Source organism: Vigna unguiculata, chromosome 4 (assembly GCF_037176805.1).
Source record: "Vigna unguiculata cultivar grain cowpea cultivar isolate G323 ecotype 2 chromosome 4, ASM3717680v1, whole genome shotgun sequence".
In the NCBI taxonomy this organism is placed as follows: domain Eukaryota; kingdom Viridiplantae; phylum Streptophyta; class Magnoliopsida; order Fabales; family Fabaceae; genus Vigna; species Vigna unguiculata.
The window spans coordinates 20,385,209-20,511,163 of record NC_140795.1 but is presented as its reverse complement, the minus strand read 5'-3'; the positions used below and the strand labels follow the sequence as shown (position 1 = coordinate 20,511,163).

The following is a 125,955-nucleotide window of genomic DNA, read 5'->3' as shown; positions in this document are numbered from 1 at the left end:
GGCCGGCTAGGTGTGGTACACCAGTCCCCCAGCCTTTAAGTGTGAGGAACAGTGTTAAGGCTTGGTATCCGAATAGGTTTGGGGCAGGTGAAAGGGTGGCAGATGTCAGATGTCTAATCAGAGGGGTTTTGCGCCGTCATTTTTTAGGGTTGTAACCTTTAGTGTGCATTGTGATGCTTCATATGGGTTGTGACTTTTGGTGGGAAAATGTTGTGTCGTTTGGAATCATCGCTTATAAATATGTGGATTGCGTGGAGAGTTTTTTTTTGTTGGCTCATTTGTAAGAATTTTGAAATCAGATATTTGCGTGCGTTAGAACTGTCTGACTAGTCTCTTGTATCTGCTGGCATCTTTCATTCTAAAAAAGGTATGTCTAGTACTAGCGATAGTGTGTTGTTGTCGTCGTCAAGTAGTGGGAGTATGCAGTCTAGAGAGAATGTAGGTAGGCATCTTGAGGATGGAAGTGTTAGCCCAATGGCTGTGGTGGGGAGAATTCTGATGGAGACGATAACTGAAGTGAGGGAAGACCCTCCCGATGAGATAGCGGAAAGTAGCTGGCCGGCCAAGGCCGGTTACGATTGGGTTGCAGCTGATGTTCGAAACCAGTCGTCATTGTTCCGATGGTCCATGCTGCTGAATTCATGGCTGAATTGTACTCCTGTTATTACAAGGGACATGGACCGTGGTATGGTGTAGCATTGTTGAGCGCATTTGTCATGGGCAAGAAGGAGCTGCCGACAAGTTTTTTTATATGTATATGTGCCATTTTTCCCAATTGCATGTTAGGTTGTCGTTAGACGACTTTGCTATGGGAGTGCTCCGCCTATTAAACGTAGCACCTACTCAACTACATCTGAATAGTTGGGCGTACTTGCAGGCCTTTCGTGTTCTTTGTCAATCGTTGTATCTGTAGCCGTCTCCCCTTGCATTTTTATACTTTTACGATACGAAGCCCTGACAACCGACAACATGGCTATCCTTGGTGAGCAGGCCGAGTATTAGTAGGTTGGACGCATTTACACAATCGTTCAAACACTTCAAAGATGGGTTTTTCAAGGTTGTAGTGAAGGAAGGAGGGAGGTCGCATTTCCTCAACGCATATGGGAGTTCCAAATTCCCTTTTAGTTTGACGGGTAACCCCTGGCGATATAAGGATATGAGTACCGATGAGTTGTCGGCGGCGGATAGGGAGGTGCTGGAGGTACTGATGAAGTTTACGGATAAACTGCCCACTAAGGGCTTAGTTAGGGTTTATAATTCGATTCATCCGATAATTGATATTGAAGGTATCTGTTTGTGATTTCAACTGTTTCAATGTGTTTAAGTTAAACTAATCGAACTTTGGTGTGTTCAATGCAGGACATATGACTCAAGTTGGGAAGAAGAATTTGACCCTTTTTCAAGCGCTGGGGAAGGAGAAGGCGGTTAAAGCAAAAGCGGCCGGAAACACTGAGGTCCCAAATTTACAAGAGTTGTTGGTGGAGGTGCATGTACACAGCGACACCAAAAGGAAAGCCGAGTTGCCGACCAGGCCTGGCAGAGGCAAAGATGTTAAGAAGGTGAGGGCTGCCTTGTTGGGGCAAGGGTTGTCTAGTGGTGCTAAGGGGCCGGAAGCCGGTCTGATTGAGTTGCCGGAGACGACCGTTAGAAAAGATATTGAGATTAACATGACGGAGACATTGATTAACTCCATTGGTAGTATGGAGTCGGACCACCTGGTGAGGACAATGGTGGAGTTTAGCAGCAAGGCGTTAATATTGGGTCGTCAAGTTGGGTCGTTGTACTGAAGAGAGCTGAAGAAAGGGAATCGCGAGAAGTTGGAGGATCTGCAAGGGAAGGTTGACAAGTTTGCGGAAGAAAAAGTTGCATAGGAAAAGGAGAGGGAAGAGTGGAAATAGGAGAAAAATAGGTTTGGGACCTGGAAGGTTCGCTATTTGGATTCAGAGACGAAGCTTAAGGGGAGAATAGCTGACCTTAAGGCGGACTATGATGAATTGAAAGAAAAACATGAAGGGGTGGAAGTGGAGCTCGAGGACTTGAAAAGCTGCATCGTTCAAGAGCACATCAATGGGTTTCAGAAAGGGGTGAGGCAGGCAGCCTTCTTCTACAAGGAGGTTGATGTGGCTGATCCAAGATTTGATGTGAACAAAGATGTAGTGGACGGCCAGCTCATCGATGAAGCCGAGAGCAGCCCTGGAGAGGAGGTAGAGAAGGCCATGGCGGATGAAGACGCGAATGCGGGGGCGACCGTGGAGGGTGAAGGCGACAAGGCGGCTTAGGATATAGTTTTATGATTCCTATTGTTAATGAATCCTAAGTTTGTAATAACTCGTAGAATATTTTTCATTGCTTTTGAATGTGATGCATATTTGTGGATATATTTGTTGTGGTTGTTTGACGATAGCATTCATGATAGGAACGCGATTATTTGACGATATTGTTATGCGTGTTATACGCTATGTTTTATATCTATTTGTCTGAATATGTGTTATTGTTGTTGGTTGTTTGGTTAATGGGAGTAGTCGAACTAGGCCGCTTACTTGTGGTAAGGGCGAGGAGCTAAAAACGATATAGCTATAGCGGCAAAGGATGAGAAGTGTGTTTGGCTAGGCCGGCTAGGTGTGGTACAATAGTTTTTCTAAAATACTTGAAGTAGTCATTAATTTTGTATTCTGTAATGAAATGAATCGAAATGGTGTCCATATGACATGACATAACTTCAGTTCATCCATAATAAAGTCATCTCAACATAATACATTTTCATAATGTGTTAGATAAAGGCCAAATCAAGTTTCTTCTTATGGGCATTGATTACTTCTCTAAGTGGATTGAAGCAGAATCATTGGCAACTATCACGGTGCAACAAGTATAACAATTCATGTGGAAGAATGTCGGTTGCCGATATGCCATCCCACACACTATCATTATAGACAACGGGTGACCGTTCATTGACAAAGGCTTAGGTGACTTCTATAACGACATTGGGATCAAGCATAAGACAAGCATAGTTCAATGGGAAGCAAAGGCCGCTAAGAAAATCAGCCTAGTCTAGATTAGAGAACCATCTCTATGACGAAAGCGTTACATTGAAGAGCTTAACGATAGCTGCCTCAATATGAACTTGGACCTACTAGTCGAAAAAAGACAAAAAGCCCACATATGGGAAGAAACAACTAAGCAAAAAGCGTTAAGAAGATATAACTCCAAGTTGCATCCGAGAACATTTCATAAAGGGGAATTGGTATGACGGATGGCAAGCAGTGCAAGAAAACATGACGATAATATTCTCAAACTCAATGCACACTAACCATGATTATGCACAGATTCACAAATAATACGCAATTAACTCATTCATTTAGCATCTTAAACACCAAATTTAATAGATTTCACATTGAACCTAATTTAAGTGAAAATCAACCCTTCAAGTACACTAAGCAAGCAATTCCACAATTTAGAATACAACTCGTCACCCATTTTAACATGTTAGAACGAAATTTCACAGGAAATTAGTTAAGTTAGCTTCTCTCACCTGACAAAACTGACCAAACATGCGAAAAGCCCCAACTGACTTTGAACCTCAAAAGTTCTACCTCAACCTATCGACAACAAAAAGACAATGGAACCGAACTAAAAAACACTAGTTAGTGAAGAGTGAAACTAAAGTTGCTAGAAACACATGTAAACCTAGGGAAACCACATGCAGTACCCAAAACAGAATGAGTGTTGAAGGGAGATGAAATTTTGACTTACTCGAAAGGAGATTTCGTTCAGTTAGACTCACAGAGGATTCCGTGGTGATTGCAACTCCGACCTCTTATCACGAAAGGGATGAAATTTGAGTTAGAAAGGTGGATAAACAACTTGGGGTTGAAGAAAAGAAAAGATGTTTTACAAGCATAATGAAATTGAAAAGGTAATAGTGAATAGAACATTTATTTATTGAATGACATAAATTAAGAATGAGAAAACGGGCCAATCTGGCTCGTTTTGACTAGTTTGACTCGTTTTGGCCTAACCCGTCCTTGGACCACTAAAAACGTGTCAAGTTAGACCGGTCTGCCACTAAAAATGGACTAAAAATTACAATTTATTCTGCCAGGCTAGCGGGCTTGCTTGCTACTTCTTTTTAATTAATTTTTTTTAAAATTTGTTTATATATATACTTAGAAATAAATACTTAAAGCATATTTAACCATATAAATATTTTAAAAGCTTGAATTGATTAATTAATATTTTTAATTAAATAAATTAAAATATTTTCTAAATTTGAATTAATTAATTAATATTTTTAATTAAATAAATTAAAATATTTTCTAAACTTGAATCGATTAATTAATATTTTTAATTATATAAATTAAAATAATTATTACATTTATATGTTAAATTATTTTATTATAATAAATAACTTGAACTTAATTTATAAGTGTTAATTATTTAAAATATAATAATATTTTATATTTATATATATATATATATATATATATATATAAATGTAATATAAAACGAAGTGACAGATTAAAAATTATAACTCAACCTATCTTGTTTTATCGAGCTCGTGGACTGGCATGTAGACCACAACTTATTTTGACAAACAGAGAAAATTACATAAGTGGAAGAAAATTAATTATGTGAGGTTAATCCGTCAAAATTGTGGGACCAATAATTTCTCTATAGTATTGAGTTTAACGATATGAGCAACTTGTTGAGTGACCTCCTTCTCCGGTTCCAAGTGGACAAAAGCAAATCAACATGCAATAGGGAATATTTCATGATTTGTTGGAGAATCATGTGAGAACCAATGCGGTTGGTTTATAGAAGTGTGGAACACGAGCACTAAACTCAGATACAAGTTCCAAGAAAAGATAATAAAAATGATAACTTGAAGCATGTGGTGGTTATTTATCCAAGAGAATGATTCGTGGATTAAAAATATTAGGGGAGGCTTGGTTGTTCACGCTAAATATCAAAACTAGGAAAGGTAATAATAAAAATAAAAGCAAAAATAATTTAAGATATTATTTTTATTGTTATTGTGATGTAATTTAGTTTTATTCAATTTCAATTTTTTCTTTATAAATGTATATAAGAGTCACATGTGTGAGTATGTATCATATTATTGTGAAGAGTACACTAAACATACAGCGGATTTTTCATAAATTTATTTTCTTTCTATTATCTCTTTTTATCTGTGAGTGCGTCCAAACAATTTGTGTCAAGAATTACTAGAATAAACGACTGAGTTTAAAAGGGGTAAATTAAACTATCACATATTTTTCAAAAACTTTAGAATGAAATCATATATAAGTTCAATTGACATTCAGTTGTTGTTTAGAAATTTATTCCAGAAGCAAGAATATACAAGATTAAAATAATAAGCTGAAATAACAACAAAGAAAGAGGAAATAAGAAATGCATATAAAAGTTTTATATTGGTTTGCTCATAGCTACATGCAATTGAATAATCACGGTGATTATATCAATACATTACACTTTTCAAGTTTTACCATCGAGATAATAAAAAAATGTAAAATATATTTTTAGTCTTTAAATTTTGATGCAAATTTGGAAGTAGTTCTTATCTCAAATTTTGATACAATTTGGTTCCTAAACTTTAAAATGAATAAATATAATTCTTCTAACCTAACTGAATTAAATTTTTTGAATGTTTCAAACGACGTTTTAAGTTGACTTTTGAACTGTTTACAACATGTGATATGTTTAGCCTAGAACACCATTTAATAAGTAAACAAATTTATCACTATTGGGTTATAAAAACTATATCTATTCATTTTTTTAAGTTTGAGATAATGATGAATTCTAATTTTTCATCCAAGTTTAGGGATTACAAACTATAGTGGTTGGACGAGGACACCTTGGCCAAAACCCACTAAAGACCTCGAGATGAGAGCACCTCAGCCAATGCACACGGAAGACCCAAGGATAGATACATCTCGCCTAACATGGCAATGTAAAGGTATTTGAATAAGCATCCATGTAAGCAACATCGGCTTAAAGTATAAACCATCTTTAAATTAGAATGAGTTAGGGATAATCGTACTTAGGAAACCCTAAAAAGGAGTAAACCTACGAATCCTAGGCCTAATAAGGACAAGGCCCAAACAGGTACAATAAATAGTTAATGTTCATGAGGTATGCCACTGATCATGATTGCATTATTCTCTCTGTCACACTTCCCTAACTTAATCGTTAGAGTATCTTTGTAGACACCCACACTTGAGATATCTTGGTCACACTAGAAGAGGATACCACAACATAGTAGAGTGGAAGGTTCTTGTGCAAAGGAGAAGGAAGATATACACATGTAACTACATCTAGACCTAATAAGAAGATTTGCGTGCTTCTAGATACATCTCAGCCTAGTAAGAACATCTGGCATCCATTATGGGTCGAGTTGCACTCTAAGCATGGTGTCTGGTGTCCACTAGGATTAGAGCGAATAACGGACGTAATGATGTGAATGGGGATTCGAACCTTATGGTGATGAGTGCACAATTGTAGAGGGAGTTGGTTGAGTTGAAGAAGCGTAGAGTCGAATACACGGAGGAGATATGGGCATTAAAGATGAGATTAGGAACAATAGAAAGAAGCGAGCAAGGAACAAACCAACACACAGTTGGAATCGTTGATAGGTCCACAATGCTCCTAGGCACAATGAGGCATCCTTTCATAGATGGTATCGTGGAGGTGCCTCTTTGCCTAGGCTAGAAGACACTCCATATGGACAAGTTTCGCAACCGAAATCGTGACAGAACGACAGGCCAAAAAAGAAACTAGTTTAAAAAGAGATTTTGGAGTCATCACCATAGTTTATTTTTGAAACTATGGAAAACCATAAAGATAAAGCAAGTCTGCGAAAAATCAAATTTTGGGCCCGGAAGTCAGTTACGCATAGGAAAGGTGCTACCTTCAATTAGATGTGCGAAATTGATAAGGTTTTCAAAATGTTAATTTTCCCAAAAATAATAAGTAGAAAGAATATAAAAAAGAAACATTCTTTTTTTAAAATAATGAATTTGATGATTTGCAAGAAAATAAATAACTCAAAACGTGACACTCTTGTTTTATTTTTCTGCTCATTTTTGTGACACCTTGTATGATATGTACATGAGAAGGTAAGGACTAAAGAATGTAAATAATCTTCCTTTTGTGCCTTAACAAATAGGTCGTATGCCTAATGGATCTAAGGTAAAGTACATGTGTTCACCAGGTTAGTTTCCTAATACCTAAAGATGAAGGACACTAGAGCAATGACCCTATTCAAGTGGACAATAGTCCAAATTCCCTTAGCCAAGAACAACTAAAAAGACAATTTTAATGTAAGTCAAAGTCGCCTAAGTCGATACTAACTATTTAGTGATATTATATAACAAAGTAATATGAAAATAATTTTAAAAATGGCAAAATGTTAGTCAATTTCATTGTCATAACAAATTCTTACAAAGTCCAAGCCATATCAACTAACAAAAGGTACCTATAAAAGAACATAAAAAGGTATCATAATTAGCCCTACAAAAAACAAGTTGCAAGCTTACAAAACGTGTTCAACAAAAAAAGACTAACCAAAAGTGGAACCATGTCTAGTATCAACGTTATCATCCCCAACATTCTCGACAGTATATTCCTCAAGTTGAGCATCGACCGAAAGAGTAGCAAGGTTGTCCTCATATGTACTCAATCAATACTAGGGATGTTTGATACACGTCTTTTCCCACATCAAAGCACTCATCATTTAAAGGGTACCATAAAAGAAAAAGGCCTAATGGAGAGCCTTGCGGAAACCCTCTCCATGTTCATCTACCATGGAAGCCTGATGCCCAAAAAAATAGAAATGTAAAATAATTTGAAGATTCATTCTCTTTATGTATGATAAGGTTAGTAGTAGCTCCCTCCTTCTTAAATTTTCCTTATCCTTCCATCAATTGTATGATTTCTTTAGTAGCTCTTTATAAATGATTTCTAGAGTAGCTCTCTCCTTCTTAAATCTCTCCTTATCATGTCCTTCTTAGATAAAATCTGATGTTGATGCTATAGTATAAAGATAACATTGGTATTTCTTCCTACACCTCCTTTGTAAAGTGAAAGGACAAAATTTGTCCTCATCTTTCCTCCACTCCTTCCTCCTACACCATCGCATATGCATACTTTCTCTCACCACCACCTCCATCAGTGCTCTTCCCCATCTCCTCTCGGCAACACCATCTTCTTCCTTCACATCCACTTTCACCCATATTTTTCCTCCAATCAAGCCCTTTCCTCCATCGACACTTATGGTGCAAAGACTTATGGTGCAAAGACTGATAAACCCTTCACAATCCCTCTTTCTCCTAGCACTATGCATAGAAAGCTCTCATCTCACAAGAGAAGCAAAACCCCTTTTTTCTTTCCCCGAAGCTACGTGTAATCAATTTTGAGCTTAGACTAGAGATGGCAAACAAACCCGTCCCCGTGGGTATTGTCCGAACCCGTCCCCGTTTTGACGGGAAATCCTCGCATTGACTGGGTATGGGTACGGGTATGGGAAATCTCCAATTTTTTCAATTGGGTATGGGGATGGGGATGGGGATGAATATATCCCCGCCATAAGACCCGTCCCCGCCATATCCTCATCCTCATTTAAATTATTAAAATATTTACAATTAATTAAGTAACCCTATATATATATATATACATATACATATATATATATGTATATGTATATGTATATATATACATATACATATATATATGTATATGTATATATATACATATACATATACATATATATATATGTATATGTATATATATACATATATATATATATATATGTATGTATGTATATACATATATATATACACACATACATATATATATATATATATATATATATATATATATATATATATATATATATATATATATATGGTTACTTAATTAATTGTAAATATTTTAATAATTTAAATGGGGATGATTTTTATTTTTTATTTCTTCTAAATATTTGGTTTGTCATGAAACTCATTTCGCATCTTCAATATATTTTTTATTTTATCACAACCTTTATGTAATTATGTTAAAATGATGTATGTCAATTAAAAAAAATTTATGTCTAACATTTGAATATTTCTATTACTTTTTAATATTTTTTTTATTGTATATTTTCCTTTCACATGGGAATATTTAATACTCTCAATTTAAGTGTTTAATAACATAAACATTTCATTTACTAGGTAATATAAAAAAATACTTATTATTATTAATTTTTGTTTCATTTGAATAACTCTTTTGTTTCACTAAAACAATTTTTGTTATTTCTCTATATGTTGATATTTGAAAAGTTTTCTTAGATCTCTAAGATGTTTTTCATCTTATCATACCCTTAATTATACATTTGTTTTTCTTTGTGCAATTCCTTCCAATAATCTCCAAATTATTTATAAGACACACATTTGTTAATTTTTTAATATTTTTATTTTTGTTTATTTTCATCATATAGAATACTATTTCGATAAATTTTATCTAATTATGTTTTATTTTCTAACTCATTACAATCATACTTTAATATTTTCAATATAATTGTATAAATAATTTTTATTTACTACAATATAACAATTTAATGTAATTGTCATGAATATTTTTTTATCACCATCCAACATATATTGGAGTTTGAAAAATACCAGATCTATGATAAAATTTTATTATGTTTATTATTTGTTCTTTGCGTCATTTTTTTTTATCAAACATTGAGTATATATGTTGATATTTGAAAAATTTTCTTAGATCTCTAAGATATTTTTCATCTTATCATACCTTTAATTATATATTTGTTTTCATTTGTGTGATTCCTTCCAATAGTCTCCAAATTGTTTATAAGACACATTTGTTAATTTTTTTATATTTATATTTTTTGTTTATTTTCATCATGTAGAATACTATTTCGATAAATTTTATCTAATTATTTTTTATTTTCTAACTCATTACAATCATACTTTAATTTTTTCACTATAATTGTATAAATAATTTTTATTTACTACAATATAAAAATTTAATGTAATTGCCATGAATATTTTTTTACCACCATCCAACATATATTGTGGTTTAAAAGATACAAGATTTATGTTAAAATTTTATTATTATATTTATTATTTGTTCTTTGCGTTATTTTAATCAAGTGATGTATTATAACTTTTATTAGTGTATAAAAAATAGATTCATTATAATTTAAAAAACTGAAGTAAACAAACATTTAAAATATATTTTAATTTAAATATTTTTTTCCTTTTATATTTTTTTAAGAATTTTTTTTCCTTTTATATTTTTTAAAAAATATTTTTAAAATTTATCAACTAGGTTTCATTAATGTTTGCAAATTTAATAAATGTTTTGGTTCTCATTAAATTTTATTTGGTATTTTAATATAAAATGTAAACAATTATAATTTATTTCAAAGTATTTGATATCGAAAAAATAACCATACTCCTAATATTGAATATTTGATAATATTATGTTTCCTTTACCATAATTTTTTATTATTTTATAAAAATTAATTAAAATTAATATTAAAGTAGTAAGAAAACGGGTACGGGTATGGGTACAAGATTATACCCATTACCCGGTGGGGATGGGATAAAAGTTTGATACCCGTTGGGTTTGGGTATGGGGATGAACTTTTTTTACGGGAATGGGTATGGGATAGTGAAACCCGTCCCCGTCCCGCCCCGTTGTCATCCCTAGCTTAGACTAGAGCAAATCCCAAACAAAGCGTTAAAATTAGTCGTGTATATATTAGGCCATTTCACATGAAAGTGAGGAGCGACGGGAGTGAACAACTAGGGCGATTGTCTTTCACGAATTTGTCTTTCAAAATTGTATTATGGATTGTATAATCTAAAATGTAATTTTGCATTACAGATTATATAATCTGACATGTAATTTGTGTTTCGAATTGTCTTCCAAATTTGTATTACGGATTGTATAATTCAAAATGTAATTTTCTATTACAAATTGTATAATCTAGAATGTAATTTGCATTACAGATTGTCTACCAAATAATTTTTATGAATTGAAAAATCCAAAATATAAATTTTTATTAGAGATTATACAATTTGAAATATCTACATATTGTACGATCCAAAACTATAATTAAACAATAATTAGAATTTTAAAAAATATGGAGTGCATGAAAAAAACATCGGGTGCAGTAAGAAATTCCCATATAACTCCCACTGAATAATGTACATTTAACGATTGACGATCTCCACTATATGCACTCACTTGCACTAGTCAAACACAATCATTTAGATAATCCACTTAATTTAGATGATCTTAATGAAGATAAACACATCTCAATGTTTGTAGTTTTGAGCTCATAATTGCTCTTTGTTCGGAGATAAAGTTTTAATACTTTATAGGTTAGTCGTCTAATCAATACCCTTAGTAAAATTTGTACTTGACCTACTAATAAACTTAGACTTAGCTTTATATACAATAACATTTTATATCTTTCAGTTTATCATCTCTTTCCCATCTTGTATACAAATATATATATATATATATATATATATATATATATATATATTAAAATGTGAAGAGGTGTAATATGAAATTAAATTAAAATAAACAAGCTAAGTAAACTCACGAGCATTAATGCACATAAGATATTCTATAACTAACACATTTTTGTAACTTCATTTTAAATATACCTTAAAGTTAAGTAAACTTCATGCATTTTTGTATATTTTCTATGAAGATGGAAGAAAGTACGGAGATGGTAAAAGAAATACCTCGCGTTTTTTTTTATTCTTCTGTCTGGCTAACAATTATCCAAGTTTCCTGATTAAGTTGTATTTTTGTGTTTTACTGAATTGACAATCAAAAGTTGCTCAGTTACTCCAATATCAACCCTAAAATTTCTACGAACTAAAACCGAATCTGAAACAGACAACTCAACAGAGCAGCATATATTCAATTTGTTTATAGTGATTGTATAATAAATAAATGTTGATGGTATCTGCGATAATCTGAACCGAAATGTTTTGGCACTAAAAGGTATTACTTTTTCGCAAAACTGTTGAAGAATTCCAAGAAGCTGTTTATCTATTCCCTTGTGATGATGCCAAGTAGAGAGAGACTGCGATTTTGTTGCTTGTTGATTGTCCACAACAAGGCATGAAATTGGACACAACAGGCCTTAATCGATAGCTGAAACGTTCTATTGTGACAATAATAGAACGTTATTTCAGTAATTCAAGTCGTTTTTTTGTTAAATTGATCTTCTCTTCTGCTTCTGTGGCTTTTTCTTGCACCCCGCGGACCACAGCTTCCGGTGCTTTCTCTACAAACTGTAGCAAGTCACAGCAATAAGAAATTTGGCAAACACTGTTGTATTTTTGTGCATACAAGTTAGAATAATTTTATAAAAGCACTAGTACTAGAGGAAACTAGAAAGCCGTTAAACAAAAATATTACCAGGCAATACTCAGCAACTTCAGTAGTTTATTTTAATTAATACTGAAAAAGTCATCCTTATACTGTATTGTATTTCTCAATGTGAGATTTGGATACTTCAAAATACTCCAAGTTGTTTTCGGATATCCAAACACTTCATCTTAGATTTTATATTATCTTAAAAAATAGTGTTAAAAAAATATGGAACACTCACAAAATACTGTTAAAAAATTTGGAACACTACTTTGCTACCTTTGGTCACTTTGTTTAGAATCATTTCGTATCTATCTATATTATCTGATTTTGATACTTTAGCAGCATAAATAAGTCATGGAACAAGGGTTTGTGCACATTAAAATAATGAGGGTAAGAAATATATCGTTTCATACTTGAGGAGAATTGAGTTTAGATTTTAATGCATCATACTCCTTCTGCATCTTGGAAAGACGCTTTGAAAGTCGTTCAATTTCTGCAGAAATATCAACCATATCGGCCAGAGGGAGATAAGCCTCCAGTCCCTCTCCAGCCACGAGATGAACTGACTGATCTGCATTTCCTGAAGTATATTACGTGACATTGTTTCAGCCACCAGTATTTATTTAGAGCCAATAAACAATTGACATAAGAAAAATGATACAAATTTAATTTTCAACCATGGAGTGCAAAAAGTTCAGTAGAAATCATGCCTGGAGAAGAATCTGTGAATTCAAGATTTTGTAAATCCAGCCGAGAGAGAAGAGCTAGAACCTCTCGTTCTTCCTGATGAAAAATAAGATACACCAAAACATTACTTTGTATATATCTCAAGAACAAGAGCAGAGGGAAAATCTATTAACTGCATCAAGATTACAGTTCCCGTGTTGCCCAGAAATAAAATGATTCCTCCAAATATGGGGCAGGTTAATTTTTAAGAAGGTAGACGGAAAGAAGAAAAGGTAAAGAGGAAATGGTTAGGAACCAAGAATTGGAAAGAGTTAGAAAATAAAGAATTTTATTGGATAGAATGAAAAAGAAAAGAAAAATAGAACACTCTCTCCTCTAAGGATTTCCTCTTCACTTCGCAAAGAGCTAATGCTCAATCTTTAAAATGAACACCCCCTCACCAATCCTTATTTCCAATTATCAGGGAACAATAACGTGTAATAGGAAAATATTATGTTAGGAAACTAAAGGTGTATGTTAGAAGGAAAAATATAGACAGTTAGTTGGTCGGGGGTGTAGGCAGTTAGTGGTTTGGTGGGAGATGTGAGTCTTTGTTTTTAGGAGGACTACATAAATAAGAAGGAGTTTCTGTTTGGAGGGAGGAGGTGTTTTTCTGTTTGATTTGTGTAAACAGGAGTCAGAAAGTCCTGAGAGGGAACATAGTTTCCCTGAACGTGTTCAGTGTTTGGAGAAATAATACAAGAGGTTTGTGTTTGTGTTCTTCGTGTGTTGATTGTGTTCTGTACGCGATCAAGTTTGTATCATCAAGAAACCTAACATATTACTTTTTCTTTAATCCTAGATTATTCGCTTGTTTGTTGTGCCAGCTGTCCTTTTTGTTAGTTTGTTATATGTATGGGCACACTTGTATCCAAAATGCATCTTATATAAAATGCTCCATTTCCTCACTGTTTTCAGTGGGTTGAAATAATGAGAACCTCTTCCACATTTTTAATCTTTTTTTCTAAGACCTATTTATGCCTAACACCATAAGTATCTAATTAACTCATTAATATTCTAACTATACCTGATTTCTCCTACCCCCATATATCATAACAAAATCTAAATCAAAAGCATACTTACGATTTACATATTAAAATAAAGAAAAGAATCACATGATGATAAATAAAATTGCAATTCGTATTCATTTTCTTAAATATTGTAGGTAGAGAAATGAGGAGTAACCACACTTACAGCAATATAGTCTATAACTTCTTTGTTTGCAACCACAGATGCTGATATACGTTTTGCTGGCTCAACAAAATATTCTGCTCGAGCATTCCTGATAGCTCTAACCTAGAAAACGAAAAAAAGAAAATAACAATAAAAAGACATAAACTAACCAATAGTATGATTATGTAAATGAATCATGTTCCAAAGAAATATTGGAAAGGTTAAGAGAAGAAAATAAAGATATAAACTAACCAAAGCCTGCAAATTTTCAAACTTTTTTACAGAGCCAATGTTCCTTGGAAGTTGAGTCTCGGGCCAAGGTGATACAATAAGAGCATGTTTCCGGTTTGGGAGTGCCTATTGGCAAAAGAAAAAAATATATATCATAGCATTTCCATCTTATAGTTAAAGAAATATTGAGATAGAATACTGCTGAATTTAAAGGCAGGTATACAAAGAGAGAAAATAGGGAGATTGGCTGGAATTGATCGAGTAGAAATGACTTTCCTTCTTATGCAGAGTCTCCATATAGGCAAAGAGTTAGTGTGTACCGCTTCCTAGAAACAATATGCATTTAACATACGAAACACAAACTCCATGGATATTATCACAAGTGTGTTATCTTTGTTTATTAATCAAAAGTAGAGATAATTAGGGACCTAAATTCTAGCAAAACGAACTTTTACAAAGGATGCAAATTACTAAATATCAGTGTTGTAAATAGCATATTACTAAGATAAAATTATTCTCAACATCTCCATTGTAATTAGGAAAGTATCTTCAAAATCTTCCTATTCATTTCAACATATTTTATTTCCTCATGTTAAAGGATTTGATAATTACTATTAGATACATTTTGTATTTGTGGTGTGCAAAAGCAAGATGTTTGATGAAGAATACTGAAACTCTGGGAAGAGAAATATTTACGAGCATTGTAAAAAGCATGGTTTGAGAAATTTACAAAAGCAATGGTTACCTTAGGACATAGGCAAAACCAAGGAGATCATACTTTATTCATAGAGAACTTTGTTATAGGTAAACTTACATTATTGTTGGTCCATGTAGATGACATGATTATTGTAGATGATGAAACATAGAAATTAATTTTTAAATGAATTGGCAGCCCAATTTAAAATGAAAATTATGGGAAAACATACATATTTCCTTGGAATAGAGGTGCTTATTCAGAAAAGGAGATTTTCATTTTCCGAAGAAAATATATACTTGATTTCCTTAAAGAAATTGGTGAGCTGGGATGAAAAATGTCATGAGTTCCTATTGAATAAAATCATAGAATTGGAAGGGAAGAGAACTCTCCTATAAAAAAAATATTAAGGATTGCTAGGAAAACTTATTTATCAAATACGAGACTAGACATTGCTTATGCAGTCAGCATGGTAAGCTAGGTGCATGATGCAAGAAAAAGACAGCCAAGCAATGGGCAAAATTCTTCAATACTTGAAGTCAAACCCAGGAAATGGGCTATTTTCAAGAAAGAAGACCCTTTGACCTTTAAGATATATACTAATGCAGGCTATGTAGGTTTTGCCATTGACAAAATCTACTTCTGAGTACTTCATGTTTCTTGGAGGATGTCTAGTGACTTGGAGAACCAAACAATAGGATAGAGTATCTCGTTGTGGTACAGAAGTTCAATTTTGAGCCCTTGCTCAAGATGTGTGTGTAGGACTCTCGATGAATACTTGATGACCTTAAAATAAAGGTCGACATCCTCATGTAATAACAAGTCTGCCATTAGCATGATAGAATCTGTTGAATATTGAGAAAAACTCTAGAGTTAATTTCCCTTGTGTCTTAAATACTCATAGGGTGTATTTATAATAAAGAGTAATACAAGTATATAAGGTAACCAAACATAAATGTGGTAAATAAAAGATATTGTAATAAACAATATCAACAATATCTACTAATATCAAACAATGTCTATTTTCCATAATAAACAATAGATGCTATGTTTCCCTAATTAACACGATCTATGATAGACCCTGCATAATCCGTATTAATATATACTTCCATTTTTAATTTTTCATTTCTCTTTGTTAAGATATCTTTAATATCTTATTTTCTGTTTCTATTGTTATTATTCTTCATATGTATTTTGGGCTTAGCCCATATGTTCTTTATTATAATTACAACCCCTATGTGTATTTTCTACACAAGGGAGATTAATCTCAATCCCTATTATCCCTATATTCAATACTCTTAAACAGTAATCCCCTTCCTGAACTTTTCTTCAATTATTGAAGGATCTTGTTTACAGCCTATAAATGTCTCTCCCCTGGATCATGCATGCACGAACTTATAACACTCATAGCATAGGCTATGTCTGGTCTGGTGTGAACTAAGTAGATGAGTTTCCCAACAAGTCTTTGATATTGGCCTTTATTTATTGTAGGACTACCTTCATCACTCCCAATTCTATGGTTTTGTTCTATAGGAACTCCAGTAGTCTTGCAATTAATCATACCTATTTCTTTGAGAAGATCAATAACATACTTTCGTTGGGAGATAAATATCCCTTTCTTCAAGTAAGCTACTTCTATCCCAAGAAAGTACTTCAATTTTCCAAACATAAATATGGTAAATACAAGATATTGCAATTAACAATATCAACAATATCTACCAATATCAAACAATGTCTATTTTCCCTAATAAACAGTAGATGCTATGTTTCCCTAATTAACACGAAATCACTAACAGAATCCAATATATTGAAATTGACAGGAACTTCATTAAAGATAGTCCTGACAAGGGGTTTAGTGGTTATATCCCATGTCCTTACAGGGCTTGAAATAGCAAACATTTTCACTAAGGGGCAAACTCCAAGATCTTCTTGTAGGCAAGTTAAGAATAATTGATTTTCATTTACCAACTTGAGGGAGAGTGTTGTAAATAACAAATTGTTTGGATAAAAATATTTTCATTATCTCCATAATAGTTAGGGAAAAATATCTTCAAAATTTTTTTATTCATTTTAGCATATTGTTATTTCCGTTAAAGGATTTGATTATTACAAATAGAGATGATAGCAATGTAATTGTTGTAATTATTATCAATAAAAAAATATTATTGTTTTTAATAGTTCAAATATTAGTATATACAGTTAGTTTCTTTCTTGTTTGTAAAGGATGGGGTAGACGAGTTGAATGGAGTATCAAACAATCAGTGGAAATAAAACAGATGCTGAAAAAGGTGCAAGATTGTAAAAAGCAGCTCTGAAAAAAAATCACAGATTTAGAGGAAGTGTGTTGAACTGGCTTATTAGCATATACGGTATTTCTATACATCAAAGAAACATGCATCTACAGTTTACAAGACAGAATTTTACTATTCGTATGAGATAAGTATCCAACATCCAAGTACTTGAAGAAACAACCCTAAAAAAATTGCTATTAAAGGGGAAGCTAAAAACCCCAATTGTGATTCTGAGAAGCCTAATCTTCTTCAGATTCAATTCATGCATATTTGTTTATTTAGGAGACAACATAGTTTGACTGAATAGACAACATAGTTTAACTGAATGGCAAAGACTTGAAAACATCATCAGAGATATGTTTAATAATAAGTCCCATCAACCTTAAAGCAAGAAATTGTAGAAACATACAAAAGCATCACCATAACTTTGTTTTTTGTGCTGCATTATATATAGAGTGCATCAAATTTACCTGCCACAGCTCCTCGGTTACAAATGGCATGAAAGGATGCAGAACTTTGAGTATGTTCTCGAAAGTATATAACAGAACAGCCTGTGCCACCGAAGCAACAGAGTTGCCTCCAACTCCAGAGTGGTAAAGACGCCCTTTACTAGCCTCAATGTACCTAAAAGATCAGAGAACATTACTCAAAACCAACGCAAAGACCCACAAAGATCACCAATAGAAACACAAACACATAGTACAACTAGTATAAAAGCAACATACCAATCAGCAAAATCAGCCCAAAAGAAGTCATATATTTCTCGTCCTACTTCTCCAAAGTAAAATTTGTCATAGCTTGCACTGACAGATTCAATGAGCAAATGAAGTTTTGACACCTAAAAAAATGAATCAATATTATCACAGCCAAGCAACATTATCAACATATAAAATTAAAAACAAAAACTCCTTACCACCCAACACTCAGGTAAAGGAAGATTAACCACAGTGCCTTCACTGTCAAACTGGACACAAAAAAAGTCTTAGTAAGACAATATGTTGAGTGTTAAGCAAACATCCGCCAAGCCAGAAGTAACTGCAGGACGAATATTAACTAATCATCCTGCATTAAAATGATAAATGTCACAATAAATTGATCATACTAACTTTCCTAGTTTATTATTTGCTTCACTTTCACATGTCTGTAGAGTTAATACTAATATTCATATTGAGAGTCCACGAAGATTTGATGGAATTTGACAAAGATTTATTTTGATTTGATTTAGTATTATTCTTACAATATTTTCATTTAATGTTCGATTGTATCATAATCAAGGGATTCTCTCCTTCTGTTTATATAAATAATGGGCATGAAGACAACTTTTATTCTAGCTTTTAAGCAACAAGTATAATTCTTAAACTACTAATATTCATATTGAGAGTCTTTGAAGATTTGAGGGAATTTGACAAAGATTTATTTTGATTTCATTTAGTACTATTCTTACAATATTACCCTTTTTATCTTTTCATTTAATGTTCGATTGTATAATAATCAAGGGATTCTCTCCTTCTGTTTATATAAATAATGGGCATGAAGACAACTTTTATTCTAGCTTTTAAGTAACAAGTATAATTCTTAAGTTAGCAACACAAAACTTGTGCCATATCATAAGGGAAGCCCATCCTTTATCCAGGAATACTAAACTCTCGCGAAAAAGCCAAATTACCTTACCATAACTAGACTTCACATATCATTTGCATTATGCGTCATGAGGAAATTCCTTGATCCTTAATGCAAATGTAATTGTGGTACTTTGGTTGAATCCTGAGGTATATAAAAGTGTCTTCTGATAGTAAAACCATGACAGGTGGGATGAGGTTTGATGGAAATTTGTTGAGAGTTTTGTTATATTTGATTTAATATTACTCTTACATTATTATTGCTTTTATCTTTTCATTTAACTTTAGATTACATCATCCCAATAATCAAGAGATTGATGTGAATCCAGAGGGGTGGGTTCATTTTACGGATCTATGTAGGTTGGAATGCTAATAAACAAGAAATTTGAAACATTATTTAAAATGAGAAATGGGAAATAGATAAGAAATGGGGTGGAATGATAGACGTCACACTTCCAAGGATGGAAGATAAGCCTAAGAGTTTAAACACACAAAGGGATGAAGGACCTTTGATAAAACTCAAGGATTTTTGAATCACTCAAGAACATAGGAGAATCACTCTCACTAAGATAAAAGAGATCAATTTTATTATTTCTAAATAAAACTCAACTTTTCTCATTGATAAATGTTGAAAGTCCCACGTCGATTAGAGATAAGGCAATTTCATAGTATATAACTAGGGTGCAAATCTCAACTTACAAGCTAGTTTTATGGAGTTCAGTTAAGCTTAAAGTCCACTTTTTGACATGGTATCAGAGCCATTGTTTAAAAAGCCTATCCTAGAGAGATTTATTGGACATTCTGTTCCACATGCTATCGGACCGCTAACGGACCACACTAATTTCTATTTCTACGCACGAGATGCATATACCTCGACGTGAGGGAGATGTGTTAGAACTCCCACATCGACTAGAGATAAAACAATTTAAGTGGGGTGCAAACCTCACCTTACAAGCCGGTTTTGTGGGGTTGAGTTAGGCTTAAAGTTCACTTCTTAACAATAAAAATGGTTCAGCTTATATACAAGCTTTAGCCATCAGAATTACAAAAGATCAAATGCAATTAAAATCCACTTAAGCTAATAATGATCCCACTACTTAATAGTTGATTGTAACTGTAAATGTAGCAACCAAAAGTCACCTAAAAGCAATAGCATTCAACCCACCACTTATAGCTAGTCGTTCACATGGTTGGTATTGTAACATCTCATTCCCACAATTATTTGAAACAAAAATAAAAATAAAATAAACTAAAATAGTGCAGCCATAAACATGCTTGTTGGCCGATCTAAATCTGCAAGTGACCCATTTTCTTGAGTTGAAATTATGACAATTGGGCTTCAATAAAAACCATGTCACCTTTTTTCTTCTACCCGATGGGATTCACATCAAATGACATTCCACTCGATTGGATTCACTTCCAAGGTAACATTCCTTTTTTATTCAAGTTCTTGAAAATTTTTCTCTCCCTTTGTATTGATTCACAACTTATGATTTATATAAGTGAAGGATCTGATGATTGTTTTCCCAAAAGCTTTTCAACAACCCTATCTATTCCTAATTATGCATTTCATGATTTTAAAAAGATATATACCATTTGTTGGAAAATGTAAGGAAATAAAAAATCATTTTATTAATAACTGTTAGATATTGTTTAGATATTTTTTGATATTGTTAAGATATTGTTTAGATATTGTTTGATATTGTTAAGATATTGTTAGATATTGTTAATCATAATATCAAACAATATCTTCTATTTACTGTATTTATTTTTAGTTACTCTTTTTAGTTATACCTCTCTCTATTATAAATAGATTACCCTATGTGTGGTTTATACACAAGGGAGATTAATCTCAATCCCAATTTTCTCTATATTCAACATGGTATCAAGAGCTTTAGACGATCCATGATTTAGAAGGGATCCTTGCAGTAGTTCCTCTTTCCTAAACCCTTAGCCTTTAGCCCTAAGTCCTAAGCCTCTTTCACAATTTTTTTCAGGTTTCACCTGATTGCAACTTTGTTTTCTGCTTTGAGGCATGACTTCTTCCACTTCTTCCGCTTCTTCTACTACTTCCACTTTTGCAAGTGCTACATCTGATCCTTCCGTCTACACTAACTATGTTAATGTGCACTTATCCATTGACAACTTAACTAGCCCTAATTATGCCACATGGTCATTAGAAGTTAGATTATGGCTTAAGAGTCAGAGGTATCTTTGATCATCTTGCCCCAAAAGCACCTTCTCTCATTCTTGTTGAGCATGTCTGTTGGGACACAATTGATGCTCAATTATGTGTGGTTCTCAAGGATACTCCTACTCCTTCGCTAAAGCAGATTTTTTGTTCCTACGAAACGTATGCTCAAATCTAGGAGCATGCCAAGTTATTATACACCAATGATACTCAACGTCTCTATGGTGTCTGTTCTCAATTTGCAAATCTTATTTGCCTCTAAACATCAAGCCTCTATGGTTGATTATATGTGCAAAATTCATGCTCTTTTTCATGAGTTCAATGAGTTATTGCCTCCTTTCCCCGACCCTGCCACAGAGATCGCACAACGACCAAAGTTCTTCATGCTAGGGGCATTATACGGACTTGTTGATAAATATTCACATATTCGTGATCAGATTTTGGGTTCCCCAGTTGTCCCCACCTTGACATCGACCTGCTCTACTCTATTGCGTGTACCAGAAAAACCCAACACTGATACACCTACTTTTGTTGATAATTCTTCTGCATTGGCATCTCAACGGACTCGCCCTCGCAAACAGGGAAAAGGGCGTCCTAAGTGTGAACATTGTGGCAAGCTAGGTCACAAGATTGACTATTGTTATGCATTACATGAGTGTGAACATTGTGGCAAGCCAAGTCACAAGATTGACAAGTGTTATGCATTACATGGTCTTCCTCCTCGATCTGCTGCAGTTGTTCAGAACGATCTTTCCACACCTCAGTCTTCTGGGGATCCTCTTTTTGTTTCATCCGATACACCTGCTATGTTCAACAAATTTCTCAAATGGTATAAGGATCAACAGTCTTCTAGTTCCACTACGTCTATTGCACACACAGGCACATCTTTTGCTAGTTTGACCCAATCTTCTTCTCATGGTTCTTGGGTTTTTGATTCAGGAGCCACTGATAATATTACTGGTAACAAATCTTTGTTCTCTTCTTTATCCTTTCCTAATCCTTTACCTTTTGTTACATTGGCTGATGGCTCTAGAGTATCATCTCATGGTGTTGGCACTGTTAAACTTTTTCCTTCTTTAACCATTAATAATGTTTTTTATGTCCCTAGGTTACCTTTTAACTTGTTATCCATTAGTCGTCTAACTCGTTCTCTTGATTGTGTTGTTTCTTTTACCAACAATATTCACGTTGAATGTTGCGTATCTGAGGTCTCTAATTTAATTCTTAGTTTTAGGTAGGAAGAGGCTAACTTTTGTTACAATGTCCAACATGTGCTACAGTTTGATGCAACTAGTTGATTTTACATTCATTTTTCTCCTTTTTTTGTGCTTTGTACTATTCCTTTCCCTTTGTAACTTTCTCTCCATCTTAATTAATTTCTTCTTTTATCTAAAGAGAAAAAAGTTGAACATAAGATTTTTATAGAAAGTGACGAAATAAGAAAGAGGGGATTTACAAAGTGCTAACTGGGATGTCATCCTTTTAAACCTGTACAAGTCATTAAAAATAGGGGAGAGGGTTAGCTATCCAATCCTTTGATGCTAAGACTGTCCCTACCTTATAAGACAATATTTTTTCCCAAGCAGAAGTATCATTCTCATTAGGCAGGTTCTGCAATATAAATTTGCCAGCATTCCACAATTTGTTTGTGAAGGCTTTGTTGGAGGTCAGCCGCTCAGTCGACAAATTAAGGTCCTGGAAGAGAAAAATAGCATGCCATCTGCATCTAAGATAATCAATTTTTTCATGGAATAAACAACGGTCTACAATTAGAATACAGCAAAACAAACCTGGCCAGCTGTGCCTAAAGCTAGTGTGAAACGTAAAGCATCTGTCCCAAACTCTTTGATAGTGTCAAGGGGATCTACTACATTTCCCAATGTTTTAGACATTTTTCTCCCCTGAAAATAATACAATTGTTACATAATCAGTTTACAGACATGCATAGGTTAAACCTTAAAGTTCATAAGTTTAAAACCCAGCCATGTTTACAAAATGATTTTGTAGAAAATATTTAAAAAACCTAACAATTACATAACTAAGTGTGTCACTATTCATGCTCTTTGACAAAAAAATAATTTTAGTGTTTTATGTTTTATAAAATCAATTTGTAATTTTTCATACACTTAGAATTTCTACCAAAAGCATGTGCTCAATTTATATATTAAAATAATACATAGATATGATGATACCCAATTAAGAAAGTTAGTATACTTTGGGTTTCCTTATTTTACTTCTCTCAGATTTAGAAAGAATAATGTTATGAAGTGGATTTATCTCAATCTTACAAGACTGGCTTGTAAGGTGATGTTTGCACTTATTTATATACTATAAATTGGTCTTATCTCTAGTCGATATGGGACTTCTAACAAATAATTTATTTCTTCTATATTTCAATAACTAGGTCACTAGACGTATAAATACATGAGCCTATTGTTTATTTAAGAAATATAGAGAGCTAATTCTAAGGAAACAAATCCTTGTAATTATGGGATTGTTTTTAAATACACTATCGTAGTTCTTATATCAAGACAATCCTGTAACAAAGATTACAATTATAGCAAGGGTAAAATAAAAAGCTTCCTAAAATACATAATGAGCAGCATCATTTTGACAATCCCCCTCAAGATAGTGAGTAAGTATTCTTCATTCCCAACTTAAATATAATTCTTTCAAAGTTAATGCAGTTCAACCCTTTGGTGAGTATATATGCAAGTTGAGTTTGACTAGACACATATGGGTTCCTAATCAAGCCATTGTATAGCTTTTTCTTGATATGTGGGGTCATTTGTGGATAGGAGATCAACTACCGGATACTGCAACATCCTTGGTGGAAACCCAATAATTGGAAGGAGCAAAAATAGAATGTAGTAGCCAGATCAAGTGCTGCAGCAAATTTTCAAGTAATGGCCCAAGGAATATGTCAACTTCTATGATTGAAGTTTACACCCAAAGACCTGAAGATAAAGTGGGATGAACCTTTGAAGTTATATTGTGATAACAAATCTACAATTAGTATAGCTTCCCTTTTGGTGCAGCATAATTCCCATACCATGGATCCTTCATCCTCCTTGTCTTTTCCTGACTTTGATCATGCTTGACCTATTGCTATCAAAAACAATATTTGATCTACTCCCAATATACATCTTGTTTAAAATTTTTTATCTTATCATGGTTTATTTGCTTGTCCACCATTGTTGTTCCTAACAACGTTCATGAGACTCTGGTCATTTGAGATGATGAAAAGCCATGATTGTTAAGAAGTGGACTTTAAGTCTAACTCAACGTTACAAAACCGACTTGCAACATGAGGTTTGCACCCATTTATATACTATAAATTGAATTTACCACTAGCCGATGTGAGACTTCCAACACACACTCCTCACACCAAGGCATATGCATCTCGTGCATGAGACTAGACATTGGCATGATAGTGGATGTAATAATAGTCCCAACAAATAAATCTTTTGCTAAAATAGGCTTTAACTTATGGCTCTGATACCATGATAAGAAGTGGACTTTAAGTCTGACTCAACTTTATAAAACTAGCTTGAAAGGTGAAGTTTGCACGTACTTATATATTGTAAATTGGCCTTATCACTTTTCGATGTGAGACTTCCCACAATGATTGATGAAATCAATGGACTTGAAGCTCACCCATTAGCTAAAGGGATACACTTAGATTTATAGCCACACAACTACTATGATACTCTTTCTTCTTAGTCTAAGATCAACACTGGTTGTCTTTTCCTTACTATAGTTCCCATTTCCCAATGGTTTTTTAACCTACTTCACATTAAAAAATGTCTTTCTTCATGGTGATAGGGAAGAGAAAATTTAAGAGATGCAACCTCACATATTTGTTGCTTAGAGGGAGTCTAGTTCAGTTTGTAAATTACTTAAGTCTCTCTTTGGCCAGAAATAATCACCTCAAACTTGATTTGATAAATTTAGTCATATTGTGCAGATTTTTGGATTGAAATGGAGAGAGAGATCATTTAGTGTTTTATTGAAATACTTCTCCTAGGAAGAGTGTTTATCATATGGTCTATGTTGATCAGATTTTTATTAAAAGAACTAATATCACTAAAATTGCCCAATTAAAAAAGCATTTATTCAGCTCCTTTCAAACCAAAGATCTAGGCTATCTAATGAAAGTGTCATCATTTGACAAAGAAAATATGTTGTTGACACTTAGGAGACATGATTTCCAAATTGCAAGATATGAGGCTAAGATATGACTACCATTAAGTGCTTCCGTATTTCCGAAGCGTCTTTGACGCAAACACGCACATAACATGTGAACGATAATACGCTGTCCAATGTGGTTCAAAAGGTGAGACACAATCAACTCTTCGGACACTGCTGCGATGACACGGTCCACCATTTGGACACACGTATCATACACTCAATTTAAAAAAAAAAGGAGAATCGAAAAATCACATAAACTCCATAAATGATAGTCTCAAGCTATGAAAAAGGAAATGGCGGACAAAATCTAGAAATGATAGAATAACACCGGAAACACTAAAAATGCATAAAAAAAGAAAAGAAGTAAGATTTGAAGTGAGGAAAAACTTGGTTATTGCAGCCATAGCATAAAGCAATGAAGAATAACACCGAAAAAGAAGAAAGAAGAAAGGAAAAAGGAAGAGGAAAATATGATGGCATACCCCCTAGCCATGCCCAAGCACTTTCAAGAAGAGTTACAATCATCTATGCAAGGTAAAACAAAGCTCTATCTATTGGGCCATTTTGGAGTATCTCTAGTAGATTAGGAATTTAGACCTTGTATTAAGAATCATGTAGTGCAGGATTTCTTTTAGGCCCTGTATTAAGGGCCAAATAGTATAGGGCTTTTGAATAATCTTGCTTAAGTTCTAGGACAATGTTTGTGCCTAACTTAAGCTAAACTTAGGTGATTAAATTTGTACCCTAGCTTAGACATGGTGGCCACATGGCAAGCTCTTAGTGGAGAGTTTTCTTACAAAGGTAGTGGCCATGTGTCACTTTCCTAGTGGAGAATGCCACATGTCATGCTCTCCTTCACCAAGATGGGATTTCTAGGGTTTGGTGCAAGGTAGCATTTTTAGGGTTTTTGGTCTACTTTGGAGACACCTAACTCTATAAATAGAGGTGTTTACCCCATGTTCGCTTATGAATTGAGTAATGTTATGCTGCCGAAATTGTGCCATACTACTCATTTTGGTCACCAAAAGGCTAAAACACCCCATGTGGTCTCCTCTAGCCATTCTCCTCTTGAGTTGGCCCAAACTCTCTTGAGAATACACTAAACACCACCATAGCCTCTCCCCTGGCTTGAGTCATATAGCTAGGAGGAGGAGCCACTATCTCACCACCCCAAACACCCATCTTCCTTGGAGGTCTCCATCTTGACTTTAGTCATATAGCTTGGAAGGAGCTCCTCCGTCAAAATAACATGTCCTGTATACCTTTTATTATTTTATTAATTCAAATTTCATATTATGTTACTCATATATATGCTTTACTGTATATTTCGTTGGCCACAATCCTAGTCATTCGTCCTAGGTTTAATCTTTTAAGTATTATTAGTACATTTAATATATATATATATATATACATATATTGTCGTGTTCGTGTCCTATATTCTTACAATTTAGTCGTATCCTCGTGTTCGTGTCCATGTTGTGTTCGTATTCGTGTCTGTGCTTCATAGATTGAAAGCCTGCTCATAGTCCTATGAATCCAAATCAAAATGTTGATGCGACACCAAGGTGAACTTTTCCCAAACTAGAATGATATAGCAAGTTGGTGGCAAAACTCATTTACATCACTATAACAAAGACCTAATCTCTCTTACCCAATGGGAGTTGAGTCAATACCTTATGTGGTTGGGCTCAGGTCTCATTGGTATTGTATCTCCCCAGTGAAACTCTCTCTGTAAACCTAACAAGTAGTATCAGAACCAAGTTAAAGTCTATCCTAGCGAACTTTCTTGGACATTTTGTGCCACCCACTATCTCGGGCCGCTAACAAACCACCCACTAATTTCTTGTCCCACGCATGAGATGAATATACCTCGACGTGAGGGTGTGTTGGAAGTCCCACATCGACTAGAGATAAGGCCAATTCACAATATAAAGTGGGTGCAATCCTCACGTTATAAGCCAGTTTTGTGGGATTGAGCTAGGCTTAAAGTCCACTTTTAACAAACCCTAACATTGATCACTACAATGCTATGATTCACATTCCCAAATATCTATAGAGGACCATAGGATAGAGATTGTTGTATGAGAGTAAAGGAAATAATCAACTCTTTGGGTATTATGATGCAAATTGACGTGAGATCTTATAGCTTGAAATAGTAAGAAATAAATTGTTTTTGCTCGATCAAGTGCAAGAGTTGAAGCTAGACCTATGGCCATAGCTACATGTAAACTTGTGGGGATTAAACAACTCCTTCAAGAGTAAAAATTTTGTGAAAATGAGGAGATGCAACTGTATTCTAACAATTAGGCAACTCTTCATAATGCATGCGACCTATTATTTTTCTTTTCAATGTATCCAGCCTCAGGGTTAGGGTTTAAGGTAAGTACCTTGCCTTATTTTGTAAACTCCTATATATACATCAATGAAAAGAACAAAATTTTAGCTTGAATACACTCTATTTCTCCATCCTATTTATTGATGCTGAACAAATCAAGATTCCAAAACAGCTAAAATGATTGATGCCTAACACTTGAGGTGTTTTCAACTGTATTGACCAAGAGGAGAACCCTAAACGAAGAGACATAGCAAGTTAAACCTTAGAAGATTAGAGAGCTCAGAGTTATCTCATGACATCGCTGGTATAGTAATTGAACATATCAATATTTCAAAACCAATAAAAACGCTGATACCTGACACTTGCAAAATAAGTTTTGACTATGCAAAATAAAAAGGGAAGCACATGACTTGCCAAGTTTGAACTGTTCCATATATTTCATTAAGTAATAGTATCATAAAGTTTTTCAATTTACAAAGCCATTACATAAAATACAAGATTTGGTAACACCATAGTAATTTTCTATCTACACTCCACAATTTTCTTGTGGCACATCCCTTGCATTTGGAACATGAGTTTTGTACATTCTGCAAAGCTGTTCCAAAGCAAATATACTATGGGAGGTGCTCAAGAAATTGTAGCGTGCAAAAAATTGGAAACCAAAATACATGTATAACTTGAAATCACCTGTGAATCCCTGATGAGCCCGTGCAAATAAACATAAGAAAATGGAACGGTTCCCGTAAATTCAATCCCCATCATCACCATTCTTGCCACCCAAAAGAACAATATATCATGCCTGCCAACATGTAAAAAGTAGTATCACTTTATAAGAACTACACAACGAAATAAATAGTAGAGAAATAGAATATAGATTTAATTATGCTTTTAATCCTTGAAATTTGGAATAACTTTGTTTTAGACCAAAATTTTAAAAAGGTTTTAGTCCCTTAAAATTGAAAGAAAAACTACGAGATTAATCCCTGAGCACTAAAAACATTTTTTTTTTGTCCTTAAACCTTAAATCCTAAAAAGTTTATTTTAGTCTTCCAAATCTAGTATTTAGGTATTAAAACCATATTTTTTAAAATTTTAAAGAGCTAGAAAAGATACTTTAAAGTTTTGGGAACCAAAATCATAATTAATGCAAATTTCTAAGACTAAAATCATAAATATGAAATGAACTAGAGTAAAGCATTACAGCCAACGTTGCAATTAGAAATTTCAAAAATGGAGGATTCTTAGGATTAAAATATCCTCAATATCTCCTTAGTAATTACTAGAACAATATCTTAAAAATCTTGCTATTCATTTAAGCATACTTTTATTTCCTTATTTAGAGAATTTGATTGTTCTTGTTATAGAGAAAAACTACATAGGGTTGATTTCCTTTGTGTCTAAAATAGATATAGGGTGAATATATTTATAATAAAGAGTGATACAAGTATATATGACAACCAAACATAAATATGGTAAATAAAAGATATTGTTACAAAGAATATCAACAATATCTACCAATATCAAACAATATCTATGTTTCCCCAATAAACAATAAATGTTTTGTTTCCCTAATTAACATAAAGCACAATATATCTAACACTTCCCCTCAAGCTAGTGCATATAAGTCGTATGTACCAAGCTTGTTACAAATATAATCAATTCAAGGTCCCCTTAGCGAACTCAGTCTCGATGTCTCTAGAAACAATCCTTTCTCAAATGAAATGACAATCAACGTAAGCTCACAAGTGGTTACTGCCATGGAACGATATTCTGCTTTTGCACTAGATCTGACAAGTATATTTTGCTTTTTACTTTTCCATGAAATAAGATTTCCTCCAATAAGACAGTACCCAGAAGTTGATCTTCTATTTGATGGTGATCTTACCCAATCTGCATTACAGTAACAAGTGATCTTAGTACTGCCTTTGTCTTCATACAATAATCCTCGTCCTTGAGCTTTTTGTTATGTATCGAAGCATACATGTCACAACATCCCAATGGCTATCACTAGGAGTATTTAGAAATTGGCTTACCACAATAATCACGAAAGTGATGTCAAGTCTAGTGATGGTGACTTAGTTGAGTCTACCTACTAGGGGACGATATCTTTTTGGGTCTTTCAATGGCTCCCCCTGACTTGGAAGAAGCTTCATATTGGGATCCATAAGAATATCAAAAGGACCACAACGCCTAAGAAATATTTTAAGGGACCCAAATCTTTAGTATGAAATTGCTGTTAAAGGTGCTCTTAGAGTTGTCAAATTCCAGTCTGATCATCACCCGTGATGATAATGTCATCAACAGAAACAACAAGGTAAACACACTTGCCAAAAAAGGAATGAAAGGAGCAGAGAGAATGATCAGCCTCACACATGGTCATGCCAAACAATATCAAGACAGAACTGAAGCGACCAAGAACATTCAAACCTTCATTGTTGCCAATGTAAATTTGATCAACACCATCAAAATGGTTGAACTATTGAATATTTTGAGTTTCTCCAATAACATGGAAAGAGGCTCTAGAATAAGGGATCCAAGTAGTAGAAGGGTTTGGAGAGGATGAATTGGCAAGCATAGTAGTGGGCACATTGGAGGCAAGACAAGTAGATGCAGGAGCAATAGCAAGACTGGCAAAAAACGGGATTGAGATGAAGTATGGAGGATATGGTAGAGACGTGTAGAGTTTGATTGGTGGTCGGATCATAGAGAACAAAAAATTCAAGGGGTTGAAAGGATGAATCAAAACGAAAAATACATACATAAGTAGTGTGACTGAATTTGAGGCAATTCTGACATTGAAAGTTAGCAAAACACCACCATGGCCACTAGAACTATGGGCACGAGCACATATAAAGAAGCAATGTAGTTTACTCTAGAGTTGTATGTTGTCTCTGAAACCTGGAGGATTGTGGATATTCCAAAGTGGACAAGTAATGTTTCCACCTGGAGGATTGTCGATTGGTGCGTGACTCGTGAGGGTAACACACTTTGATGACATAAATACTTAGTCAGCAACATGATGACATGTATTGTAGAATAGCTTGTTTCAAGGCTAAGTTATATCAACATTATATTTTCCAGAGGGTAACACACTTTGATCTTCATTTTTTTCTCAATCAAATAAAATCATTACCGGCATTAAGAATTAGAAGCACATACCCAGTTTCAAGCATTGTAGTAGGATAGAATCGCTTAAAATCCTCTGCACATGTGGATGGCCATCCAAGGGTACTAAAAGGCCAAAGTGCACTGATAAAAGATGAGTTTATAGTTAGCCCAAAAAAGTAACAGAAAAATCACAAGAAATTTAACATGTCCAATAAATCAGGTTTCAAACTGAAAATGACCACATAAGGTTTAAGATTTTGCCAAAAAATAATTTAAAATTTTATCAAACAATTTGATCAACTTCAATACAATTAACGTACACATGATAGCTCAAAAAATTGAAACTCAAAGGAAAATATGCTAAGCAAAATACTTTATAGAAGACCAATGATTGTCATAACAAAAAATCTCAAACAACACCAAAATATTCTTTAGTTTATACATTAATATCTAGGTTATGAATGCCTAATGAAAAATCCTTCCAAAAGTTTTCAGCAATTCTTCCAAAAAGAAACATACCATTTGTTTTCATTCACCCGTTTCAAAGTACATAATCCGATTAGCAGAAGAAAATACATAATTCTAGAACAACTTTACGCCGAAAGACAAAATTTACAAGACATGTAGAACTTTTTAATAATACACAAACATGAATATAAGAGTTTACAAATAGATGGGAGTATATTTGAATAAGTAAAGAAACTAAGAGGAAATAAAAGGTGCAAAGATGCCAAATCCCTCAACATGCATATTTAGAAACATCATTACAAGCATTAATGAAATTACTAAAGAGGAAATAGGGAACACACTATAAGAAATTTGTGATATGGAGAAAAGAGGAAATGGGGGAGATCTTATAGAGAATTTGGAAATAGAAATGGAAGTCCATGGTGTCATGCTCTAACTTTTGGATAGTATTTTGCTCTCTTCTTTCCTGTGCCTATTATCTTTTCTCCACTCCCTATTTCTGTTTGTTGTCTTTCTTGTCAGAAAAGTACAAGGAAAATTGCCATTTACAAAGAAGAAAAGAAGAGAGAGAGTCCGTAGACTTCAATTATCTGTAATTGGTGAGGCAATAGAATAAATCTCAATGCATGTGAGGGGATGGGGCATAAAAAGCACAAATATGGAGCACAAAAAAAGAACAAAGCGGAAAACAAAAAAGAAATGTGTGAATCTATCTACCAAGTACAGGACACAGTATGTTTAGCAGCATAAATAAAAAATGCCATGGCGTACACTCAATCCCCATACATTATATTGTGCAAAATGGAAACCTAAATACATTTATAAACACTGGATAGATACAAGACAGAATTCTCATTTCTAGAATGTACAAAAAGAAAGTCATGCAGATGCATCTAAAATTGAAAGAGATATATGAAATAAACTACCTTGAAAACCAAGTATCAAGAACATCAGGATCTTGATATATTTCTACATCCTTCCCATATGTCTTGCGAGCTTTCTCAAGTGCTTCCTTAGCATTTCTAGCAACTATATATTCCTCTTCATTGTCTTTTCCAGAAATGTACCACACAGGAATCCTGTGTCCCCACCATAGTTGTCTGCTTATACACCAATCCTTAATATTGGAGAGCCAATGGTTGTAAATCTGCCATGATCATAATTACTCTGTATTATTTTTTTGTTCAGAAACAATTAATAACAAGAGAAAGGACACAGGGAAGAGGGTAAGGTATAATCTAAATTGTAAAGCCAAAATGAAAGAGATACACGAAGGAATGATGTTACACATAAATCTGTGTGGCTGGTTCACCATTGAAAAAAGCCATTATTGTCATGGATAGATCTTGGTTTAGATAGAAGTGTCATGAAAAGATAAGGATCTGTACGCACGCTGAGCACTGTTTCTGGAGGTACACCTTGATGGCAAAAAACCATTGGGTTTTGAGCAATTTGATTAGCCTATAGCTTCCACCAGAACTTCTGGATCATGATCTTCATGTGACGGTCATTAGAACAAATAACATGTCGCATGTTGCGACACTTGTTCTAATAAAACTAGGGCATGGACTGCCCAGCCCACGTGATTAGATGACATAATGTACCAAATTCTCGCACTGATGAATTTCAGGGAAGGTGGAAGAAACATACTTCGGCTTACGTGTAAAGGACTATTTCTAAAACTTCACCAAGTCAAAATGCATCTTATTGTTGTTTGAATCCAAATGAGTTTGGCTGTTTGGCAGAACTGTAAGATTTTGAACACCAATTAATGGAATAGGCTAACTGACCTATCCATGAAATCTCTATTGGAGAGTAAATTACGGTTACGAACCAAATTTCTTGGAAAAGAGAAAGTAATAGAAGGTTTTTACTGCATAAAATGAGAAGAACAACAAATAGGAGCACCATCTCCTCCAAAAATTCTTTCTTGTAGTCCTAATAACACCACCTCATATTTCCTTTCTCTTGTCCGTTTCAGAGATAGGCGACACGAGCTACAAATTAGTGCGTTCCATTTAGTTTTTTTTTATTCCCCTCTTGCTATTTTGGATAGTAGGGCCTCCATTTAAGTGCAACACCTTTTTCTTATTTGGTGCATAATATAAATTTAATCAACTAGAGTAAGGATAAAAGTATAATAGTGCGAGAAAAATGTAAAAAACTACTTAAAAATAATATATAATATGATTCACAATGATAACAATAACATTATAGTAAAAAAAAATAAAAAAGATGTTTATAGCATAATATAAATCTAAATTAATATATTATTTATAGGTATTTTAATATATTTTTAATGTGAAGTAAACTCTCACAAGTTTACAATTGAAGCTTATACGAGTTGAGCTATGAACCTACAAACGAGTTTATGCAAACACTCAAGTTTGACAAATTTGTATATATGTATTATTAACTCAATTTTATAAAACTGACTTATAAACTGAGGATTACAATCACTTATATATTATAATCTAACCTTATTCCTAGTTGATGTGCGATCTCCAACACAACTCTTACATCAAAGAATGAACATCTTGAATGTGGGATTATATACTATGAAGCACAAGTACGGATAGGGGACAAGAACACAAAGATTCAGGGATCTAATAAGAAAAAAACTTTGAATATTTTATTTTTAAATTAATTATTATCGGATGGAAGGAAAAAGCAAACAGTTTACTTAAAAGGAAAGTTGAAAATAAGAGGTTTCCTTTAAAACAAGAAAACAGTTTTAATGTGCCAGCCTCCCTTCCTCAAGAGAGCAGGTGTGCAAGCTGCTAAGTGCACAAGCAGCACATTTAACAATTTTTCTTCTTTCGTAGCTTTTCATTATACCTGCAACAATCAGTTCTTTCTCTCCTCAATTCAAAAAAAAAAATTCTTCTTCCTCTTTTCTTTTGTTTTTATTTTTGAGTGATTGTTCTATGAATCATATATGGTGTTTGTGCCTTTTCATATCTTCTAGATTGGATTCACTTTTGTGTGATTCTTCAATGACACACGTGTCCAAGGAGTGGACCGCGTCACCGTGTCCAAAATCACCACCATGTCCAATTTAATAAACCATGTCGAACATCGTGCACGTGTAGACTGCATGTCCAAGACACTTCCAAAGTGGGGAAGCACAACAAAGTTGTCGCGTCATTGCTTCATAGATTATATATTTGAGTGGTCTAAAAGGAACTCTAGCGGTGGCATAATAGCCCCAAAGAACTTGATTGGGATAGGTTATAACACCATGAGGGTTTATACCTAACTCAACTCTATAAAACTGACTTGTAATATAAGGATTGCACCATACTTATTGATGAGCCCAAGACTCCTCATGAAGACGAAGAGGACCCTCTTAGGAGGATCACAAGGACCATAACTAGAAGGTAAATTTCCTCCTTACTCTCTTCTTTTTATTTAGCCATTCTTCTTTCATTAGCGTACCTAGACATATGTTGCCTCTTTTATTTCATAAGTTTCCTCTTGGACACTCCTTAGTTGATGTTGAGACTCCTTTTTAGAGGAGAGGACCTTGGACAAATGGCTCACACACACGGTACTGATCTTGAAGCCAAGGGAGGTCATCTTTGACCTTCTAGAAGTACTTGCTCTTAGAGGCAAGGTTGTGACCCCCTAGGTTGCCCTAACTTCTAGAAACATGCTTTGTAATTCCCTCTAGGTCCCTTACCCAGGCCTATATATGGGAACCACCTCACCTCTTGTAAAGGGATGAACATTGAGAATATAGACTTATGTTTCAGCCATGAGTTTATTGCCCCTTTGAGTGTTGAGTTTGGTGCACCTTTGAGTGTTCTTTTTTTTTTAGTCTTATCTTGAACCTTGGTCCAAGTGGGAGTGTGTGCAATGTCTATTGAAGACTTATTGTCACAATAGAGTTTCATGGGACCTGCCAAATTAATCTTCAAGTCAATTAAGACAATTTTTATCCATAATAACTCACATATTCCATGAGCTATTGATTTGAATTCTGATTTAGCTGAAGATCAAGCCACCATGTTTTGTTTGTTACTCCTCCAAGACACTAAGTTTCCACCCAGGAAAGTACAATATCCCGTTGTTGATCTTCTATCAACAAGAGAACCAACATAGTCTGCATCGGTGTAGGCTTCAAGATTAAGTTGTTCATTCCTTTTGAACAGAATTTCCTTTTTGTGATTGTCCTTCAAGTAGTGCAAAATCTTGTAAGCAACTTGAAGATGAGATTCCTTCGATTCATGCATGAACTGGCTGATTACATTTATCGAATAGGCAATGTTTGGCCTGGTGTGTGCTAGATATATTAATTTTCCAACCAGTCTCTAGTACATCTTTTTGTCTACTTTTGGTTCCTCTTCAGTTTTACGTAGCTTGTGATTAGGATCCAGCGGAGTTGAAGTGGGTTTGTTGCACCCAATAGTTCTTGTCTCTATCAACAAATCAGTTATATATTTTGTTGGGATATAAAGATTCCCTGGTTAGAATATGCTACTTCAATCCCTAGGAAATACTTCAATCTTCCAAGTTTTTTTAGATCAAATTCCTGGATCAGAGTCTCTGTTTCAGTTTCTCCTTCTCGTTTTCATCATTGTCAGTTACTATAATGTCATCAACATAAACTAAAAAAAGTGTTACCTCCCATTTTTCCGAATGTTTGGTAAACAATGTGTGATCTCCTTGGCTTTGCTTAGCCAAATCTCTTCACAGCTTTGGAGAACCTCCCAAACTAGGCTCTAGGAGATTGTTTCAATCCATAAAGTGCCTTTCAGAGCTGCACACCTTATTTTGTCTGTCTCCTTCAAACCTAGGGGATATTCATGTAGATTTCTTCCTCTACATCTCCATGAAGAAACACATTTTTAACATCATAAAATAGAAGTTTCCAATCAAAGTGGGCAGCTAAGGACAGCAAGATCCTTAAAGTATTCATCTTGGCGATCAGTGCAAAAGTCTCCTCGTAATCTAATCCGTAAGCTTCAGTGTATCCCTTGTCCACAAACCTTGCTTTGTACCTTTCATGAGATCCATCAGCATTATATTTTATCGTGAATATCCCATTTGCAATTAACAATATTCTTTTCTTTAGGTTTGTCCATGATTTCCCATGTATGGTTTTTCTGCAATGCTTCCATCTCCACCTTCATGGCATCTCTCCATTCTTTTCTTTGTTAAAGCTTAAGCAACATTATTACAAATAACAGAATTCATGCTAACAATAAGCTCTTATGGTTACTTGATAATCTATCAAGAGAAACATAATTCGATAGAGGATAGAAATGTTTTTTTGGGCAGTTTCTGGTGCCTTTCCGGATGGTTATTGGAAGATCAAGGCCATTTTTAGAGTCAAGTGTTTCCTCATTGTTTGGTTCAGATCTCTCTGCATTTTCTCCCTCAGAACTAGGGTTGAATTCATGGAGTTGCAGCATGTTTGCAATGCTCTTTCTCCTTGTGTAGACATTGCTAAATCTTGAACCATCTCTTGGGACAGGTCTTGTACAGTGGGTGGTTTCTCCTTGTACTCCAGTGGTCTCAGTGGAGAAATTTGTATCAGTTTCAGCTTCTAATTATGACCCAAAGTTAATTTCTTGGGTTTGTGATTCAATTATGGACATTGTAGATATTATTAAGATATTGTTAGATATTGTTAATCACAATATCAAACAATATCTTCTATTTATTCTATTTATTTTTAGTTACTCTCTTTAATTGTACACAAGGAGATTAATCTCAAACCCTATTTTCTTTATTCTCAACAGACATAATAAAGGACTCAGATTGGTCATCAAGATCTCCTGGACATTGTTATGTGGTTTCAGAGAAAAAAGACTTAGTTTTAAGGAAGGTAACATCTGCAATAGAGTTTTTAGTCTTTTTATCTCCTCTCTATTGAGACCTTCCACCATTGGAGATTCTTTAGTCTTGTTCTGCCATCTTTTGTGAAAAATTGGAATCCTCCTTTTTTGGTGTAGAATTAGTCTTTGGGAAGAAGAGATCAACAATAGGTTTGATGAATGTGAGCACAGAAAACTGCAGCAATTAAGGATGCTCCTCTAAAGATAAAATGGCAATGAAGGTTGTCGACTATGATGAATAATAATGTAGCAATGAAGGCCACAGAAAGCAAGAACCGAAACCAGAGCTCCAGGAAAACCTAGAGTTCTAAGACCATGTTACAAAACAAGATATAATTGTGGAATAATTTTCCTTGATGATTTGAAGAAAAATACATAGGTATTTAAGAAGGTGAGGTGAAGTTTGCCTACACTTCTATATTTTAAATTAAACTTATCTTTAGTTGACTGGGATCTCCAAAACGACCCTTCATACTGAAGCATGAACATTTCATGAGACTAAATATTCATGGGTGATGCGACAATAGCTCGATAGCGGGTGTACAATAGGTTCAACAAAACTCACAAAGATACTATGACACCAACCTAAAAACTAAACAATTATTTTATTGATATCAATCACACCAATTACATTCTTATCATCTCTATTGCACTAACCAAAACCTTTAAAGAAAAGAAATATGCTGAAATAAATAGCAAGATTATGAAGATATTGTTTCCTAATTACTATGGAGATATTGAGAATATTTTTTATCCTGATAATTCGCTATTTACAACAGGAAGATTTTTATTTATTCTCATACCTTATCCTTATTATTAGAGGATATCAAATCTCCTCTATTTAATATATTGTTTTCTCAATATAATAAAGCACCCGTTCTGTCTAAAAGACACATAGTTTCAGCCCAATGTATCCCTCTTTTCTATAGTTTAACATCCAAAACAATGAATGAGCGAACCTTCTCAAATCTTTCAGGAATTATAGTCAATTCTCTTTTTTCAACTGCTTGAAGTGCTTTCTCAGCAAGAGGCTCCATACTCACAAACCACTGCTTACTAACAAGTGGCTCTATCACCTAATTCAACAATTAAAAAAGTTCACAATTAGAAAACTTTAACAATAGACAAATTGTTAGATATTGTTTAGATATTGTTTGATATTATTAAGATATTGTTAGATATTGTTAATCACAATATCAAACAATATCTTCTATTTACTCTATTTATTTTCAGTTACTCTTTTCTATTATATGTGTGGTTTATATACAAGGGAGATTAATCTCCAACCCTATTTTCTTTCTTCTCAACACAAATCAAAGAGAGAATATAATGCAAGTTATCAACTAAGAGCATGCTTTCTTACTTCTCCACCTCGCTGAGATCTCGGAACTCGTAATGTGTGGGGTTCCTTTTTCACAGCTAATCCTGTCTCCTCAAGCTCTGCCCATAGTTTTTTTCGACCATCAAAACGATCAAGTCCACTGGTATTATAAATATTAAATTAATGTTAGTCAAAACAACTTATGATAAACAAGAACTTTAGCAAAATAGTTCTAGGAATACCTGTACAACCCAGTAACATCATTTAGTGTTCCATCCTTATTCATCACATTAAGTATCGGAAGACCAAGCTTGCGAGCTAGCAAATAGTCATCATGGTCATGTCCTGGACTAATTTTCAACACTCCAGTTCCAAAATCTTTATCCACGTGCTGGGACACATAATACGAGTCAATATAGATTAATAATGACAAGGATTCACATTAGTATAGTCCCTGAAATATTGTTGGTTGCAAAATCATTTGTGCAAAAGAAGGCATATTCAGAAAATGTATTAAAAATTTTAAATTTGTAACAAGGAAATATTATTGAAAGAAATACAAGTTAGAATTAAGAAGTATCTATTTAGAACATTGCGTATTATCAATTTGCGATTGTACTAGTTGTATTAGAACAAACAATAATCAAGCATTAAAAGAATAATTTAAAATTACTTTGTTGAACAAATTGCAACTTTTATACCTTGTTAGCAATGATAGGAACATGACGACCAAATGTCTGAGGTACAATTGCCATCATACCAATATACTTGGAATATCGATCGTCCTGCAGTTAGTGCAAACTACAAGATTTTAGATTATAAGTTAGGGCATTGAATATACTTCTTTTTCAATATAGTAAAAATTAAATTCCATGATTTCAATTAATTCATTCATTAAATGGGATTAGAATTTAATGTATCCAATTAGAATTATAGCTGCATGAAGTTCATGCATCACATAAAATGCATTCAGTGTTGATATGTATTGGTGTATCAATCAATTCAATAATCATTTAATTTATTATTCTATGTCGAAATCTGGTAATAGTTCAATTCAATCCCCCCACCTCTCTCGAACGAAGCCCCTAAAATCCAACAAAAATCTGCCGGGAGCTTACTCTCTCAAGCATCCATTCTACAGAACAATTATCAAACTAAGATAGTTAAAAGTAATTCCAATTTAAAATTCTATTTCTTATAGAGGGAAAGGAAATATGAATGTTCAACTTTGTTCCCCCAATTAACACAGCATAATTTACTGCTCAACTCAACCCTACGAGAACAAGAAATCTATCTATCCTACCTCTGGATGAACTGCTAGTGCCACATCACCAAATAAAGTCTCTGGTCTTGTTGTAGCCACAGTCAAGAAGTCACTCCTACAAAAAAAGTAATTTCTAAACCATCAATGCTAACAGTAATTGAAAATCAAAAAAGGTGCATCCACGGAGTATGAAATTAAAAGAAAACAGAAAGATGATGACACCAGCTTTCTATCATCACTGAAATAGGCATTGAAGATTAAATATTTCTAATTCATATGTTCTCGTCTAATGATCAATAACATCTCACACACAAGCAGACATATGTAATAGTTAAGGTACATTTCTGTGTGCCAATAATCTGAAATTTTCAAGTAAAATGAAGAAATAAAACAATGACTTGTGTTAGATATATTGCATTTTATGGAAACATTGATATTCTTTGATATTGGTAGATTTTGTTGATATTGTTTGTAAAAATATCTTCTATTTACCATATTTATATTTGGTTGCCATATATACTTGTATCATTCTTCATTATAAAGGTATTACACTATGTGTATTTTAGACACGAGAGATTAATCTAATACCTAGTTTTACTATATTCAATATGGTAACTATAGCCTAAAGCTTTTGAGAGTTCATATTTGAATTTTGAATTCATTGAGAGAGGATTCTCTTTGGTTCTTGTCGCAGAACACTGATTCTTATCAAAAAATGATATTTTTGTGGTGAATCTTCATTGACTCATCAATTTGCTAGATTGTGGCGTCTTCATCTCTATCTTATTTCCACGCTTTGTGGAAGGGATTCTCCTCCTTTGATTAGAGGAGATAGCTCAACCACTCCTATAGAAGAAGTTGCTTAGATGATAGAGATAGGAATGAGATTTTAAGCATATTATTGAAGGACCAGTTGGCTCAAGCCAAAAGCGCATCAAACAACAAGCCGACAAGCATAAGAGGGAAGTGAGTTATAAGGTGAGAGATGTAGTGTACCTGAAGATTCAACCGCCCTAGATTTTATGGACCTTATGAAATTACAGAAAAAATTGGGGAGGTGGCATATAGATTGAAAATACCCCAAGGTAGCAAAGTACATCCAACTTTTTATGTATCTTTGCTGAAACCTATTATTTCGGTTGCAATGGAAGTCCAACCATTACCTGCTTATTGAATGAAGAATTAGAGTTACAACTACAACCAGAGGAGGTGTTGGCAGTCAGGAGAGATGAAGAGAGATCTCCGGTAGGAGAGAGGGGGTGGGGAGGTGAAGTTTGAGAGTGTCAGACCTTTTTAGCTGGAGGGGGAGCCATTCGTGAGCAAGGTGAACAATTGGATTGCGTAACTCTGTGTATTTTGTTCACTCATCTTTTCGTTTTCACAACACATAAAAAAATATTTCATGCTATTCCGTTATCTTTGGGCATTCGTTGGAGTCATTATCTATCACCCACTGATAGTCCTATGGACTCAAATCAGAAATTAATGAGAGACCAAGGTGAACTTTTCTCAGACCCAGACAGATACAAAAGGTTGGTTAAAAAACTCATTTATCTTACTATAATAGGACCTGAACCTTCTTCTCCAGTGGGATCACTAGAATAATGTGATTCACATTCTCATATATGTAAGAGAAACCTAGGATAGGGATTGATGTGAGAACAAGGAAAGTACTCAAGTCGTAGGGTAATATGATGTAGATTGAGCTAGTTGTCCAATTGACAGATGTTCTATTACAAGATATTGTGTATTGCTTGAAGGGAACCTTGTATCTTGGAAAAGAAAGAAACAAAGTGTTATTTCATGAACTAGTGCAGAAACTGAATATCGATCTATGGCCCTAGCTACATGTGAACTTGTGTGGATTAAACAACTCCTTCAAGAGTTGAAATTTTTGTGAAAATGAGCGGATGGAGTTGTATTGTGACAATCAAATAGCTCTCTTCATATTGTCTCCAATTCGATGTTTCATGAGAGAACAATACACGTAGAAATTGATTGTCATTTTGTTAAAGAGAAGTTTTTGTCCAAGGATCTTATTACTGAGTTTGTCAACTCTAATGAACAACTTGCAGACATTCTAACTAAATCTATAAAAAGCGCCTAGGATTCAGTTTATATATACCAAGCTTGGTGCATATGATCTAAATGCTCTAGCTTGAGGAAGATGTTGAAATGTAATGTTTTCTTTTATTATTTTTCATGTATGTGAACTCAACTTTACGGTTAGGGTTTTAGGAAAATACCTTTCCTCTTCTTTGTATTTTATAAATACATTAGTAAAAACGTAATGGTGTAAGAAAAATATACACTATTTTTTTCATCTCATTTATTCAAGTGAAGGTAATTCAAATAAGTTCCTCAACAATTGTTGGAAAGGACAGCAAAGTAGAAGCCACAATAGCATATACTTCAGAAATTGAATTTGAACAAATAAAACTAAGAACAATTCACCATTCATAAAGTGCAAATCACTATCGTAAAGCCCAATTGAACAAATGAGTTAAGAACTGAGAATAATTCACCATTCATGAAGTGCAATTCACTATCGCCAAGCCCAATTGAACAAATGAATTAAGAACTGAGAATAATTCACCATTCACAAAGTGCAATTCACTATCACCCAACGCAATGAGAACCACAGAAAATATAGATTTATCAAAATAAGAGAGCAATGAGAACAAGATTGCAAGAGAAAAAATAAGAACAAGAACTAAAACCAAAGAAGTAAAAAAAAACTATCGACTGGCCAAAATGTTACTAAAGGGTCACAGGGCAAGAGAGGAAACAAGTAAAACATGATAGTTGTTAGATATTGTTTAGATATTGTTTGATATTATTAAGATATTGTTAGATATTGTTAATCATAATATCAAACAATATCTTCTATTTATTCTATTTATTTTCAGTTACTCTTTTTAATTGTACCTCTCTCTATTATAAATAGATTACCCTATGTATGGTTTATACACAAGGGAGATTAATCTCAAACCCTATTTTCTTTATTCTCAACATCTATTTTCTTTATTCTTAACATGGTAAGAGAGCTTGAGGTATTTTTTTTTTTCGTTGCCGGTGCCGTTGCCTCCGCCTCTGCCGCCGCCGCAACCACCGTTGGAGCCGCCGTCGCCGGAGTGTCAGTTTCAGTAACAAATATTTGTTCTCTTCTTTATCCGTTACTAATCTTTTACCTTCTGTTACACTAGCTGATGGTTCTAGAGTCTCATTTCATGGTGTTGGCACTGTTAAACTTTTCCTTTCTTTAACCATTGATAATGTTCTTTATCTCCCTGGGTCTCCTTTCAACCTGTTGTCCATTAGTCGTCTAACTCGTTCTCTTGATTGTGTTGTTTCTTTTACCAACAATTTTGTGTGTTTACAAAATCGGAGTTCGAAACAGGTGATTGGCACAGGATATGAGTCTCATGGTCTTTATCATCTCCGTCCCTCTACACACGTTGGTGCAGTTATGGAGTCTCCCTCTCTTATTCATGCTCAGTTAGGTCATCCAAGCCTTGCCAAGTTACAGCAGCATGTCCCTGCTTGTCCAAGTTGTCTCGTTTGGACTGTGAGTCGTGTCAATTAGGCAAGTATAGTCGTATTTCCTTTCCTCGTAGTATAACACGTGATGCTTCGTCCCCTTTTGCCTTGGTTCACTCTGACATTTGGGATCCTAGCCACGTTAAGTCTACTTTAGGTTTTAAATACTTTGTTACTTTCATTGATGATTATTCCATATGTACTTGGATATTTTTAATGAAACATCGTGCAGAATTATTCCATATCTTTCAATCTTTTTTAAATAAAACTAAAACTCAGTTCGGTGTTTCTATTAGAGTTTTGCGCAGTGATAATGGCCATGAATTACTTTCTCATTCTTTTAAACAATTTATGGCTTCTCATGGTATTCTGCATCAAACTTATTGTGTTTATACCCCTCAACAAAATGGTGTAGCTGAACGTAAAAATAGACATCTTATTGAAACCACTCACACTCTTTTAATTCATGGAGAGGTTCCTGAACGTTTCTGGGATGATGTCATTCTTACTGCCTGTTATCTCATTAATCGTATGCCTTCTTTGGTTTTAAAGAATAACATACCTCATTTCATTCTATTCCCTCATGAATCTCTTCATCCCTTACCATTAAGAGTTTTCGGGTCTACATGTTTTGTTCATAATTTTAGTCCTGGTCTTGACAAGCTTTCTCCTAGATCACATAAGTGTATTTTCTTAAGGTTTACAAGATCACAAAAAGGATACAAATGTTTTTCTCCTTTTCTTAACCATTATTTTGTATCTGCAAATGTCACCTTTGATGAGTTCTCCTTTTATTTTAAGAGTCAATCTTCACCTCTACCTCCATCCAATCCTGACAACTCTCCTAGTACCTTTATTGTTCCTATTGTTTGTGACCCTCTTACTGTGTCTTCTTCAACCTCGGTTCCTACTCCACAGTAGCTTCTCCTCCACCACCTCTTCAGGTTTATAGTCGCCAAAATCGATCACTCCCACCACCATGTGACTCCACTCAAGTGCCAACTACTTTGTCTCCTCCGGCTCTGACACCTGAGTCTGACCTTCTCATTGTTCTCTGAAAAGGTATGCGGTCTACCCGTAATCCCTCTCCCCATTATATTGCTTTGAGTTATCATCGATTGTCATTACTTTTTTATACATGTCTTTCTTCTCTTTCTCCTGTGACCATTCTAAAACTGTCTGTAACGCTTTAGCATATCCTGGTTGGCGTCAGGCCATGACATATGAACTAAGTGCTCTTCATAATAGTGGAATTTAGGAACCGGTCCCGTTACCGTTTGGGAAATCTGTTGTTGGTTGCAGGTGGGTGTTTGCTATCAAAGTTGGACCTAATGGTATTATTGATCGCCTCAAAGCTCGTCTTATGGCCAAAGCTCGCCTCAAAGCTCGCCTCAAATTTTTGGGTTGGATTATGGAGATACCTTTTCCCCGTGGATAATATGGCTTATGTTCGTTTATTTATCACCATGGCTGCTCTTCAACAATGTCGTCTTTATCAATTGGATGTTAAAAATGCTTTCCTCAATGGTGATTTGCAAAAAAAAATCTATATCAAGCAACCTCCTTGGTTTGTTGCGCAGGGGAAGTCTTCCGGGATGGTATGTCGTCTTTGCAAATCCCTATATGGCCTAAAACAATCTCTTAGAGCTTGGTTTGGAAAGTTTAGCAATGTTGTTCAGCAATTTGGTATGACTCGGTGTGAAGTAGATCATTCTGTCTTTTATCAACACTCGAGTACTAGATGTGTTTACTTGATAGTATATGTTGATGACATCGTTCTTACAGGAAGTAACAACCATGGCATCTCTCAGTTGAAACATCATCTCTGTCACCATTTTCAGACCAAAGATCTTGGCAAACTCAGATATTTCTTAGGTATTGAGGTGACACAGTCCAATGATGGTATTGTTATATCTCAGAGAAAGTTTGTCATGGATATTTTGGAAGAAACCGGGTTGATGAGTTCAAAGTCTGTTGATACACCCATGGATCCCAATACTAAACTTCTACCATATCAGGGGGAGCCTATATCTGATCCTGAGCAGTATAGAAGATTGGTTGGAAAATTGAATTATCTTACCATTACTCGTCTTGACATTTCCTTTGCAATCAGTGTGGTAAGCCAATTTCTTAATTCCCCATGTGAAGATCATTAGAATGCAATCATTCGTATCTTGAAGTATATTAAAAGATCCTTTGGAAAAGGCTTGTTATATGGTTCTAATAACCATATAAGAGTTGGTTGCTATTCAGATGCTGATTGGCCAGGATCTCTTTCTGATAGATGATCTACATCTGAGTATTGTGTCTCCATTGGTGGTAACTTGATCTCGTGGAAAAGTAAAAAACAGAGTGTTGTAGCAAGATCCAGTGCAAAACCATAATACAGAGTTTGGCTCAAGCAATTTCTTAGAGAGTTACAATTTGGAGATGTTACTCAAATGACACTTGTGTGTGACAATTAGGATGCTCTTCATATTAGCTCTAATCCTGTCTTTCATGAGAGGACCAAACACATTGAGATTGATTGTCATTTCATTCGGAAAAAGATCATGTCTGGAGACATCAAGACTGAGTTTGTTAATTCAAGTGATCAATTAGCAGATATTTTTACTAAGTTTTTACGGGGACATAGAATTGATTATATTTGTAACAAGCTTGGCACATACGATTTGTATGCTCCAGCTTGAGGGAGAGTGTTAGATATTGTTTAGATATTGTTTGATATTATTAAGATATTGTTAGATATTGTTAATCACAATATCAAACAATATCTTCTATTTACTCTATTTATTTTCAGTTACTCTTTTTAATTGTACCTCTATTATAAATAGATTACCCTATGTGTAGTTTATACACAAGGGAGATTAATCTCAAACTCTATTTTCTTTATTCTCAACAATAGTGAAGAACTTTGAAGGCATTTTCCACAAGCTCCAACCCATTTTTTACTTAAAGTTACCTCCAAAAATGTCCCTTTAATGTTAATATTTGAAGCACTTCTCAGGATTTGGGAAACAATAAAAATTGTACAGCAGCGATAGTGAACTGTCTGACACTCTAGCAGTGCATAGGTGTCAAGTGGCTACAGTAGCATGCTATTGCCAACTCTATTCATTTGAATAAAAACCTTATGAAAACATGAACTTTCTTATATATATATATATATATATATATATATATCCACAATGTACCTTCCAGCAACACGATACTTGATATAATACAGATATCCAGACTCTTCTGAATATTCAACTTCCTAACCATAAAAGCAAAGGTTCAATCAGAACATTCAAAAACCAATTAAGTAGTAAACAAACAATAGTACAATACAATCTAAATGAAAAGTTACTTACCAAGTCAGATACAGCAGTTTGTAGAGTAGGTGACCAGTTTACCATATATGAACCTGAAGCAGACACAGGAAGTTCAACATTGAGGGAGTGGATGCAAAGAATATTGCACTTTTAGCATAATTTACAGCACCCTCTTTATCATATCCAGTGGAGCATTATACGTTATGCCTATGAAATCCCTCTTGTGCATAGCAGATTATTAGGATAAATAATAGTATCATATCTCCATAATAGTTAGGAAAACATATCTTCAGAATCTTCCTATTCATCTCAGCATATTTTTATTTCATTTCTCCAAGGTTTTTGATTATAATAAATACAGATCATGAGAATGTAATTGGGGCAATTGTTATGAATAAAATAATTCTTTATTTTGTTCCATAATTAAGGTTGGGAGCCATTTAGAGCCTACTCAAGCAAGTTCGTTGGGGCTATTGTGTCACCTATTATCGCACTCATGTTGAACCACCCACAAATATCTAATCACACGCTCGAAAAGTTCATTCATTAACGTAAGAGCATATGTTGGAGATTCTACATCAACTAAAATATAACCAAATCATAATATATATGTTGGATGCAAACCTCACCTTATAAACAGGTTTTGTGAAGTTGAGATAGATAGAAACTCACTTACTAAGGTGGTATTAGAGACAATGGTTTGTCTTGGAGACCAACTCGGGCGAGATTATTGTGCTCATGTTGGACAACCACAAATATCTAATATCACGCTCGAATGTTCATTCCTTCATGTAAGAAAATATGTTGGAAATTTCAAATCAACCAAAACTATAACCAAATCATAATATATATAAGATGGGTGCAAATCTCACCTTACAAGCAGGTTTTGTGAGGTTCGGTTAGACAAAAAACCCACTTACTAAAGTGGTATCAGAGACGATGGTTTATGTTGAAGATTGTTAGGGTTAAAAATTGAATTAAGAGAATAGCAATATAGATGAAACAAGTCTAGATTCCAGTATTATTATTCAGAAAAGTATCAGAAAATACGGTAGGGTTAACAAATCCTACTACCACAAAGCAAGCTCCTTTCAAAGAATACAACATTCCTTCCCGATTTCCTCTCCCCTCTAACTATTCTCCTACTTCACTATATTCCCCCTATCCTTCTCACTCCTTAACTGATTTTGTTACATATTTTCCTACCTCAGCAATCCTCTTCACCCCCTTTGTTCTCCTCTAGTACACCCTCCAAACCCTGGGCCTATGGCCAATATCTAGGCCCACATCCCTTGCTCTATCAATACCTGCTTTTTCAAGTGAGGGAACTGACTTTTGATGTAAAATTCCTCTTCCCATGTAGCATTTTCCATACCTTGGCCCTTCCATTGTATAAGCCCTTGACTAAGAATGTCGGCACCATCTTTAATCACTCTTTTTACTAGTATACCCTCTGGTTCTAGGTTTACTCCATCATCACAAGCCAACTCTAGTGGTATTCCCGCCTGCATATTATAATTCCCTACAGCCTTTGATAGATATATGATAGGAAAATCAATACAAAACAGAATAGAAAAACATAAGATAGTATATGGAAATTGTATTATTGAATCTGTGAAAAGAGCAACCAGAGCTTAACACGGTATATTATCTTTTCCAGAGTCTATGATTCCTCTAGAGAGACAACTCTCCTTACCCTATTGCATAACAAACTCCCCATGTACTCCCTTCTCTTTCCTCCCCTCTCAAATACTTGAATTCCCACTAATTCAAGATCCCTTGCCACGTCATTACCCCATAACTAATTAATATTCTCTGGGCCTGATTTCTTTCTTCACTTGCAAACAATGGGCCTTACACTAACATGGTCTTCTTCACTACCTTTCTCCTTGTTAGAATTATTACCTATTGTATCATTAACCCTATGTATAGGGTGTTGAGTGTGGGAAACCCACTACTCCCATATCTACTGTTGCATCTAATCATGCCTAGTATCTTAGAGTAGTCTTTTCATATGTACTTGCTTCATTATAAATAGAAGAGAAGGAGAGTGGTATTGTTGTCCACTACTCATATATTTCAAAGTATCAGTTTCAAGTTGGAATCACAGCGGGTCGATCCCGCTCTGGTTTCTGTCTCATCTGGTGCGTCACCGTTGTTCGCGGTTGATCGTCCTTAGTCACCACGGCTGTCCATGTTCGTTTAACCTCGTTTCTGAACTACCCAACACTGTCAAACAACATTTCAACACTGTCCGCCACTGTCTGCAGTCCTCCGTCGCTGTCCGCCGTCGTCCGCCGCCGTCCGCCGCTGTCCACTGAAGCAGTTCCGTCCGGAAACCACCGGATCTGGACCGCCTCTCCGTGCGACAGCCAACCCCGCCGGTGTCGCAGGTAGCAACGTCGCCACTTGCCTCCACGCGTGTCATCTCTATTCGCTCCAGTCAGGCGCGTGCCGCTCACGCGCCGCCTTCCAGTCGCCGGTTCGTCGTCGCGCCACCTCTGTCGCCGTCGCCAAAGCTTCCTCTACCCGTTTTGACCCTCAAACCTCTGTTCCGGTGAAGTCCAGTAGCACCCCTTGTGGAAATCGTCACTTTCGAATTCGAAAATCGTCACTGTTTCACTGTTTTTCGAGATCCTCTCTGTTTTTCTTTATTCCCGTGGTTGACTACAATATTTCCAATGTCCCTGTCACTCCAAGTCTCGACCAAAGTCCTCCTGAGCCATCATCTACACCTATTGATTCGCTCCAACACAAGATGCCGACGACTAGTCCAGTTGTTCAAGAACATGGTGAATCCCCTACTTCAGATTCTTCTCCCTCGTCTCTTGATCCCACGACTCCTGGTGAAGGTCATTCAGGTTGGCCCATTGCTCTCAGAAAAGGTACTCGTTCCTCTCGAAATCCACATCCCATTTATAATTTTCTTAGCTATCATCGATTATCGCCTTCCTATTGTTCACTTTTATCCTCAGTGTCTTCTGTTGTTATTCCCAAAAATGTGAATGAAGCACTTGATCATCCTGGATGGCGACAAGCCATGATTGCAGAGATGCAGGCTCTTGAAAGCAGCAATTCGTCACTGGCCGCTTCATCAATTGGATATCAGAAATGCCTTCCTTCATGGTGATCTTGAGGAGGAAGTTTACATGGAGCAACCTCCTGGGTTTGTTGCTCAGGGGGAGTCTAGTATGGTATGCAAATTGCATCGATCTTTATATGGCCTCAAACAATCACCACGAGCTTGATTTGGAAAATTCAGCTCCATTGTTCAAAAATTTGGGTTAAGACGCGGTGAGGCAGATCACTCAGTCTTTTACAAACATACCTCTCCTGGGAAATGTGTCTACCTAATAGTATATGTTGATGATATTGTTATTACAGGAAATGATACTACTGGAATATCTCAACTGAAGGAGCACTTGTGTAAACATTTTCAAACCAAGGATCTCAGAAGCCTCAAATACTTCTTGGGCATTGAAGTAGCTCAGTCAAAAGATGGAGTTGTAATCTCTCAAAGGAAATATGCTCTTGATATATTACAAAAAACAGGTATGATTGACTGCAGACAGTAGAGAGTCCTATGGACCCAAATCAGAAGTTAACAACAGAAGAAGGCGAATTATTCTCCGATCCAGAGAGATATAGGAGGCTCGTTGGAAAGTTAATTTATCTCACTATTACGAGGCCTGATCTATCTTTCGCAGTTGGAATTGTTAGCCAGTTTATGCAGACTCCATGTCTTGGACATTGGAATGCCATCATCCGTATTTTAAGGTACCTCAAGAAGGCTCCAGGACAAGGTTTGCTATATGAAGATAAAGGAAATGTTCAAATCTCTGGGTACTGTGATGCTGATTGGGCAGGCTCTCCTATTGACAGACGCTCTACTACGGGATATTGTGTCCTCCTTGGAGGAAATGTTATCTCTTGGAAAAGTAAGAAGCAAAATGTAGTGGCTCGATCCACCGCTGAAGCTGAATATCGGGCAATGGCGTCTCTCACGTGTGAACTCATATGGGTAAAGCAATTTCTTCGAGAGCTTAACTTCTGTGAAATTCAGACCATGAAGATGTACTGTGACAACCAGGCTGCTCTCCACATTGCATCAAATCCAGTGTTTCATGAGAGAACTAAACACATAGAAATTGACTGCCAGTTTGTTCGAAAAAAATTGATGACCAAGGAAATTTGTACCGAGTTCGTTGGGTCAAATGACCAACTTGCAGATGTGTTGACCAAGTCGTTAAGGGGACCTCGGATTGAGTTCTTTTGTTCCAAGCTTGGTTCATACAATTTGTATGCCAGCTTGAGGGGGAGAGTTAGAATTATTACCTATTGTATCATTAACCCTATGTATAGGGTGTTAAGTGTGGGAAACCCACTACTGCCATATCTACTGCTGCATCTAATCATGCCTAGTATCTTAGAGTAGTCTTTTCATATGTACTTGCTTCATTATAAATAGAAGACAAGGAGAGTGGTACTATTGTCCACTACTCATATGTTTCAAAGTCTCGGTTTCAAGTCTGTTGTATCAGGCCCTCCTCAAGTGTTCTATCAACCGTCTTTAGTAAGATACACGGAAAACTAGATGTATCTTAGTTGTGACAGGTAATTGAAACTTGTAGGCTATTGCTTCCTGTTGGAATAATTATCAAATTTATGTATGTTAGAGTAATTATTAAGTCTAAAATAGGGAGTGATGCATTGGGAACTACTTCCAACTATATTTATGAGTCTAGTGCACCCCATGAGTTGTACCTAGGTATTTAGGGTAGTCATTTGATCTTTCATCTTCCATTGTAACAGTTTTTATCATTATAAATAGAAGGTTATTAGAGGGATCTTTTAAAGACCCTCCAATTGTGTATTATCCTTTTATTTTCACATGGTATGTTGGGAACTACTTCCAGCTACACTTATGAGTCTAGTGCACCCCATGAGTTGTACCTAGGTATTTAGAGTAGTCTTTTGATCTTTCATCTTCCATTGTATCATATTTTATCATTATAAATAGAAAGTTATGAGAGAGATCTTTTAAAGACCCCCCAATTGTGTATTATTCTTTTATTTTCACATGGTATCAGAGCAAGTGGTTTAATTTTCTCTCGGTCCTATTTGTGTTGCTCGCCGACGGCCAGTGGCTGCCGACGACTGCCGGAGTCAAGTCTTTCAAAGACTCATGTATGAAGTATCTCAATGTGGATCTTGCTCTCCTAATCTCAGTTTTGTCCACCGCATTTTCATTGTTGTCCATTGTTTGCCGCCGCCACCTGCCAGCGCCGTCCAACTCAGTTCATCACTATCTAAAGCTACCCACTCTCTTTTTTTTATCTATTCAACAATGTGAACCACTGTTCTCTACTAGTGCACCTCTGTCTGCCGCCTTCCACCGTCGCCGTCCGCCCGCGATTATCATCGCAGTTATGTCCGGCGACCGTCTGACGACCACCAGATCAGGGTCACCTCCTCAAGCGACGTCCAACCCTACCGGGATCAAGGCACGCGTGCCAGTTCTTCTCGCCGTTGTTGAGCGCGTAAGTCTCACGCGCCGTCTTCCAGTGGTCTGATCTTCTTCATGTCATCATCGTACGACTCGCCGGAGTAAGCTGAGTCCATTTATTCCCTTGGTTCCTAGTTTCGAAGTCATTTGGTGGGTGTCCTAAGTTTTTCCTCTCTCTTGGAACCCTATGATTTCTTGTTTATTGCGTTTCTGCAATATATCTTTTTCTCTGCTCGTAACACGCTATTGCCTCCAGTCTAAGGTGTTGTGTGAAGTCTCATTTTGTTCGAAGTCGTTTGGTGGATCTCCTTGTTTTCTCCTTATCCTAATGTCACTACAAATTTGAGTCTATTGTCACTGTTGATGGCAACCAGGTTTGTCACTGGTAACAGCTTCAATGCCTGAGCCATCATCTTCTTCCTCGCAACTCCTTCGTTTTGCCTCTCCATTTTTTATCAAGCCCTCAAAAATATTTTCACAACCATGTGTCTTCTTGTACAAAGCTCACTAGCACATGTGGAGTACCTTCATCATGTGAAATGCAGTTTAATCTCCTCTGCAAATATATGAAGGCATGAGGTATTCTGTCTTTGCCAAGGGTTTCAAACGAGCTCAACATGTTATGTGCATCTTTGCACGTATACTCTCCAAGTGAACAACCCTATCACGAATCATTCTCATGTTCACAAAGCTAGAGATATTGACATCTCTATCAGAAGAGAACTTATTTCCTTAATAACACAATTATCATGCACTTGGGATTTGGCTTATCTTGCTACCAACTATCTGGATAAGTTCTGAGCCAACCAAGGAATTTCACAACCAAAATTATGGGGTTGAAGGTTGCTCACAGCGTGAGGGGGAGTCTGCTTCTGGTCTACTCCCAGTGATTTGGGAAATTTGTCAAGCCTACAAGGAATAGCTTATTTGTCTCGAGCCTGGCTACTGGAATTTAGTCTATTTGGCATTGTCCACGCCGTTCAGAAATGACAATCTAGTCTGCCGCAGTTTTCGCTGTCAGCCATTGTAGGCCACCATCCATTGTTGATGGTAATCTTGTCTGACCGCAGTTTATCGCTGTCCTCCACTGTTGGCTGCCATTTGTCGTTGATGATAATCTTCTCTGTCATAATCTATTGTTGTTTGCCACTGCTGGCCACCATATGTCGTTGATGGCAATCTTCTTGGACTGATTCATCCTAATTGAAGTTATGTGGTTGTGAACCTCCATTTAATATTATTCTCCATAGTTGTTGTTAGCTGACTACTGCCCTTTGTCTGCTGCCAGCCAAGATGATATACGCTGGCCATTGTCATGTGGAGTGTAGTAACCTTCTTTGTCACTGAAACATCTCCATATATTTCGTCAAAGCTAGATGTCTACTTTGCAGTTTGTGCTCAAATCGTCTCTACCAGTGGAGTCATTTGGACTTAATCGTTCTTTTAATTAGCTTGATTATCATTCTGTTTTGAGCACGCTGCAATTGATACTTCGGTTGCTTGAGTATATATTTTGAATGTATTGTGTGTCTAATGCAGACCACACAATATGTATTTATACTATTGAATAGAACCAATTACAATAAAGACACCTAATAATTAGGAATCAATCATACTAATTTCTGAGATTATGTAACGGTTGATTATCTAGAAATTTGTAACAGCTGATTATATTCTAATAAAACTCACACCAACACGGACAATTATTTCTTAAAAGTAAGCTAAATCAAACTAACACCAAAACAGAAGTGTAAATGAAATATACTATGTTGTAACTTCATTATATACCTTGATAAATCAAACCTTTCTCATGAAGTCTAACAAATGCCTCAACTACAGCTTCTGCACAAATTATAAGGTGAGGTATCAGTATATATCATGGCATGAATAAACAAATGCTAACTATGCAACAAAGTTGGATCTACATCAATGATAAAAATCAGTTAAATTTAACGGATATTGAAAAGTAATAATAGCACTAAATAAAAGCAGTTATCAAAAAATTAAAACTAGGACCAACTATCCATATTTGTATGTTAAGAGACCATATGATAAAAATCAGTTAAATTTAACGGATATTGAAAAGTAATAATAGCACTAAATAAAAGCAGTTATCAAAAAATTAAAATTAGGACCAACTGTCCATATTTGTATGTTAAGAGACCATAAGTTTTCCAAAATATGCTTACAGACTTTTCTTAGTGAGAGTTTTAACAAGTAGAAAATTGTCTTACGACTTAGTTGTTCATCAAGTGTAAAGTGCTCTCTAGACCAATCACAAGAAGCACCAAGTCTCTTGATCTGGTTTGTGATAGTTCCACCATATCTGAATGAAGTAAGCAAATATTATGAGATTGAGAAGGATGGAGAGGAAGAATAAAAATATATCATAACAATATTATACTAATAAGTTAATCCAAGGCAATATCTATTTCTACAAAATGCAAAACCGTCATGATTCAATCTACCGATTGTGTGTTAATTATAGTTGAATGTTACAATAAAAATGAGGGAGAAAAGAAATATTTTATTATTTGGAATTATAGAATTGTATATGTTCTGAATGTATTGTGTGTATAATGCAGAGCACACAATATGTATTTATACTATTGAATAGAATCAATTACAATAAAGGCACATAATAATATGGAATCAATCATCCTAATTTACGAGATCATGTAACGGTTGATTTCCTAGAAATATGTAATCACTGATTATATTCTAACAGGAATCAAGATAATTAGATTCCCAACCCAACTCCTCTATTTGTAACTATCACACTCCCTTAAAAAAGGAAATAAAACACGCGGAAATGAATGCGTATATTCTAGTGATATGCTTCATAATTACTAGAGGCATTAGGATAAATTATCCCAATAGTCAGCTATTTAGAACACACCTCCTCAAATTGGTAAATGAATATCAATCATCCCCAACACGCCTCCAAAATCTTGGAATTTGCCCAGAGGAGGTCACTTGGTGAAGATGTCAACTAATTGAAATCCTATAGGGACATGGTTTGTAACCATCTGGCCTCTCCCAAGATTATCTTTGATGAAGTGTCTGTCAATTTCCATATGTTTGGTCTTATCATATATTGGATTATGAGCAATGTTTATGGTGGACTTGTTATCACATTTCAATTGCATAGGGATCTCAACCTATATATTAAGGTCATCCAATATGATTTTCCTCCAAAATCCTTGACACACACCTCAAGCATTTGAACTACAAGCCCTATCCTACTTTTGGCTTCCCTAAGTCACACCACAGTTTCTCCTAGGAATACACCACATCTAGAGATAGATTTTATGTCAATAATGAAACATGCAAAGTCTACATTAGTATATATCTTCAAGGCCAAAGTTTCCCTTTTTCCTCCATAGTAGCCCCTTATATGGGCTTGACTTCATGTAATGAAGAATTTTTTCAATTGCATGCATGTGTCTTTCTCTCAGATCATGCATAAACTAGCTTACAACACTAACTGCATAAGCAATGTCTAGTCTCATTTGTGATAAATAAATAAGATTTTCAACCAATCTCTAATATTGGGGTTTTTTCTACCGAAGAACTCTCTTCACTTCCAAATCTATGATATTGCTCAATCCTTAGGTCCAACATCCCATCTTACCTATTTCTTTGAAGAGATTAAGTAAATATCTTCATTGGGAGATGAAAATCCCCCTTTTCGAATAAGTAACATCTATTCAAAGAAAACACTTAAGCTTTCTCAGGACTTTAATCTCAAGTTGAGCAGCCAATTTTTTCTTTTAGAGTCAACTTTCTATTTCATCATCTCCTGCAATAATCATGTCATCAACATATACAAGCAATAGTGTATATTTTAGGGATATTTTTCCTAATTACTAAAGAAATATTAGGATATTTATCCCAATAGTCCCTTATTTACAATAGAACACTTGCTCAAAACGCTTCAATTCAAATTCAGTTGGTCATGGGTTTGAGTCCGGAAATATCACCTTGGCATATAAAGGGAAAGGTTGCATACAATGGCCCTCTCCTATATTTTCAAATAAATGAGGAACTGTGGCACCATATGATAAATTATTATTGGATAGTTGCTAAACTACTATTTGAGGCACTCTTAGGTGGTCGGTCATGATCATATTGGGCCTAGCCCAATACCCCTCCCAGGACAAAGGAGAGCCCAATGGTGCGAAAGGCCTAAGGGGGGCTAGAAGGAAGACATGTGCTATAACGGTAAGAAACCAAAGGAGGTTATGACCAAGAGAAATGGGGACTACACATGGAAAGCGGAAGGGGCCAAACAAACCTAAGGATAAAGGGACGAAGTGATAGAGGAGAAAAGGTAAAACAGAAAAGCAGTGAGAAATTCGAGTTGGTCATCATCTGGCAGGAACATTAGGAAACCAGAAAACATTACCCAAGTATTTGAAAAACAACCCAGATCTTGTCTCCTCAGAGAAAAGTTCTCTATCCACCCCTAGGCTCTAACCAACTAACAATAATGTCCCGTTTCTCCTATTACTACCCTGCCTTTTGTGACCATCCAACCCCATGAATATTCCCTCAAATAGGGGTAGCAAACTACCAGCTTATCTACACGTTTGACAAAATCCTATCTAAAAATTCTCTTAATAAAATAAGGATCTACAATCAAGATTTTGATATCCAGATCTTATTAAGATAGGAAAAGATAAACAAGAGTGTTAGAATTATTACCTATTGTATCATTAACCCTATGTGTAGGGTGTTCAGTGTGGGAAACTATCTACTGTTGCATGTAATCATGCCTAGTATCTTAGAGTAGTCTTTTCATATGTACTTGCTTCATTATAAATACAAGAGGAGGAGAGTGGTATTGTTGTCCACTACTCATATATTTTAAAGTCTCAGTCTCAAGTTGGTATCAGAGCGGGTCGATCTCGCTCTGGTTTCTGTCTCATCTGGTCTGTCACCGCTGTCCGCGGTTGATCGCCGTTAGTCACCGCCACTGTCCGCGGCTGTCCAAGTTCGTTTAACCTCGTTTGTGAACTACCCAACACTGTCAAACAACATTTCAACACTGTCCGCCACTGTCCGCCACCGTCCGCCGCTGTCCACCGACGCAGTTCCTTCCGGAAACCACCTGATCTGAATCGCCTCTCCGCGCGACAGCCAACCCCGCCGGTGTTGCAGGCAGCGCCGTCGCCACGCGCCTACACGCGCGTCATCTCTGTTCACTGCAGTCAGGCGCGTGCTGCCCACGCGCCGCCTTCCAGTCGCCAGTTCGTCGTCGCGCCACCACCGTCGCCGTCGCCGGAGCCTCTACCCGTTTTGACCCTCAAATCTCTGTTCCGGTGAAGTCCAGTAGCACCTCTTGTGGAAATCGTCACTTTCAAATTCGAAAATCGTCACTGTTTCACTGTTTTCCGAGATCCTCTCTGTTTTTGTTTATTCTCTTGATCATATCATGGCCACTGGAGGTACTGGGAGTGCTATTTCATTCTCCGGAAGCCCCTGCATTACGTCCGAGAAACTAAATGGCCAAAATTACTTATCTTGGTCCGCTGTCGTCGAGATGTGGTTTCTCGGTCAAGGACACCACGAACACCTTGAGAAAGATGGCAGTCACGTACCTTCTGAAAAAGCTGAACAGTGGAAACAAGCAGATTTCCAACTATGTGCTCTATTGTAGCAGTCGGTGGAACCACGACTTTTGATGTCCCTACAGGCCTTCAAAACTTGCCACTCGTTTTGGAAGCGAACTTAGAATATCTATGCAAATGATATTCAACGCCTCTATGATTCGGCGAACAAGTTGGCATCTATGAAAATGACTAACCATGATATGATGTCATTCATGAATGACGCTCAAGCTGTTGTGGAAGAACTTCGAATGTTCTTGGAAGTCGACTCTCTAGATGAAATGAAGAAAAAGCTTGACAAGTACTATATGGTAATGATCCTCCGCGCTATACACCCAGACTTTAATCATATCCGAGATCAGCTTTTGACCTCTCATGAGATTCCTTCCATGGAAACTTTGATCTCCCGCATGATACGTGTTCCAACTCTTCAAACTCCAGAAACTCTTGCTGTAATGGAACCATCTGTCATGGTCGCCACCCGAGAAAGAGGAGGTCGTGTAACTAGAGGAGGTGGACGTGGAGGTCGTGGGCGTCCTCAGTGTACGTATTGTAAAAGGATGGGTCATACCCAAGAAAACTGCTACACTTTACATGGATTTCCTGCCAAAACAACCAATGTCTCCCAGGCAGAGACTACTGACTCCAAGTTCACTGAGGACGAGTATCAAGAGTACCTACGCCTCAAATCCAACAGCTTGGCACAGTCATCTCAAGCTCCAAGTACATCAACTGTTTGCATCTCTCAATCCATGGAAGGTCACAATTCATGGGTAATTGACTCTGGTGCTTCTGATCACATTTCTGGTAATACCTCCTTGTTCTCAACCATTTCATTCCAAGAAAAATCTCATTTTATAACCCTCGCAAATGGTTCTAAAACATCCTCAAAGGGAGTCGGTCAAGCCATCTTATGTCCGTCCTTAAATCTAAAATATGTTCTTTTTGTCCCTAATTGTCCTTTCAATTTAATTTCCTTAAGTCAGTTAACCAAAACATTGAATTGCTCTGTAACCTTCGATAACAAATCTTTTGTTATACAGGAGCGTGGCTCGGGGAGACAGATTGGAGAAGGATATGAAGCGGGCGGATTATACCATTTTGGATCTCGTCCACGTGTGTCATGTGTTGCAGCTCCCAATCCTAAAATGTTACATGATCGGCTTGGTCACCCTCACCTGTCCAAGTTAAAGAAAATGTTTCCTGAACTTAGTCGTCTCCAGACTTTAGAATGTGAGTCATGTCAACTAGGAAAACATGTTAGATCTACCTTTCCTAAAAGGTCTCAATCAAAGTGTACTTCTAGTTTTTCTGTCATCCATTCCGATATCTGGGGACCTAGTCGTGTCTCATCTTTTGGCTTTAGGTATTTTGTTACTTTCATTGATGAATATTCGACATGTACTTGGATTTATCTTATGAAAGATCGTTCTGAATTATTATCCCTCTTCACATCCTTTCTGAATGAAATCAAGAATCAATTTGGTCAAGTAATTAAAATCTTAAGAAGTGACAATACCAAAGAGTATTTTTCGTCTGCTCTTTCTAATGTTTTGAGTTCCCATGGTATCCTGCACCAGTCTACTTGTCCTCATACGCCACAACAAAATGGTATAGCAAAAAGAAAAAATAGACACTTAGTTGAAACTGCTCGTACCCTTTTGCTTAGTACCAACGTTCCTGTCCATCACTGGGGAAATGCCATCTTAACTGCAGGTTTTCTTATTAATCGGATGCCATCTTCCTCTCTCAATCATAAGGTCCCTTTCTCCATTCTGTTTCCAGAAAATCCTCTCTTTCACACTTCTCCTAGAGTTTTTGGTTGTGTATGTTTTGTTCATGACATGTCTCCCGGGTTAGACAAGCTTTCTGCTCGCTCTCTCAAATGTGTTTTCTTGGGCTATTCACGACTTCAAAAAGGGTATCGATGTTACTCTCCTGAAACCAAGAAATATTACATGTCTGCCAATGATACTTTTTTTGAACAGACCCCTTACTTCTCTCCATCTGTTCAAGATGTCCATGTCATACAGCAGGTTCTTCCTATTCCCGTCGTTGAGTACAATATTTCCAATGTCCCTGTAGTCTCGACCAAAGTCCTCCTGAGCCATCATCTCCACCTATTGATTCTCTCCAACATAGGATGCCGACGAATAGTCCAGTTGTTCAAGAACATGGTGAATCCCCTACTTCAGATTCTTCTCTCTCGTCTCTTGATCCCACGACTCCTGGTGAAGGTGATTCAGGTTGGCCCATTGCTCTCAGAAAAGGTACTCGTTCCTCTCGAAATCCACATCCCATTTACAATTTTCTTAGCTATCACCGATTATCGCCTTCCTATTGTTCACTTTTATCCTCAGTGTCTTCTGTTGTTATTCCCAGAAATGTGAATGAAGCACTTGATCATCCTGGATGACGACAAGCCATGATTGCAGAGATGCAGGCTCTTGAAAGCAATCATACTTGGGAGCTCGTGCCCCTCCCTTCGGGTAAGAAAGTTGTTGGTTGTCAATGGGTGTATGCAATTAAAGTTGGCCCCGATGGTCAGGTTGATCGACTCAAAGCCCGATTGGTTGCAAAAGGGTACACTCAGGTTTATGGCCTTGACTATTGTGACACCTTCTCTCCCGTGGCCGAGATGACTACTATTCGCCTCTTCTTTGCAATGGCAGCAATTCGTCACTGGCCGCTTCATCAATTGGATATCAAAAATGCCTTCCTTCATGGTGATCTTGAGGAGGAAGTTTACATGGAGCAACCTCCTGGGTTTGTTGCTCAGGGGGAGTCTGGTATGGTATGCAAATTGCATCGATCTTTATATGGCCTCAAACAATCACCACAAGCTTGGTTTGGAAAATTCAACTCCATTGTTCAGAAATTTGGGTTAAGACGCAGTGAGGCAGATCACTCAGTCTTTTACAAACATACCTCTCCTGGGAAATGTGTCTACCTAATAGTATATGTTGATGATATTGTTATTACAGGAAATGATACTACTGGAATATCTCAACTGAAGGAGCACTTGTGTAAACATTTTCAAACCAAGGATCTCGGAAGCCTCAAATACTTCTTGGGCGTAGCTCAGTCAAAAGATGGAGTTGTAATCTCTCAAAGGAAATATGCTCTTGATATATTACAAGAAACAGGTATGATTGACTGCAGACCAGTAGAGAGTCCTATGGACCCAAATCAGAAGTTAACAACAGAAGAAGGCGAATTATTCTCCGATCCAGAGAGATATAGGAGGCTCGTTGGAAAGTTAATTTATCTCACTATTACGAGGCCTGATCTATCTTTCGCAGTTGGAATTGTTAGCCAGTTTATGCAGACTCCATGTCTTGGACATTGGAATGCCATCATCCGTATTTTAAGGTACCTCAAGAAGGCTCCAGGACAAGGTTTGCTATATGAAGATAAAGGAAATGTTCAAATCTCTGGGTACTGTGATGCTGATTGGGCAGGCTCTCCTATTGACAGACGCTCTACTACGGGATATTGTGTCCTCCTTGGAGGAAATGTTATCTCTTGGAAAAGTAAGAAGCAAAATGTAGTGGCTCGATCCACCGCTGAAGCTGAATATCAGGCAATGGCGTCTCTCACGTGTGAACTCATATGGGTAAAGCAATTTCTTCGAGAGCTTAACTTCTGTGAAATTCAGACCATGAAGATGTACTGTGACAACCAGGCTGCTCTCCACATTGCATCAAATCCAGTGTTTCATGAGAGAACTAAACACATAGAAATTGACTGCCACTTTGTTCGAGAAAAATTGATGACCAAGAAAATTTGTACTGAGTTCGTTAGGTCAAATGACCAACTTGCAGATGTGTTGACCAAGTCATTAAGGGGACTTCGGATTGAGTTCATTTGTTCCAAGCTTGGTTCATACAATTTGTATGCTCCAGCTTGAGGGGGAGTGTTAGAATTATTACCTATTGTATCATTAACCCTATGTATAGGGTGTTGGGTGTGGGAAACCCACTACTGCCATATCTACTGCTGCATCTAATCATGCCTAGTATCTTAGAGTAGTCTTTTCATATGTACTTGCTTCATTATAAATAGAAGAGGAGGAGAGTGGTACTGTTGTCCACTACTCATATATTTTAAAGTCTCAGTCTCAAGTAAGAGAAACTCAAATAAATGAACATATATGATTATCCAAGTTAGTGGTCCAAATCACTTTCCTGTAAGACTATATTATTACGGAAGTGGAACTAGGATATTAGAGAAAATCATAGTTTAGACATTAAATATTGAGAAATGGTTAACATTTATCTTTTTAGATCAGATTCTTATCTGTTAACATTTATCCTTTTACATAGTTCATACACCAAAGGTTTTTACAATTTTGCAGATTCTAATCTCTTGTGATAGGAAATGATGGGATTCAGTCCCTTCTTTTGATATGGGCAATTCATTGGCTGGCTGCACATAAACAAAAAATGCAGATGGAAGAAAAACAAGCAAGGATATGAAGATATACTTCTCTTTCCACTGCCAAACCCTTTTTGTGAATTCATCTCTATTCATTTCAGTCCTTTTTATTCCTTCGGAAGCAAGCATTCTTTCAACAACCAACTGGGAGAAAGAAAACAAAATTGAGTGGGAAACTAAGATATTCAACTGAATGACATAAGAAAAACAAGGACGGGGTATAAAATTCTATCTGACAATATAAAACTGTGTAGTTAGAGACTGCAATATAAAACTGTGTAGTAAGAGACTGCAAAACAATTGAATGTTGAATGACATAATTGTCAAGGTGGACCTTGGGAAGAATAGGAGGCATTTAAAATTTTAATAAAAAAAAAAAAACTGAAGAAGAAATTCATATAGACAAAGATATCCTGCAATAAATCTGGCCACAAAACTCGAAATCCAACAATAGCAAAAATAAATCAGTGTTAACATTACACATTTTCTAGGATTCTTTTCTTCAATAAAAACGTTGATAACAAGAACATAAGAGAAGCAAAAGGAATCCAATAAAAGAATAAGGCAGATATACTAGAGAACTTATCAAACTATCATAGTCATGTACATCCACTAGAAGGCTCATTAAAATATTATCTCATAATAAACAGAACAGTATTAATTTTCCTTAATAATTATAGCAAAAGTGCAGCATCCTTACTGACTCTTGTGGATTGTAGTTCAGTTAGTTACACATTTGTCACCTGAAAATTGTTCAATCAGTTGCTTTTCTGTTCACGTAGTTACACAGTTGTCACTGTGACATCATCCCCAAGTGTCTTCTCTAACTGTTTTGTAAATATGTGAATTCATTTGATTGATAACAGTAGTTTTTTATCTTTTCAACTCTCTTCCTACAAAAGCTTTTCTTCCCTTTTCCTACCAAAAGTTGTAGAATTTAAGAAGAGGTCCATTATTTTCATTTAAACACCCAGTATTTACAATTTACTGCTAATTCACAACAGCAACAAGCCATCACTAAAAACATCATGTCGAAGCCCTAAAGCAAATTCACTAGAACACATCCAAACTACATGGAAAACTAATTATCTTCAGTAAACTCCCTAAAACAACTCCAAAGTCTATCAAAAATAATGGTCAGAGTCAAGCCTAGAAAGAAAAAATGTCTTACATCTTATTCTGCTATATAGATAGATAGATAGAGGGACAAACAAACAAACAGAGAGAGAAGTAAAATGAATAACAAAATCCAGCACAACAATTAACAAACCTGAGTTGCAATTCCAGCATGATCAGTCCCTGGAAGCCAAAGCGTTGGCTTTCCCTTCATGCGGTTGTACCTAATCATAATATCCTGCATGAGATATATGGATAAGCATGATAAGAAAAACATACATAAATTACACACATAAATTGTAAAATGTTTACAGAGCACCCACAACTCGGTCTCACTTAACAATTTGAGACAAGAGAGAAACATAAAAAGGAAAGAAATAACATTGTTTCTTTTTTTTCCCCTATTTGATATTAAACACCCTATGCACACAGATAACAAAGCAACCAACCAAAAGAATATATGTCTTAAAAATGTTGAATGAGTTGAATCGGAAATTCATTGTTATAATTACCTTACTACATCATAGAAAAAAAGATGAAACCTTAAGAACCAAAATATAGAAAATACGCTTAACTGCATTACTGTTTGTTACATAGTCTACATAAATAACATGCATGGACAAGAAATTAAATGAAAAATTAAAACCTCAAGTGTCACAAACATGGCATGGCCCATGTGCAGAGAACCAGTAACATTAGGCGGCGGCATTGGTATCACAAAAGGATCACTTCCCCTGTCAAAGTTCGGCTTAAAATACCCTTGAGACTCCCACCTAACATCCAATAATCACAATCATAACATAGCTCAAATAAAAACATACAAAAATACGAGATGTTGTAGTGCACTTTGAAAGTCAGAACCCTTACAACTTAAAAGCCAACAGAAACGAGGGAAACCAAGAATGAAATTACTAAGACTCCAAAATGCACAAAAACAGCTAGAACCAAATTTTATATCAATACAAAACATCAAGGGATAAAAAATAAACAATTTTAAAGCACAAGCTTGTATCTCGCAAAGTCCTTCCGCGGCAGAAATAACATCCAAATAACTTTTTGTTGTGCCAAAACAGCATATCACTGATTTCATAAGCATACAAACCAATTGTATATGCGTTCTTCCGCAGCAAAGTCGAAGGACTTGGCAATCTCCGGAGATTTAAAGATACTATTTTCTTGTTCTGACGCAACAGCTGAAACACAACAAAGAAATGAATTTCACTGTGTTAAACTTAACTACGTTAAACCAATCCTTAATGCAAGAAAAGATGGGGTCATATAGAAAGTAACAACCGAAGAGATAATGCAGTCGGAAAGAGGAGGAGGAATTAGGTGAAGAGAACCTGAAAGGTTACGAGGAGTGCGAGAGAGAGGAATGCGACGAGCATGAGGGAAAAAGATAAGAGAGTTGCGAGAAGAGAAGGGGCCGAAGAGGCGAGAAGAGAAGGGGCAGAAGAGACGAGAAGAAGAGGAGGAGTAATAAGAAGCTGATAGAGAGAGCATCGTGGACATGGTTGACGGCCTCACTTCACAGCAGCAACAGAAGAAGCACAAGTGGATGAGGACGGGAAATGCCACACCTCCCGGGATAAAATAAATTCACAAATATTTTATGTTTTACAAAAGTTTATGTTTATTCAGTTCTTATTAAATTTCAGAAAAAGGGAAACTCCGCTATTCATAGTTTCTCTCGCTAATTTAAAACAATTATCTCTTATTTTATTTTATCTATGTTATTATATAAAGAAGAATTTTTTTTCATACTTTTTTTCAATTTTACTTTCTAAGTCTACATTTTATTCAATTTTACAATATTTAATTATTTTTTAATTATTCAATTTTACAAAAGTTTAATTATTTTTTGAAATTAAATAAATAAAATTATCAACAAAATAAATAAAAATTACCTATAATTAAATTGTAAATATTATTTATGTTTATTTTTATAATTATAAAAAAAGTGAATACACTAAAGTCCTTTTGTCTATTCCAATGATGGATTTGAGGGAGGGTGAGTAGATGGTTGAGCAAGGATGAATTTAAGGGTGACTTTAGTATTTGCTTCATGACATCTGAGCTTATTTAGGAAGATGGAGTTGAAGGAGGCCTCGAGATTCTTATCATTTCATTTTGAAGAGATAAAGAAGGAAAGACATGTCATCACATGAGTTTGACGTTTTTGTCCATAATATTTACATATGATATGAGTGCTAAATGGTTTTTTATTAATAAAAAAATATTTTTAAAATTCATGTTATACTCTAAATTATTAAAAAGCTAAGTATATATTTCTTTTATCTGTTTGTTATGTATAACATATAATAACATACAGTAAACATTCTTTTAAATTTGCATTTTGATCTTGACCTTTTCATGCGGACTTATGAAATTTTAAAAGTCATATTATAATATGGAATATTATAAGTCATATAATTATAATATCAAATATTATGAGTGTTTAGAATTTGTTGGGATGATGAAAATTTAAGAGATACAAGATATGTTACACGAGAAACTTTTTATTTTATTTTATTCATATCTTCTATCTCTCTCATATATAATATAACAAAATGTAATAAAATATAAAGTCAAATGACTTTACGTGATTTTTTCTTAAAATAAAGTCAAAAAAATTTTCATCCGAAAATTGTCCCTTTCCAAATGCGAATTTAGGCAAGATGCGAACTTAAATGACTGTGGACTTAGGCGAATATATATTGTATTTATTTTTTTATTAATTTGAAACAACAGTCATATCATGTAAATTATTGAAAAGTAATATATATATATATATATATATTAATAATAAAAGATATATTAATTATTATGATAGAATAAAGGAAATAATAATAGTAATATAATAATGTTAAAACTAATAATATTAAAAATAATAATAATAATTGTAAGACCCGGGAAAAATAAATAAATATTTATTTAATAAATGCAACAGCAAGAATCCTTAAGTTAATTAATGTGGAAAAAGAAGATAAGAAATAGTACTTACTTAAGTGGTTAAGAGTACTTAATTGTGTTAAGAGAACTTAGGTTCAAGTCATGTATGTGCCAATTATATGTTAATTTAATTGTTTATTATTTTTAATAAAATATTGGACATATAATTCTATATGCTAATGGAGAATGTGAGAGCACTGAAAATACAATATATATATATATATATATATATATATATATATATATATATATATATATTATACATCTAAATGTGCCGTGACAAATGCATTATAATATATTAGTTTGGAGAAAACGGTTTAAGATGTTTGGAGTTGCAGAAGTGAATGAAGCATTGTAGGATTGGTGATTTGCTTTACTTTTGGTTTGATGGATGAGTGTACATAGATGTTTCTTTTATGCATCATAAGTAAATCTTTCGATTATTAGGTTTTGGAAAATTACAGGGAATATTGTTTAGTTTAAAGTTTATAATAAATCATACAATTTTCAAGAAAAGGAAATTAAATGCAGATGAATATATTATATATATTTTAGGATTATGATGTATAAATATGTATAATAATAAGGGAATAAGTAACGTGCAAGTGTGGGAGTATAATTTTTTTTAGTTTGGCAATAGTTTAAATTTTCAGGTGACATTATGGTTTTGTTAGGTGGCGTCAAATTAAATTATATATGAGCATAATAAAAGTAGTTTTTTTTGCTTTGTATGCGAATTCATATAATATAAAAGATAGCATGTATAATTTTTGTAAATTGTTTAGAAACCTGAGAAATTATTATTATATAAAATGAATAAATAAATAAACTTCAATTGTTAGAATTTTATTTTGATTTAGTTAATGGCTAAATGTACGAGAGTTATATTATTACTTTGGGCATGATATTAATATAATATTAGTTATTTGTTTTTATTAAAGATTATTATTTGGTTTGTGGAAGTATATATTTATTTGTTTGGTTTTGATTAAGGTTTTATAATATAAAAATATAATTTCAAGTGATTAAGGGTTTATGATAGCATCATTGGATAATGATATGTTTAGTTTATTAGGTTTAATCTGATTTGGTGATTATTAAAATAATTTATAGTTGATAAAAGTTGGAAGATGTTATCAATTATTTTAAATATGCGAAAAAATTATATTTTATATGGTAGCATATTCTTGTTACATGCGGGATTTATGTTTACTACGATGGGAATGAACTTAAATACGTGTGAAATAACATGTTGAGATACATTTTATTGTTATGTTTGAATGATGAATGATGTATGTTTAGTATGATGTTGATAATTGTATGTTGTCAATGTGTTGTGATACATGTGATGATGTAATTTTGGAACATGATGTAGTGTATGAGTATGCATTTGGTAATATGGATGTGAGCATGGGTGACTGATGTGTTAAGAATCCGTTTTGGAGTGCCTAAACTAGTAGTTTCACGCTACTAGTATAGCGCCTCGCGACACGAGGGAAATCGCCAAGCGATGGTAGGAAAAAGGGAAGTTCGATGTGTTATGGCGCTCAGCGATGATGTGGAATCGCCAAACAGTCTGCACTGCCAATTCGTCTGGCAACGCTTAGGTTGGTGCAGTGGCAGGGTGCGTTTGTGATATATTTTGTATGGCTTGTGGTGTTGGTCCTGGTTTGGGATATGCTTGATCGTATCACGAGTGGGTAGGTTTGTGATTGGTGATGGAACGCATGGTTAATATGAGTGGGGAGGTTCATATTAGTGATACTCTCGTGTGAGGATACGAGCGGGGAGGTTCGTATGTTTCGTGCTCACACTTGAGAGTTGCTACAAGCGGGGATGTTCGTAGCTGGATGGATCACACATGTTGGACTACGGGCGGGGAGGTCCGTAGAGTTGAGCTACGAGCGAGGGGGTTCGTAGAGTTTGACCACGAGCGAACAGGTTCGTGGAAGCATTGGAATCCCCAAGACCAGCTTGAGTGTGTATCTTGTATAGTGCAATATGCTTTTCTTAATTTCGTTTAGATGTGTTGAGATGTGGACTTGGGCCAAGAGATGATTGATAGTGTCATGAGCGGGTAGGTTCATGATTAGTGATGAACACGTGATAATATGAGCGGGGAGGTTCATATTATGATGCTCTCATGTGAGGATACGAGTGGGGAGGTTCGTATGTTCTGTGCTCACACTTTAGAGTTACTGCGAGCGGGGAGGTTCGTAGCTGTTGGATCACGTGTGTTGGATTACGGGCGGGGAGGTCCGTAGAGTTGGACTACGAGCGGGGAGGTTCGTAGAGGTTGGACCACGAGCGGGCAGGTTCGTGGAAGCATGATATATCCTGGGTCCATGGCTAAGTAATTGTATGGGTAAATGGATTAGTAGTTTCATTTGTATAATGAGGTAATGATCTGAAATCCTTGGGTATCGATTGTTAAGATTAAGTAATTTAGATGGAATAAAGTAGTTTGGGGTAAATCTATATTTTTTTATTGTATATTTGTATTGTTATGAGCTCACCCTTTCTGTGTGTGTTTGGCGATGATCGTGTGACTTGTCACACGGGAGCAGATAATGTTTCAGGTGATGCTTGTGCGACATAAAGTCGGAGAGGGGCTAGCATGAGAAAGCCTTTTATGGTAGTTACTATCATTTTATTTTTAGATTTTTGTAAACCGTATTTTTACTGGAATATGAACTACTATGTATTATTAGAACATTATGGTTCAATTGGATGAGTTTAATAAATGTTTAAAATTTTCCACGATTTTGGGAAAGACAATAATAATAAATGTAAGTTTGTATTTATTTCCATTTTATTTTATTTAAATTAGTAATATTCAACCGAGATGTTACAATAATACTAATAAAGATAATATTAATAATACTAAAACTAATAATAATTATTATATTTTATTTTATACTAATTTTAATCATAGGGGAAAATTGTAATCTAACAATTTTATCTTTTTAAACATTATTTTATATCTAGCACATTCATCAAATCATCCTCAAATTTTTACAAATTTTATCTTCAAATTTTTTCACTTTCACCTCTTCATCCTTTGGAACAAATGACCTCACTTTCCTCTTTCCATCCCCTCAAATTAATCTACTCACTCTCTCACAAATTTAGTCTTAGAAGCAAACACACCCTAGTAATAATAGTTGGTAAAATTTTCGTATTAGGTACCGGAAAAGAAAGTAAATGAAGGGGAAAAATAGATTGTTTACATTAAATAAGAGAATATATTAAAATAATTTATTTTTGTGTATTATGAATGTAATATAAAAATAACTTTTAGAAATATAAAGTAAAATTGTACTAAATTTAAATAAAACTAAAAAAAAATATATTTTATTTATTATTTTAATGATTTTATTAGAGTTATTTATTTAAAAATAAAACTATATACGCATCTTCCTATGTAATATATATATATATATATATATATATATATATATATATATATATTTTGTAACGTCCCATTTAATTTATAAACGCAATTAAAGGAAACGTCACACATAAGATAGCATAACAACGCAGTCCTGGGGTTCCCAACATCACCCCTACAAAACTAGACACACCACGATGCCAACAAATGTAGGATAGCTGTTTAACTAAAAGTTACAATCTAAAAACCACGAATACAGGGGCCATAGCCCTAAAGAAAACACGAAAGAAAGAAGTGTGAGATCCAGCCCAGATGGCTAAGTAGCGGAGTCGCCATTCCCTTGTTGCCCATGAGAACCTCGCCCATCTGCTCCCATCAACCAAGTTGATGATCATCGCAAAAGAGAACAGCCACATACATCACAACCATGCAACAAAACGGGTAAGCTAGAGCCAACAACATATTCATCATGCAGTCAAATATATTTTTCTCATCTCATATCCACATAGCAACCAAACATGTTATGACTCTTCATTCAATACACTACGACTCGACTCGACTCATCCGGATACGTATAACTTGGTCGGATTCAGCGGATGCTTGCACTTGTGGTGAATATCCCTGCTCAACTCTGAGCTGCTCATCTCCGAGCTATGTGTTACAAGTGTTACGATAAATCAAATCTCCCTCACCACAAGGTTAGCCCTAAATGAATTTCAGGCCTCCTGCTACTCTCACCACAGGAGTCAGTCTGCTCTAAGTGAGACTAACTGGCCCCTTAGAGTGTCAGGATGCAGTCCTTACCTTGAATCCTTACCTAGTTATACAGATGGGGCACCACCATGGGCACCCACTAACAGGGGCCATGGAATTACGTCCCGACCACTGAAGCGCAACCCCAGAGGTCCCACCTAGAGACCTCAAGGAATTACACGCTGACACGGACCAATCATTCATAATTCAGCAATAAGAGAATATTAAATCATACTTTACAATTTCATATCAACCCTTGAAATCAATTCCTCATCTGCATCACATCTCAAATCTATGCCTCTGATCATCACCACCCCAATGAGTCTAGGGCTTCGTCTCACATTAATACCAGGTTCCTTTAGTACCAAACCTCTCATTCATTTCACATGCCAATAACATACCCAAACCATCGTACGCAATTCATGAATCATGCCAAACATACCTCATGCCCCATTATATATACATATATCACTCATCATACCATCATACTCAACCAAGACAGATCATTTAGGGACAAACAAACAGCCAGCCACTGCGCTGTCTCGCCCAGCACCTCGCTCAGGCGAGGCAGTCTCGCTCAGGCGAGTCCCCCTCTGCTCAAGCGAGGGCTCAAAACGAGGAAACAGGAACCACTGCGGGATCTCGCTTAGGCGAGATCCCTCTCGCTTAGGCGAGATCCCTCTCGCTTAGGCGAGATCCCTCTCGCCTGGGCGAGTGGTTCGCTCGCTCAAAAGCTGAGCAAGTCGCTTGGGCGACTTATCGCGATCGTCAGACTCGCTTAGGCGAGCCCGACTCGCCTGGGCGAGATTAACAGTTCTCGCCCTGGTTCACCTACAACAGATCCATCATTTCGTCCAACCAAACATACAAAACAGCCCACACATCCAGAACAACGATTTAATCCATGCAAACAGCTCACAAACTCAAGGAACGATAGAAAACAAACAACCTAGCTGAAACCCTAACTTCCCGTACCTGGAAAGCGGCTTAACAGAACTTCGACGCGGGACCTTGGAGCACGGCAGTTCGAGTGATGGACCTAAGAACTGGCGGAACAGCGGAGGACACGATTATTTTCAGACTTTAATCGGTGGAAAACGAAAGTAAAGTTTTAGGAGGTAAGTACAATAAGTTTAGAGTTACTTACATGGGGTAGAAATCGATAGCTGAGCTCTTGGGACGAACTGGTTCAAGACAAGGACAAACCCTAGCAGAGCTCTAGTGCGGAAGGGGTGACGACTGCTGATTTCTGCAAGAGTGAGGGTGAGTGTGGAATTAGGGCAGACCTGAGAACTTTATGCGTTGGGCCGGCCTTAGGCCCACTAATCTTAGGGCAGAAAAATAAGGTGGATTTTCATGGGCCTTACATATATATATATATATATATATATATATATATATATATATATATATATGCATTTACAGGAGCAAATAGATCATAAGTTACGGAAGGTATAAGCACAACGTAATTACTTCTTGCACCTATCAATTTTTACCAATGGTCCATATTTTTTGGAATTGTACTTTTATCTCTAAATGTTTTATTTGAAAGTTTTTCTATTGTGAAGATAGTGGTGAACATTTTTTTATGTGTGTGGATTGTTCGAGAAGTTGTGGTAGAAGTACTCGTATGAGGTGGTGATCATTTGCAAAGAGACAAGTTGGGATAGGTACATTAAAGTATGGAATGCATTTGCAAAATGGTGAAGGTAAGTGATAGAGGATTATCTCTTGATTATATAGAAGAAGAATGATGAGTTCATAACTCATCATGAAGTTATAGAGGACCTTCTAAGAAGAATAACAAAAAGCATGGTTAGAAGGGATGTAACATTCCGGTCGGATATTACTAATTTAAAATAAAATAAATAGAATCGATAATATAAACACATTAATTTAAATTGCCTTTTTTCCAAAACGAGGGAAAAGGAAAACCTTTATTAAATCTTTATTAATTTAAAATCCGCAAAATTTAAATATTACTACAACTTCCAAGTCTCATAAAAGTAAATTTTACAAAATATCCTAAATCCATAAATAATAAAAACTCGGTAAAAGCTTTTCCCAGCTAGCCCTCTCTCTGATGCTATGTCCCACCAGAACCACTTGCAACATTATTTGCTCCCGTGTAACGCATTACATGATCATTGCGAAACACAAGCAGATAGGGTGAGCTAACAATATCAAATTATATATACAATTCAATTATATATATGCATACACTCATCAAAGGAACTCTATCCTTTGATTCCATACCATACGGCCACCACCATGTTATCCATGTTCTACGTCTTTAGATTCTAACCTCAAGATACCCTTTGTTGTCTCCACTTACAAGCCACAACTTGTAGAACATGTGCCAGAAACATGTTACGGATCACACTCCGTAACACTAGGTGAAGTTCCCAATACGAACATAGTTCGTAACGCCCCAAGACTACCAACTCGTCAGCCAAATACTGAGGAGGACAATCTATCTGGACCCATCCGTACGAGCCACAACTTGCACACTCACACCGACAACACTCGCCAACCCGAGCCACAACTTAAGAGTTTCTTGTGTTCATCCGCCATCCCAAGCTACAACTCAAAAGATGTCATTCCGACCCACAACTCAAGAAATGCCACATGTTTACCCAATATCCCGAGTCACAACTCAAGGGATACCATTCCGAGCCACAACTCAAGGAATGCTACAACAAAGTTCATCCTTAAGGTTTCACCCAAAGCCTCGTAGGTCACACACATCCCAATCACCAAGCAATTACTTGACCATGGACTCAGGATATATAATACTTCCACAAACTTGCCCGCTCGTGGTCCTGCCTTTATGAACCTCCCTGCTCGTAGTCCAACTCTACGGACCTCCCCGCTCATAGTCCAACTCTATACACCTCCCCGCTCGTAGTCCAACACACGTGATCCAACAGCTACGAACCTCCCAGCTCGCAACAACCCTCAAGTTTGAGCACAGAACATATGAACCTCCCCACTCGTATCCTCACACGAGAGCATAATAATATGAACCTCCCCGTTCATATTATCACGTGTTCACCACCATCCATGAACTTACCCGCTCATGACACAAACAAGCATCTCCTGGTCCAAGTCCCATATCACAAACACACAAAACACAATCCAAAAGACCACACTGCTCTATATGATATCGCTTGGCGCTGCCTAAGCATCGCCAAGCGAAATCACAACATAGACCGCCTGGCGAAACCCTCTCTTCGCCAAGCGCCAGACAAAAACAGAGCCATTGTTTGACAATAGTCGCCTGGCAGAACCACCCTTGCCGCCAGGCGCCGAGCTATCCCAGTGGCCTCTATTTGGCCGCTATCGCCTAGCGACTCGCCCCACGTCGCCAGGTGCCATACCAGTAGAGTTAAGGCTACTAATTTTTGGCACTGAACAGGTTCTCAATGAACCCAACAATCCACAAGCAATCCAAAATATCAACCACACTTATGTAGTCATATTAGCATGATTGAATCACAATTGAACACATTCATATACCCAATGGGTTCATAGTTGAGATCATGCCATTACTCAATTATTAATAGAATTCACCATATATCACATGCATCAATCCCTATATATTCATATATATACTCCACCATTTAAATCCATGCAGCATTCAATTTCAACTTATGAATAACACATGCTCAAATCAAATATAAAGCAACAACCCTCTAACAACTTAAGTACATGATTCTATGCACCAATGCAAATTAATATAGAACTTCACACCTCATATGCAACAATTTAATTTATATTGATACACATGCATTCACCAATAAACCAATTCTCAACATGTGACTAACCCAAAGGAACATTTCAATTCAAGACACTTACAACATAACTCAATCATGCTTCATGCCACATTAGTAGTTACTTGAAATTATCAAGAGTTTATTCATGCATTTTAAAGACTTCCAAGCCAGCAATCATGAGTAACATATATCTCTAGCTACTGACCACCAAATCAAATCTCCACCGTTAAAAGTGAATAACAACATGTTATGGACCATTTGTAAAAATTTCATTTAAATCGGACGGTTAACGAATCGGGAAATGCAGTTTTACGAAAACTGCGGAGACCACAAAAACGTAATCGCCTAGTGATTAGATTTTGCCGCCCAGCGAAAATACACCAAAGATATGGCGCCTGGCCGTAGGAAACCATCGCCCGGCGGTCCTCGCTTCGCGAAAAACATGAGAAACAACATTTTTTTTTCACGAAAAAAACCCTATTCCACACATCCATGCATCGCCAAGCGGCAATTCATCACCACTAGGCGGTTTCCATCAGAGACATAGAAATGCACATCAAAAGGTATGTGTCGCTTGGCGGCTTCGAAGGCCCGCCAAGTGATTTTTGGAAAATTTCCAAGAACTCAACCCTATTCCAGAAAACACGAGAATCAAGCAATCATACATCACATTGTATACATGTTTACGCAATTAAACTAGAAAAACGAGAGGTACAACTCCCCCAACCTGGTAATCCTTGCCAAAATTTGAAATTGCTTGAGTTCTCCTTGCTCACGATCATTCCAACCCTTGTCTCCTCTCCAAGTTCTTTCTAAGCTCTTGATACCCTCTCTCTACTTAGCCCAAAACGCACTCTCCACGCTGCCAAAAATAGTCCCTCACTTGCTCTCTCTCTTCCTCTCCTTTTTTCCACCTTAAACTCACTTAACTATGCTTAATTGTTCATAAAAATTAAAATGGAATTAAGAGACTCATTAATGGCCATCGAATTCCATTTTCCATGCCAAAAATGATTTTAGCAAAAAGAAAACTTAATTCATGTCAATCAAGGTTCAAACACACAACCAATCAATCCCAAAGTCCTTTCATAACAACCAAATACTCTTAACCAATTGAGCTAGTACTTTTTCCACATCATGAAAGATAGCATTAATTGCCATAAAGTCTCCCACTACCCTCATTTATTAATTATTTATTTATTTAATTAATCAAATTCGTCGGGTCTTACAAGGGAGGCCTATAATCCTTCTTCCATTTCTTTGTTTTATATTACCTTATGTTGAGTATTCCCTAAGTTGCTTTTTGTTGACTTGACTTTGATAAACTTGTTGACCTTTTTCTTTGTTTGTTTTATAGGTTAAACTTATGCTAATTAAGAGTGGGATAACAATAATTGGAGTGGAGGAGAGCATGACCTTGCATCCAAACAACTTTGCACATGCGAAGGAGAGAGGAAAGCAAAAAGCAAAAGCAACGTGTATCATGTACCACATGGTACATGTACCTTGGCCACACACCATGAAGGCCTTGGACACACACCATGAGGAGGCCACCATTTCCATCCAAAGTTGTCTTCTTTTAACCTAATGTTAACCTAGTTTCTAGAAGTTAGCTTTTGGTATTTGTAGAGACACATTTAAGTCATATTTTCTTTGCTTATAGACCACTCATGCTCACCTATTTATGGGGCTCTACTTAACTTGTAAAAGGGTTGAATAATTTGAGTTATATACACCTAGATTCAACCATTGTGAGGAGCTCTCTCCATAGGAGTGTCAATTTCACTAGCCTTATCTTGAGCTAGCTCTCAAGTGGCAGCATCATCACTCATCTAAAGAGTTGGTTTGCCTTTGTGTCCCCCCCCTAAGTGGCGTGCCAACACTTGTCTCCCCTTCCCCTTTCATGTTGATAATGTTGTTGTGAAGCGATCAAATTAATCATGCATATTCACCTAAATTGCAAAACAAAATAATCAAACTAAATATTTGAGTATAAACAAAACATGAACAAGTCACTCAAGAAAAGTAAGAATGACACATGGTGGTCCATCCTTTACATTAAGGCTCAAGAGTCACAAGGTCAAATTCTTTCACAAAAGATTTAATCAATAAATTATCAAATAAACTCAATTAGCAAATCACATAAATAATTCACTTATATCAACATGACTCTTATTTTCCCAAAAATATGATTATCCAGTTACTAAATCAAATCCTACAATCCAATGTCAATATGTTTTATAGAAAACAGGGAAATATTTTTTTGTGGATTTCTTATGAAATATATTATTTACAAGTTTCACCAAGTAAAAAGTTACTTCTTTCACAATTTTCTCAAAAAGAAATCACAATTTTTTTAAATCAAAATAAAAACAAAAATTGAAAAAGAAAAGAAAAAAAAAATCCTACTACGAGTTGTCTCTCCCACACTTATTTCAAAAATTGTCCTTGATGGACTTATTTTAGGAAGAAGTCAAAAAATTATGTGACTTTTGGCTCAATTCGGTCATATATCAAAATTTATTTTCTTTAATTTTTCCAAGTACAAGTAAGCTTGTACATTTTTTTAATATTTACATTTTTATTTTTATAACTAAAAATATAAACACGTATTTTTGAAAAATTTCTAAATTTTTTATTAAAATCAAAAGTAGAAAACAAATATGCATGCAATTTTAATTTTCTATCAATAATGCTATCAAGTGAATTTGAATCTAACCTCTTTTCATGTTATAACAACATTTCTTATTTCTCCACAGCCATGTTAATAAAGATCACCACTAAAAATTTATTTTCATTGTTTACATCAACAAACTTGATGTGTGGAGTGTGTGGCTTCAACTCAATTTGTGCATCATCAGGTCCATTAGGGAGGTTATCCAAATCATCAGTAATCCTTGTAATCTCATCCTATGAGCAAAGAATTACACCAGAAGTAGTTTACTCTACTGCTTTATCATTAATCAAGTAAGTTATAGTAGTAGATACTTTAAATGCATCTTCCAATATTGTTGTTTCTTCAATTGCACTTGGTTCCTCCATTGTATTATTCTCACAACTTGGTTTTGAAAATGATCGTTTGTACTCATATCATCATCAGTAGGTACAACTTTATATTCATATTGAGCATCATTAACATATCCATCAATATACATATTGGTGTAAGAATGTTCAATTTCTTCATCAACTTCAACAACATCCTTAGTATAATTAATATGTCCATCAATAGTCATATTACTATGAGCATCATCATACATATCAGTAGATATCTTAGTGTGATGTGATTCTGCTGTATCCATCTGAAGTTTCATTTCATTGATTTCTTGTTGATCTGTCTTATTTATCTTCATCATTTCAGTTATCATATTCATCAAAATTTCCAAAGTGATCTTTCTAATTGTATCATTAATTAGTTGACTTAAATCTTCAAACATTTGTTGAGCTCTAATGGCCAACTTTAAAAACATATCTTTTATTTCATAACAAAGTGCTTTAAATTATGGAGTTTTAGGAAATCTTTAATAGGATTGGAGGGTGGTATTAATAGTTACAAGTAATTCTACAAAGTTTTGTTACTTGCATCCTCCAACATATCATACAGTATTTGCTTATTTTCATACCACTATTGCTCAATATTTTTGCATCATTGATCAACTAGCAACCTTTCATCCATGGCCTCTAATTTGTCTATAATTCCACCTGTAAGATCCGCGGAATTTAATTAATTAAATAATTAATTAATTAATAAATGCGGGAGGGTAATGCATTTATGACATTAAATTATGTTATGTATGACGTGGAAAAGTACTAGCTCAAGTGGTTGAGAGTACTTTGTTTGTGTGAGAGGACTTGGGTTTGAGTCCTATGTATGCCAATTGTGTGTGTTTGTTATTATTGTTTTAATGTGTTGGGTCACGTTTTTGTATGAGATAATGCTTGAATTGTGTGTGTTAGCAAGAAACATAAGTTGGCCTGGTGGTTTAGCTTTGATTTGGCATTGGGAAGGTCATGGGTTCGAACCTTGGTGAGTTAAAATTTAACTCTTGCTTTAGAGGGAGGACGAAATTTGAGAGTGAAAGGGGAAATGGGAGTGAAGTAGAGAGGGGAAACGGTAGTGGTGGTACGTTCAGTCCTTGGTGATCAAAGGAATCCTTCAACATGGTTGTGGCCATGAGAAGAACTGGAATCCTTCAACATGGTTGTGGCCATGAGAAGAACTGGAACGAGGTTTCCTGATGTACCTACTATACATGGTGGTGGCCATGTGGAGGGAAGGTAACAGACTTCCACTAGGTGCATCGGTGTACATGGTGGTGGCTATGTGATGGAAATGGAGTAAGGTTCTGTGGGAAAAATTTCCTGATGTACCTACTATACATGGTGGTGGCCATGTGGAGGGAAGGTAACGAGACTTCCACTAGGTGCATCGGTGTACATGGTGGTGGCCATGTGATGGAAATGGAGTAAGGTTCTGTGGGAAAAAATCATTGGCTTATCAAATTCTCTATCGAGCTATGAAAAAGATTCAACAAAAGACACAGAAACAAATCCACTATATGTTTTACGTCAGCTCATCCTATCTACTTGTGTTTGGCGATGATGGCCTACTTGACTAAACTCACAGTTTTGTATTTATGGACTTATTGATAATTTAATGAAGTTTTACATTTCCCGTGTTTTGAGAAGCGAGGTATTATTATTAAATGAGATTTTAATAAATGACGCTGACGTATTATTTCTATTTTATTTTATTAAATTCGTAATATCCGGACGAGATGTTACACCACCCATTAGTATCATAACTTTCTTGTAGGATGGTTGATGAATTCATATTTGTGCCCTCATTTAATGTTTAATTATGAGTATTTAATTGAATTTGTATGCTTAAAGAGTGATTTAATTGACAATTATGATGATTAGGTTATTTGAGCTTGTGTGATAAAAATGTCTTAAAAAGTGATTTTTAGTTGCATAAATTATTTTTGGATATTTTGACGTTTGTTGATGTAACTAAAGTTAAGATTAAGCGCTCATTTAAGGTGGAAAAATAATTTGATTGAAATTACAAAACACCTTTAAATAAGGCTAAAATTAGCAAGTTCTGGAAAAATCACTTTTGCACCCCTTAAATTACATATACATTCCCCTATTTCCAAATGGTCCAGACAAACTCTGGCCTACACCCCCTAGTTTCTAGTAAGTTACACTCCTCTTTCCACTCATAAATTAAGAGACTCAGATCATGCCATGTGGCAATCCTTCACTAATTAAATTGTCCAACCATGTGTTGCCACGTGTCATTATCCTATCACACTAAGCAAAAACTTTAGGGAGTTGAATGATAATTTGATAATTCAACATTTTCATCATATTTATATTCGTATTTTGACACACACAATGTATTTTTCAAATTTTAACCCATCTAAAAATACATAACACTTGTCTTCTTTACTCGTAACATTTGTTGTTGTTAATATTAAAATAATAAAATTAAAATAGTTTTTGTAATTTTATTGTAAATATTTTTTATTTAAATTGTTAAGTTAAAAAAAACGGATCTAATAAAAAAATGTTAAATTTAAAGACATAGTCACTTGAAAAAGTAAAATTGATATCTCAATTTTAAAAAAATTATTTGATGGATAAAATTAAAAAACAAATATAAACACCAAAATGCAAAATCCTCTCTCTCTCTATATATAAAGATACCTCTTTTTAGTATTCATATTTTCTTTCGGACTTTACTATTTAAATAAAAGTTTTTTAAATTGAAATTATTATTTTAGCAATTTTACCTAACTTCTTTTTAATTTAACGGTTTTTCTAAATTTGACCAAACTTAATAATTTTGTAATTAAAAAGTTATCTTCAAGAATAATTATAATAATAATAATCATTAATTTTATAATTATAATAATAAAATATTATTATTAATTTTATAACTTTACTATCATAAAAAAATAAATACACATGTATTTTCGCTAATGTATATATAATAAAAATATAAACTTAAAAATTAAAACAGGAAAATAAAGTTACGGTCTTTGTTTCCTAAGAGAAAAACAGAAAATAAAAAACTTTTATAATCATCCTATCATTCATTATCTTCTTTTGATTTATCTCTTCTGCTTCTCTTAATAAAATTTAACAACTAATGGTAAAAACATAACAAAATACCCTGACTTTTTGTCTTCTGTGACCAACATGGTCTTCTAATCATGCCCCTTCCATCTGATTCCAAACACACTAAAGTGGTTGTAGCTCTCTCTTTGCGGTTCACTTCGCCACAATGAAGAACCTCCAATCCGATTTATCCTCCGTCGTTCGCCTCAACATCGGTAAACCCTCTTTTTCTTTCTCTCTTCACACAACGCCATTTTCTCACCTTCTGTTTTCCTTCATTTCTCTCTCAACACGACGCGGTTTCTCACCCTGTTTCCCTTCATTTCCTTCCCTTCGTTGATTGTATTTCCAGGTGGAAAGAAATTCTGCACCACCACCGACACTCTCACACAGCGCGAGCCCGATTCAATGCTTGCCGCCATGTTTAGTGGCCGCCACACTCTGTGCCAAGATTCTGACAAGGCAATTGCAATTTGTTGTTATTATTAAGTTAGAATGTGTTTAAGGTTCTTAATATTTTGTTAATATTGGTTTTGTCCATACGTATTAAAATTGATTGGTTTGGTGTCGAAATGCGGTGGGTTTTGTCCTTGGTGAAGTTCGAATGGGAATACAGGATCAGAGATTGAATCTACCGTATTTCAACATGTAGTGATTTAAATCAATTTAAATCAATTTTGGCTATGATTTAGAGACCTAAGGCGTTTTAACTTGAGTGTGTCCATTATATGTGTAATCGATTATTATTACAACTGAATATTATCAGAACATGCTTTTTGTTTGGATGCTGAAATGTAATTTTAACATAAATAGTTTCGTTTAGATGCAACAAAAACATCAGCTTTTATTTCTGAAAAATAGTATTCATATGAATGAAGCTGAAAATTTAAATTCTGTTACAAAATAATCATAAACTGCTAACTTTTCCAATTCACAAAATCAACTTATTTGTGTTGGAAAAGCAGGGTTTTATTAAATTACAGCTGAAGTTCCAAACATCCAGTTTATTTTATAAACACAATTTATTTTACGAATACAACTTTATTTTTTCTTTTTCACAAAATACATCTGAATTCAAGAAGAAAGTTACCCCCTAGATACATGCTCCATCGCTGTTAAAATTAAAATTCTTCATGTTTGTCTAATTGTGTATCTAATCTTAGTTATGGATTGATTTGGTAATTGGCGATGGATGCAGGGGTATGTGTTTGTTGATAGGGATGGTAAACACTTTCGGCACATTCTCAATTGGTTAAGGGATGGTGTGGTGCCTACTCTTGAAGAATATCAGTACTCGGAATTGTTAAGGGAGGCTGAGTACTATCAACTTCTTGTAAGCACTATTCTGTTTTATTGGAATCTGATTTCTATCAATTTGCTTTTGAAGTAGAAATTTATACCCTTTTAGGCGACGTGGTTTTAAATTACATTTGCGCTTTGAAACTGTAATATTGTGATTGTAATTGTGAATTTAAAACCATGCCAAGTTTTTGTTAATAAAAATGGGAGGGTTAAGGCATCACTATACTGTTTGTTATCCCAATTATGTTGGCACCACATAGAACATCATATATATGTAGCACCTCATAATATTAAAAAAAGAGGAAAATACAAAAGAAGATAGTGGACAGACCAAGCCTGATCCACTATTTTCTAACCTTATAAAAGGGTAAATCAAATCTAACCTTGAAAAACTCAGAACAAATGAAGCTAACAAAATTACCCACAAAGTATAACCGTGAGGCCTAGGTGCAAACTCAACAAGTTTATCAACACATTGATTACCTTCTTTTTATAATTTTCGAAAGATGAATATACATAATATTACTATTTAAAAAACGATTCTTCAATATACTACAAATATTCCAAAAAATAATAGAAGTAATGGATGAAGCCTGCATAAGAAATTGAGAATCACACTCAATCTAGAGGTATTCCAACCTCTGCAGATAGCAATTTCCATGTCAAGAATCAATCCCATCGCACCTCTGCATATAAGGCATTATCAAGACCAAGATATTAAAAGAAATAACCCACAATGGAAGCATGGTGATCTCTAAAGTTACTCCCTAAACTAGATATACCTAGAGAACCTTTAACTCCCTATTTGTATTGCATCCAAACCAATCTAGTTTCACATTTTTTGTTTTTCTTAATCATACGGTACAAAATGTTGGAATGATCCTTTCTTCTTAAGGTGTTAATTAAAAAAAATCCTCAAACTAAGGTCAGCTTAAAGCAAAGATTGCATTACTAAGAGCAGGGACTTTAAAACTAGTAGCGTTAGGTGTAAACCAAAATCTGTTTGATATAAAGTGTGCCACCTTAGCGTCAAAATTGTTGTGTGAGCCCAATTAGGTTGGCCTAATCTTCAAGCTCATTAAGAGGTGGTCCATGTAAAGAGATTCATGGGTCTGCTATCTTCAGTAGAGGCCCAACCTTCATTTATTCTTCTAGCTATGGCTCTAGTGGTGGTGAGTCCCATGTTCGTGGCTTTTCCATTGTATGATTTTGTAGGAGATGATAAAATATAGAAATTGACTATAAAGGAAAATTTGGCAGTCCAATTTGATATGAAGGAGTTAGGAGAACTTGAGTATTTTTTTGGAATATTGGGTGATTATTCTGAAAAGGGGACTTTTCAAAAGTAAGAATCAACTAAGTTGGGATGTAATTTGTAAACAACACGTGCTACCAAAACCATCATGTGCAACTTTGTTAGCCCGATATGTCCTAATTGTGCATGAATCATCATTGGAGATATTGTTGATGCACATTCCAATGGTATTGGATGGAGATAGTATAGACTGTGACTCACATTTGATGCCAATCACCAACCTGATATCTGATCCTACAATATAACAATATTTTTATTGAATGTGAGGATAATATCATGGGATTGGGTCAATGGCGTCATAGACAATAAATTGAAAGGGACCAATTAGGTATACAACAAAGAGTCAAACAATTGAGGATAAGAGGGGTTGGGTAGTACCAATGCCGCAAGCTCGTTTTGTAAACCATTAACAACAATTATAAAAGGCAAATTGACAACATTAGTAAAGGAGGAGAAAAAAAAAGAACGATCACTAGATATGTAATTAGTTGCATGAGTCAATAACCTAGGGACCAAGAGAGGGAGATTAAGAGAGACAAGTAGATGAGTTACTGGTGTGTGTTATCGCAACAATGCTACTTATGGATTGGAGTGTCACACCATTTGATAAAGTATTCAAATGTTGTTGGAGATGAATCATTTAGTAATGTAGGAGCAATTGGTGATTCAGTAATTGATGCTTGGCAAATATTGTGTGGATGAGGGTGTTGCCCATGCAACTTTCAATACCTATTAATTGTACCTCTAATGAGATGGCAATGTTCACATTTTGGGCAATTTTTAGAATTACCGGTTCAATAGCATCTTGAATTATTACTCTTTGATGTAAAGGTAGTGTTTTCACCTGCAAATGAAATTTGTGTCTCGATGTTTATCTCTTGTGAAATTCAGACGAGTGTAGATGATACTGAGGAGATAATAGGATTCACTAGTGATCCCAAAATCTGATCATGGGTTCAACATACTCTCATGGCAAACTATATAGGCCCAAGGTCAAAGAATGTAATGTACTTCTCAAGTTCCTTCTTCACATTTGCAGATGGTGGAAGGAGCTCATTAAAATCATATAAACAACATGAAGCCACCAAATATAAGTAGACATAGAACCCTCAAGATGTTGTGGAGCAACAAGTGTCAAGAGATTTTGACACACCTTAGAAATGTTATGTGTCATTGGTATATAGAGCATGGCCAACACATCTCATGAGGTGAGAAATAGGTTGGAGTGAGTGAGTTATTAGATCTGTCCATCTTCTCAAAACTAACAACATGGATAGAAAAGATGGGAGAATTTGTTTTGGAGATTGATGTGGTATTGGAAGACATCTCTTTTGGAAAGTTTGAGGAGAAAAAGTAAATAAAAAAAACTTAATGAGAGGGCATTGGAACAGTGACAGCAAACCTTGGAGAAAGGTTCACAAAAAAAAAATGCTCCAGAGATAGTGGGTCTAATGGTGCTAACATTGTTTTGAAAAGGGCTTTATATACCATGTTAAACTGTAGGGAAGACAGAAACATTAAGCTGAAACAATACATTTTTCAGATAGTACGAATGATTTATTTATATTGAGGAAAAGGAATCAATATAATAAATAGAGAAAATTTATGGTCATCTGATATCAAATATATGATAAAGAAAGAAGTAACAAAGTTCCCAATAATACATATACACTGTAGATATTCCAAAATTGTGTGGGATCAACTCATTATTCTTATAATTGTAGCAATATTTCTGATTATATAAGATCGCCACTTATTTCTGTAATTGTAACAAATGAAATAATTCTTTGTTTCCTTATATTCTTTAAGTGTGTGTCTGTATATATATGTCAAACTTGAAATCTGTCATATTCCTTCTGCCTAGATACTCACAATTACTTTACCAAATGGAAAAGGAACTGAAACTTCACACCTTTTTAAAACCCTTTAACCTGTGATCACATGGTAAACCTCAGGGGCTTATAGATGGAATATATGCTGTCCTCAATAAAAAGAAGGAAGTTGATGAGTTCCATACAGAGTTGACACGTACAGACATCATCAAGTGTATACAATCTGAGAAAGTAAGGTTTCGAGGGGTTAATCTTTCTGGACTTGACCTCTCTAAACTGGTAATTTCTTGGACCTAGAATGTCTTTTAGCAGTATCTTAGTTTACTTATAAAGCAGTTGTGTGTTTCTGGATAATATCTGGTATCTTGATACTATCTTGGTAATTTTCTTATGAATTTTCAGGATTTATCATATGTAGATTTCAGCTATGCTTGTCTTAAAAATGTGTTCTTTTCACGAGCAAACCTTCAATGTGCAAAGTTTCGAGTAAGTATGGTTCTGTCCAGAATCACAATACTTCAGGATAGTAATTTGGAAAGTAGATCCGGCCTATTTGGACATTGCATATTAGACCTGAAATAAAATCCCTTTCATTGACTTATAAACTTTTCTTTGGTTTGCTTTAGGACAATAAAATCCCACTTTAAATGACTAAACCAATAATATCCATATTTAACTTCACAATATAAATAATATAAATGATGTATAGTACAACATTGGGCAAAAAATTGTTTTTGCTATCTTATCACCAAATTTTTTCTTGATAACTTTTTAATACTTGTGACACTACATGCTTATATTGTTTAGTTGGAAAAATGTATATTTCGGCTATATTATTAATCACTTCAGCATATAAATTTAATTTTAATTTATAAATTTTCCGTGTGCGTATTTAATTTCATAGGATGTTGATGCCGAGGCCTCCATTTTTCACAATGCAACTTTGCGTGAGTAAGTTACTCAGAAAACTCTACATTCCATTTTACACATACTTGCAGGCCTCTAAATTTCTTACTCTTGCCTAGGAAAGATGTGAATTTACTGGGGCAAACCTTCGTGGTGCTTTATTAGCTGGTGCATGCCTTCAGAGTGCAAATCTACAAGGTGTACACGTATTTTATTTTTATGTACCTTTTAGTATTTATCAGTTCTCATATCTGAAATCAATACGGGTGTTACTGCCAATACACAACAACACAACCAAGCTTTTTTGCACTATGTGGAGTTGGCTACATTGATCAATCCATGGGGGGCTATATCAAAACATCACAATATCGGCATAACCATATTATGTCCCAACATTCATTAATCACTGTCATGTCATAGAGTATCACTAATCTTTTAGCTCCGTATTAGAGTTCCCTTCATGATTTTAAGCACACTTCGCTGTGACAAATTTTGATACTTCTTTTCTATTCATCAACCTAACTTAAATCCTTTACGAACTGATTCCAAGATACCCCACAGTGCAATTTGTGGTAATATGTAATTCTTAACATATTGTTTTCATGTCTACAAGATTGCTAACTTTCTTATAAAACCTGCATTCTTTATATTCCACCTACCCCCACCAAAAGCCCTTTGATTCCCACAGTGCATTCTTATATTGCTAACAAATTAAGTTTAGAATTTATTATGAAACCCACAAAGACATTATGCAATGAAAATCCAATTTTTTCAGTTGTATTCTCTTATTTTCTATTCAGTTGTATCTCTTTTCTGTTTTTTTTTTCTCTTTATTTTGTAATTTTTGGAGGTTACACTAGTTTGTAACCGCCCATAACTTATTTCTCTCTCTCTCTCTCTCTCTAAGTCTTGTCAGGCAGAACTGCAAAACTGTATTATATCATTCTAAACACCCAATGTTAAGTATTATTTTTACACAGTCAAACCACTGTTTCCCTGCTTGTTCAATCTTTATTACCGGGAACACTCTACAAAAAAATAGTGTTTTAATTGGACGAAATATTATTTCTGGAAAAAAAAGAAACAAAGTGAAGTTGTATGAACAATTGCTAAAGTTGAGTATTGGGAAATGACATCTCTTGTGAGCTTGTAAGGGTAAAACAATCCCCGAAAGAGTTAGATTTTTGTGAGATTCAGCAAATGAAGATGTATTATGATAACCAAATTGCTATCCACATTTCTTCTAATCTAGTTTTCTATGAGAGCACTAAACACGTAGAAATTGATTGTCATTATATTTGGGAAAACTTGTTGTCCGGGAAATTTGCTGTGAGTTTGTCATATTCAATGATTATCTTGCAAATTCATTAATCAAATCCTTGAGAGGACCTCAAATTGAATGTATTTGTTCTAAGCTTGACAAATACTTTGTATGCTCTAGCTTGAAGGAAGTGTTAGAATTGATCTTAAATAAATTTCAGTGAAAAACTGTTGTGTGCTGTACCTAGGACTCTAAATATGGCCTTTCTTATTTTTTTCTCTTCCCTCTCATTTGTTTTATCTAAATTACCAATGTCATTATAAATATGAGAACCTAAGGGAGGGGAATTAAGCTCTTCTTTTCTCCTTTCTTAAGAGAGGGGATATTAACTCTTTGATTTTCTTTTCCTTTTTATCTTGAGTGTCGTCTTCTTTTCCCTTCTTTCCTTTTGAAAAGGCTCATCTAAACCTAATTACTAATTACACTCCAAAAGAAATAAAACCTTACAAATTATTAGTCTAACAAATACAAAATAAGAAAGAACGAGAAATATTTTGTTGATTAAGAACCTCTGGTTTTGACATACTTCTTATAAATCTTCTAGGTATAGCGTGTTCTAGCTCATTATCTTCATTTATGCACTCATGAGAGCTTGAATCAATCCCGCCAAAACTATTTTATAATCTTTGTTTAAGTTGTATCTGTAGTCAATATGGGACTAAACCACCGCTATCCTTGAGGCTACAATCATGGAAGCATCAACTAAGGTGGGTTAGGGTTGTTGCAATTAATAATAAATCAAGAAAATAGCAAATGTAGGTGGCTAATAATAAATCAAAGATAAACTCTGATATCTTCGTATAATTTAGGTTAAGAATCGAACAAAATCCCATAAAATCAACTTAGAAGGTAAGTACTGTCCAAAATTTATAAACTCTATTTATGTTATATCTCTAGTTGATGTGGAACTAAGCCTCCACCTAAGGCTGTAATTATGGCATCCTAAAAAGAGGCTTCCAATTCCTATAAAGTGAGTTAGGTGTAACACAATTTTGGTGACTTTCCACATATATTGCTTTATCCTTTTAATGCTTCACTATATTTCAAGTTGGATTACTTTATGCCCTTGGTTACACAAAAATGTAATGAGAACTGCAACTTGCATTTGCCTGTATTGATATATCAAACAATAATATACTTGGAACTGAAGTTTGTTTGAAACTGCTATTTTGCAGATGCTTGCTTAGTAGATTCTAGCTTATGTGGTGCAGATTTGCGTACAGCACATCTACAGGTTCACCAACTTTTACTTGTCTAATCAATTATTAATTTGTTTATGTCATCTAATTTGTTTATATTGTGTGCCAATCATTGTCACTTATAACTTATATGTGAGGTTCATCTGAGTATATCTCTTTTTTAAATGATAAATATATTCCTTATGTGTTTTGTTGTCATTTTATCTAAAAGAGGAACAACTGCAATTATTTTGTTGAGATATATTGTGAAGTGACAAAAATAATTTCTCTTTGTGTCTATTACAACAGAGGAGCATGTTTGCATATAAGTGTCTCAAAGGCAAAGAAGATACAAAGAGATGGGCCAAGGCATACATACATACATATATACATACATACATATATACATATATATATATATATATATATATATATATATATATATATATATATACACATAGATACATATATACATTGTAACATCCCGTTTTCATAGTTTTTATACTATTAAACAAAACATTTAAATTTCAATAATTCAGAAGCAGATGATGACGTAGGCCAGTATAATGTATAATACAGTCATCCTCAAAATAACCATACATACACTGATCAATACATACAGCCCATATATTACTAAAGGGTTACAAAACACCCGGTCAGCTAAGCAAAACAAAAGGCTACAACTACTGGAACGTCTAACATACTCATTTCCTGTCCTGGAGGGGTGTATCCTCACCTGCACCTATATCTGCTCACGCCATTCAATAAGGACGATCATTGCATAAATAGAAGACACAAGGAACACACAACATACAAGAAGGGTAAGCTAACTTGAACCAAGAGCAAATCATGCAATTGTTACACTTAGGCAGAAAACAGAATTTATCACACAATTATCAAAATCATCCAATTAATCCCAACCATAACGCCACACACCATTCTAGACTCAATATCCGGATTATGTAAGCGGCATTGGAGCTCTCGGTGACTTGCACTTGAGACGGTTCCCAAACTCTGCAGAGTTTTAGGCACAAGGGGTATTCACCCAACCACTCCCAAGATAAATCCCATCACCTCTATGACGGATCGGATTCATAGACCAGGACCTCCTGCTACTCCCCCCGACGTAATCCATCATACTCTACTTGAGTCTTAATGGTTACTAGGAGCGCCAGGATGCCACCAATGTGTCCTCATGCCCTTACATTTACTAAAACCATTTCCTTAGAATTTCCCTTCTCATTCATATCAAATTCACACTCAATTCCATCACACTGTCTATCATGCATAAGGATCACATACAAGATCAACCATTATCGTCTTAAGGCAATCAATATAGCATCATGTAATTGAAACAATGAGAAAACTAACTTTTGCAGGGAATTTCGCTTAGGCTAGAGGGTCTCGCCTAAGCTAGAGAGTTTATCTCGCTTAGGCGAGTTGCTCTCGCCTGGGCGAGACCTAATACAGTGGCAAATTAAAAATCTTGGGCGAACTCTCGCTCAGGCTAAACTGGCTTGCCTATATGAGAAGTTATCTCGCTCAGGCGACTCCAGCTCGCCTAGGCGAGATTTCGCGCAGTGACAGAGGTGATCTTCTGGTATTTTCGCTCAGGCGAGTGCTGCTCGCCTGGGCGAAACTACCAGGAAATCCTCTCTGTTCTTCACATGCAAGCTCGCTCAGAATCATCCACCACCCAATTTCACACACAAGCAGTCTCAAACACCAATTAAACACACAATCACACAATTAAATCACTCATGAACACAATTCACATTAAATTTAGTTGAAAAGTCAGCTTCCCTTACCTATTTTTGAGTTAAGGCTTGGATGAAGATAACCTAGGAGAGGGGAGCAGAATTCCTCAGTCCGACCTAGAAGAATTCATCATCCAGCCACATAGAAAGGATGAACACTTGGTTAGACTCTGAATGGAAGCAGGAATTCGAGTTGAATTTCGAAATTGGACTTTAAACCACAAGGGAGACTTACCTAGGAGAAGAGAGGCTATGAGTGGAGGCAGCAGGAGGCTCAGGTGTGGCTTCCTCTCCAGAACCTGATCAAGAAGCAAGGGTGGTGAGATAGCAGCAAGGATCAGAGAGAGGGAGACAGAGGGGAGAGTTGAGTTTGCAGAGGAAATGAGAGGGAGGGGGTTTGGTTTCTGTTTTTGGAAAAGAGGGGTGTTGCATACATAAATATGTATACATGTACACACACATATATATATATATATATATATATATATATGTATATATATATATATATACACACACACATACATATGTATGTATATATATATATATATACATATATATATATATATGTGTATATATATATATATATATATATATATATATATATATATATATAAATCATATGAACAAAACTTGTTACACATATAGTAAATTTTCGGACCCACAATGATTTAGTGAAGATATATGGCAACAAATTAGAGTCAACGAATTGAGTGGTGATGTCTTCAAATGCAATCTTTCTTGGATAAAGTGACAATCTACCTCAATATCTTTAGTCCTCTGGTGAAATATTGTATTTGAAGAAATATGTAGGTAGCTTGGTTATCACAGATAACAGTTGCTACTACAATATGCTTTTTACTTTTTCAAGAGATCAAATTGTCCCCAATAATGACACTATTTGGAGGTGGATCTCCTCGGAAGAACAAGTCCAATTGACACCTAAATAACACACAAGTATGATTATTGAGACCATATAACAAACCTTTTCTAGGGGCATAATATACATCAGAATGCGAACAATTGCATTTCAATGTTTTTTACATGAATAATTTAGAATCTGGCTTATCACACTGACTACAATGGAAATGTTAGGACAATTAATCGTGAAATAGTTTAATTTTCCAACTAATCTCTATTATTATTCAGGACTAGGAAGTGGCTCTCCTTGACTAGGTATAAGTTTAGTATCGGGATCATGGTAAGTCAATGAGCTTGGAATTCATTAGTCCAACTTCCTCTAAAGTATGCATACTTCCTTTGAGAAAGGACAATTCCATTGTTGGATTGTGCTAGTTGAATACGTAAGAAATGACTTTGCCAAGGTCTTTTTGATGACACAAGTGTTGTTTTATCTGTAATATGCCATGATGATCACTATTTGTAAGAATAATGTCATCAACATGTACCACTAAGTGGATACATCCAATAGTTGTGTGATGATATAACTACCAAACCATGGTCTTAGGACATTGCTTGAAATCATATAAAGATTTTTAGATTCGGAAGACTCCCTCTAGGCAATAGAACTAAGAGATTGCTCCATATTAATTTCCTCCCAACAAATCATCATGAAGGAAGACATTCTTGACATCTGACCGATATATATAGCGCAACCAGCCATGGCAAGGAATAATTGGACAGAAACCATCTTAGCAACGGTAGAGAAGGTTTCACTTAGTCTAATTTGAATATCTGAGTGTAATTTGACTACCAAGCGAGTTTTGATTTGATCAATAGTGCCATCTAAACCAACTTTGATAGCAAAGATCCCCCTACCAACAACAGATAGACTAAATATTCAGTTTTATTTCTTCTATTTTATTTTTTGTTTCACTTTGTTTATTTTCTATTTTCATTCCCTCTATTTCTCTCTTCAAAATCAGAAGGGCATTTATGAAAATAATCATGGTATTTTGTAGAAACTATGGATTGGAATAAATCTGTAACTTTATATCCTAATGCTGTCATGCATGCCTAAAAGTCAAGATGTATGAATTATTATTTATACTCACATAGACAATTGTATTCAGTGATGGCTAATTTAGATGAGGTATCTTTAGGATTTGAGTTTTGAAGAAAAAACGGATTTTTTTATAAATCGAGCAAGTGATGGACTAAGCTTAAAAGTACTCTCTAGTTGTCAAGTTGTAGTTGCAAATCGGTGTTTTCGTTATGATGTATTTTAACACATGGATAATTTTTATTTTTAGAGATGGGTTGTATTTCGAATCTTGATAAAAGTAGCCTTAATGTCGTGTCTTCATTAAAAGTATGTGATAATGATTAATGAATGTCTTTTTAACTTGTCAGAATGCAGATCTTACCAATGCCAATCTAGAGGGAGCCGTTTTGGAAGGTGCTAACTTGAAGGTAAAATGCACTGGAACTGTATGAGCATATATAATAGGGTCAAAGATGTTTTACATACCTTAAAGAGAAAATGAGTGTAGCCTAGCCGATGCTAATCTAGAGTGTATGATCCTATACTAATGATTGACTGGTCTAAGGCCCAAATAGATGATGCCTTTTAGCATCCTATCAATACTAAAAGTCATCACCCAAACTGAGAATAACACCCCGCGCCAACCCTATCAATGCCTTATGTTTAATAAAATTATATTTTATTTCTAAATTTAAATACCTCTGCTTACTTTATATCTTAACATAAGACTTCAGAATGAAATATGAGAAAGAGTGCCTAAAGGATCGATTCATATCCTAGCTAATTCATGTATGTTATAAGGGCTCCAACGTCAAAGATACAAAGAGAAAATCTGAAAACGCTACACCCATGTGACAAATAAATTAAAGTATTCAAATAAAATAGAATGAATAATTTTGTTATTAAAGACCGAAGATGACATGCTATTAATGAGATAACATAATCCTAAAAATGTTGAGGAACCTCAACATGGATTAGAAGTGTGTGGACTGTTGTTTCTGTTGTATTTTCTTGTATCCCTCTGATCAGATATAAACATCAATACCAGTTTAGTTATTTCCTACATTTGGTATAAGTTTGTCAGTTTAATTTACTACTGATTTTCTATTCATTTTCTCATTTCAATTTAGTTTATGGCTTGGTGAAATGAAATGTTAATCTTATTTTTGCCTACTTTGAAATCAATTCCCTATTTTTCTTAGGGGGCAAAACTGAACAACGCAAACTTGAAGGGTGCAAACCTGCAACGAGCTTATCTCCGTCATGTTAATCTTCGAGATACGGTATGTTAATTAGTTGTATTTTTCATAGTTCTTATGAGTTTCTTTACTAATTATGATATGTAAAATTGCTAATCAATTTAATAGAGTAATTCATTTATTTGAAAATTTTGAATTTTTTTGAAGTAAAATAACTTGTTTTGATAGAAAAATTAATAGGAAATTAAAATTGAAGAATTTTAAAGAGGTATTTCAAATAATTAAAATAATAGAATTTGAAATTCACTAAAAAACAAACAAGTTGTTGAATTCCTCATTAGCCAGGATGAAAAAAAGTTAATAAGTCCATAAAGCTAAACCGGCCCCAGCCGAAGGTCGAGCTAAGCTGGTCCCGACCGAAGGTCGAGTTGAACCGGTCTGTATTGAATAGAGTTAAGTTTGGCTTAAAATAGAAATTAGATTATTTTATTTAAACAAAAAAATTAAAATTTAAAATATTTTAATTACTTCATCCAAACAAATTATTTAAAAAATGAAGATAATTCAATTGCAAGTAATTCAAATACTATGTATTTCAATTTCTTGGAATTGTTAAAATCTCTTCTCCAAACACAAGGTTAGGCAACGGAATAAATGCCTTGCGAGATCAGATTTGAGGGCTTCAAATTCCCATTGTTTTAATGCTTCTTTTGTTGTTGGCTCCCTATGTTTAGAATGGGTGGAAAATTATGGCGAGTATATTATTCTGTTCTAAGTGCGATTAGCTAACACATTTTCTTCGTTCCTTTTTATGTTACTCAGCACTTGGAAGGTGCGAGGCTTGATGGTGCCAATTTGCTTGGAGCAATCAGATAATATTTGTGCCAAAAATTAAAAAATTTCCATATGGCTATAAAATGTCAATACTAGATGAGTGAACTTGGGAATTTCAAAGTTATCTCGTGTATGAGCGTAAGTATAAGTGCTTCTTGTGAGGTTGATATTGTGGTTGTGTCTGCTGATCTTCTCCAACAATAACATGCGGCTGATATTGTGAGATAAGTTGTTTATGTTGTTCTTGTTCATATTTTGTGTTGATTCTGACTTTTGGCTTTTCCTATGCCCAGAATATTACTAATTTGCTATGTGAACTATGTTGTGTACAGCGCTTGGTTGATAATTAAAAGCTCGTATTTAAGAATCATGATTGGCTTGCATGGACATGTATGGCTGATAAGTTCCCTTTTGGGTAATTTTTTCGATTTGAACACATTGTCAGAGATTATTATATTTTACAATAAAATAAGAATACTTTTGCAGAGTAAAGGAGGAATAAATTTGAACTTAAATATATTATTGATCTTTGAAATATACTTCTATATTGTCTTTGGTCTATAAAAAACTTTTTAATTTGCTTCTCTTTTTGATACATCATTTTGAAAAATATTTTATTTAGAAAAATATTTTATAGCAACAAAAGGAAAATTATTTACAAACTACATAGATTAGAACAAAATATTTGATAGCGCAAAGGAATTTTATAGAAATTAAAAGTAGCATCGGATTATATTTTTGAAATAAATAGATATTTAAATCGTAACATTTGTTTACAATTTGTTAATTTTTATTCTTTTAAATCTATCTTTCATAAATGAATTGACTAAACTAAGGGCGGAAAAAAGTTCAATTTTCTTGACCTGTTTTATTAAAAATTCATTTAATATTCTTTTTCTCTTGTCTAATTCATTTAAAATTTATTTTATTAAAAATTTAATTAATTTAAAATCCATTTTATTAAATTTGGATTTTAATTCGTTCTACATTTTATATATATTTTTGATTTGGTATTCATTTTTTGAATTCACATTTTCAATATGAAAAATTCAAAATATCAAATTCAAATTTTTAATTTATGTTTTTAGTTGGATTGAGTAGGTAGAGATGGTTTGGCTTTAGCTAAAGGTCGACCAAAATTCGGTCCCAACTAAAATTTGGCAGAGTTGGCCTTTGTTGAAATTTAGCCTTTTCAATCCTGGTCAAAATTTGGTCGAGTTGGTCTCAATCGAAATTTGGCCGAGTTGGTTTAGTCGAAATTCGGTCGAGTTGGTCTCGGTCGAAATTCAGTCAACACATTTTGGTATAGAAATTCGGACTGCCTCAACTCCTTGTTCAAGTTGTTGGTGGACTCAATTATGATAGACTTATGAAGCCCAAACAAGTTGGCCTCAAGTCCTTTATGGGTCTCTTTCTTTATAACCACCTCTTTCTTCAATTCCTTTTCTTTATTCTTGGCCTCCTTCTCTGAATCTAGGCACCTGGTTTCCAAGTCCCTAGTTTTTAATTTATATATTATATATATAATTTATATATAATATAAATTATATATTATAATTTATATTTAAAATTATATTTATATTTTTATAATTTTATTTAAAAATTTTATAAAATATATATCTTTTTTAAATATTCGCGGGTGTGTGGGTATCTATGGGTACTTGCGGGTTTTAAAAAAATTTGTAGGTATTTTTTAAACTAACATTGTAGCATAGGACGTCAACATCCGACTACTACTGCTACTACGACTGCTGCTGTTACTACTATTATCCAACTGCTCAACGACACTCATATTCAAACAATTATGTGACATAATTTGTAGTAGGCGACACTTACAACACTCTTCTCTCACAATGATCTCAACAACAAAGCAAATCTATCAATCACTTGGTGCCTGATTGGGGCAAATGAGCCTCCTATTTATAGCCAACACTCATGACCTTTCACCTTCCCACCTAATGAAGCTCCATTTGAGAGAATGATGGATGGAAGCTCTGTAAGGCATAATAAGAAAGCAAATGAAGAGAAGGCTTGACTTGGTGTTGAAATGGCGTGGTGATGAAAGACACCCAGGGGAAGGGTGGCTAGAGAGGATCCTAAGGAAGCTTTAGCCTAGTGACTCTCAAGTGGAATTTTCTGGATTGATCTCAACAACATGTCTTTACACAATCAAGAGTGATTTTACAATGAAGGGAGGCCTTCTTTTATAAGAGAAGGAGGCTCCATCCTCCATAAAGAATTGGCGCCTAAAGGAATTGAAATTCCTCACATGTGCTAAAGGAAAATGGTGCCAAAATTAGTTAGATCTAACCCATGTGCTTTGTCACATTTTCTATGCATTTGCGCATGTGCTAAATGAGATCAATGTGATGAAGCTTCTAGGATTTTTAGGTGCAAACCGGCTTTACACTTTTAATTGGGTTATTAGAAGCCCAATTCAAAGGCTAGGTGATTTGGTTCATGGGCGCATTATTTGCAAGACATTTATTGAAAGCATGGTCTAATTGCATGGCTCAATATAAAAACTATACTACTAGCTCATTTGAAAGCCTATTGATGTCCTATTTGGCCTAAGTGAAAAGCATTTGAAGACCATTAAGCCGATTGGAATATTCATGCTCCATATCTTCTTGTATTTTGCTAAGCATTCTTTCAGTGATTGGACCCTTGATTGGGCCTCTGGTTGGGCCCAAGTCATCACCATCCATCCTTCTTAACCATTAGATTTCCTCAAATACGAAGGCCAAGGGTCGCGACTCTGGAACTTCCTAGACCTACCTCGTTTCTTGTGCCAACAAACTCATACCTCCCCACCTTCCTCACCATGTCAGATCTGTCACTTCATCATTACAACCTCTTCATCGCTACGCTTCTCGAGGCTGGAGGCTATTATACCTATAGGGCTATATAGCTAAAGAAATATAAATTTTTTTTACAAACAAACCGAGGTCCGAGTACTAAGTTCAACAAGTTATCATATTGACAACCAATTACCGCCTACCAACGCCTAACACTACGAATCTCTTTACAAGCCTTCAACAACTAATGAAGGACTGACCCCAACCAAGGATGGAGACACATGCTTAAGAAGACTAAGCATGTTTAGAAAGGAAATTCAATAATCCTTCATCATTTCATTGTTTTCCATTATGTTTGAATTCCCTAAGTTGACTTAGTTGACTCAACCTTATTTGACTTGTTGACTTTTGACTAGGTTTAACTTGACTTAAGCCAGCATGCTAATCTATGTTTATGTGTTTTGAAGGAATAATTAGGTTAAGGAAGCATGGATTTGGTGGCGCAATCCTAGTGGAGGATGAATATGATGTTGAGCCTAGGTGGAGGAGAGAGGGAAGCATAAAGCAAGTGTACCTTTATACCTTTTGTCTCCTTGGCCTCCTTTAAGCTTGGTCGAGAATGACTCTAGGTTTCCCACCACCATGCTAGTCTTTGCTACCTTTAGAAGATGTTTCTAGAATTAGGGTTTGGTATTTGCTATGTAATCCTTTTGAACTTGTGTTTATTTCCTAGAGGCCTTTAGAATTCTCTATATAAGGGTGTTCTTTAGCTTGTAAAAGGGTTGATAAATTTGAGTATTAACACTTGTTTTGCTCAACCAAAACCATGAGCTTCCTCCATAGGGTTGGAGTCTTCACCTTAGCCTTATCTTGCCTAGCAAGTAGCGACACCATTCACTCATCTCTAGAGTTGGTTAGCCTTTATGGCCCCTTTATGAGTGGCGTGCTTCAAATCTCCATTACCATTTTCTATTTCTTCCATTTTGTTGTTGTTTTCCTCTATTTCTATTCAATTTGTGTTATGTTTTTTGTTTTTATTTGAGGCTTAACTCAATCCATCACTCACTTTCTCTTGAGCCTTTTGAAGTGCATCTTTGATGAGTGCGTATTTTTGCCCTCATTTAATGTTTAATTCTGGGTATTTAATTGAATTTGTGTGCTTAAAGATTGATTTAATTGAGATTTCCTATAATTGGGTTTATTGAGCATGAGATACAAAAACATGTTAAAAATAGCTTTTTAGTTGCATAAATGTTCTTTGGATATTTTGAGGTGTGTTAGTGCAGTTGCAGCTAAGTTGAGCTCATGGAGGTGTGGAAATAAATTGATTAAAGCTTCATGACACTTTAAAGATAAATCCAAGAATAAGAAATTATCAAAAGCATAAAAATCTAAGCCAAGCATTGCATGAAGACGACAAGAAAAGCTTGAAAAAGTGAAAAAATTTGGCTAAACCAAGAAGAGAGGAAAGAAAAATTGGACCTTGCGGTTTTCTTTATCTTTATGATAGAAGATAATTTGGGAAAATATATCTTTAGATATTTTATTTGATATTTTTAAATAATTATCTTATTTAATTATATCATAAAATATTAAAAGATAATAACTACCAAATCTTTTTAAATATGACAAGATCTTCTTGAATCTTTTTAGTTCCACAACAAACAAATATATCTTGAAGATATTGGAATATTTAGAAGATAATTTAAGGAGATTGCAAAGGGTTGATTTGGAAAATTAATACAAATACTAATTGGTGATAATTTATCATATATCTTTAATTAATTAATTAATTTAATTATATTAGATATTGATATTATCAACTAATTATATTTGTCAAATAGTCTATATCCCTCCAAATATTTTTAAATATTTATCTTTATCTTTATTTTAAAAGATATTTGAGAGATTTTAGCAACATAAAAGCCCAGTCCAATTACTATATAAAGAGACCAAGGGAGAAGCAGAAAGAACAAGCTCGACACTTCAGAATTTAGGAACCCTTAGGGGGGCCTCATTTCTTTCTCTCTCTTTTCTTCTCTCTATTCTTCTCTCTTTATTTTGCATTCATGGAGTTCTAAACTTCTTGGGTTGATTCCATTGTAATTTCTTAATTGGATTTTGAGGTTAGATCAATTAATTTCTTTGTTCTTTTTATTATTGTTGAGGTTTTCATTCATCTATGTCTTTTATCTTTAAATCACGTAAGAAGTAATGATTTTAAATATGTATGCATGTTGGTCATATGAGTCCAAGGGTTTTTAAATTGAATTGAGACTTTACTTTGATTTTATTTAGAAACTTTCATATGATTAAATGAATTTTTATCAATAATTGAGACTTTACTTTGGTTAAAGGTATTTACTCTAACGAAAATTAATCGAGACTTTACTTTGATTAATTAAGCTTTTTATTTGGTGAGGAGATCAAAGAATAAACATGATTAGGCATAGTAAAATTTGATTGAGACTGTACTTTGGTTGAATTTACTATGGATAATCTAAAAGTTCTCACTTTTAATTGAGACTGTACTTTGGTTAAAAGTGAGAACGCCAACAAATTAATTGAGACTTTACATTGATTAATTTGTAAATCTATAGCAATAATTAATTGAACAATAATCTTTAGATAACCGATGATGAATCTATTTTGAAAAAGCAATGAAATCAATCTACTTTCTTTACTATTGTTTTTATTTCTTTTTATCTTTTAAATTTTATTTCTATCTTTGTTTATCTTAATCCCCTATATTTTTTTATTTTATTTGACTAACTCTTGTATAGTTTTATAAGAACTAACTTGTTAAAAATTAATTCCGTGTTCGTTGGGAGACGACTTTGGGTTACTTTACCCTTACTATTTTGTTGACTACTTTCTTAACAATACTGAAGTTGTTATAGATAAGTAGTATTAATTTGATCGCGTCAACGATAGCGTTATCAATCTTCACATCTAGATAGCTTGCTATCTCAATTTCTAGTAGGAATCTTACACTAGGTTTTCTTAAGAAACTTATCACCATATTCAAAAGTATAAAATGAACCAACACAATCCTACATCAACATCTGCCATACTAAAGACTGGAGGCTAGTGTACTATACATGACTAAGTGATGAACGCCTCACTTTGGATTTGAGGGTGGAAATCACGTCTTCGACAAAAATGTGTCGAAAACCCTTGAACGAAAATCAAACAACGGGGAAGACAAGTGACGTTGAGTTGAGGGATTTGCGGAATGGGATGAAGCCATGCCCCTTGGAGGAGATTCTAAGATAAGTAAGGAAGATCCGTCACTTTGAATAAGAGATTCAATAATAAAGATCAATGGTTCAAAGAAGAACCTCGAGAAATTGAGAGCAATATTCAAATTTTCATTTACTCAAAATTTGTCTACAAACGTGTCTAACAAAGGCTTATATACTATGGGCCTAAACACAAAAAGTCTAACATGATTAAAGGCCCGATAAAGGCCAAACACAAAAAATTACAAAATTATAAGAAGTTCTTATTCTATAATATAAAACTACTTTGAGATCCCTATGAAGGAAGGTCCTGGTGATGAACCATTATTTTCCCCTATTTTCTTACCCTTTTGTACCTATCTTGATGGATGTTTAGCGCTTAATTGTTTACTATTAGTGCATTTTCATTTATTGGGCTTCATTGGACCAATAATTCTGATTTTAATTAATTTGGATTTACTTGGTCTAATTTTCGTTTCTTAATTATTTTCAGGTTTTTTGTGAAGCATTTTTGGGCTTGGATATTAATCTTAGGTTGAAGAGAGAAATGCCACATCATTAGCGTCCTTCAACCTTTGTTTCCATGTCATCATTAGTAATGGGTCAACATTTTGGCTCAAAGTGACACTTTTGTAAATCTAAAGTTGAAAGTGGTAGTTTGGTAATTTTGGAGGTGCATAGTGATGTGACCACATTTGGGGTTTAGGGTTTTAGTTTGGCAGAACCCTTGTTATTTAGGGGGTCTTCTTCTTTTACATTTTTGAATTTCACTTGGAGAGACATTGAAGTAACCACCGTTATGGTTTTATTATTCATGTTTATGATTTACTTTCTCACCTTCCTTATGGTATTTTCGTTTTGTACTATTTTATAACTTCATTTCCCTGACTTGCTAAATTATGTGTATTGACTTCTTGAAGAAAATGTAATGAAGCTTTAAGGTCTTGTTTCTGTTTGGTATTTTCATTTATGTTCTCTCTTCCTCTTGAAACTGTGTTGAATGGATCATTGGGTATATGAGTTCTGAGTTAGGCTGTGTTCATGCTTAGTGAATGTAGCATGATTGTCACATATTCATGGTTGTATGCACTACTTAATTGCTTATTGAAAGTTGGTTTTAATTTGTACTTAGTGGTTTATGTTCAAGTGAATTGAGAGAGGAACAAAACTTATTAGTTTCGTGACCCATGATTTGTGGAATGACATTTGAATCAAGGAATCAATACGGTTTAAATCTCTGTTTATCATTTCTCTTTTGGAAATCTATTAATTTGGTATTCTGTTGAAATTGCCATAACCCCCTTGTATTGTAATAGAACCTTTGATTGAGAACATTGGTCATTGGAAGACGACCTTGGGATAGCTCCTGAGTACCATATTTATCTATTTTATTTGTTCGGGTACAACCTCGATCACCTAGGCATGCTTCCATCAACTGCTCCGAATTACCTATGGCTGTCCTAGTCATGCTTCCATCACTAAGTCACCCCCGAACTTGAACAAATTTGCCGTTGGTCGAGTACATGTCGGCCTACTAAGCTGACATGTTTCTAGCCTCCTCTTATCCGACAAGGGTGACATTGCATTAATTCGATTGGCCAACCATGACACAATCGACCACAAGTAATTTGGCATTTTGGCCCAGGCCCATGGAGGTAAGGGCCCATAAATAGTAATATAAATAACTTGTCACACGAGGTAAATTAATTATGTTTTCATTAATCACTACATTAATTACTTGTTGACACACTCAACTAACTTGAACGTCGGAGTGTCTTCTGTATGCATAACCTCACTCGATGTTTGGAAGATGAGTAGTTAGAAAAAGGAAGACGGGTACCAAGTAACAAGATAAGTATGCTAACAATTGAAGTTGAAGGTTGACAATGCTTTTAGAGTCTCCACAAAGTATATTTGGCTATCTAATAACATAATTTAAGTGTGAAATGTACATAAGGTGTTTTAGAATACTCTTTATTGATATCAAATGTTGAAGATGGACAAATTAAGGTTTTTAATTTTTATTTAACAAACAATACTTATGATTTTATAGATTCAATACAATATTTATATTAAACGGGCATATATTTAAACAAATCATAATTAATTTTGAAAGTAATTATATAATCCTATAACTAACTATTAATATAAATAATAATGATATTTTACTTAAGTTTGGGTACATAAGTATATTAAAATAAATATATAATTAGTGAATAAAAAAATAATATACGTAATCATAAAAGTACGCTCTAACTAAAAGACGGGATGATTTCATTTTCGTAAATTTGTTGATTTTTTAATATTTAAAAACTAATAATAATATTTTATATATATATAATTTGTAATAGTTGATTTACAAATGACTAACTTTTTAATTTTTTTATGATTGAATTCTTCAGTGTTGCAGATATTTAAAAAAAATTCAAAATTAAGGAAAAATGAAAATTTTATTAAAAAATTATAAGGTAACTGTATGTTTGTTTGGGAGGTTGGAACTGTGCGAGATAATTTGGGAGAGTGAATTTTGTAGATTGAACACGTTCATTTTGTGGGATTTAAAGAGATATGAGAGAGCGGATTTGGGGGATGGATGATTTAATCCATCCCCGCAAAAGTGAGTGGTACTTGTATATAATGTGGGAGATTACGAAAATAACCTTTTGTGATGGATGGTGTTACTTTGGGACACAACGTGGTGTGTGTGTGATTGTTGAGTGCATCCATGGAGGGGGAAGAACATGAGGTGCTTGGGTGTGGTGGGGTAGGAAGAGGATGGAGGTGGTGGAGTCTGATGGTGCGGTGAAGGAGGTGGTGGCGTGTGTTGTGGGGATGAAGTTCCAAATAGTGCTAGATATGTGCACCGGTTAGCTAACCGGTGCGGTGCAAGTGTGTGTGTGTGTGTGGATGGCACCGGTTACGTAACCGGTGCCTTGAAAATGAAGGGATGACACCAGTGTCGTGTGTGTTGTGTTTTTTTTTCACTTTTTTTAAACTTTTTTTAAAACTTTTTTTTAACTTTATATAAATTGTTTAAAATTTAATTGTTTAACTTTTAAAAAAATTTAATTGTATAGTTTTTTTTTACATTCATAATTTTTTTATTTAAAATTCTATATAATTTTAATATTTTTTTTAATTTGTATTAATTAATTATAATTATTTTTATAACATCAAATTACAAAACTGTTCCTGCAGAGAACAAACAAGATAAGTTAGGCACAAGCGTCACCTTATCCATGTAGTCCGCTATCTCCTCAGCTGGTCTCTCCCTAGTTGGCATATGTCGGCTTGGACCCAGGAGGGGTTACCTGCAGAAGGAACTCTGAAGCTCAAGTAAGTTAAAGCTCTCAGAAGGTCAAATCAGTGATTAATGGAGTAATGAATGCGTACCTTTAATTACTGGGGTCCACGTATATTTATAGAGCATTAATTATGTCTAGTTATTCTATGGGCCGGTCCTTGGCTTGGGCTTTGGCTGTAAGTGGGCCTGGGCCCTAGCTCAGGCCCTTAGGACCTATTGAACGTTGGGGAGTTTTCATTATACTGAGTTTATTGGAGTGGTCGGCCTAGGCTTTAATCTTACCGGGTCTGCTTGAGTAGTCGGTCTAGGCCGACTACTGACCTTGCTGACTTATGTTGGTTATATGAGGTGCAGGTTGTTCCTCTAGATGTTTAGGTTAGAACTTGGTAAAACTTGGGCTAACTCGGCCTAGGCTGAATACTTGACTGCCTTGATATATATATATATATATATATATATTGTTTACTTATTTGGTCGAGTTTGGCTAGGTATAGTACATCAATCCCCCAGCCTTGTCCGATATGAGTTGTCGATCAAGGGTAATATGTGTTGGTATACTAGCGGAACCGGCTAGGTGTGATACACCAGTCCTCCAGCCTCTAAGTGTGATGAACAATGTTAAGGCTAAAAAGTGGTAATCGTCTGAAGGTAGGTGAAGGGGTTCAGGGGTCAAATCAGGAAGTTCTGACGCCGTTATTTTTAAGAGTCATGTCTCTTGCAATGATGGTGTCGATTGGTATGGGTTGTTGTTTTGGCGAGAAGGGGTTTTCATCGTTTGGGATTCTGGCCTATAAATATAGATTTCAAAACGAGTGAGGGGTTACTTGGTTCATTTGCGAGAGTTTTGTATTTAGAGATCTTGTGTGCATTTTACTGTCCGACTAGTTCCCAATTTCAGCCGACATCTTCCCCTAAACACGAAAACAAGTTTGTCTAGTAGCGATAGTATATCGTTGTCCACATCTATTAGTGAGAGTATAGAGTCGGAGAGAAGTAGGGGTAGGTAGTTTGATGAAGAGGTACAAGTTTTGGAGGCATTGTAAGTGTAATCCCCATGGAGACGGTGAGGGAGGTGCGAGAAGATCCCCATGAGGAGTTGGCCGAGAGTGACTGGCCGGCTAAAGGCGGTTATGGGTGGGCGGCTGCCGACGTCCGCAATCAATCATCTTTGTTCCGGTGGTCTCGCCTATTGAACTCCTGGTTAAACTGTACGCCTGTCATCTCAAAGGGTGTAAGTGGGGACATCGTTTCCCTAGAGAGAGTTAGCGCTATTGACCGAGTATGTCATGGGCAGGAGGGGGCTACGGAGAAGTTCTTCTACATGTACATGTGTCATTTTTCTCAACTACATGTGCGGCTACCGTTAGACGGTTTTACTATAGGTGTATTGCGCGCACTGAATGTGGCACCGACACAGTTGCATCCGAATAGTTGGGCCTACTTGCAAGCCTTTCGCATCTTGTGCCAATCTCTGTACTTGGAGCCTTCTCCTTACGCTTTCTTGTACTTCTACGACACTAGACCCCGCCGGCCGACTACTTGGCTGTCTTTGATAAGTCGTCCTAGTATCAGTAGACTGGACGCATTTTCCCAATCTTTCAAGCATTTCAAGGATGGGTACTTCAAGGTTGTTGTGAAAGAAGAAGGCAAACCTTATTTCTTGGACGCAGATGGGAGTACAAAATTTCCATTTAGCTGGACGAGTAGCCCTTCTCGGTACAAGGATATGGGGATGGATGAGTTATCGACGGGGGATAAGGAGGTGGTGGAAATCTTAATGAAGTTTGTCAATAAGTTGCCCACTAAGGGCTTAGTTAGAGTTTATAATTCGATGCATCCGATTATAGATATTGAAGGTATTTGTTTGTTACTTAAACTGTGTTAATGATTCTAAGTTGTTTTAATTTGGGTTATAATATATTATTGTAGGGCACATGGCACAGTCAGGGGAGAAAAACTTGGCGCTCTTTCAGTCGCTGAGGAAGGAGTTCGTGGTGGAAGTACATGTACATGGTGGGACGAAGAGGAAGGCTGAGTTACTGCCTCGACCTGGCAAGGGGAAGGACGTGAAGAGAGCGAGGGCAGTCTTGCTCGGGACGGGGTCGACTAGCGGCGCAGGGTCGGCCAATGGGGATAAGGGACCGGAGTCTGGTTTAATTGAATTGCCAGAAATATCCGTGAGAAAGGATATCGCGATCAACCTCCCGGATACCATTATAAATTCCATTGATAGTATGGAGGCGGACCATATTGTGAGGACTATGGTGGAGTTCGGGAGCAAAGCGTTGATATTAAGCCGCCGTGTGGGGTCTTTATACCGGAGGGAGGTGAAGGAGGGAGGCTGGGAGAAGGTGGAGGAGTTATAGGGTAAAGTCGACAAGCTAGAGGAGGAGAAGGTTGTGCTGGAGAAGGCAAAGGAGAGTTGGGTGGTAAAGAGAAAGAGGTTGGTAACGTGGAGGGTCCACTGTTTGGATTCTGAGGAAAAATTGAACAAGAGAATAGGGGAATTGGAGGAAGATTATGACGAATTGAAGGAGAAGTATGACGGTGTTGTCGGTGAGCTGGACGATCTGAAGAATAGCATCATACAAGAACACATTAATGGTTTTGAGAAAGGACTACGTCAAGCAACATTTTTCCATTGGGAGGTTGATATTACAGACACGAAGTTTGATGTCAACAAAGATGTTATTGATGGGAGGCTTGTGAAGGAAGATGAAAGCAGTGCTGGTGAGGAGGCGGAGGAGAGGGCGGAGGAGAAGGCGGCTGAAGAGGTGAATGAAGCGGTTGACGCCGGGGAGGTGGCTCCTGATGCAGTGCAATAGGATGTTGGTTTCTATTAACTTGAGAATATTATTTGAGCTTGTCTGTAATATTTGGTACATTACATTACATTGGTACATTCTTACACTTTTGTTAAATGCGATTATGGTTATGTATGTTATGTGTATAATAAGTTTTGATGATTTGTGGTGAATGTAATGCGCGTTAGATTATATGTGAAGGGTGTTCGACCCAGGCCGTTTACTTGGGGTAAGGGTGGGGAACTTAAACGAGTTAAGCAAAAGATAAGGGTGTTCGACCCAGGCCGCTTACTTGGGGTAAGGGTGGGGAACTTAAACGAGTTAAGCAAAATATAAGGGTGTTCGACCCAGGCCGCTTACTTGGGGTAAGGGTGGGGAACTTAAACGAGTTAAGCAAAAGATAAGGGTGTTCGACCCAGACCGCTTACTTGGGGTAAGGGTGGGAAACTTAAACGAGTTGAGAGTAAAAACGTAGAAAAGTTGTATATTTGAGAACCCTTCATTTTATTTATTGAATAGGGGTGCCTCGTTAAAACCTCCCTGGCCAAAACCCTCCTTAGGGAAAAAAGACCAGGTGAGGAAAAAGAGTACACCCAAGGTTACAAGTGTTCGGCTCAGTGCAGCGTACATTTAACTGAAATAGAATTTGAGGTGCAATACATTCCAAGTGTTGGGAATCTCTTCCCCAGATAAGTGTTCCAGGCGATAAGCTCCTCCTCCTACATCTTCGCGTATGTGGTATGGGCCGTCCCAATTGGCGGAGAACTTGCCATCCTTCTTTCTAGCACTGCTGGCCATTATCCATACTAAGTCCCCGATGGCGAATGATCGTGGACATAGGTTTGCATTATATTTTCTGGCAGCTCGTTGTTTGGCAGCTAAATTGTGTAGCTGGGCTTTTTCTCTGAGTTTGGGTAGGAGGTCGAGATGCATAGCCATGTTTTGGTGGTTGTGGGTTGGGTCGTATAGTTCTCGGCGCAGGGATGGTTCGCCAATTTCAACCGGTATCATGGCGTCTGCACCGTAAACTAGGCTGAATGGGGATTCGTTTGTTGATGATTGAGGAGTGCACCTGTAAGCCCATAACACTTCTACTAACTCTTCGGGCCATCGGCCTTTGGCGGTATCTAATCTCTTGCGTAGTTCCACGAGGATAACTTTATATGCCGCCTCTGCTTGTCCATTGGTTTGTGGATATTCTACAGAACTTGTGATGTGCTTGATGCCTAGGCCAATGTAGAACTTGGCTAGCTCTTTGTCGATAAATTGTCGGTCATTGTCTGTGATGATGGTATGTGGAACACCATATCTGCATATAATATCCTTCCAAACAAATTGCTGAACTTGCTGGGCTGTGATGGTGGTTAACGGCTTGGCTTCTATCCATTTGGTGAAGTAGTCGACGGCTACAATTAGAAATTTCACCTGCCCTTTGCCGGGTGAAAAGGGGCCGAGAATGTCCATTCCCCACTTAGCAAATGGCCATGGGGATAGTATGTGGTGTAGTTGTTCTTGTTTCTGGTGAATAAGGTTGCCATGTTTCTGACATGGTTTGCATTTTCTGACATAATCCTGGTAGTCTGCTTTTATAGTCGGCCAGAAATATCCGGCTCTAAGAACTCTGGTAGCCATGGTGCGTGCGCCGGAATGATAGCCACAAATGTCTTCGTGTAGCTCTTTAATAATATATTGTGCTTGTTCTGCTGTGACACACTTGAGAAGGGGTTGGCCGTATCCGCGTTTGTAGATGTCATCGCCTATCATGTTGTACCTGGCGGCCTTAGCTAGCCAAGTTTTGTCCGCATCTTCAGGGGGGTTGCCGGTTCTGAGGTACTGGATATAGGGGGTGGTCCAGTTATGGCTTTGGGAGGGGGTGACGTTGTCAGCTGGGGCGTGGGTTAAATTTTGAAAAGTGTATGTGATGGGGGGCGTAGATAATGTTTGCTGTAATAGGGATCGGTGATGATTTTTTAACTTGGTGCTGGCCAAATTGGAGAGGATGTCGGCTCTGATGTTGTCGGTCCTTGGGATGTGTTCGATGCGGACTTGTTCGAAGGCGGATTGAATGACTGCACGGACCAGGTGGTAATACTGTAGAAGGATGGGGTCTTTGATCTGGAACTCGTCATTTAGATGGCCTACAGTGAGCTTGGAGTCGGTTTTGCACGTTAATTTCTTGACACCTACTTCGCGGGCTAGGGAAAGGCCGGCGAGGATTGCTTCGTACTCGGCTTGGTTATTTGACGTTTTGAAGGCAAAGTGAAGGGATTTTTAATTGAGGATGTCGTTGGGGCCTTCTAAGACGATGCCAGCGCCGACACCTTTTGGATTTGAGGAACCGTCTACATGAAGCGTCCACTGGTCCTCTGTGGGTGTGTGCTGGAGGTCGTTGACGAAGTCTAATAAACACTGGGCTTTAATGGGGCCATGGGGTTCATAGCCGGATGTTGAATTCTGACAGCTTGAAGGCCCATGATGACATGCGTCCGGCTAGATCTGGTTTTTGCAATATCTTTTGGATTGGGTAGTCGGTTTTAACGGTTATGCTGTGGTTTTGGAAGTATGGGCGTAGGCGGCATGTTGCGTGGACCAAAGATAGGGCCAACTTCTCTACCATTTGATATCTGGTTTCAGGATCTTGCAGCGTTCTGCTCACAAAATAGGCAAGGTGCTGCGTGCCGTCTGTTTCTTGGACGAGCGCAGCGCTAACGGTGTGGTCAGTGGCCATGATGTATACGAGGAGGGGTTGACGGGTGTCTAGCTTGTGGAGGATAGGTGGGGAGGTTAAGGTTGTTTTCAAATTTTGGAAGATTTGTTCACAATCATCGGTCCACGTGAACCGGGTGGATTTCTTTAAGAGTTGGACTATGGGTTGGGTTTGTTCAGCTAGTTTGAGTAGGAAGCGGGAAATGGTTGTGAGACGGCCTATAAGACGTTGGACCTCCTTGATAGTAGTGGGGCTGCGCATCTCGATGATGGCCTTGCATTTTTCGGGATTGGCTTCTATGCCGCGTTGGGTTAACATAAAACCAAGGAATTTACCCCGGTCAACGCCGAATACACACTTGTCTGGGTTGAGGCGAAGGTTGTATTGGCGTAGCGCAGAGAAAACCGCTGAGAGATCCTCGGCATGTTGGTGGTGACTTGGGGATTTGACAACCATGTCGTCAACATATACTTCGACACATTGTCCCATTAGATGACTGAAAACCTTGTCCATCAGCCGTTGGTAGGTTGCTCCAGCGTTCTTGAGACCAAAAGGCATTACCCTATAGAAGTAGTTGGCATCGTCCGTGATAAAGGCAGTTTTGTGCATGTCAGATACGGGCATGGGGATTTGGTTGTACGCGAAATATGCATCCAAAAAACTAAGCACTTTATTCCCTGCTGCGCCGTCAACGAGTCGGTCGATGTTGGGTAAAGGGTAGGCATCGCGAGGGCAAGCCTTGTTTAGATCTGTGTAGTCTACACACATCCGCCATTTGCCATTGGCTTTCTTCACCAAGACTACGTTAGAAAGCCAAGTGGTGTACTGAGCTTCTTCTATGAATCCTGCATTCAGTAACTTGTCAGCTTCAACCTTAGCTGCTAGGCGGCATTCTTCACCAAGTTTGCGTTTTTTCTGGGATATGTAGCGGGCTTCTTTATAGATGGATAGTTTGTGGGATGCCACCAGAGGGTCCACCCCAGGTAGATTAGCGGCTGACTAGGCGGAAAGGTCTGTGTTGCTGGTGAGGATGAGTGTGATGATGACACGCTCGTCAGAGTTCAAACCGGTGCCTAGGTTGATAGAGTGGCCGTTGGGAAGCTCTAAAGGGGAGGTCTCCTCAATTGGCTCGAGACGAACATCTCGACCTATTCTAGGGTCCAGGTCTTCGCCTGACAGTGCGATGCCGGAGCCAGGTGGTCGCTCAATGTGGTTGGTTTGTTGAATAGGGAGTTGTGGGCGCAGGCTGGCCATGTAGCATTCGCGTGCCAATCGTTGGTCGCAGTGGATGGCAAGGATGTCATCGGCAGGAGAAGGGAACTTCATGGCCAAGTGGGGGGTTGAGACGACAGCGCCAAGGGTGTTGAGGGAAGGACGACCTAGGAGGACATTGTAGGATGTTGGCGCGTCAAGGATGAGGAAGCGAATTGGAATGGTTTTGGTTTGGGTTCCCTCACGAAAGATGGTGTGGAGGTTGATGTAGCCACGGGTGGAAACTTGTTCGCCAGAGAAGCCATATATTGGTTCATCATACGAGACCATAGCGGTGTCCGAAAGTTGGAGTTTTTGGTAGGTGCCCCAGTGGAGGATGTCAATGGAGCTACCTTGGTCAACAAGGACTTTCTTAACAGCGTAGTTTTCGATTTCAACCGTGATGACCATGGGGTCATCTTTTTGGTGGTCGAGGCCATGAAAGTCGTCTTCTGTGAAGATGATAGGAGGCATGCGGTGTCTGTGGTGGGATTGGGTGATATGGTTGATGGATTGGATATGGCGGAGGTGTCCTTTTCTGGCAGAAGAAGTGGATCCTCCACTAGCGAAGCCACCAGAGATGGTGTTAATGGTGCCGCGTAGGGGGGGGGGGGGGTCGGCAGGGGTGATGTCGGTGCGGGCCGGTTTGGGTTCTTGGTTGGTGGGTTGGGTGGGGGGTCTGTCGTGACGGGAGTCATGTTGAGGGCGTCTGTGGTCGGATCGAGGGGGGTAGCGGGATCGAGAGGAAGAGGAATGGTCGTCTCTACGGATGAAACGGCGACAGTGGCCAGCACGAACCAGTTCTTCTATTTTATCCTGGAGTGCTTTGCATTCTTTTGTAGTGTGACCATGGTTGCGGTGGTAGCGGCAATATTTGGTCATGTTAGCGTTAGGAGGGGTGGTTGTCTTGCGTGGTGGAGGAATTAGGTCAGCTTGTAGGGCCTCATCGAGGATGCGGGAGCGAGCTACGGTAAGGGGGGCATAGCTTGTGAAGTGAGGTTGGCGGGGCTCGCGCGGGCGGGTATCAGGGCAGGGAGGTTGCAAGGTAGGGTTGGCGGTGGTAGCTGCATAGTCATTGCAGAATTTGGTGTGAAGGGTTTGCATTTCCTTCATGCGGACATAGTCAGCTGCACGTAATTTGAGTTTGTGCATAGAGGCAGATGGGTGAAGGTAGACGTTGTTGGCGAAAGGGCCAGGTTGCAGGGTAAGTGCCATGCACTAGAGGATCATCTCCTGGTTGAGGTGTGGGGTGCGAAGAGCTGCCTTACTGAAGCGATCTATGAACGCTCTGAGTGGTTCACCTTGTTCCTGTCTAATGCCCAGGAGGGAGATTGTGGTAGTTTGGTGTGGACGGCTACCAGCGAAATGGGTGGAGAACATGTGGGAAAGGACGTCGAAACTGTCAATGGAGTAAGGCGGAAGGGTTGTGAACCATTCTAGGGCAGGGCCCTTGAGGGTGGTGGGGAAGGCCTTGCAGAAGACTACATCTTGGGACGTGTACAGGGCGACATGGGTGATGTAGACTTTGAGGTGCTCGTCAGGGTCGGTTTCACCAGTATAGCGGTCCAGGGTGAAAGGTTACCACTGGGTGGGGAGAGGGGTGTTGGCGATGAAGTCGGTGAAGGGGTGACGGCGTCTGGGCTGGTGGGGAGGGAGCAGATGGGGTGGGATGGGATGAGTGATCATAGCGGGGAAGGTGGAAGTAAGGTTGTGAGGCGGGATATGGCTTGTTGGAGGGTATTGTGGGTTGTATGGTGGAACATGTGTGGTGTGTAGGGTGGTGGGTATGTTGTAGGGGATCTGGGTGGTAGGGAGGGTAGCGGCAGGGGTTAGGGCTGCGGTATGGGGATGGGTGGAAGGGAGGGGTGTTTGTTGGGTAGTGGTGAAGGTATGAGGAGTGGGGTTGTATTCGTTTTCTTCCTCTGTGGGCTGGAAGGCCGGGGACCTTGTAGCTTCAGAGGTTTCCTTGGATTTTCCCTTCAGGTTGGGATCGACTTTGATCTTTCGCCTAAGGCGAGAGTTCTCTTGTCGCAGCGCCTCCATCTCGTCAGCACTGCGTTTCTTCAGATCTGCCAGCTCTTGTTGCATCTTCGCTTGGCCGTCTAGGATGGCGGCCAGGTCAGGGGTGATGTCAGCAGGTCCTGAGGGACCAGCATCTGCCTGCTTGTTCACTATAGCTTTGCTACGAGTTGAAACCATCTTCAGAGAAAAATGGGTACTAAAGGTGTTCGTCTCGTGCCCTATGGTGTGCGCCAATTGTTCCTGCAGAGAACAAACAAGATAAGTTAGGCACAAGCGTCACCTTATCCATGTAGTCCGCTATCTCCTCAGCTGGTCTCGATGTAGCACACCTAGCCAAACTCGACCAAATAAGTAAACAATATATATATACCAAGGCAGTCAAGTATTCAGCCTAGGCCGAGTTAGCCCAAGTTTTACCAAGTTCTAACCTAAACATCTAGAGGAACAACCTGCACCTCATATAACCAACATAAGCCGTCAAGGTCAGTAGCCGGCCTAGACCGACTACTCAAGTAGATTAAAGCCTAGGCCGACCACTCCAATAAACTCAGTATAATGAACAGCCAAAGCCCAAGCCAAGGCCCGACCCATAGAATAACTAGACATAATTAATGCTCTATAAATAGACGTGGACCCCAGTAATTAAAGGTACATATTCATTACTCCATTAATCACTGATTTGACCTTCTGAGAAGCTACAAATACTAAGACACTGTAAAGACTACTTGACCAGAGGAGAACATACAATAACACTATTTTAAATACAATCTAGTTAGCACCACTTAAAAGCTTATCACAACCAAAACCGTAATAGGATGACCAACCAGAAAGAAATGGGTTTTAAAAGAGACTTTGGAGGCTCATCATAGTTTATTTTAGAAAATTTGAGTCCAAGAGTGAGTTAGTTATGCGTAGGGAAGGTATTAACATCTTAGTGCATATGTTTGAAGACGATACCTATAAACAAATGTACGAAGTTGATGTGGTTTTCAAAACGATAATTTTCCCCAAAACTGAAATAAGAAAAGAATAGACAAAAATATGGTTTTGGTCTTTTAGGCCAAACAAGGATTAATTTTGCTCTTACGTATTGTCATTCAACATAAAAAATTAGGGTTACATAGTTCTTTTAAAAATTGTTTGAAAAATTCTTTTCAAATATTTGGATTTGTTGGGAAACGAACCCGACAAGGATTGACCTAAGTCCTACATATCTCCATCCATAATGGAAAATAAGGAACCACGTAGCTCTTTGTTTCTTTCGTTTCTTTATTCTAACTAGGGGTGGGTTGAGAAAGATGATAGGGAGGAATGACAATGAAGATTATTGTAATGAGCATCTGTCATTGTCTTATTATTATTTTTTGGATGCAGGTTGAAATGATGTCGAGGGAATATGAAGATATGAGAAAGATGTACATTTTATTTTTGTGCAAAATTGGTTAGTGGCCGGTGTTGGAAAGGCCGAATGTGAGAAAGAATGCCTCCTTCGAGAGTTTGTGTATGATGATGATGATTCTTTGATGGCTGGTGTGGTATGATGTTGATAACTGAATAGAAAATAAAAGAGGAGTTATGTTAGTGTATATAATTCCAAGATGTCTTTGCAATCCTAGCTTGGGCTGGAGAGGGTTTGCTGGATGATTGCCCGGTGTTGGCAGAGTTCTTGGTGTTTGCTAGCTTGGACAGTACATTTGCTCTATCATTTTCCTCCCTCGGTACATGATGGATTGTGAACTCGTCAAATTGATTGGCAAGGTTCCGCACCAAATGATAGTATTTGAGCAGGGAGAGTTCCTTCGATTTGTAGCTTCCTATTACCAGGTTCGTGACTAAGAGTCACTATGGCAGCAAAGTTTTTTCACTCCCAGCTCCCGAGCCAGGCCTAGCTCGACAAAGAGAGCTACATACTCAGCTTGGTTGTTTTAGGCACAAAAGTTGAAGTAGATGGCATGTTGATGGACCTTGAAGCACGAAAATGGAGAGAGGAAGGTCCATGGTTGCAACGGAAATGAAGTTGGAATGGACGAGTGGATTCAAGCTTAGAGGCTCTTGAAGCAATGAATGTGAAATATAGAGGAAACCTAGAAGAGAATTCTATTCTAGGGAAGGAGGCTAGAGGAGTTCTTGGTAGAAACTAGTATAGCAAAGTGACTCTAGAGGCAATAGGTGGAGTACTCTCAACACTTAGTCTATTACCAATCCAAAGTAACCAAATACAAGAGTAGAATGACCCCATTTATAGGAATCATGGCTGGCCAAATGAAATGATAAATGTAGCATGAAATGAAATGAAGATGTAGCTTGTAGAAGAAGCACAAAGGTGGGTCGTGTGATGCAAATGAGGAAGGGATCTAATGCCATGTGACAATCACACTCTCCTTACATGCACAAAGGTGCACCAAGCCTTGCCTCCAAGCACATTCTCAGTCAAAGGGTTTAATTGGGCTTGTATTAGCCCAATTTGAAGAGTAAACAACAAAGTACTTAGTATTTTTATTCTAGAACATGGCCTAACATGTGGCCCAAAATGAAATCTATTCTAATGATCCAATAATGTATGCTCTCATATTTTGATGTCTTCTTTAGCCCATGATAACAACATATAAAGCCCATAATGAATTTGATCCTTTTGAGGCAAACCCATTTGGATCCTCTTCATCATGCTTCTAGTGATTGGGCCTCGAGGTGGGCTTGGGCTTGTTGATGCATTTGGGCTTAGGCTTAGGCAAGCCCATCTTGAAACTTGATGAGCAAGACATGAGTGGAGTAGTGGCCATGTGGCACTCTCCTAATGGAGAGGATTTGCTTAGAGTAGTGGTCATGTGTCATTCCGTAAGTGGAGAGAATTCTCTCATGTAGCAGCCACATGTCCACCTCTCATTGGAGATGATTTCTAGCTTACTCTCCAAGTTTTCCAAGATGACTCTTTTATAGGTTTGCTCATCTAGGTTTAAGATAACTTGGTGCTATAAATAAAGAACTTAGGACCATCGTAAATTGATTCATGAATATAGTAGAGATACTTTGTTGAGATGACTCCAAAGACCTCTCTTTTTATGAATCAACTTAGGTTAGAGTTCCCCTTAGTTGCTTCCTCTAGCCTCCTTCCTTTAGTGTTGGCCTAACCTCACTTGAGAACTTCTCCAAACACCATAGCCAAACCACCCCGTTCTCCTTTCTCCTAGCTTCTACAACTCCATCTATTCCAAGGAAGTCTTCACCATTTCATGTTCAAGCCTTCTCCTTTTGAAGATGGATTCATCATGTGGTATTAAGAGCTTTTATTGATCAAGCTTCTCTTCGAGACATAAGTTCATTTTTTTGTTTTCTTTCAATTTTCGTGTTTTCCATTAATTTCCTTGCTTGTCTTGTTGTTTTCTTCCTTTCACCTCATTGGTTATATGGTTCTTACCATTGTTCCTTTGGAAATGTTCGACCATTATGCCTAAGAGCTCAACCATGGTGAATTTATGTGTCTTTTACATTTTTGTTCGAGTCTTGTTCATCTTCTATTTCATCTATTTTGAGTCATTTTAATTTTCTAATCTATGTATTTTGTCTAGAGTCATGTTTAGTCCAATTATGTCTTAATTTCCATTGTTTTAGCCTTTCAATTTATGCTTTTTTATATTCTATTTTCTTGCAGTATTTTGCTTCTAAAATACACCTTCTCTTATCCCTTGGAGCCTTGTAAATGCACATTCACATCTATATAACCTTGGTCTGGTGGGAATTTTTCTTGTGCTTGCTTAATCACATAAGTTTCATTTTTTGTTTCTAGTGTGCTTTGTGTGCTTTTAATTTTCGCATTTGAATTCATACTTGTTAATTAGTTCTTAGCAAGTTCCTAAAGGTTAGGTTTCTATTGTGTTTGTTTCATGTTGTTACTCTTAATTTTTTCTTCCTTAACTTTCCTTCTATCTTATTACATGTTACATGATGAAGCTTTGGTAGTGATGATTTTGTTTTAGTGCCTAAAAGTGTTATTATAAAAATATATAAAAGAAAGAAAAACAAACTAAAAGAGCAAAGAAAAAGTGCCCAAACGAAGTGTGCAAAAAGATTAAGAGAAAGTGGCCAAAATTGTGAACTAGAATCATTACTAGCAATTGCATTTTTTTTTTCTTATCCAGTAATCTATTTTAAATTGCGCACTTATTTTGTTTAATTTATCATAATTAATTGAGATGTGAAAATTCAGAACTGTTTGAACTATAATTGTGTAAGACCTTCACAAAAAATACAAATAAAAAAAGAAGAATTAAAGAAAAATGTTGAACAATGAACAAATAATAAATAGTTGAAGTGAAGGCATGTGTTTCCATTTTGTGTCTGACAACATTGTGAAAAATCATACTAAAGTACATTTTTAGGCTATTTTCAATTAACCTTAATGAAGGTGGATAAATTCACTTGTTTTGGGTCCAATGTTGAGATTAAAACAAGCTTATTTGCAATTTATTACATTTTGCTTTTTGTTTTAATTTGTCAATCCATTCTAGCACTGATGAAGGATTATCTTGTTTCCTTTTAGAGTTATGAATATGGTGAAGTTGTTTAAGAAAGCTTTTTGAAAATTCCCACTGGATATTAAGATAGCATGCTATCTAGATGTGAAGGTTCATTTCTCAAGCTCATGAAAGGAAGAAGAAAGTTGGATTCAAGCTTAAACACACACGACAATAACAACACTAAAGAGCAAAATGAAAGAAGAAACAATAAAAATGGAAAGCATAGAAGATGAAGCATGGAAGAAGCACGCCACTCATAGGGGGGGATCTAAGCCAACCAAGCCCTAGAGATGAGTGATGGTGCCGCCACTTGCAAGCAAGATAAGGCAAAGGTGAGTTCACTTCTAGGAAGGAGAGCTCACGAAAATTGGTGGTTGAATGCACAAAGTTTATAACAAAATGATCAACCCTTTTACAAGACAAGGAGCACCCTTTAAATAGGAGTTCATAGGGGTCCTTTAGCAAATACAAAAACATGAAAAAGGATTAACTAGCAAACCCTAAACCTAATGTGAGAGTGAGTCTTGGCCAAGTGAAGGGAGATGATTGGTGGAGGCATTCCGATGAGGATTCTAGGCCAAAAGAGGAAGGAGACTAAGTGACCTTCTAAGGCATAAACCACAAAGGCAAAAGGAGACAATGTACATGTCTACTTTTGCTTTTGCTTTATGCTTTATGCTTTTTGCTTTCCTCTCTCTTCCACTTCATCCAAGTGCTCCAATCACCAAGTGCCACCTAGCCATGCTCTACTTTCTCGTAATTACCTACAAAACAAGACAAACAAGGATTAGCATGTTGGTTTAAGTTAATCTAATCTTGGTCAAAGGTCAACTTTGGATCAAAGTCAACAAGTCAACCAAAATAAATCAACTAGAATCCAACTTAGGGAATTCAAACTAAAGTAATGCAAAACAAAGATAAAGGTGATGGAATAGAAGACTCCCCTCTAGACATGCTTCTAGTGATCCTTCTTGAGGGAGCTTCTAAGGAGGTGGTCATGCCTTCATCAAGCACCTATCTTTAGGAAAAATCTTTTGTGTGCTTACCTTGTTTCTTACCTTATTTCTTGTTTGTCTTTCTTTGCTAAATCTGTGAGTATGTTTCACACATATTCCACTTGAGTTTAACAATTCTTTCATTTAAGTTTTTTCTTGCTTTTCCTTCTTGGCTTCTTTGGTTTGATGTTACATTGTTCGTGGAAGTTCTCTTTGGAGGTAACCAAATACTCAAGGTAGCATCTTAGGAGGTGGAAACTAAAGTGGAAATCCAAGCTAGAAGTGAAGTTAACAAAGGGAAATCCAAGAAAACACTTGAGTGAGCCAAAAGAAAAAGAATGGAGTTAAACAGCTGAAGACCTTTAAAGTTTGTGCAAATTTGTGATTGTATTCATTTGAGTTGTATTTGTTCAAGCTTTCTTTCTTGTATCTTTTTGGACTAATTAAGTGTCTTAGGTTTTCTCTAATCTCTTAATTACAACTTCTAATAATAGTAAAAGCACTTGTAGACGATGAGTGTGTCTTATAACAACAAGCTTCACCAATTAGGCCGCATAACTTAGATTTAATTCTTGTTTTTTCTTAATTTGTTTAATGTGTGTCTAATTCTACTTTAGAAGTTTTGTGCAACATTCTTTGAATTCCTTTGGCTAGGAAAGATTGGGTACTTAAGCAATCTAAGTGATTCACCTCTCTTTCCTAGAAGAGAATTCAAGAAGTTTGCTATCTACTTCTACTTTAGAGTTTCTTAGTTAGACTTAGTCTTTAAAATCAAGATTCCAAAAGTAGTAATCATGGCTAGGCAACCCTCCCTACATAGTGCAAGTGATTATGAGGATTCAATTCATAGCTTCATGTTTCTCAACAAATCAAATCACTTGAACTGGATGCAACAAGAGGCAATTTACAAAGTGAAACACCAACTTGAAAGAGATGATCAAATTGCTCTCTTGGAGGAACAAATCAAAGCTTTAAACAAAAGAGATGAGAAAGTTCAAAATAAGCTCAAAAGCAGGAATAATTCTAGCAAGGGTCTAGAAGTGGTGCTTCAATCTATGAAGAAGAGGAAGGGTTAAGATTAGGAGAGTATTACTAACAACCTTCCCACATTAGGAGACAAAGAAGAAACCCTACTCCTTGAGAAGTTAAAGTGGATCTACCTTACTTTCAAGGCAAGGATGATGTTGAAGCTTATTGGATTGGGAGATGAAGGTAGAGCAACTCTTTGCTTTCCACCAAGTTAATGAAGAAAGAAAAATGCCTCTAACAATCCTAAGCTTTCAAGGGTATGCTATGTATTGGTGTACTTCTATAGTCCAAGAGAGGCTAAGGAGTAATGGGCTTTCAATTGAATATTGGAATGATTTCAAGTCAGCCCTTAGGAGGAGACACAATCCCTCATACTATAATAGGGAGCTCATAAACAAGCTCCAAAGACTCCATCAAAGAAATGTGTTTGTAGAAGAGTATAGGCCGAAAATGGAGTTACTTATCATGAGGGTGGGGATAATTGAGGAAGAGCCCATTACCATTTCTAAATTATTAAGTGGCTTAAACCTTGGTATAAGAGATAGAGTTGAGCTTCTCAACAATCAACCTAGTCCACAAACACTAACACAAAGAGAAAACATATATCACACAAGGTGTAAAATTTTGAAAAACACTTGTTTTGTAATTGTGGATAGTTGATCATGTTGTAACTACTGCAACATTAGGTTGGTTGACAAGTTATCTTTAATTGTCTTACCTCATTGATGAATGCGTATTTTTGCCCTCATTCAGTGTTTAATTCTGGGTATTTAATTGAATTTGTGTGTTTAAAAATTGATTTAATTGGGATTTTCTATTATTGGGTTTATTGAGCATGAGATACAAAAACATGTTAAAAATAGGTTTTTAGTTGCATAAATATTCTTTGGATATTTTGAGGTGCGTTAGTGCACTTGCAGCTAAGTTGAACTCATGGAGGTGTGGAAATAAATTATTTAAAGCTTCATGACACCTCAAAGATAAATCCAAGAATAAGAAATTATCAAAAGCACAAAATCCTAGCCAAGCATTGCATGAAGACGACAAGAAAAACTTGAAAAAGTGAAGTAGTTTGACTAAACAAAGAAGAGAGCAACAAAAAAAAATTGGACCTTGCAGTTTTCTTTATCTTTATGATAGAAGATAATTTGGGAAAAATATATCTTTAGATATTTTATTTGATATTTTTAAATAATTATCTTATTTAATTATATCATAAAATATTAAAAGATAATTACTACCAAATCTTTTTAAATATGACAATATCTTCTTGAATTTTTTTAGTTCCACAACAAACAAATATATCTTGAAGATATTGGATTATTTAGAAGATAATTTAAGGATATTGCAAAGGGTTGATTTGGAAAATTGATACAAATACTAATTGGTGATAATTTATCATATATCTTTAATTAATTAATTAATTTAATTATATTAGATATTGATATTATCAACCAATTATATTTGTCAAATAGTATATATCTCTCCAAATATTTTTAAATATTTATCTTTATCTTTATTTTTAAAGATATTTGAGAGATTTTAACAACGGAAAAGCCCAGTCCAATTCTTATATAAAGAGACCAAGGGAGAAACAGAAACGACAAGCTCGGCACGTCGGAATTTAGGAACCCTTAGGGGGGCCTAATTTCTTTTTCTCTCTTTTCTGCTCTCCATTCTTCTCTCTTTATTTTGCATTCTATGGATTGTTAAACTTCTTGGGTTGCTTCCATTGTAATTTCTTTATGGATTCTGAGGTTAGAATGAAATAATTCTTCGTTCTTTTTATTATTGTTAACGTTTTCATTCATCTATGTCTTTTATCTTTGAATCACATAAAAAGTAATGATTTTAAATCTATATGCATGTTGATCATATGAGTACAAGGGTTTTTAAATCTAATTGAGACTTTACTTTGATTTTATTTAGAAACTTTCATGTGATTAAATGAGTTTTTACCAATAATTGAGACTTTACTTTGATTAAAGGTATTTACTCTAACAAAAATTAATTGAGACTTTACTTTGATTAATTAAGCTTTTTATTTGGTGAGGAGATAAAAGAATAGACATGATTAGGCATAGTAAATTTGATTGAGACTGTACTTTGGTTGAATTTACTATGGATAATCTAAAAGTTCTCACTTTTAATTGAGATTGTACTTTGGTTAAAAGTGAGAACGCCAACAAATTAATTGAGACTCTACATTGATTAATTTGCAAATCTACAACAATAATTAATTGAGCAATAATCTTTAGATAACCGATGATGAATCTATTTTGAAAAAGCAATGGAATCAATCTATTTTCTTTACTATTGTTTTTATTTCTTTTTATCTTTTAAATTTTATTTCTATCTTTGTTTATCTTAATCCCCTATATTTTTTATTTTATTTGACTGACTAACTCTTCTATATAGTTTTATAATAACTAATTTGTTAAAAATCAATTCCGTGTTTGTTGGGAGACGACTTTGGGTTACTTTACCCTTTCTATTTTGTTTACTACTATCTTAGCAATACTGAAGTTGCTATAGTTTAGTAGTATTAATTTGAACGCGTCAACGACAACGTTATCACTCATCCAAAACCTAACAAACTTCATTGGCTTAATGAAGATGGGGATTTGAAAGTTAATCATCAAGTGAATGTCAAGCTTTCCATAGGGAAGTATGAAGATAGTGTGCTATGTGATGTAGTACCTATGGAAGCCTATCATATCTTATTGGGGAGACCTTGGATATTTGACAAGAAAACCATGCACAATGGTCTCACCAAATGATGAATCAGGCTCAAGCCCAATCCAAGGCCCAAGTTCAATCAAAGGACCAATTACTAGAAGTATGATGAAGAAGATACAAGAGGGCCTAGATCATCAAGAGTCCAATAAGCTTTATAGGCTTCACATGCTATTTTCTTGGGCTAAAGAATACATAAAAATATGACTGGCTTAATTTAAAGTCGTAGAGTAGATTTCAAGGGGGCCAATTGTTTAGGCCTTGCTTTCTAAATAAATTGCAAAGTACTTTGTCTTTAGTTTTTCAAATTGGGCCAATTCAAGCCCACCTTGCAAGCTAGTTCGAGAGCTCCTCCTAAAGAGCACATTTCACTTATTAAACACATGGGAGAAAAGCATGGGAAGAATGACTTGCCACATGTCATCCAATCCACCATTCACGGATCTAGATGCATGAACCTTGCTTAGCTTTGCATTTCATTTACATTTAGTCGTGCATGTTCATTACTGATGGAGGCGTGGCTCGGGATCGTCAGAGCAACTGATTGAATCATGCCCAAGACCTTTAGAGAGCGATCTCAGATTAGCTTTAGATCGTAGAATAAGAACTCTTTTATAATTTTTGTAATGTTTTTGTTTGGGCTTTATCGGACCTTTAGTTGTGTTGGGCCTTTTGGTGTTTCGGCCCATAGTATATAAGCCCTTGTGAGACATATTTGTATCCAGATTTGAGTTATATGAAAACTTGAGTTTTCTCTCAAGTCTCGAGGTTCTCGTTAGAACCATCGATCCTTATCTTTGAAATATTGTATTGGCATGTTGTTATTGGTGATTCCGAAGTGAAGTGAAGCGAGACAAACTTCTGGAATCTTCAAGCCAAGGGGTACAAAACGGTGCAAAGAAGAAACAAATTAAGCACATTGCTGTAACATCTATTCTCTTCTGCTGACTTCATCAAGCAACAATAATCAATTTTGTTTTTGGTAGCTTGGAGTTTGAGTGACTGTACTATGAATCGTGGTGCCTTCACATCAAATATTTTTGGTCCAATTGGTGCAGCAGATTGGAATTCTTGGTGCAGTGGAGTTCTGTTCGAATATGCCACATAAGTTGTTTGAATTTATGTTACTTGAAGTAGTGGCAACACAAGTTGCTTGTTGAATTTCCAAGCCTGGATGCTAAAAGCAAGTTCTAAATAGATAGCAACAAAGAATCTGACTCAAGCGGTGGCAATCAAAACTAATCAATATTTAGGTGTGGATTCAGTTTGAGTTGGTGAAAGTGGAGTTCGTAATTTTGGTACCCTGTTGTAGGTGTCCCAATCTCATTTAAATGCATTGATTGAGTTTTTTTTTCTGAGTTGGACGCATCATAGAATGTTCTGATGTTGAGTTTTGCAAGTGCTCTTGGCAATAAACTAGTGCAGAGCTAGTGCATAATTTCAGTTGGTAGCAACTAATTATTATTCTGAATCCTTGGAGCAGTGTTTGTGTGATCCATGTGGTGTCGACCACTAGACCAGTTTTGAAGTGGAACAACTGGTACAGATAATTCTTTGGGGCAGCAACCTTTCGGTGCAGTGAAGTTTTGGATATAGGATTCTTTGATTTATATCCCATGTGAAGTAGGCATTGGCAATTGTTTGTAGTGGTCGCAACAACTGAGACATTTTTGGTTTACTCAATAACAAAGTAGTGCATATTCAAGGTGGAGGTGGCAATTCAGAACATGGTGGCGATGAGAGTATAAACCTTCTTTGGATTAAATTTTGTTGCATAGGACAACATCAATTGGCTAAATTAAGTGTTGAATTCTAGTGGTGAGCGTGTTGCTATTTGAGGCAGAGGAAAATAGTTTTGTAAAGCATCTTTTGGCTTGTTGCAATTAGCTGGCACATCCAAACATTTAGGGCCTTTTTGTGCAGCAAGCCTGTGTTGCTGCTAAAATTCATTCATCTAAGCGGTGCAATGGTTTTGTTGTCTCGTGATTGGCCCCATCATCCAAGTGGTAGCAACGAGAACCACCTTGTGGCAGCAAAGTCAGTAAGGATTCATTGGTTACAACATTTTATTTCTTTGCTTTTGGAATTCTTGATGTAGTTTGGATTCTTGTAGCTAAACTTCATACCAGATTGGTGAGTGATGTTAAAGGAGGGACTACTTAAGATAGCTAAACGATGCAGCTGGAACAGCAGGCAAATTTTTTTTTCACAAGCGGTGATAGTAGGTTTTTTTTTTCTGGTTCATTGGTTAAATTCACGTGAATTTTGGTTGGATTGGCTTAATCTTTTAGAAGCTTTGATTGGATATCTTGTATTGGTGCATTGGTGAGAAAACATAAATTTTGTGTAGTGCAAGAACCCTTTCTTTATTTCACCTGGTGGCAGTAACTTAGTGATTTCTAAAATCCTAGTGCAGTTTTGTTTAAGCTGCCACGTGCGTCATTGTGGTCATTAGCAAATTGAAGACTTCTTTTTGTTCTTTGTCGGCACAATTTGGTGTAACACCTCTTTAGTTCTTTCGGTGTTCCTTCGGTGGTGGATTTTGGAGCAGCACTTAGTGAATTTTGGAAACCAAAACTCCACACTATAACAACCATTGTGTGCAGTAAAGTTGGCAACATCCACGCTCATTGGTCCATTCCAATACATTCTAGCCAAACAATTGTGGTCTTTTAGTGCTCCATTCTGCAGTGTAGCGTTGGCAGATTCAAATTGGCTAGCACTAGGAGTCCAACGTGAAGTTTTTTCTTAAGTCCAAGCGGTGCCTACCAAGCTGCTGGATTTGAGGTTTGATGCGGACATTTGATCTAATCGGAGAAGAGCAGCGTTGCCAACCGTAGGCTGATCCAAAACTAGCCCCTGCAGCCACATTTTCATGACCGCAACTTGCCTAGGCCATTTGGTGCATAATTTTTTTTGGAATGTGTTGGTGCAGGTCTTTTTGACCAAAGCCGTGATTCTAGTGCATTTTGGTAGCTTTGATGTGCATAATTTGGTTGAGGCAACGTTTCCAATTATTGGCAGCCTCTTATTTATCCTCACAGTAGCAGAATTTTGTTTGATTCGGTGCAGAGTTTGTTTGGACAACAAGTACTATTAGGTGCACCAGGTGTGAAGGTTATGGACACAAAAATTATCAATGTCCTAATTGGAATGCCAAGTACATGACTCTTCAGGAACTCCAAGATTACATTTTATACTTGAAAGCGACGAAAAGGAGTGTTAAGAAAAAGCTCGAAGTCAAACAAGAGCAACAAGCAAAAAGGGAACGTGAAAAGGCGAAAAGAACACTAAAGGAAATGTGGGAAAGGGTAAGACAAGAGAGAGAGTTAAAAGAGAAACAAGACCTAGAGATTAGAGAAAGAAAAGACAAAGAGCTAAAAGAGCGAGAAGAGAAAGAGCGACGAGAAAAGGAAGAAGAAGAACAAAGAAAGAAACACGAGAAGGAGTCTCTCCTCACACCCTTAACATGCATGGTTGAGATGAAATCCTTAAAGGGGGATGATAATGCGTTAAATTGTTGTTCCCATTCACATCATGATTTTTCATTTTCATTGGGAACACTTACTAACCCCTCTCTTTTTGTCTTAATGCCTAGGGAAGACGTAAACATTAAGGAGCAATGGCATAAGAAATGGGGTGAAGAAAGGATGATAGAAAAGGCGGCAACAACATTGACAAAACATGAACCTGACTTTAATCATCTGCTTATCTGTTTGTTCTATCATGAAAATCCTAAGGGATTTCAGGGATACTCTTTTTCTGTTCTAGTTATTAGGGGTTCTTTTCCTTTTTGTTTCATTGTGGATAGTATAGTTGTGTTGAAACTCTTTGATGTGTTCCGCAGGTTTATCTTTGATCCCGAAGGACAACCTGCAAGCACCTTGATCATAAGAGATTGGCCTCTTCCATGATTCCAATCTCATTTTTTTATAGCATTTTATTTTTGTCTTTAGACTATTCTAGTTTTGTGTGCTTTCAGCACTTATGTATGTGTGTTTGGTTGTAGGTAATAAAATGCTAAAATTCGAGGTCGAATTATATCCAACCTGGAGGCAATGATGGAGGCGTGGCTCGGCATCGTCAGAGCAGTTGATGGAATCATGCCCAAGACCTTTAGAGAGCGATCTCAGATTAGCTTTAGATCGTAGAATAGGAACTCTTTTATAATTTTTGTAATGTTTTTGTTTGGGCTTTATCGGACCTTTAGTTGTGTTAGGCCTTTTGGTGTTTCGGCCCACAGTATATAAGCCATTGTGAGACACATTTGTATCCATATTTGAGTTATATGAAAATTTGAGTTTTCTCTCAAGTCTCGAGGTTCTCCTCAGAACCACCGATCCTTATCTTTGAATCTCTGATTCAAACTGGCGGATCTTCATCACTTATCTTGGAACCTCCTCCAAGTGGCGTCATTTCCTCCCGTTCCGAAAACCCTAAAATCGACATCTTCCATTTTTCCCCCTTTTCGTTTTAGGGTTCATACCAATTTTCGTTCCAGACGAATTTCCCCCCAAATCCGAGACGGTCCTTCATCAATTACATTTAAAGAGTGTCTCTCTACTATAAATGAGA

At 36.1% G+C, this 125,955-nt stretch overlaps 2 protein-coding genes and 1 pseudogene across 4 annotated transcripts; 2 read left to right on the top strand and 1 right to left on the bottom strand.

Moving 5' to 3' along the window:
• Window positions 1–11,764: 11,764 nt before the first annotated feature.
• Window positions 11,765–65,004, bottom strand: EMB2247 (protein EMBRYO DEFECTIVE 2247). 2 transcript variants are annotated; one of them, XM_028067540.2, is made up of 27 exons: window positions 64,741–64,999; window positions 64,500–64,590; window positions 64,044–64,170; window positions 63,552–63,635; window positions 62,331–62,425; window positions 54,467–54,558; window positions 54,021–54,074; window positions 46,766–46,818; window positions 46,607–46,668; window positions 39,912–39,987; window positions 39,310–39,393; window positions 38,851–38,999; window positions 38,651–38,768; window positions 38,247–38,363; window positions 32,371–32,591; window positions 31,028–31,117; window positions 28,556–28,667; window positions 23,133–23,243; window positions 22,900–23,037; window positions 18,446–18,496; window positions 18,258–18,370; window positions 18,003–18,156; window positions 14,569–14,673; window positions 14,338–14,439; window positions 13,128–13,200; window positions 12,831–12,997; window positions 11,765–12,335 (listed from the first exon to the last, which is right to left on the bottom strand). In XM_028067540.2, the coding sequence occupies exons 1-27, from the start codon at window positions 64,907–64,909 to the stop codon at window positions 12,228–12,230; spliced, it is 2,916 nt and encodes a 971-aa protein (XP_027923341.2). In that variant the 5' UTR covers window positions 64,910–64,999; the 3' UTR covers window positions 11,765–12,227. The 2 variants fall into 2 exon arrangements, with proteins under 2 accessions (XP_027923341.2, XP_085528631.1); XM_085672505.1 differs by lacking the exons at window positions 11,765–12,335; window positions 12,831–12,997; window positions 13,128–13,200; window positions 14,338–14,439; window positions 14,569–14,673 and adding an exon at window positions 14,680–16,086 and having other exon boundaries at window positions 64,741–65,004.
• LOC146886919 (secreted RxLR effector protein 161 pseudogene) lies at window positions 60,698–62,318 on the top strand (annotated as a pseudogene).
• A 15,404-nt stretch (window positions 65,005–80,408) lies between the features above and the next one.
• FIP2 (potassium channel tetramerization domain-containing protein / pentapeptide repeat-containing protein) lies at window positions 80,409–94,348 on the top strand. 2 transcript variants are annotated; one of them, XM_028066602.2, is made up of 11 exons: window positions 80,409–80,607; window positions 80,745–80,854; window positions 81,591–81,725; window positions 84,965–85,120; window positions 85,244–85,327; window positions 85,746–85,792; window positions 85,872–85,945; window positions 88,244–88,302; window positions 92,314–92,373; window positions 93,148–93,228; window positions 93,967–94,348. In XM_028066602.2, exons 1-11 carry the CDS (start codon window positions 80,559–80,561, stop codon window positions 94,018–94,020), a joined length of 909 nt encoding a protein of 302 aa, XP_027922403.1. In that variant the 5' UTR covers window positions 80,409–80,558; the 3' UTR covers window positions 94,021–94,348. The 2 variants fall into 2 exon arrangements, with proteins under 2 accessions (XP_027922403.1, XP_027922404.1); XM_028066603.2 differs by lacking the exon at window positions 92,314–92,373.
• The last annotated feature ends 31,607 nt before the right edge of the window (window positions 94,349–125,955 follow it).

Excerpts from the sequence above, each read along its gene's own strand:
- EMB2247 (XM_028067540.2), bottom strand. The coding sequence starts at position 64,909 with ATGTCCACGATGCTCTCTCTATCAGCTTCTTATTACTCCTCCTCTTCT. Across the intron at positions 63,636-64,043 it reads CCATGTTTGTGACACTTGAG|GATATTATGATTAGGTACAA; the intron begins GTTTTAATTTTT and ends TATCTCATGCAG. Across the intron at positions 23,244-28,555 it reads GGCTCATCAGGGATTCACAG|GGGAGAAAAATGTCTAAAAC; the intron begins GTGATTTCAAGT and ends TATTATTTTCAG.
- FIP2 (XM_028066602.2), top strand. The coding sequence starts at position 80,559 with ATGAAGAACCTCCAATCCGATTTATCCTCCGTCGTTCGCCTCAACATC. Across the intron at positions 81,726-84,964 it reads CTGAGTACTATCAACTTCTT|GGGCTTATAGATGGAATATA; the intron begins GTAAGCACTATT and ends GGTAAACCTCAG. Across the intron at positions 85,793-85,871 it reads CACAATGCAACTTTGCGTGA|ATGTGAATTTACTGGGGCAA; the intron begins GTAAGTTACTCA and ends TGCCTAGGAAAG.